We start from the raw sequence: 144,179 nt of genomic DNA on the forward strand, positions 1-144,179 counted from the left end.
CATCTCCTCCTCCTCCCTTTCCTCTTCCTCCCTCCTCTCTCCTCCATATCTTTCTCCACCTCCCTGTACTCCTTCTCCCTGTGATCCTCCTCCTCCTCTTTTCCCTTCCTCCCTCCATCACCTCATTACCTTCTATCTTTTCATATGTCACCTGAGACGATATGTTTTGAATACATCTTAGCAATCGCTTCTTATGAGAGCAGGACTCAGGAGAGGAAGAGGGAGATGGAGGGGAAAGGGAGCGAGGGATAGGAGAAAGAGATAATGAGAAAAGGGGAAAGAGAGAGAACGTACATGTGTGGTAAGAGAGAGGAAGACAGAAAAAGAAGTGAGAGAGAGAGACATTATTATGAGCCGTCCTCCCCTCAGCAGCCTCCTCTGATGTGTACGTGCGTGGGTGGGTGTGTAATGGCAAGGCAGTTAATCCTCTCACAGTGTGTAATAGAAAAAACATAATCATCAAGCACAAATTGATCTTTCCACAAGGGCTGGATTGAATAACGCCCCCATGCTCATCAGAACATAAACATTGTTTCCTCGCTGGAACATGTAAGTGCAGCAATCACAGCTCCTTACTTCCACCACTCTTCTCCTCTCTGTGAAGACTGCTGATGTAAAAACTGTTTTAGAAAATTGATTACATTTGAATGGACAGTTTACCAAGAGGCATACAATACATTAGCCTTTCTGAGCATTCACGGTCGCCCTTAGCAGCCAGTGTGTTTAGGAGGGAGCTTGTGTGTGTGTATACAGTAACACATGCCCTCTGAAGTCTGTATCTAAAGCGAGTCAGTCCCCCTCTCTTCTCCCACTTCCCTCTGCTCCCATCTCTTACCCACCTCCCTTGACTCTCTCCCTCTGGTAGTGCTTCAGTTGCTCTCCTGCTCTGACAGATAGAGGGTACTGGGACTACACTGTCACTGTATATACTCTCACACTCTGACAAACAGACGCTCTTTCACCTCTCTCCCCTAACCCCCCTTCACCCCACCACTACTCATTCTACAGTACTTCCCCCTCCCCAACTGTAGCCAAGCATGCTTAAGGGAGAAAGTGCCATTTACCACAGATCTAGGATCAGATTACCCTACCCCAAATCCTATTCTGAACCATTAGGCAGTGTTGTGTTTGAGACCACCTAAAGAAGGACAGATTCAAGACCAAGACCGGAGCTAATCGAGAGCGAGTCAAGACCAAGACTGGAGGGGGGGGGGGGGGGGGGGGGGGGGGGGGGACCGTTCTGATTTAAACTCTTCAGTTTTTGTTGGAAAGGAAAGGGTTAACACTGAAGAGAAAAAAAGATCCAGTCAGTCATTTGCTAGGCTAGAACATAATAAGCTAGATAAAGGCATCTGCCATTCAACGAGTGTTGTATTCGAGACCACCTAAAGCCAGACCGATTCAAGACCAAGCCCAGTGCAAATCGAGTCCGAGTCAAGATGGAGACCGGAGGGGGGCGAGACTGAGTCAAGACCAAGACTGGGAGGGGGACGAGATCACCACCATAATAAGATTTGAAAACGTCCAGCATTTCTGTGTTCATATTCATCCTATGCATCCTGAGGGAAATTAGAGCCACTCTACAAAGTATTGCTAACCCAAACACAGTACTGAACAATGCGCCTTCTACACCTTATAAAATAATGATTATAATAATATAATAATGATAATCATATTATTATTTTCAATTATGTTCTGATTTAACCTCTTCAGTTTTTGTTGGAAAGGAAAGGGTTAACACTGAAGAGAAAAAGTTCCAATCTTTCTTTGCTGGTCTCTGAGGAGATAAATCTAGCTAGCTATGTCAGCAATTGGGTAGGTCATCAGAAGCTGGATAAAGGCATCTGGCATTTAACTGTATTAGGGCAACATTTTGGACTGACAGTGGAATCAACCAATCACATTTTGACTCAATGAGTGGGACTGTTTTTAACAAAACATATGGGAACTTCTGCCTTCTTGAAGGCCAACAGGTCACTCACAGCAAGCAGTAGTTTTCCCACGGTCTAGCTAGCTAGCTTTTGTTGTCGGCTAGTTTGCAGCGGTTGCAGCAGGTGTTATCAAAGAGGATGTTGTTGCTAATTTGTTAGATTCTCCCTTTTCAAGAATAACTGAACATGAAGTTAAGTTTCACATGATTATCATCTGGTGAGTGGAACTGTGTTTTTAATTGCAGTGCGCTAGCTGTTGTTAGCCATCCCTGTGAAAATAACTGTGTAAAACATTGTTGCATTTAAAGTGGAACTGCCAACATTTTAGCAATATGAAATCGTATTAGAATATGTTCATATACACCCCCAGGAAGAATATGATACTTAAAAATGTATATAATCTGACCCGTTTAGAAATGGTCATTTTCATGTTTTCATAAATTCTTACAATGTTTGGGAATTACATATACTAAGGCATTTGTGAAAATTCTATAGCAATATAGATTGTGAAAGCGGCCGTGCGTTTGGACAATTTAATAGACACTGTAGTAATTAAAACTGAATAAAAACATTTATCAAGGCACAAGGCGAGACACAAATGCAGACACAGGAGAAAGATGGTAGGCAGATGGTCTTACAATGTTTATTAATCCAAAGGTGTAGGCAAGCGAATGGTCGTGGACAGGCAAAAAGGTCAAAACCAGATCAGAGTCCAGGAGGTACAGAGTGGCAGACAGGCTCGTGGTCAAGGCAGGCAGAAAGGTCAGGCAGGTGGGTACAACGTTCAGGAACAGGCAAGGGTCAAAACCGGGAGGACTAGAAAAAGGAGAATGCAAAAAGCAGGAGAACAGGAAAACCGCTGGTTGACTTGGAAACATGCAAGACGAACTGGCACAGAAACAAATACACTGGGGAGAACAAGCGACACCTGGAGAGGTTGGAGACAATCACAAGGACAGGTGAAACAGATCAGGGCATGACAACATCTGTCTTGTCCAGGACCGTAGTCTACACAGACCGGTGCGCTATAGCCAATCACAGCTACAGTAGCCCTTTAAACAAACAAGCCATTTGCCACATGGGCCTTCCATCATTCACTTTGAACTAGAATGTGTGTTTACAGGCATTTGTAACAGCACAACTTTAAATGATTAGAATGCATTCGCCAAAAGCCACCTGAATGGATTTCTGCAAATACGTAAACATCACGGGAATCCTTACAGTCCTATTGATCAAACAACCATAAAAAGTTAGGCTCTCTCACCCTCAGTTATGCACATCAACAACAACAAGATCAACAACTAATGCTAGCCGGAACAAGATGAGCTAAAAATCTAACGAAGGAACATTAGATAAACCATCTCAAACTAGTTGGCAGTCAAAATTGCACTGAAAAACGATTGACCTCGTCCTTCTACAGTTTGTAGATAGCCAGAGTGAATTTGCGAACGCAAGAGATACGCTAACTGTATAACAGTAATTCAAGTTCTTGCTAGCTAACCAAATGACACCTGCATCTCTAGCTGTGTACAGCCACCGAAAAAAACGATATGAGGGGAACAAGTCAGTCACTCACCCACTCCTCCAATGGCATGACATGACATCCTCCTAGCAGCTAGTATCTATCTAGCATTAGGCTCTGTGTTTTTAGCTACATAAATAGACATGCTAGCCTATTAGCCACGTTATGACTGACTTGTGATCATTGCCCTCGCTAGTTTGATTGTATTGACATTCCCAGCCTTAGTTACATTCACCTGTTTTTGTCCAGAATGATGAGTCATTGAAACTGAAACAGTGCATCTTGAATGGAGGCAACAATGTAGCAGTCCAGCTGTGATTTACAACTTGATAGCAATATTTTTTGGACTACCAAGAAATGTATTGGTGAATTATATTAATCCTATACTGAACTGCATCCATCTATTCTGTCAACAATGCCTTAGTGTAGGTCATGAAACATTGAGTCAAATAGAACCTATTTTTAAAACCTCTTATAAAGTGGGTTTTGTAGCATAAACCAGGAATTTGATCTTTTTTGACTGATATTACGATTGTCTGTTTGTTTCATATCTGCAGAGTAGTTAAAACGCTGTCAGTTCCACTTTAAACTTTAGGTCACCGGTTACTTTGTGTGCTAAACGTGAAACATTTTTTTGCAATTGGAAGTAATTGTTGTACATTTCAATTGGGAAATGCTTAATGCTTGTGTTTCTGTATCATAAGCTGAAACGTCTTTTCCGATGTCATTCTTCAGTGAGCTGCTTCATGCCAAAACCAGTTGAGAGCTGCAGGCTCTTGCTGCCTGCAGAGGACAGTCCACTGAAACTAGGCTGTGTGCAGCACGCACGTGACTATTTTTCACATACTTTGTGATTGTGTAGGCTACCTTGTGCATGATTTCTCTGTTGCTCTACATCATTGAGAAGTCGTATACCTCCACTACACTACTTTGATACGCTTCAGAAGGGATTAAGATGTGGAGATAAGCAATGCCCACTGAAAAACATGGCCTCTCCTACATGAGTGTGCTGATATTATAGTTGCTGTCCTTTAAGAATCCCAAACCTGTCACACACGGAAGGCATATAGGCTGTGAAACTGTTTGATATTACTAGTTAGATATTACTGCACTGTCGGAACTAGAAGCACAAGCATTTCGCTACACCCGCAATAACATCTGCTAAACACGTGTATGTGACCAATAAAATGTGATTTGATTTGACTTTATAGGTTCGCAACTGCACAAACATGTCTATTATAGATATAAAGACTGTTAAGATAAACACGCTTCAAGAAAGGAGTGTATATAATTGGCCTGGTTGAAGTGGTTTTATCTGCTGACTGAATGGAAGCTGATGATTAGGGTTTTTTCCCGCTGGTCAAGACCGAGTCAAGACCCAGTATAAATGTATCCGACACCCCGAGACGAGGCCGAGACACTCAATAAGTGGTCTCTAGACCAGACTACAACATTGCCATTAGGGGATGGAAATAGCTGACCCTGTATCAGTGGTTGGGGTAAACATACCCAACAGTGTTCCCTTCTCTCTGCTAGTTCAGAGAGCTGTTTAGCAACCAACCAAGCCACACCAAGCTACTCTGCTCTATATGGAGAATGTAGAAGTAGTGTTGTCCTCTTGATGTTTTTGTTCCCTAACCTACAGGTCATATTAGATAGCATGTGACAGTTCGCCCAAGGCCGTGTAGCATTTGATAAAGGCCCAGTGTAGTCAAAAACGTGATTTCCTGTGTTTTATATATATTTCCACACTATGAGTTTGGAATAATACTGTAAAATTGAAAATCAATTATAATAATGACCTTCGTGTAAGAGCTGTTTGAAAAGACTGCCTGAAATTTCAGCCTGTTATGGTGGGATGGAATTTTGGCCTTTCATGGTGAAATGTGTTAATAGACCACGCAATAAGAAAGACAGTTCCAACCCTTTCTGCCAATAACAGCACGTTTTCACTTCCCCCTCCCCACTCAGACCACGCCCAGATAGTCCTGGCAAAATTATTTATTGAGAAATTGCTCTTAGCTAAGAAGCTACTCTTATTTATTTTTGACCATACGTACCAATAAGGTACTTCCAGTGTTGGAAAAAGTTCCCAATTATCATACTTGAGTAAAAGTAAAGATACCTTAATAGAAAATTACTCAAGTATAAGTGAAAGTTACCCAGTAAAATATTACTTGAGTAAAAGTCTAAAAGTATTTGGTTTTAAATATACTTGAGTATCAAAAGTAAATGTAATTGCTAAAATATACTTAAGGATCAAAGGTACAAGAATAAATCATTTCAAATTCCTTACACTAATCAAAGCAGACGGCACCATTTTCTTGTTTTTAAAATGTTCGGATATCCAGGGGCACACTCCAACACTGGTTTAGTGAGTCTGCCAGATCAGAGACGATAGGGATGACCAGGGATGCTCTCTTGATAAGTGTATGAATTGGGCCATTTGTCTCTCCTGATAACCATTTATATTTGTAGTTATTAAGGATCCCCGTTAGTTCCTGCCAAGGCAGAAGCTACTCTTCCTGGGGTCCAGCAACATTAAGGCAATTATATAAAATGTAAAATATTACATGACATTACATTTCATAACACTTTTCATAACACATTAAGTGTGTGCTCTCAGGCCACTACTCTACTATCACAAATCTACAATACAAAATCCATGTGTATGTGTGTATAAAGATAGAGAGGGTGGAGACAAAGCCATGGTTCACTGTCAGTCAGAGAGAGAGAGATAGCTTTGTCTCCACCCTCTCTATGGTTCACCGTCAGTCAGAGAGAAAGATAGAGAGGGTGGAGACAAAGCCATGGTTCACTGTCAGTCAGAGAGAAAATTTAAACAAAGTGTTTGTTCAGTCTCACTCAGGCCCAAGGGAGAGAGATTGAGAGGGAGAATGATGACACTGAAACAAAGACATAGTCAGAGAGATACAGAGAAAGAACAATGAGAGAGGGACAGCAAGAGGGAGAGAGAGTTGGTGTACTGAAGATAATGAGAGAAAGACAGTGAGAGAGAGAGAGAGAGAGCCTAGCCTTGCTATTGAGAAAGGCCACCATAGGCAAACCTGACTCTCAAGAGAAGACAGGCTATGTGCACACTGCCCACAAAATTAAGTGGGAACTGAGCTGCACTTCCTAACCTCCTGCCAAATGTATGACCGTATTAGAGACACATATTTCCCTCAGATTACACAGATACACAAGGAATTTGAAAACAAACCCAATTTTAATAAACTCCCATATCTACTGGGTGAAATACCACAGTGGGTGGGTGGGTGGGTGGGTGGGTGGGTGGGTGGGTGGGAGGGAGGGAGGGAGAGAGAGAGAGAGAGAGAGAGAGAGAGAGAGAGAGAGAGAGAGAGAGAGAGAGAGAGAGAGAGAGAGAGAGAGAGAGAGAGAGAGAGAGAGAGAGAGAGAGAGAGAGAGAGAGAGAGAGAGAGAGAGAGAGAGAGAGAGAGAGAGAATACAAATTTGACTTCCTGCGAGTCATAGTCCTCTACCAATCAAAACAAGAGCACTACCTCATTACTGGAACCCGCTCCAATTTAGCGCAAATCACCACTGACCAATACTATGTTATGGACTGAAGATGGAGGTGCAGAAAGTTTTGTGAAAAAGCTTATGTCTCTACATGTCCCTAAAACTGACCAAATAATAGTACTTTTATGTTGATCTGCTCCCTCGTGGGCAACAACATCCAAACTGGATAATAACTCAAAACAACTTGTAAGGCTATAGAATGTTATAGAAAAACACCACCAACGCAGTCAAAACAAAAACATGGTGGAGAGTAAACACAGAAAGAATGGAGAACCAAACTCTAAAAGAAAACTAAGATACTGTTTGACTGACATGGACAACCTATTCTCACCAGCCTGTACGGTCAGCGTGCAACTGCTAAAATCTACAAATGATCAATTAGGCGTACTTGAGTTATTGTACATATCTCCCCGGCATATGAAATTGTTTATGCAGCAGCATACAAGACATTTATGGACTCACCTCCTTGTGCTGTGCTCACTTGAACAACGTCTGGCATTCCCTGGATTTATGGTGCTTTCAAGACAACTGGGAACTTTCAAAATAACAAGGTTGAATCATGATGATTCATTTATCTTTAGGTCGTAGCTCTAGAAAGGGGCCCGAGGTCCCGACATACAAATCCGAGTTGGATGACAGTTCAAAACCATTTTTTTCCCCGAGTTCCCAGTTGTCTTGAACTCACTGAAGTCAGGTTTCCCAGTTCCGAGTTAACAGTTGTTTTGAGGGCAGCAGAAATCATGCTGGATTGACCAATGTTGAATGTTTATAATTTTAAGCTTGAAAAAGAGACCCTTAAATCCAGACTTGAGACCACACATCCACGCCTGCAGTTAGCCACTGATTCCTTCCAAACCACTCATTGTTGAACTTACCTGTTTCTATCCAATGGCCGATGAGCACCGGTACGTTTTAGCTATAATTTCTCTTCATTATTTCTCTTTATATGACGAGGATTGAAAAGGATTTGCCAGTAGATTGTCGACGTGATTCATGATGACTGCTAGCTAAGTTTTTGAAAGTATGATGTTGACATGATCAGTCCAATCAAAGCTATTGTACAGATTACGTGATTTGACGTAATTTTATCAGTGGCTAATGACCTTGAGCTTTAGGTTGCTTGATGGTTTCAATGTGACTGTGTCATTCTAATGGGGATGTGATATGGAACACAACTTGATGGTTTCAATGTGACTGTGTCATTCTAATGGGGATGTGATATGAAATACAACTTGATGGTTTCAATGTGACTGTGTCATTCTAATGGGGATGTGATATGGAACACAACTTGATGGTTTCAATGTGACTGTGTCATTCTAATGGGGATGTGATATGAAATACAACTTGATGGTTTCAATGTGACTGTGTCATTCTAATGGGGATGTGATATGAAATACAACTTGATGGTTTCAATGTGACTGTTTGTCATTCTAATGGAGATGTGATATGAAACACAACTTGATGGTTTCAATGTGACTGTGTCATTCTAATGGGGATGTGATATGAAATACAACTTGATGGTTTCAATGTGACTGTTTGTCATTCTAATGGAGATGTGATATGAAACACAACTTGATGGTTTCAATGTGACTGTGTCATTCTAATGGGGATGTGATATGGAATACAACTTGATGGTTTCAATGTGACTGTGTCATTCTAATGGGGATGTGATATGGAATACAACTTGATGGTTTCAATGTGACTGTTTGTCATTCTAATGGGGATGTGATATGGAACACAACTTGATGGTTTCAATGTGACTGTGTCATTCTAATGGGGATGTGATATGGAACACAACTTGATGGTTTCAATGTGACTGTCATTCTAATGGGGATGTGATATGGAATACAACTTGATGGTTTCAATGTGACTGTGTCATTCTAATGGGGATGTGATATGAAACACAACTTGATGGTTTCAATGTGACTGTGTCATTCTAATGGGGATGTGATATGAAATACAACTTGATGGTTTCAATGTGACTGTTTGTCATTCTAATGGGGATGTGATATGAAATACAACTTGATGGTTTCAATGTGACTGTCATTCTAATGGGGATGTGATATGAAATACAACTTGAGGGTTTCAATGTGACTGTTTGTCATTCTAATGGGGATGTGATATGGAACACAACTTGAGGGTTTCAATGTGACTGTGTCATTCTAATGGGGATGTGATATGAAATACAACTTGATGGTTTCAATGTGACTGTTTGTCATTCTAATGGGGATGTGATATGGAACACAACTTGATGGTTTCAATGTGACTGTGTCATTCTAATGGGGATGTGATATGAAACACAACTTGATGGTTTCAATGTGACTGTGTCATTCTAATGGGGATGTGATATGAAATACAACTTGATGGTTTCAATGTGACTGTTTGTCATTCTAATGGGGATGTGATATGAAATACAACTTGATGGTTTCAATGTGACTGTTTGTCATTCTAATGGGGATGTGATATGGAACACAACTTGATGGTTTCAATGTGACTGTGTCATTCTAATGGGGATGTGATATGAAACACAACTTGATGGTTTCAATGTGACTGTGTCATTCTAATGGGGATGTGATATGAAATACAACTTGATGGTTTCAATGTGACTGTTTGTCATTCTAATGGGGATGTGATATGGAATACAACTTGATGGTTTCAATGTGACTGTTTGTCATTCTAATGGGGATGTGACTCGTTCGTAGGACATAGGATTTCTCTTGACTATCAAATCCGTACTGTGTACTGTACCATGTTTTCAAACTTGATTTGTTTGAATCCGCAGCTAGTTGATACCTGTCGTGTTTCCTGAATAAAAACAGAATCAGCTGAAAGTGAAGCTTACAAACATCATTGTTTTCAATGAATCACCCAAAATATTTTTGGGACCAACGTCTAAATATTTGAAAAATACAGTACATCAGATCTTGTCTGATTGTTCTCTAATTCCATCAAGAGATCTGAAGTCTAGTATTGTGCGTGCGTGTGTGTGTCTGTGTCTGTGTGTGTGCGTGTGTGTGTGTGCGCTTGCGTCCGTGTGTCCCTCCGAATGTGTATCTCTTGTTCAGGTTCTCATATCTCCTCAGTCAGTCTCTGTCAAAGCTAGTCTTTCCACTAGAGACTTCAAACTGCTCTGGTGTCAATTTTGGATCTGTCAAAACCATGTCAGTTGATACCTGCAAAAGACCTGCAGAGTACTTATCACACTCATGGCAATTGGTTTTCTGTGAATCCACTTCTCCCAAACCTCTTTACAAGTTTACATCATGTCTATCTCTGTTACAGATCTCTGATGTCTCTCTCAGCCAGTTAGTTGTGTGTTACCTGACATGGCCTTCTGATTTTACTGAGAAGCTCACTGTGATGCAGAAAGGGCAGCTCGGCAGGCTCTGTCGTAACCGGCCGTGACCGGGAGGTCCGTGGGGCGACGCACAATTGGCCTAGCGTCGTCCAGGTTAGGGAGGGTTTGGACGGTAGGGAAATCCTTGTCTCATCGCGCACCAGCGACACCTGTGGCGGGCCGGGCACAGTGCGCGCTATCCAAGGTTGCCAGGTGCACGGTGTTTCCTCCAACACATTGGTGCGGCTGGCTTCCGGGTTGGATGGCGCTGTGTTAAGAGGCAGTGCGGCTTGGTTGGGTTGTGTATCGGAGGACGCATGACTTTCAACCTTCGTCTCTCCTGAGCCCGCACGGGAGTTGTAGCGATGAGAAAAGATAGTAGCTACTAAACAACTGGATACCATGAAATTGGGGAGAAAAAGGGGCAGAATTCAACAACAAAAAAAGAAAGCTCAGTGGGCTGGTCTACACGGGTTCATCTGTATGTAGTTCAGTGGGCTGGTCTACACGGGTTCATCTGTAGCTCAGTGGGCTGGTCTACACGGGTTCATCTGTAGCTCAGTGGGCTGGTCTACACTGGTTCATCTGTAGCTCAGTGGGCTGGTCTACACTGGTTCATCTGTAGCTCAGTGGGCTGGTCTACACTGGTTCATCTGTAGCTCAGTGGGCTGGTCTACACTGATTCATCTGTAGCTCAGTGGGCTGGTCTACACTGGTTCATCTGTAGCTCAGTGGGCTGGTCTACACTGGTTCATCTGTAGCTCAGTGGGCTGGTCTACAGTGGTTCATCTGTAGCTCAGTGGGCTGGTCTACACTGGTTCATCTGTAGCTCAGTGGGCTGGTCTACAGTGGTTCTTCTGTAGCTCAGTGGGCTGGTCTACACTGGTTCATCTGTAGCTCAGTGGGCTGGTCTACAGTGGTTCATCTGTAGCTCAGTGGGCTGGTCTACAGTGGTTCATCTGTAGCTCAGTGGGCTGGTCTACACTGGTTCATCTGTAGCTCAGTGGGCTGGTCTACACTGGTTCATCTGTAGCTCAGTGGGCTGGTCTACACTGATTTATCTGTAGCTCAGTGGGCTGGTCTACAGTGGTTCATCTGTAGCTCAGTGGGCTGGTCTACACGGGTTCATCTGTATGTAGTTCAGTGGGCTGGTCTACACGGGTTCATCTGTAGCTCAGTGGGCTGGTCTACACGGGTTCATCTGTAGCTCAGTGGGCTGGTCTACACTGGTTCATCTGTAGCTCAGTGGGCTGGTCTACACTGGTTCATCTGTAGCTCAGTGGGCTGGTCTACACTGGTTCATCTGTAGCTCAGTGGGCTGGTCTACACTGATTCATCTGTAGCTCAGTGGGCTGGTCTACACTGGTTCATCTGTAGCTCAGTGGGCTGGTCTACACTGGTTCATCTGTAGCTCAGTGGGCTGGTCTACAGTGGTTCATCTGTAGCTCAGTGGGCTGGTCTACACTGGTTCATCTGTAGCTCAGTGGGCTGGTCTACAGTGGTTCTTCTGTAGCTCAGTGGGCTGGTCTACACTGGTTCATCTGTAGCTCAGTGGGCTGGTCTACAGTGGTTCATCTGTAGCTCAGTGGGCTGGTCTACAGTGGTTCATCTGTAGCTCAGTGGGCTGGTCTACACTGGTTCATCTGTAGCTCAGTGGGCTGGTCTACACTGGTTCATCTGTAGCTCAGTGGGCTGGTCTACACTGATTTATCTGTAGCTCAGTGGGCTGGTCTACAGTGGTTCATCTGTAGCTCAGTGGGCTGGTCTACACTGGTTCATCTGTAGCTCAGTGGGCTGGTCTACAGTGGTTCATCTGTAGCTCAGTGGGCTGGTCTACACTGGTTCATCTGTAGCTTAGTGGGCTGGTCTACACTGATTCATCTGTAGCTCAGTGGGCTGGTCTACACTAGTTCATCTGTAGCTCAGTGTGCTGGTCTACATGTCACACATAATGATCATTTTTAAGCTAATAATGAGGGACTTGAGGGAAAACATGGGCTGGTATGACAGTCTGGTCCCAGTCGGTCTGGTCCCAGTCGGTCCCTGTTGTGATGGGGAACAGGTACGTACTCTCTGTTGTGATGGGGAACGGGTACGTACTCTCTGTTGTGATGGGGAACGGGTACGTACTCTCTGTTGTGATGGGGAACGGGTACGTACTCTCTGTTGTGATGGGGAACGGGTACGTACTCTCTGTTGTGATGGGAAACGGGTACGTACTCTCTGTTGTGATGGGGAACGGGTACGTACTCTCTGTTGTGATGGGGAACGGGTACGTACTCTCTGTTGTGATGGGGAACAGGTACGTACTCTGTTGTGATGGGGAACGGGTACGTACTCTCTGTTGTGATGGGGAACGGGTACGTACTCTGTTGTGATGGGGAACGGGTACGTACTCTGTTGTGATGGGGAACGGGTACGTACTCTCTGTTGTGATGGGGAACGGGTACGTACTCTCTGTTGTGATGGGGAACGGGTACGTACTCTGTTGTGATGGGGAACGGGTACGTACTCTGTTGTGATGGGGAACGGGTACGTACTCTCTGTTGTGATGGGGAAAAGGTACGTACTCTCTGTTGTGATGGGGAAAAGGTACGTACTCCCTGTTGTGATGGGGAACGGGTACGTACTCTCTGTTGTGATGGGGAACAGGTACGTACTCTGTTGTGATGGAGAACAGGTACGTACTCTGTTGTGATGGGGAACGGGTACGTACTCTGTTGTGATGGGGAACGGGTACGTACTCTCTGTTGTGATGGGGAAAAGGTACGTACTCTCTGTTGTGATGGGGAACGGGTACGTACTCTCTGTTGTGATGGGGAACGGGTACGTACTCTCTGTTGTGATGGAGAACAGGTACGTACTCTGTTGTGATGGGGAACGGGTACGTACTCTCTATCCATGGGAAAATACAAATTAAGTGATTACGTGGTTCTGTGTATTTAATGCATTTGTGCTGTGGTGTTCATGAGTACATTAATCATTCATCAATAAATCCACATGACACTAATAATTTATAAAGCTCTATTTTATTAAGTTGTAATCAAGTGGGGGAGTTTGATCATAAACACCTGAAGAACTGAAGCTTGGTTTTATCATTCTTTTAGAAAAACCAAACACTTGTGTGTATGACAGGGATGATGTGTTGGAGGCTGACAGGGTACACTTTAAGAAAATTAGGTGCTACCTAGAACCAGAAAAGGTTAATCCGTTGTCCCCATAGGAGAACTCTTTGAAAATAACTATTTTTGGTTCCAAGTAGAACCCTTCCACTAATATCTTTCCACTAAGGTTCTATGTGGAACATTTTCACCACTGACAAGTTCTTAGTAAAACCTCTTTCACTCCAAAGGGTTCTACCTTGAACCAAAAAGTGTTATCTGTGGGGACAAACAAAGAACCCTTTTAGTTGTAAAGGTACAGAGACATGCGTGCTGCTGCCTGGGTTCACTGCAGACTGAGGCTGCGTACCAAATTGCACTCTATTCCCTATATAGTGGACTACTTTTGGCCATGGACCCTGGTCAAATTGAATGCACTATAAAGGGAATAGGGTGCTACAGCAGCTAGAGGGTTAAAAGTAGAGCGGTGTGTTCTGCTGCCAGGGTCCACTGCAGGCAGACAGAGACACAGCCTACTACTTTAAGCTGGCTGTCTGTCTGCCGGTGAACATTGGCTCTGAGGGGAGCAGAGCTAGAAATGATTTGTGAGCTCAGTGTGCTGTTTCCCAAATGGCACCAATTGGGCTCTGGACAAACGTAGTGCACTATATAGGGAATAGGGTGCCATTTGGGATGTCGATCAGTGTTCTGCATCCATTGCGGCTTCTTCTCACAGAAGCCATGACCTCCAAGACGCCTTGTCTATGGAGCATTTAGAAAACATTTGTCTCTCAATTTAGAACAGCTTTCTGAATGAAATAGAAGGGAAAGTGTGTCATGGTGGGTTAGAGATGAAGCTGTGGGGTTTCTGGCTGAGAGAAGGGAATAAAAGGTCTATATATGTCAAATATATCTCTGCTTAAAGGGGCAATCTGCCATAGCGACATCTGTTATTATTTTGATTAATTCCCATTGAAATGCCTCATTAGTTTGGTTCAACTGTCATACCATGATTAGCATGACGCTACATCAGAACCCAAAATATAAGCTTTTTTTTACTCCACAATGTAATTGTAAACAAACACTGTATATCCTCAAAACATGGTTAAAACTATCATTGATCTAAAGGATGGCCAGTCCTTGCATCCATAGCTCTGTTGTCACGACTCCGACCGAAGGACACTCCCCTTCCCGTTCGGGTGGCGCTTGGCGGTCGTCGTCGCCAGCCTTACTAGCTGCCACTGATTATTTCCTCCCCCTCCTTATGTGTTTATTGAGTGCACCTGTTTTGAGTTAGGTAGTTAGTAGTAAGGCTTTATTAGTCAGCCGGCCCGCATGGTTCCTTGTGCGGGATTAATTATTGTGCCGTCGGTTTGGTGTACGTGGGTGCACATCTATGGGTTGTGTGTTTTCCCATTTTGTGGGGTTTTCCTGGACAGTTTAAGTCCCCTTGTTTGGGGCATTTGTTTGCTCGTTTACGCCCTGTGTTTTCATGAGGGTTGGCTTATGTTCGCCGTTTTCTCTGTGCATTAAAATAGCACTTCCCTGAACTCTCTGCTTCCTGCGCCTGACTCCTCACCCACTACACTCAGACCGTTACATCTGTCTACACATTGAGAATAGTCACATATTGTATCTCGAGTCTCATCCCTTAGCTGTTTACCAAATCAGTGGCAGGGTGTTCCTTTGTTGTTGTTTGAACTCCAGATTGCCTCTTTAATAACTCTATGACTATGTGCTCACAGCAAAACAGCAATGGTTAGGCCTTGTAGAAAATATATATTATACTGTACCTGTCAGAGAACCTAGCACAAAACAATGGGTTCGGTGCTTAGATGGGTGAGAACAAGGGGTGTTTGTGTTTAGATGTACTTGAATCTGTCAGCACAGAACATTACTGCTTTGTAGCTATTGATATCAGTACCTATACATCAGTGTTCCCCAAAAACAGAACATGCCTGTCGCTTGTTGACTGAAAATCACTACAATTTAACTTGTTCAGCTGGCTATAATACTTTGAAGATAATTCATTATGCAACAACTGTCCTGTGTCAATAGAAAGAAAGGAATTTATCACAACACCCTTGAAACATTCTCACACTTCATCTTTTGCTTTGGAACTTTAAGTGAAACAGATGGGAAGAGAGGGGGGATAGATAGATAATTAGACAGTAGAGAGGGAGAGGGAGAGAGAGCGAGAGAGAATACAATATGAGGAGAGGTACACAATGGGAGATATTGCCATTCAGTGAAGACAATGTATCTGTCAAATAATCACTGTGGTGAGCTTGAATGTTTTGTGTTCAAGCTAGATTGGAATGGATTGTTTGATGAAGCTACTATTGAACACAAAACAACATATCTATCATCTTCATAGGCCCATGTTTAAAACATACAAGTACTGTATACACGCTGTACATTCTAGGTTTCCTCTGTAAACAACAAGCAGCAGTGTAGCTCCCTAACTAATACAGTAGATATGTGTACTGGCATTGCACTGGAGCTTCAATATGGTTTAATCCATTGATACATGTTAAATAAATACACATTGTTTGTAGCTGCCTGGAGGGGTGAACATTTACAATGCAACGTTCATTAAAGCATTAACTTATTTCATTACAAAAATGTAGAACGCTAGAGCGGAAATGTATATTAGACGTGTACAAGACAGCTCAAACTATATTAAATTACACAGAGTAGCAGCTCACTATGTTGCCATGTTCTTTAGCTCTTTCTGTCTCTGTGGTCATTTTATAGCAAAAGCCACATTTTAATACTGTACATTATAGGTGCGTTCGTAAATTAACTTTAGAGTGTCAGAGTGCACTCGGAGTGTGCTTTGAGTGTTTGTAAATTCAGAGTGTTGTCAGATTGTCCGTTCATAACTTCAGAGTGTTTCGATCTCGGAGCGTTCAGAGTGCACACTGGACACTCTGGCCGAGGTCTAGGGTTGATCTGAGCATTCTGACTTTACGGCCTTCAAGCTTTAAGCCAACTGGCTAAACTTGCTTAGCTTGCTTGCTAGCTACTTCCAGACACAAATGAGAGAACACTTCACTCTGAACATGTTACTCACCCTTGCAGAGCTGCTATTAGTGCTAGAGTGTTTTCATGTTATCAAGAGGGTTAGTGACTGTAACTGTGTTACTGGCAACAATTTAATTCAGTTTTTTAGCCGATGTTTACTTAAATCTGTCATAACAACTGAGTTTAGGCAGTTCGTAAATTCATAAATGATTCTGCGCTCTGGCACTCTCCAACCAGAGTGTTCTGAATTTTGAAGTAAGTTGCCATGGTGAATTTACTAACGCACCCTAAATCAGGGCAGTCCTCAAGTGCCACAGTGTCTGTTGCTTAGTAACGGATGATATGGACCAGGAGAGCGGACACTCTCTGCAATCAATGACAGAAATGTATCAGTTAAGGACCAAAGAAAGGAAAATCTGTGGCCCTCAAGGACTGCTCAGAGATCCTGCCTTACATCTTTATCTGTACACTTAAAACCAAGCAGTGTAGTGCAGTGTTTCCCCTTCTACTATTACTTAGGCGGGGTGCCCCACTCTCATTCATCTGTATCCTTAACTCTGTTGCCCCCACCACCAGCCTCAATTTAGTTTATCTTCAGTTGGATTCTATAAAAACATGTATGGTTTTAGCAGCCTTTGTTGAAGATTCCCCTGGTCTAGACTAGTCTGGTCTGTTCTAATGGAGTCTACTACTAGTCTAAGGGCTCCATGGACTCTGGCTCTGTGTCCATACAGGTCTCCCAGGGGTTGATCTGGGCAGGTCTAATCTGATCTACTACTACTAGTCTAAGGGCTCCATGGAGTCTGGCTCTGCGTCCATACAGGTCTCCCAGGGGTTGATCTGGGCAGGTCTAATCTGATCTACTACTACTAGTCTAAAGGCTCCATGGAGTCTGGCTCTGCGTCCATACAGGTCTCCCAGGGGTTGCGTGGCATCTGGGGCATGGAGAGGATCAACAGGCTGAGACCACTGAAGACCAGGAGGACGAAGGAGGTGCAGGCACATTCAAACGACCAGGAGTAGTAGTACTGTTCCCAGACGGTCTCCTCGCTGTCAATCATCCGCTTGGTGGAGTTCCGCATCACCTCAACAGAGATGATGATGCAGAGACCTAGAGGGAGAAGGGTTACAGGTGAGGATGGATGGATGGGCAGACGGACGGACGGATGGAGAGACAGAAAGGACAAACTAACGAACAAATGAACAAATAACTGATGAACCTGGATGGACAGGCAGAAACATGTACAATGTTCTTTGTAGTCATGCCTGATGTATGACGTGAAATCTCAGTCAAAGTAGATGTGTCTGACCTGCGAAGGCAAAGAACATCCCAGCAGGCCTCAGCAGGTAGTCCCTCCCCTTCCCGAAGGAGCACACGACACACAGCGACCCCAGGGTCATGAAGGCCAGGCTGAACACAGCAATGGCCGCTGCTGAGAGGTTGTACTCTGAGAGTGAGAGAGAGAGAGAGAACCTGGATTTTTTTCAGTGGAGAGAAAATGTTCTGGAATGGGGAGATACTACCTCAACTTGTCCAAAAAGAACACATATTCCCATTTTTCTGTTGCAAAACGTTTTGCTACGGTGTGCCTTACATGGCCATGGCCAGTTTAACATTGTTTATGACAGTGCTAATGAGTCAACTTTGAGGTTTTGTATTGTAATGTTGTGTATTGTTATGCTAGAAAGAAGGATCCTCAAGTCAAGCATTCCGGAGGATCTGGGGCCCTCAATCTGTTTCTTTCCATCTTGATAACCAACCAAAAATCATTCAGTTCTTACTGTAATCCATCTCCCATTCTAAGGCATTGGAACTCCCACTAACCCATCCCCCCTCCAATTAACCTTAATCAGCATGAAGAGAATACAGCAGAGAGCCCTCTTGAACAGTGTCTTCGTTAACCATCACTGACTATATAGTTAGCCTGCTTGAACCAGCAGACTGAATGGTGTGATCCCCACTGTTTCACTGAGCTCAGCATTCAGTCTGGTTTAACCATGCTACAATACACTAAAACCGTCTATTAGCACTGCTTCTAGGAGAGGAGTGATGAAGAAAGAAGACTTGTCTCCAGGTGACTCATCCTCTCTAACCCCCCTCCAATCCTCCAGGCCCTTGTACAGATTACGATAAGCCAGGGCTCACTTTCCCGTCGTAAGTAGCAGGAGAGCATGGAGCGTGAAATAAGCGTTATCGTTCCACTCAAGTAGCTACTTTTGTCATGGCTTGGCTGTGGAGAGACACAGAGGGAGACATACAATCTGTGTCTACATGCATAACCTCAGACGTTACGGTGGGCTGCCTCGGCCTGTGATACCGACCTGCTAGGGATTCTTATGGATGCGTCCCAAATGGCACCCTCTTCCTTATATACAGTAGTGCACTACTTTTGACTAGAGTCCGTAAAGAGACATTTGGGACATAGGCACAGCCAATAGGTCCACAGGGCAAAGTGACGTTTTCAACTAAATTCACGCAAGCAGGGATGAGAGGGGACGGAAGCAACCTTTCCTCCGTTAAAAGCAGTGCAGAATCCTGATTTCAACCAATAAGTGTAACGTCTGCTTCCAACTCACACTCTCAAACACATAGATCCCCTGAATGCAACTCATTCTCCAGCCCACTTTCCAGCTCACACTCTCAAACACATAGATCCCCTGAACGCAGCTCACTCTCCAGATCCCAATCACCTGAATTCTGATCATCTGCTCACACACCTGTATGTCATTATCACACACTATTTAGTTCAGTTATTTGCACCCAATCATTGTGAGGTATTGTTTGTTATATGACGCTCTGGTTTCCCCGTAATGTACTCCTCCTGTGTATGATAGTGTTGCCTGCCTCACTAACGGAGCCTTTTGCCTATTCACTGCCTGTACTTTAGCCTGTCAGATTTCCTGTTATCAACCTACTGCCTGATCTCCCGGACTACGTTACTAGCCTTTTCCCTGACAGTACTGTTGCCTTTTGGACCCCCTGTGTATGACCTGCCTGCCCCTGGACCCAGCTACCTGCCTCCTCCTGTGGTCCTTCACAATAAACACCTGCTGTGCCCTGCGCTTGAAACCAGCTCTCTGTCTCCCATCGTGTTCATTACAATAAGGACACACATAGTTAAAACATGTTTCATTAGAACTGGATTCTAGCTCCTGTACTAATGTCACCAGTCAACTCCATTACACTCAAAAGTTACTTCACCTTCAACCAGTAAATCCTGCTGATGGCTAGCCATGCTAGGTTTCTACCTGTCTGTCTTAATGAGTGTTGTCATGCTTATAGCATACTCTGCACACAACAATGTATATTTGTAAGGGGTCTGCAGTAGTCTCCTAGAATAGCATCTGTTTTGAGGAGAGCAATGTGAGATGCGGAAAGATCTTGTTTTTTCCCCTGACGCGGGGATAATAACTAATAGCAGGCGTGTGTGTGTGTGTGTGTGTGTGTGTGTGTGTGTGTGTGTGTGTGTGTGTGTGTGTGTGTGTGTGTGTGTGTGTGTGTGTGTGTGTGTGTGTGTGTGAGAAAGGGAAAGGGAGAGAGAAAGGGTTCGCCAATCACAGAGGGTACCATTCATGTCTGTGTTTTGACTGAATGTGTTTTATTGTCATGCTGAGAGCCCAATGAGCAGTCCCATAGACACATAGTATACATCTCATTCCTATTCACCATGCCTCCCCCTCAACAGCATAGGCCCCTCATTGCTTGAAAACAAGGATTAACAGTTCTGATATTTAAGGAAATGCACCATATTTGAGGGAATTGTACTCATGTATTACTCAATTTACAACTCAAAACTAAAGTTGTAAATTGCTTAAAATCGCCACAGTGGTGAATCTGACCGAATGTATTTTAAAAAATGTTGCACTGTGGCTCATTCACCGGAAGCCTGTAACGAAGGAGAGAGAACTCACCTTTCTGAGTTTTGGCTTGGAACCTTTTGGCCTCTTCTTCCTTAGTGAAGTGTTTGAAGTAGGAGCAGTTCTTGGCTGCGGAGGGAAAGAGATGAAAACATTTATTGAAGTGGGTGCAGGTGCATGGTGGCTCTGGGTTGTAATCAGCCTCCCAATGCTCCAGCACTACCAATGAGCCTGGCAGCCATTTTATTTTTTTAAAGACCACTTCCGTGGTTGCCGTCGCACCGTGAGGTCTTCTAGGCAGAGAGCTCTGTAAATGTTGTAATTCATTTTTTAATTTTTTGTGTTTTTTGTGTCATTATTAAAATCCATTTGGGGGGTTTGACTCCTCTGGGGGTTGATCACATACATCTCGTGGTCTTGACTCTCAGAGTTGAAGAATTGGGATGAAAAGTCTATATTTTTGGCTTATAGCTAGCTGGCTGTTTGGATTTAAATAATGCAGCCATGGCTTTATGGTTTCATCTGTCAGGAAGAATAACAACAGGTACAGCATGCTGTGTCCAGAGATGGCAGAATAGTTTGGATCATTTCATCATTAATAAACATTACTTCAAAAACTTTGCCTAAAATCCCGTGTTTCTGTGTCAAACGTTTTTTAAGTCCATAACCATGTGTGTGAGGTTTTTACTTTTGTTTCAAAGTAGATTTATTTAAGATTACCAAGAAACACTCTGTGTGGCCCTGATTTAGCCCACTGCAGTAAAAGTTTAACTGCTGCCAAGATGTGGTGGCTTTCGTGCGCTTTTCAGCAGCCGTGGCATCACCCAAGGTGGGTGCTATATGTTTGGCAATGTAAGACCAGTACCTACAGAGGAGCGGGTCCTATGGAGGACCAGTACCTACAGAGGAGCGGGTCCTGTGGAGGACCAGTACCTACAGAGGAGCAGGTCCTATGGAGGACCTGACCGTCGGAGAAGCAGATGTGGTGCTCTGATGAAGCGCTACAGGTCTGTTTGTCAGATTGTCTTTGTTTCTCTCTGGCTGGACCATCGATGTCCCCTCCCCTGAAGGTACACTGCATTTCCAATCCAAACTGCCTCAACTCACAGCCTTTCATCACAAACCAAATATAGACATTCAATCTCCATCTCTACTATCTCAATTTAAATGTGTTGTTTTCTGTTTTGATTTTTATGCACTGAGATTATTTTCTGAAAATTAAATAAATAATTATTTTTATTAAACCCATAGAAAATTTAAATCCAATTTGAGATCTCTTCTTTATCACCTCTAATTTGCATAGCCAACATTTTTTGATTATTTTGTCATACTCATGTTACTTTGATTACTTGATTACTTTGTCATTCTCATGTTTTGCTCCAGAGAAACAACCATGTATAATCTTAGATTTGAATCACTCTGATTAAATATGTCTAAATTCTCTTAATCTAAGAAAATTCTCGGCACAGTGATGGAGAGGTATGGTCTGTTTCCTATCTCCCTGCACAGAGTAACAGAGAGGTATGGTCTGTTTCCTATCTCCCTGCACAGAGTAACAGAGAGGTATGGTCTGTTTCCTATCTCCCTGCACAGAGTAACAGAGAGGTATGGTCTGTTTCCTATCTCCCTGCACAGAGTAACAGAGAGGTATGGTCTGTTTCCTAACTCCTTGGACAGAGTGATGGAGAGGTATGGTCTGTTTCCATGGACAGAGTGATGGAGAGGTATGGTCTGTTTCCTATCTCCCTGCACAGAGTAACAGAGAGGTATGGTCTGTTTCCTATCTCCCTGCACAGAGTAACAGAGAGGTATGGTCTGTTTCCTATCTCCCTGCACAGAGTAACAGAGAGGTATGGTCTGTTTCCTATCTCCCTGCACAGAGTAACAGAGAGGTATGGTCTGTTTCCTATCTCCCTGCACAGAGTAACAGAGAGGTATGGTCTGTTTCCTATCTCCCTGCACAGAGTAACAGAGAGGTATGGTCTGTTTCCTATCTCCCTGGACAGAGTGATGGAGAGGTATGGTCTGTTTCCTATCTCCCTGCACAGAGTGATGGAGAGGTATGGTCTGTTTCCTATCTCCCTGGACAGAGTGATGGAGAGGTATGGTCTGTTTCCTATCTCCCTGCACAGAGTAACAGAGAGGTATGGTCTGTTTCCTATCTCCCTGCACAGAGTAACAGAGAGGTATGGTCTGTTTCCTATCTCCCTGCACAGAGTAACAGAGAGGTATGGTCTGTTTCCTATCTCCCTGCACAGAGTAACAGAGAGGTATGGTCTGTTTCCTATCTCCCTGCACAGAGTAACAGAGAGGTATGGTCTGTTTCCTATCTCCCTGCACAGAGTAACAGAGAGGTATGGTCTGTTTCCTATCTCCCTGCACAGAGTAACAGAGAGGTATGGTCTGTTTCCTATCTCCCTGCACAGAGTAACAGAGAGGTATGGTCTGTTTCCTATCTCCCTGCACAGAGTAACAGAGAGGTATGGTCTGTTTCCTATCTCCCTGCACAGAGTGATGGAGAGGTATGGTCTGTTTCCTATCTCCCTGGACAGAGTGATGGAGAGGTATGGTCTGTTTCCTATCTCCCTGCACAGAGTAACAGAGAGGTATGGTCTGTTTCCTATCTCCCTGCACAGAGTAACAGAGAGGTATGGTCTGTTTCCTATCTCCCTGCACAGAGTAACAGAGAGGTATGGTCTGTTTCCTATCTCCCTGCACAGAGTAACAGAGAGGTATGGTCTGTTTCCTATCTCCCTGCACAGAGTAACAGAGAGGTATGGTCTGTTTCCTATCTCCCTGCACAGAGTAACAGAGAGGTATGGTCTGTTTCCTATCTCCCTGCACAGAGTAACAGAGAGGTATGGTCTGTTTCCTATCTCCCTGCACAGAGTAACAGAGAGGTATGGTCTGTTTCCTATCTCCCTGCACAGAGTAACAGAGAGGTATGGTCTGTTTCCTATCTCCCTGCACAGAGTAACAGAGAGGTATGGTCTGTTTCCTATCTCCCTGCACAGAGTAACAGAGAGGTATGGTCTGTTTCCTATCTCCCTGGACAGAGTGATGGAGAGGTATGGTCTGTTTCCTATCTCCCTGGACAGAGTGATGGAGAGGTATGGTCTGTTTCCTATCTCCCTGGACAGAGTGATGGAGAGGTATGGTCTGTTTCCTATCTCCCTGGACAGAGTGATGGAGAGGTATGGTCTGTTTCCTATCTCCCTGGACTGAGTGATGGAGAGGTATGGTCTGTTTCCTATCTCCCTGGACAGAGTGATGGAGAGGTATGGTCTGTTTCCTATCTCCCTGCACAGAGTGATGGAGAGGTATGGTCTGTTTCCTATCTACCTGGACTGAGTGATGGAGAGGTATGGTCTGTTTCCTATCTCCCTGGACTGAGTGATGGAGAGGTATGGTCTGTTTCCTATCTCCCTGCACAGAGTGATGGAGAGGTATGGTCTGTTTCCTATCTCCCTGGACTGAGTGATGGAGAGTTATGGTCTGTTTCCTATCTCCCTGGACTGAGTGATGGAGAGGTATGGTCTGTTTCCTATCTCCCTGCACAGAGTGATGGAGAGGTATGGTCTGTTTCCTATCTCCCTGGACTGAGTGATGGAGAGGTATGGTCTGTTTCCTATCTCACTGGACTGAGTGATGGAGAGGTATGGTCTGTTTCCTATCTCCCTGGACTGAGTGATGGAGAGGTATGGTCTGTTTCCTATCTCCCTGCACAGAGTAACAGAGATGTATGGTCTGTTTCCTATCTCCCTGCACAGAGTAACAGAGAGGTATGGTCTGTTTCCTATCTCCCTGGACAGAGTGATGGAGAGGTATGGTCTGTTTCCAATCTCCCTGCACAGAGTCATGGAGAGGTATGGTCTGTTTCCTATCTCCCTGGACAGTGATGGAGAGGTATGGTCTGTTTCCTATCTCACTGGACAGTGATGGAGAGGTATGGTCTGTTTCCATGGACAGAGTGATGGAGAGGTATGGTCTGTTTCCTATCTCCCTGGACAAAGTGATGGAGAGGTATGGTCTGTTTCCTATCTCCCTGGACAGAGTGATGGAGAGGTATGGTCTGTTTCCTATCTCACTGGACTGAGTGATGGAGAGGTATGGTCTGTTTCCTATCTCCCTGGACAGAGTGATGGAGAGGTATGGTCTGTTTCCATGTACAGAGTCATGGAGAGGTATGGTCTGTTTCCTATCTCCCTGGACAGAGTGATGGAGAGGTATGGTCTGTTTTCTATCTCCCTGTACAGTGATGGAGAGGTATGGTATGTTTCCTATCTCCCTGGACTGAGTGATGGAGAGGTATGGTCTGTTTCCTATCTCCCTGCACAGAGTGATGGAGAGGTATGGTCTGTTTCCTATCTCCCTGGACTGAGTGATGGAGAGGTATGGTCTGTTTCCTATCTCCCTGGACAGAGTAACAGATAGGTATGGTCTGTTTCCTATCTCCCTGCACAGAGTAACAGAGAGGTATGGTCTGTTTCCTATCTCCCTGGACTGAGTGATGGAGAGGTATGGTCTGTTTCCTATCTCCCTGCACAGAGTAACAGAGAGGTATGGTCTGTTTCCTATCTCACTGGACAGTGATGGAGAGGTATGGTCTGTTTCCATGGACAGAGTGGTGGAGAGGTATGGTCTGTTTCCTATCTCCCTGGACAGATTCATGGAGAGGTATGGTCTGTTTCCTATCTCCCTGGACAGAGTGATGGAGAGGTATGGTCTGTTTCCTATCTCCCTGGACAGAGTGATGGAGAGGTATGGTCTGTTTCCTATCTCCCTGCACAGAGTAACAGAGAGGTATGGTCTGTTTCCTATCTCCCTACACAGAGTGATGGAGAGGTATGGTCTTTTTCCATGGACAGAGTGATGGAGAGGTATGGTCTGTTTCCTATCTCCCTGGACAGAGTGATGGAGAGGTATGGTCTGTTTCCTATCTCCCTGGACTGAGTGATGGAGAGGTATGGTCTGTTTCCTATCTCCCTGGACAGAGTGATGGGGAGGTATGGTCTGTTTCCTATCTCCCTGGACTGAGTGATGGAGAGGTATGGTCTGTTTCCCTGGACAGAGTGATGGAGAGGTATGGTCTGTTTCCTATCTCCCTGTACAGAGTGATGGAGAGGTATGGTCTGTTTCCTATCTCCCTGGACAGAGGGATGGAGAGGTATGGTCTGTTTCCTATCTCCCTGGACAGAGTGATGGAGAGGTATGGTATGTTTCCTATCTCCCTGGACAGAGTGATGGAGAGGTATGGTCTGTTTCCTATCTCCCTGGACAGAGTGATGGAGAGGTATGGTCTGTTTCCTATCTCCCTGGACAGAGTGATGGAGAGGTATGGTCTGTTTCCTATCTCACTGGACAGTGATGGAGAGGTATGGTCTGTTTCCATGGACAGAGTGATGGAGAGGTATGGTCTGTTTCCTATCTCATGGGCTGAGTGATGGAGAGGTATGGTCTGTTTCCTATCTCCCTGGACTGAGTGATGGAGAGGTATGGTCTGTTTCCATGGACAGAGTGATGGAGAGGTATGGTCTGTTTCCATGGACAGAGTGATGGAGAGGTATGGTCTGTTTCCTATCTCATGGGCTGAGTGATGGAGAGGTATGGTCTGTTTCCTATCTCCCTGGACTGAGTGATGGAGAGGTATGGTCTGTTTCCATGCACAGAGTCATGGAGAGGTATGGTCTGTTTCCATGGACAGAGTGATGGAGAGGTATGGTCTGTTTTCTATCTCCCTGGACAGAGTGATGGAGAGGTATGGTCTGTTTCCCTGGACACAGTGATGGAGCGGTTTGCATGTATAGTCCAAGGAGACCCCTCTTCCTCTATCCCCTCTACTCTTCTTCCCTCCTCTTCCCCTCTACCTCTTTCCCCTATCCTCTGCTCTCTTGTTTGTTCCCCAGGATGGAAAATAACTAAAGACGTAGCTTAGCAACAGGCTGCTCTGTTTTTTTGCTGGTGTGTATTTTCAAGTAAAGGCCCTTCGAATGGGACAGGAAGGGGAGGGGGCAGTGGAGAGGATGCTGAGGTTAGAGCATGCCCAAGCTTTCATGCCTGAATATCAGCTCCATTTGGCTAGCCTATTTCCATCAGAGAGGTGATTGTACTGTATATGTGCCTGTGTCAATGCAGGCCGGAAGAGAAGACTTGTAGTAAGATATACTAGGTCTGACACTTAAACTGAGGATATACTGTGGTTCTGCTTTATCTTGCTGTATCTTGGCAGAACCACTGCTTCTATCCAGGAGACTGCATGTATCACTTTAATCCAGCTAGATATCATATTGTACAAGCAGCTGAATGTTGTCTCTTTAACCCAGCTAGATATCATATTGTACAAGCAGCTGAATGTTGTCTCTTTAACCAGCTAGATATCATATTGTACAAGCAGCTGAATGTTGTCTCTTTAACCCAGCTAGATATCATATTGTACAAGCAGCTGAATGTTGTCTCTTTAACCAGCTAGATATCATATTGTACAAGCAGCTGAATGTTGTCTCTTTAACCCAGCTAGATATCATATTGTACAAGCAGCTGAATGTTGTCTCTTTAATCCAGCTAGATATCATATTGTACAAGCAGCTGAATGTTGTCTCTTTAACCCAGCTAGATATCATATTGTACAGACAGCTAAATGTTGCCTCTTTAACCCAGCTAGATATCATATTGTACAAGCAGCTAAATGTTGTCTCTTTAATCCAGCTGATATCATATTTTACAAGCAGCTGAACGTTGTCTCTTTAACCCAGATAGATATCATACTGTACACACAGCTGAATGTTATCCTGGTCTCAGACCTGTTGGTGCTGTAAAGCCAACAATTGTGGCCACTGTGGTACAGGAGCACAAACAGGTATGGGATCAGGCTAAATGTATACCTCTCCTGGGACTGGAACTAGGAGAATGACTAAACATACACAACTGTTTAAAGTAGAGAAGGTAAAGAAAGGCAGTTTCATCAGGCTATAGAGCCCTCAAACTCACCTCTGAACCTGGAAGCCAGTTCCGCTGTGTTTTTTTATTGTTGCTCTCCAATCAGGGACTGATTTACACCTGGTAAACCAGGTGTGTGCAATTACTTATCAGGTAGAACAGAAAACCAGTAGGCTCCGGTTCTTGTAAGGTAAGTGATGAATAGCCCTGCTCTAGAGGCACCGTTGCTTTGTGTTGCCAACCACTGAGAGAGATACTCTTTGCCAATACAACAGCACTCAACACATATACTGTACATAGGCTGTGAAGACTCACATGCTGCTGATATGTGAGATTCTGGGGATAATATTTTGGGGCCGTATCATTGACCTTGTGGTTAATAAGGGAACTTCATTCCAGTGAGGTAGGCAATTAGGAGGTGGTCTCGCCTGTCAGTTTCGGTTTTCATTCCTCCATTAGACCTCATCCTCTTCTTTCTCTATCCTCCCTATTCATCTTTCCTCTACACCCTTCTCCAGGCTGTATCATAACCGGCCGTGATTGGGAGTCCCATAGGGCGGCACACAATTGGCCCAGCATCGTCCAGGTTTGGCCGGGGTAGGCCGTCATTGTAAATAAGAATTTGTTCTTAACTGACTTGCCTAGTTAAATAAAGATTTAAAATATATAATCCTTCTTCTCCCTCTCCTATCCTCCCGATATTCCTCTTCATCTCCCTCTTCCCCCCTCCTTCCCGCATCCTTCCTTCTTCTTTCTTTCCTCTCCTCCTCATCCATCTTCTTCCTTCATCCTCTTCACACACCCTTCCTCCTCTTCACTCATCCTTTACCCTCTTAGCTCATACTACATCCTCTTCACTCATACTGCATCCTCTTCCTTTCCCTCTGCCTCTCTCGACAATGGATGTGGTGTCCTAGACATGAGGTAATGGTCTTCAAAATGAATGGACTTTTAACAGGAGGTTTACTTGTGTTTTCTACTCTTTCCAATCAAAGTGGAAAGAAGTCCACTACCTTTCTGCCCTCAATTTAACCCCTGGAAATGGCTTCCTTCTGGTAGCAGTGCTTAAGGGGAGATGGCATTGTCAGCAGGAGAACAGTGGCTGTATGCGAGGGAATGGTGAGGGGAAAATGGTTATTTTTAAGTCCAGGTGCAGAATAACCATTAGATTCTGGGTCAATGTGAATCGGGGTGCTTTTAAAAAGGTTGACCCGCAGCAAGCATTCATAACTGGGTCGCAACGGCCTAGGATGGTACTCAGGGGTGTGTGTGTCTGTGCACGTGCGTGCGTGTGTGTGTGTAATTTTAATGGCATGACCCTCCTCAGAGAACAAAGTTACAATCTATGGTTTAGTTCAAAATAAAAACAAGTCCCATTAATACAGTTGTCCTGTTACTATCTTACTTTATCACCACCTTCACCACCACCGTCACTATCACCACCACCACCATCACCCACACCGTCACCATTACCACCACCACCAAAATCACCACCACTGAATCCACACACCTGCCAGGTTGTTTACTGAATGCTACAGTATGTTGCTCACACACACACATGCACACACACAACCCCCTGCTGTCAGCTAGTCTAGGCTCCGTGCCAAGAACCAGGACAAGCAAACACAAAGCGGAAAAACGGATTACGTGTTTAAGTGCTAACGTGTTTGCTCAAAGCTACATCTGGGCATTTAAAGAAACTCACCACTTTAGCCCTCACTCACCCTCGACTGAGCAGGCTGAGAAACTGGTGTGAAATTGGGGCCCACTGTCTCATGGCACGTGGGGTGGAGGGGGAGGGGGACGAGGAACTGGAGGCAGGGAGGGTCTGTCTTGCCTGACTGTCTGGGGGAAGGCTTACCTTTTGGAAGGCTGAGGATGAGGGAGGGAGTGAACTGGTAGGGAGAAAGGTATGGGGAGGGAGGGGGGGAGGGAACTGGTAGGGAGAAAGGTACGGGGAGGGAGGGAGGGAGGGAACTGGTAGGGAGACAGGTACGGGAGGGAGGGAACTGGTAGGGAGTAAGGTACGGGGAGGGAGGAAGGGATGGAGGGAGGGAGGGAGGGAACTGGTAGGGAGAAAGGTACAGGGAGGGAGGGAGGGAACTGGTAGGGAGAAAGGTACGGGAAGGGAGGGAGGGAGGGAACTGGTAGGGAGAAAGGTGCAGGGAGGGACGGGGAGGGAGGTAGGGATGGAGGGAGGGAACTGGTAGGGAGAAAGGTACGGGGAGGGAGGGATGGAGGGAGGGAGGGATGGAGGGAGGGAGGGAGGGAGGAAACAGGTAGGTACAGGGAGGGAGCGAACTGGTAGGAAGAAAGGTACGGGGAGGGAGGGAGGGAACTGGTAGGGAGAAAGGTACGGGGAGGGAGGGAGGGAACTGGTGGGGAGAAAGGTACGGGGATGGAGGGAGGAACAAAGAGGTTGAGAAACACTACAGTTATAGAACACCAGGGTTGAGAAACATGACAAATCCAGAACACTGAGGTTGAGAAACATTACAAATCCAGAACAAAGAGGTTGAGAAACACTACAGTTATAGAACACCAGGGTTGAGAAACATGACAAATCCAGAACACTGAGGTTGAGAAACATTACAAATCCAGAACAAAGAGGTTGAGAAACACTACAGTTATAGAACACCAGGGTTGAGAAACATGACAAATCCAGAACACTGAGGTTGAGAAACATTACAAATCCAGAACAAAGAGGTTGAGAAACACTACAGTTATAGAACACCAGGGTTGAGAAACATGACAAATCCAGAACACTGAGGTTGAGAAACATTACAAATCCAGAACAAAGAGGTTGAGAAACACTACAGTTATAGAACACCAGGGTTGAGAAACATGACAAATCCAGAACACTGAGGTTGAGAAACATTACAAATCCAGAACAAAGAGGTTGAGAAACACTACAGTTATAGAACACCAGGGTTGAGAAACATGACAAATCCAGAACACTGAGGTTGAGAAACATTACAAATCCAGAACAAAGAGGTTGAGAAACACTACAGTTATAGAACACCAGGGTTGAGAAACATGACAAATCCAGAACACTGAGGTTGAGAAACATTACAAATCCAGAACAAAGAGGTTGAGAAACACTACAGTTATAGAACACCAGGGTTGAGAAACATGACAAATCCAGAACACTGAGGTTGAGAAACATTACAAATCCAGAACAAAGAGGTTGAGAAACACTACAGTTATAGAACACCAGGGTTGAGAAACATGACAAATCCAGAACACTGAGGTTGAGAAACATTACAAATCCAGAACAAAGAGGTTGAGAAACACTACAGTTATAGAACACAGAGGTTGAGAAACACTACAGTTATAGAACACAGAGGTTGAGAAACACTACAGTTATAGAACACAGAGGTTGAGAAACACTACAGTTATAGAACACCAGGGTTGAGAAACACTACAGTTATAGAACACAGAGGTTGAGAAACACTACAGTTATAGAACACAGAGGTTGAGAAACACTACAGTTATAGAACACAGAGGTTGAGAAACACTACAGTTATAGAACACAGAGGTTGAGAAACACTACAGTTATAGAACACAGAGGTTGAGAAACACTACAGTTATAGAACACAGAGGTTGAGAAACACTGCAGTTATAGAACCCCGAGGTTGAGAAACACTACAGTTATAGAACACAGAGGTTGAGAAACACTACAGTTATAGAACCCCGAGGTTGAGAAACACTACAGTTATAGAACACAGAGGTTGAGAAACACTACAGTTATAGAACCCCGAGGTTGAGAAACACTACAGTTATAGAACACAGAGGTTGAGAAACACTACAGTTATAGAACACAGAGGTTGAGAAACACTACAGTTATAGAACCCCGAGGTTGAGAAACACTACAGTTATAGAACACAGAGGTTGAGAAACACTACAGTTATAGAACACAGAGGTTGAGAAACACTACAGTTATAGAACACAGAGGTTGAGAAACACTACAGTTATAGAACACAGAGGTTGAGAAACACTACAGTTATAGAACACAGAGGTTGAGAAACACTACAGTTATAGAACACAGAGGTTGAGAAACACTACAGTTATAGAACCCCGAGGTTGAGAAACACTGCAGTTATAGAACCCCGAGGTTGAGAAACACTACAGTTATAGAACACAGAGGTTGAGAAACACTACAGTTATAGAACACAGAGGTTGAGAAACACTACAGTTATAGAACCCCGAGGTTGAGAAACACTACAGTTATAGAACACAGAGGTTGAGAAACACTACAGTTATAGAACCCCGAGGTTGAGAAACACTACAGTTCCAGAACACAGAGGTTGAGAAACACTACAGTTATAGAACCCCGAGGTTGAGAAACACTACAGTTCCAGAACACAGAGGTTGAGAAACACTACAGTTCCAGAACACAGAGGTTGAGAAACACTACAGTTATAGAACACAGAGGTTGAGAAACACTACAGTTATAGAACCCAGAGGTTGAGAAACACTACAGTTATAGAACACAGAGGTTGAGAAACACTGCAGTTATAGAACACAGACGTTGAGAAACACTACAGTTCCAGAACACTGGTGTTGAGAAACACTACAGTTCCAGAACACAGAGGTTGAGAAACACTACAGTTATAGAACACAGAGGTTGAGAAACACTACAGTTATAGAACACAGAGGTTGAGAAACACTACAGTTCCAGAACACCGGGGTTGAGAAACTACAATTTGCACCCATCTCCATTTATCCAGCTGTGTCTCATCCTGAACTAATTGCCTTGCTCAGGGACTCCAAAAATACTACCCTCCTGAGAGTTAAGCCAATAACCATCTGGTCCCTTCCTTCCAAATGAACAGGTAATTCAACTGCCTACTATATACTGTCTATCTGTCTGTGAGCCACTTACATTCCTCCCAACACGCACACACACACACACACCACACAGAGAAACACACACACACACACACACAGAGAGCGAGAGAGAGAGAGACACACAGACAAAGACACACACATGAAACCATCCATCACTCCAACAATATGCCCCTAGTGTTATTTCCTGGCTGACGTGATGGTGGTGTTCATTAAAGTGTTTGTTTGATTTAAAACCAGTCAAGAAGTCATGCGTCATTTATAGGGAAGGCCGTTTTCAAATGTCATCAAGGCATCTTGTTGCGGAAGACAAATGCCTTGTAATTACGGCGGTAAATGACAAAAGTGTACAGCGAACAGGAGTGAACGGAAATGACCGGGAGCGCATGACACACGGTGATCAGCTCCAATCGGTTTGGAATGCAAAGCATGTTATTAAGGTGAGACACCCTGACTCCCACCACGGGTAGACATTTAGGCGTGTATGATCCTGTGGTGTTTTTCACACAATGTAATATTCTTTGCTGGCGCTGCGCTGTGTTGATGTATTCTGCCTCACACCCAACCCCTGTCCAACCCCCTGCCCCAACAGTGTGTCTTAATGAGCAGCTAACACATAACATCAGGTGACTGTGTGGCAGGAAACCTGGATAAATCCCATTATTCCTTACTTTCCTCTGGGTCACTAACAGCCCCTAATCTAACAGAATCTAACAGGAGAAATGTGGCCTGTCTCCAAGGGCGCTTGCTGTCTTCTACAGGAGCACCATCGAGAGCCTACTGCCGGGCTGTATCACACGCAACACACTGGCCAATAGCTTCTAACCCCAGACCATCAGGCTGCTGAATAGCCACCACTAGTCAGCTACCTGAATGTCACTGTCCCCTGTAATACATCTGTAACCCTGTACATGTGACTATTAAATTAATCTTATCTAATAGCTTAACCACTGATCAAAACATTATGGACTAAATGTTCAATTCCTGTTGCTGCAGGATTATTTTTGCTGTGACAAAATAGGTCAGAATCTGATCCTACATCTGTCTGTAGTGAAGTCTATAACCACCAAACACAACTGGATCCACAATACCACAGATTGTGGTTGAATGGTATGCAGCAATGCATTGAATGACAGCAATTGTCCCAGTGAATTTCCTCCTTGAACAAGACCATGTGGCCATCTAATCAAACACCCATTCACAGGCAGTATTGAGTGAAAACTGGCCTGGACATAGTGGAATAGTCACTTCCAACACTGACAATGTTGTAATTATTCAAAGCCAATGTGATCTTTATACTTGCACTTAAAAATAAACGTATTATCACATCCATATCTGTAACCTTGAATTATTTACATAGTAGCACATCCCCATGTCTTCCACGGATGTATTTAGACAGTTCCCACTGCCTGTCTTCTAGATCCCCATGTATTCCACACCTGCATTTAGACAGTTCCCACTCCACAGCTGTATTTAGACAGTTCCCACTCCACACCTGTATTTAGACAGTTCCCACTGCCTGTCTTCCACATCCTCATGGCTTCCACACCTGTATTTAGACAGTTCCCACTGACTTTCTTCCAAGTGTGAACGACTGAATGTAGTACATCTCGCACATCCAGTTTAGCGAGTCAATTCACACACCTATGTTGGACTAGCGTGTCAATTTACACACATCAGTAGGACTAGCAAGATTCACACACCCCGGTTGGACTAGTGAGTCAATTCACACACCCCGATAAGACTAGTGAGTCAATTCACACACCTTTATAGGACTAGCGAGATTCACACACCCCGGTTGGACTAGTGAGTCAATTCACACACCCCGATAGGACTAGCGAGTCAATTCACACACCTCGATAGGACTAGCGAGTCAATTCACACACCTCGGTTGGACTAGTGAGTCAATTCACACACCTTTATAGGACTAGCGAGATTCACACACCCCGGTTGGACTAGTGAGTCAATTCACACACCCCGATAGGACTAGCGAGTCAATTCACACACCTCGGTTGGACTAGCGAGTCAATTCACACACCGCAGTTGGACTAGCGAGTCAATTCACACACCTCGGTGTGACTAGCGAGTCAATTCACACACCTCGATAGGACTAGCGAGTCAATTCACACACCTCGGTTGGACTAGTGAGTCAATTCACACACCTTGATAGGACTATCGAGATTCACACACCCCGGTTGGACTAGTGAGTCAATTCACACACCCCGATAGGACTAGTGAGTCAATTCACACACCTCGGTTGGACTAGCGAGTCAATTCACACACCGCGGCTGGACTAGCGAGTCAATTCACACACCTTGGTGTGACTAGCGAGTCAATTCTCACACCTCGATAGGACTAGCGAGTCAATTCACACACCTCGGTTGGACTAGTGAGTCAATTCACACACCTCGATAGGACTAGCGAGTCAATTCACACACCTCGGTTGGATTAGTGAGTCAATTCACACACCTTGATAGGACTAGCGAGATTCACACACCCCGGTTGGACTAGTGAGTCAATTCACACACCCCGATAGGACTAGCGAGTCAATTCACACACCTCGGTTGGACTAGCGAGTCAATTCACACACCGCGGTTGGACTAGCGAGTCAATTCACACACCTCGGTGTGACTAGCGAGTCAATTCACACACCTCGATAGGACTAGCGAGTCAATTCACACACCTCGGTTGGACTAGCGAGTCAATTCACACACCTCGATAGGACTAGCGAGTCAATTCACACACCTTGGTTGGACTAGTGAGTCAATTCACACACCTTGATAGGACTAGCGAGATTCACACACCCCGGTTGGACTAGCGAGTCAATTCACACACCTCGATAGGACTAGCGAGTCAATTCACACACCTTGGTTGGACTAGTGAGTCAATTCACACACCTTTATAGGACTAGCGAGATTCACACACCCCGGTTGGACTAGTGAATCAATTCACACACCCCGATAGGACTAGCGAGTCAATTCACACACCTCGGTTGGACTAGCGAGTCAATTCACACACCGCGGTTGGACTAGCGAGTCAATTCACACACCTCGGTTGGACTAGCGAGACAATTCACACACCTCGATAGGACTAGCGAGTCAATTCACACACCTCGGTTGGACTAGTGTGTCAATTCACACACCTTGATAGGACTAGCGAGATTCACACACCCCGGTTGGACTAGTGAGTCAATTCACACACCTCGGTTGGACTAGCGAGTCAATTCACACACCTCAGTTGGACTAGCGAGTCAATTCACACACCTCGGTTGGACTAGCGAGTCAATTCACACACCTCGATAGGACTAGCGAGTCAATTCACACACCTCGGTTGGACTAGCGAGTCAATTCACACACCTCGGTTGGACTAGCGAGTCAATTCACACACCTCGGTTGGACTAGTGAGTCAATTCACACACCTTGATAGGACTAGCGAGATTCACACACCCCGGTTGGACTAGCGAGTCAATTCACACACCTCGATAGGACTAGCGAGTCAATTCACACACCTCGGTTGGACTAGTGAGTCAATTCACACACCTCGGTTGGACTAGTGAGTCAATTCACACACCCCGGTTGGACTAGCGAGTCAATTCACACACCCCGGTTGGACTAGTGAGTCAATTCACACACCTCGGTTGGACTAGCGAGTCAATTCACACACCTCAGTTGGACTAGCGAGTCAATTCACACACCTCAGTTGGACTAGCGAGTCAATTCACACACCTCGGTTGGACTAGCGAGTCAATTCACACACCGCGGTTGGACTAGCGAGTCAATTCACACACCTCGGTGTGACTAGCGAGTCAATTCACACACCTCGATAGGACTAGCGAGTCAATTCACACACCTCGGTTGGACTAGCGAGTCAATTCACACACCTCGATAGGACTAGCGAGTCAATTCACACACCTCGGTTGGACTAGTGAGTCAATTCACACACCTTTATAGGACTAGCGAGATTCACACACCCCGGTTGGACTAGAAAGTCAATTCACACACCCCGATAGGACTAGCGAGTCAATTCACACACCTCGGTTGGACTAGCGAGTCAATTCACACACTGCGGTTGGACTAGCGAGTCAATTCACACACCTCGGGTTGGACTAGCGAGTCAATTCACACACCTCGGTTGGACTAGCGAGTCAATTCACACACCTCGATAGAACTAGCGAGTCAATTCACACACCTTGATAGGACTAGCGAGATTCACACACCCCGGTTGGACTAGTGAGTCAATTCACACACCTCGGTTGGACTAGCGAGTCAATTCACACACCTCAGTTGGACTAGCGAGTCAATTGAGCCTGAAGGAAGGGAGAGACAGTTTCACCCAATAGATATAGAAGTTGTTCAAAATTGGATTTGTTTTCTAATTCTTTATTGGTCTGTGTGATCTGAGGGAAATATGTATCTCTAAAAAAGTCATACATTTGGCAGGAAGATAGGAAGTGCAGCTCAGTTTCCACCTCATTTTGTGGGCAGTGTGCACATAGCCTGTCTTCTCTTGAGAGCCAGGTCTGCCTTCGGCAGTTTTTTTGTTAATACTTTCCAATGTGTCAAATAATTATCTTTTTGTTTTCTCATGATTTGGTTGGGTCTAATTGTGTTGCTGTCCTGGGGCTCTGTGTGGTCTGTTTGTGTTTTTGAACTGAGCCTCAGAACCAGCTTGCTTAGGGGTCTCTTCTCCAGGTTAATTTCTCTGTAGGTGATGGCTTTGTTATGGAAGGTTTGGGAATCGCTTCCTTTTAGGTGGGTGTAGAATTGAACAGTTATTTTCTGGATTTTGATAATTAGCAGGTATCGGCCTAATTCCGCTCTGCATACACTATTTGGTATTTTATGTTGTACACAGAGGATATTTTTGCAGAATTCTGCATGCAGAGTCTCAATTTGGTGTTTGTCCCATTTTGTGAATTCTTGGTTGGTGAGCAGACCCCAGACCTCACAACTATAAAGTGCAATGGATTCTATAACTGATTCAAGTATTTTTAGCCTGAACCTAATTAGTATGTCAAATTTTATGTTCCTTTTTCATGGCAAAGAAAACCCTCTCGCTCTGTCTCTGTCTCTCTCTCTCTCTCTATTCAATTCAATTTCAATTAAGGGCTTTATTGGCATGGGAAACATATGTTTACATTGCCAGGGCAAGTGATACACACATAGTTAAACCTGCCTCTCTCTCTCTCTGTCTCACACACACACACTTGCACACATAGTAACTCTGGGGGGCTGTGTGTGTGTGTGTGTGTGTGTGTGTGTGTATATATGAGAGGGCAGTACACTCACACCACTCACTCTCAGCTCTCTATCCTCTGACATCTGCAGAGATGGAAGTGGTGAGTGGCAGGTCTACTGTACGCTCAGACAGAAAAGCAGGGCGAGAGTCCCTTAATCCCTGATGAGCCAAATTCTAATTGGAAGGCCGCATATTGGTAACGACCCCCACCTGCAACAACATGATATAATGAATGAAAGCCAGTAGATGAATTTCTGCAGCCCGTGTAACCCCTCACCCTTACTGTAGCTCACTAATAGAGACCGATATGGTCAATCGCCCCTTGCCTCTGGGGAGACACTACTAGACAGAGAAAGGGGTTAACCGTGTTCTTTTAGCCTCAGAAGAAACAGGGTTAGAAACAAACACCTTCCTGGCAAGCAGACATTAACACAGAGACAGGAGAGCAAAGAGACATTTACTGCTCTGCTAGTTATTCATCTCTGTCTGTGTCCCAAATGGCACCCTATTACCTATGTGGTGTCTGGTCAGAAGTAGTACACTGTGTAGGGAATAGGGTTTCATTTGGGACACAGCCTTACACGAACTGACACAGAGGGTTAGAAACAATCACACTGCACCACCTGCAGGTTGGCATTTATTGGGATGACTCATGTACTGGAGGCAGCTCTGCAGGGTGGTCACCAGCTGGCACACCCACAAAGTCATAAATTCAATTTGAAACCTAACCCTAACCTGAACCCTAACCTAAACCTCACTGCTAACCTTATGCCTAACCCTAACCTTAAATTAAGGGAAAAAAAGCTCATTATAGTTTTCATACATTTTTACAATATATAGCCAATTTTGACTTGCTGGCCAAACAAGTGAAGATCACTCAGTTCTGCCTCCAGGACAAGATTCATCCCAATAAACGTCAACCTGCGTATCACCTGGAGGATATACAGTAAAGGACCCCTAGCTCTGGGTAGACTCCCTGACCCTAACAGAGACGGAGGGTAGAAGCAGCCCTTACCTCCGGGCAGACTGATGGGGCCACAGCCCTGGCCCTCAGGGTCCTCCTCCACCATGAAGATGGTCTTCATGCAGAGCTTCCAGAGGCCAAAGTGGGCCGTCTCACAGGTGGCGTTGAACTTGTTGAACGGCGGGCTCAGTACAGTCCAGTGGTCCGTCACCATGGCAGCCAGCATGCAGGAGATGCCCACCAGGATGATAAAGAACGTGATCTTCACCTTGGTCTTCTTCTCCTCCAACATGGTGCTGAGGGAGTGTATGAAGTGTGTGTGTGTGGTTGTGTATTATAGTAAAGGTCCCTGTGAGATTGTCTAGCTCCTAGAAAGGAGTATTAAGAATTAGTCTTCTCCAGCAGCCTGAATAAAGCACGAAATATCTCCTCTCTCTCTCTCTCTCTTTCTCTCTCCAGCTCTCTCCATCCACAGATCTCTGCTTCTGCTCAAAGAAAAGGGGCCAGATAATAGTGCCCTAGATTCCTACTCTCCCTCTCAGGAACATGTTTACAGTGCTTAGCCCGGGTCTATACAGCACTGCTGTGAAGAAGGATGTGAAATATTTACCAACTTCGACCAGTCTGAGCTACTTGGGGTCAGGGGTTAGGTGCTGTGATGGGGTACGATCGAACGAGACGGGTTGAGGGCTCGACCTGGTTTAAGCTTTTATACGACATTGACGATTCAGAGGTGGAAAAGACTCATATCTAAGCCAAAGTAAATATTGCACACATTCTGTAGATATTGTTGTTCTAGATACCCTTGAAATCCAATGTAAATATTCAGAACATGTTCTTTTTAATAGATTCCCATGTCATTTCTACCTATCAGAAAGTGTCTTGTTGCTCTCTGGCTCCATTTAAGGGGCTCATGGGAGAGTTCCTTTTTTACGAGCTGATCTATTTCTCCACCAATCACTGAGGGGCCTGAGACACGGGGGGCCCCACCTGACTGCTGCACCCAATCCAAATTCGGGAAAAGGAAGGATATATTTAAATCTAACAGAGGACTACAGAGGACTAAAGATAATATATCTTTACACCTTAATAGTTGACAGTGAAGGAATCCTGAAAGGATTGTATTTAATCCACTGTCTAGCGATATACATCCTTTGTTATTACGTACATCCACTCTGCAGATGAATGGGTTAAGTCTTTGAAAGGGCATGTAACTGTATAGCAACAGGTGTCTCCACTTGTTCCTCTGCTGTTTCATATTATTTTGGTTGTTGTGTTTTAAGTGTCTGCTATTCTATATGTATAGCTGCTTGAAGATGCTACTACATCCATCATTTATACTATACTGGAATATAAATGGAATGAATCCTCAGACTAAATAGTGAAAAAAGGGATTTTCTTGGACTTAATGAATGAAACAGAATCAGAGAGAATGTGTGATGAAATCTTCCTCCACCATGAAGATGGTCTTCATGCAGAGCTTCCAGAGGCCAAAGTGGGCCGTCTCACAGGTGGTGTTGAACTTGTCGAACCGCGGGCTCAGTACAGTCAAGTGGTCCGTCACCATGGCAGCCACCATGCAGGAGATGCCCACCAGGAGGTCGAAGAACGTGATCTTCACCTTGGTCTTCTTCTCCTCCAACATGGTGCTGCGAGAGTGAGTGTGGGGTGGGTGAGTGAGGGGTGGGGTGTGTGTGGGTTCAGCGGGTGTGTGTGGGCTCAGAGGGTGTGTGTGGGTTCAGAGGGTGTGTGTGGGTTCAGAGGGGGGGGGGGGGGGTTCAGGGTGTGTGTGGGTTCAGAGGGTGTGTATGAGTTCAGAGGGTGTGTGTGGGTTCAGAGGGTGTGTGTGGGTTCAGAGGGTGTGTGTGGGTTCAGAGGTTGTGTGTGGGTTCAGAGGGTGTGTGTGGGTTCAGAGGGTGTGTGTGGGTTCAGAGGGTGTGTGGGTTCAGAGGTTGTGTGTGGGTTCAGAGGGTGTGTGTGTGGGATGAAACAGAATCAGAGTGTGAAATAGTAGAATCGTCATTATAGACACCTTTCATACTGTATTCCAATGTGTAAGACATGAGGATACAGATGTCTGGGCTTTTTATAAACTACTGGGCCCAACTTTAGGCAGGGCCCATTTTCTGTAGTGTCAAGTCTCTCACAGCCCGCAGTTTTAACACAATAAATGGAGGGTGACGATGTGACAAAAGAAAAAAAGGGCACACTGCGGTGTGTGTGTGTGTGCAATTGTGTGTGTTTATGTGCACGAATGCGCGTGTATGTGCTTAAAAAGCCGCAGAGAATCATAATGTTTCACACTTACAGAAACAGAATGCACTCTGATAGAACTAACGTGCTCTTCAGAAACACAATCAGAAGCCTACTGAACCAGCAGATGGACAGTAATCAGCAACACTGGAAGACAAACTAAGGCCCATGGAGTTGAATCAAGACCTTTGTGTTCATTAGCACTTTTGTTCACCTGGATTCATTCTCTGTGAAACCTCTCTCTTTCTCAACCCAACCCCAAACCTCCTCCCACCCTTCTTGAGAGAAAGATTAGCAATTTCTCCCTTTCTCTCCCTCCCTCCCACTCTCTTTCTCTATCTCTGATGACATGTCAGTTGGGAGACCTTTCTATATTTGTAATAATGGTATATCTCCGTGCCGCCTGTCTCCCCAACTAACCTCCTATCTGTTTCGGTGTAGAATCAAACACCGTCCACCTGCGGTGTCGCCAAGCAACAGCCAACAGCGACAACACATGTCCCCAGCATCCCTGGCAATGAGGATCAACATCATCACACCACAGAACCTCTGTCAACCTGTGAAGGATGAGAAACAGTGAATGGGCTCAACACCGTCCGGCAGGAGACCGTCTGTCTCTGTCTCTCACCTGGGAGTGTTACTCAGTGAACTCCGAGGCCATTTTCCTTTAATAGTGGATCTCCTTAATGTTCTCCCTTAATCGTTTCTGAGTTATCCATTTTTTTCTTTAGAAAAATAGCCTTAATTGGTGGCTAATTTTACCCGGCGCAGATCATAATTTTAGGGCCTTCTGAGGGAGCGATTGTATTCCTTTGCTAATGACAGACAACATTACTCAAGATAAATTAGATTAGCCCGGCCCCAGGCCATTTCTAGGTGGGTCATGTTAATACTCAACTATCACACAATGAATCAACAAGCGTTTATAGTGCTAGTTTACACTAATGTGCCTGTTGTTATGCTAACGTTGCGCTAGCTTCGAGCACGTATCAGAATATAATTCAAAACAGGAACATTATGAGGTGCAATTATGCAATCATGAGGGCTGGCAGTTAATGAGTGCAATATCATACAAAAACTCAATTAAATGTAAATGTTCAAGGGCTCGCATCGCCTTGGAAGTCTGGTATCAGATATTCATATCCAAGGATAATTTCCCCTGCTAGATCAATTGCGCTGATGCCTCTTTATTATAAATTACATTCTACAACATCAGTATATGTGAACTAGACAGTGAGGAAGTGAGTGTCAATCCACTATGGTGTTCATACAGTTTCTACGTCTATTGCAGTGAGTGTCAATCCACTATGGTGTTCATACAGTTTCTACATATTTTGCAGTGAGTGTCAATCCACTATGGTGTTCATACAGTTTCTACATCTTTTGCAGTGAATGTCAATCCACTATGGTGTTCATACAGTTTCTACGTCTATTGCAGTGAGTGTCAATCCACTACGGTGTTCATACAGTTTCTACGTCTATTGCAGTGAGTGTCAATCCACTACGGTGTTCATACAGTTTCTACGTCTACCTGTGTTTACCCTTTTAGAACAGTTAAAGGTTGATTAGAATCTTAGATAACAGGAGTTCTCCACTGGAGTAATGGAACTGTAAGCATTTTTCTCCAAATAAAGTATTTTCAGTTGATTGATTGGCTATAGATTTGATGCACAGATCCTTCACTTTATGTATGAATAGGCATTTCAAAGACCACATCACGCCTCTGAACGTCTCCTTCTATTGTGAAAGGTCAATTACAAAGTGATGGGATTGCATCATCATGTGGTGTGAATGGCCTCCCAACAGAAGATGGTCCTTCGACACGCTGCTTTTTCGGCCACTGGTGATTGGCTAGTTTCAGAGGCAGGACTGTCGTCACAACTGAGGTCACCTAAACCCACTGCCTCTGTCTCCATCTGCAGCCTGTGACTTCTCTCATTCTTCAACCTCTCCTCTCATTCTTCAACCTCTCCTCTCATTCTTCAACCTCTCCTCTCATTCTTCAACCTCTCCTCTCATTCTTCAACCTCTCCTCTCATTCTTCATCCTCTCCTCTCATTCTACCACTTTTATAGAACAATGTAGGGAAGGACAGGAGGGGAAATGGTTCAATTGATTGATTGGTCCAATGTGGTTGGTATGTTGATTGAGTGAGTCCAACCACCACATCACTTTCCTTCGTATGACACTGCCCACCGAGCAAAAACTGGTTGAATCAACGTTGTTTCCACATCATTTAAAAACAAAATCTATGTGATGACATTGAACCGATGTGGAAAAACTGATTGAATTTGCAAAAAGGATTTTCATATTCTTTTCACCAAACTTTTAACCTAAATCCAATGACATCGTGAAATATTTTGCTGATTTCACATTGAATTCACATTAGTTGAAATGTAAATCAAAATTAGACTTTGAACTGACGTCTGTGCCCAGTGGGTGACTGATCTGAAACCAATCAGTTGATTGGTGGAAATGGAGCCACTCTCTGTTAGTTTCTGTCTGTGGGGTGACTGTGTTTTAACATTTTGATCTAAGAGCAGTGTCATTCCTTAAAAACAGGTATATCCATGTACCTCTGCAAACAATGTCTCAGAGCAGAGGCCAAAGTGAGTCATATTTCACTCTAAAATGACAGAGTTTGGTTCTGAACAAACCAAGTAAAAAGACTATAAAAAGTGTCTTCAACCCACTGGGTGCCTCAGCTGCAAGCACACTCTGCACATGATCAAACAACCATTTATATGTCAGGACAAGAGTAGGGGTACTCAACTTCTTGGAAATCCTTATCTGTTGCCCAACATTGCCTAACTGTTGTACTGTTGTCTTCGGGTCGAGCAGTCTGGTAGCAGTTGTTCTTTCTCTAGTCACTTCTCCATAATGTTTATCAGTGACCTGTTCACCTTCCTCAACAGACCTGGGTCATATACTCTGTTCCCCTTTTCTCTCACAGTAACTTTCCATTCACAAAGTTCTGTTTCACCCTTCATTGACCTCTAACATGTTTATTTCTTGTTCATGTAACATAATCAATCAGTTCTAATGTGGTGACAGGAAGAAGCAGACACAATAAGGCACAAGGGGGTGTGGTATGTGGCCAATATACCACAACCACCCGAGGAGCTTTATTGTTATTATAAACTGGTTACCAAGGTAATTAGAGCATTAAAATACATGTTTTGTCATGCCCTGGTATATGGTCTGAAATACCAAAGCTGTCAGCCAATCAGCGTTTAGGGCTTGAACCACCCAGTTTATAATTCAAGTTAGAACCCAACAATCACATGAAGTAGAGTTAAAGGGGCACTTCAGATTCTTTAAGGAGCACAGTTCCGTGTCGTGTTCAGTTACGGATCCTTCTGGAAGACATATATTGTGAAGAGCAGACATGTCTTTCTTGTGGAATCTATCAGCTCCATTACATCTATCCTGTTAAAAACATTATACCTGCATTATTTTCTTGGATTGATTATATTTCCCCTGACAGTGTGATCGATGGACATATTGTTAGCATGTGCACTGCTGCTTGTATTGAAAGCAATGTGACTGATGGATATTTGTTAGCATGTGCATGGCTGCTTGTATTGAAAGCAATGTGACTGATGGATATTTTGTTAGCATGTGCACTGCTGCTTGTATTGAAAGCAATGTGACTGATGGATATTTGTTAGCATGTGCATGGCTGCTTGTATTGAAAGCAATGTGACTGATGGATATTTTGTTAGCATGTGCACTGCTGCTTGTATTGAAAGCAATGTGACTGATGGATATTTGTTAGCATGTGCACTGCTGCTTGTATTGAAAGCAATGTGACTGATGGATATTTGTTAGCATGTGCACTGCTGCTTGTATTGAAAGCAATGTGACTGATGGATATTTGTTAGCATGTGCACTGCTGCTTGTATTGAAAGCAATGTGACTGATGGATATTTTGTTAGCATGTGCACTGCTGCTTGTATTGAAAGCAATGTGACTGATGGATATTTGTTAGCATGTGCATTGCTGCTTGTATTGAAAGCAATGTGACTGATGGATATTTGTTAGCATGTGCATTGCTGCTTGTATTGAAAGCAATGTGACTGATGGATATTTGTTAGCATGTGCATGGCTGCTTGTATTGAAAGCAATGTGACTGATGGATATTTGTTAGCATGTGCATTGCTGCTTGTAATGAAAGCAATGTGACTGATGGATATTTGTTAGCATGTGCATTGCTGCTTGTATTGAAAGCAATGTGACTGATGGATATTTGTTAGCATGTGCACTGCTGCTTGTATTGAAAGCAATGTGACTGATGGATATTTGTTAGCATGTGCACTGCTGCTTGTCTTGAAAGCAATGTGACTGATGGATATTTGTTAGCATGTGCATTGCTGCTTGTATTGAAAGCAATGTGACTGATGGATATTTGTTAGCATGTGCATTGCTGCTTGTATTGAAAGCAATGTGACTGATGGATATTTTGTTAGCATGTGCATTGCTGCTTGTATTGAAAGCAATGTGACTGATGGATATTTGTTAGCATGTGCATTGCTGCTTGTATTGAAAGCAATGTGACTGATGGATATTTGTTAGCATGTGCATTGCTGCTTGTATTGAAAGCAATGTGACTGATGGATATTTGTTAGCATGTGCATTGCTGCTTGTATTGAAAGCAATGTGACTGATGAATATTTGTTAGCATGTGCATTGCTGCTTGTATTGAAAGCAATGTGACTGATGGATATTTGTTAGCATGTGCATTGCTGCTTGTATTGAAAGCAATGTGACTGATGGATATTTGTTAGCATGTGCATTGCTGCTTGTATTGAAAGCAATGTGACTGATGGATATTTGTTAGCATGTGCATTGCTGCTTGTATTGAAAGCAATGTGACTGATGGATATTTGTTAGCATGTGCATTGCTGCTTGTATTGAAAGCAATGTGACTGATGGATATTTGTTAGCATGTGCATGGCTGCTTGTATTGAAAGCAATGTGACTGATGGATATTTGTTAGCATGTGCATTGCTGCTTGTAATGAAAGCAATGTGACTGATGGATATTTGTTAGCATGTGCATTGCTGCTTGTATTGAAAGCAATGTGACTGATGGATATTTGTTAGCATGTGCACTGCTGCTTGTATTGAAAGCAATGTGACTGATGGATATTTGTTAGCATGTGCATTGCTGCTTGTATTGAAAGCAATAAGTAAAAACAGAAAAAGAAAGCATTACAACGGTCCTTTTTATCCACTGCTTCTGTTCTCAGAAGGATATATTCCACCTCATCTAAAGCAACTACACGTTACATGTAAACAAATACTACCTTCAGCCTCTAAGCAAAGCTGTATCTAGTTTGAAATATGCTTCACTATCAGTGTAGCCCGGGTACCAGTCTGTTTATCTAACATTCCACTACTTGTACTGCATGTCATTGCCAAATATGTTTTTTATAAATTAGAAGTTGTGCACAAATATTACATTTTTAAAGCCTGCTGTATTAAATTAATGTCCTTCAATAAAGACCAAATGGAACATTCAGTAAATCAGTTTTTTATATGAATAAAGTCTTGTTAAAACTGCCATTGCTTTTTACTTGGCCATTATCTGCTGTTTTGAGATGGGAAACTGAGCAGGTCGAGCATAACATGACATCCCTGTTCCCCACTGAACGACCGGCTAGAAATACTTGTTTTATTTAACCTCTTGAGATGGGAAACGTTTTTTTATTAAGTTGAACATGTGCTCTTTATGAAAGAATGTTACATGTAAATCTGGAGGAAAAACATCTGGAAGTTACATACTGAAACAACAATCATAAAGTTAAACATTTACCAAACTGAGAGAGAAAGTCACTTTTGAGGAGTCGTTATACCGCACCGAGCCAGGACAAGTGACGAGGGTTAGGTCAGCGTGTGGAAGAAAGATTTATTATCTTATATTATCATATCTTACCTTTTCATGTCCATAACGTCCTTGTCAAGGTAATTAAAACATACAAATGATTGACCATTTACTGGAATATAGAATACAAAGAGTTTCACTGCAGAGATTCAAACATCTCGTGTCGACCTTCAGTACAGGTCAGTGATTCACTATTTGACAGGCTGTGCGTTTGTATGCCTGTCTTTGGACCAGGCTTAGTAAGACCTAGATCCTTGTTGAAATAAGACCTTTCTTGACTAAGTTAATTCTAATCTTTAAATGTGTGAGGTGAACTTTTGCCACCGTAAGACGAATGGAGAAATAGAAAGTCACATTTAGAACATTAGGACAGAGCTAAATAATGTCATTGTGCTTCTGTATTAATGTCATTGTGCTTCTGTATTAATGTCATTGTGGTTCTGTATTAATGTCATTGTGCTTCTGTAATAATGTCATTGTGCTTCTGTATTAATGTCATTGTGCTTCTGTAATAATGTCATTGTTCTTCTGTATTACTGTCATTGTGCTTCTGTATTAATGTCATTGTGCTTCTGTATTAATGTCATTGTGCTTCTGTATTAATGTCATTGTGCTTCTGTATTGATGTCATTATGCTTCTGTATTAATGTCATTGTGCTTCTGTATTAATGTCATTGGAACAGGAACAGTTATTACTGGGTTCTTGTTGAAATCTCTTGTATCATATTTGACTGATTTCTCTCTCGTTTTTAGATATGAGGTGTGACTGTGAGTGTGAGAATAAGAAAGGATGGCTGGTTGGTGTCTCCTTTTCACTTTGCTGGTGTTGATCCCCTCGTTGATCGTCTGTCTTTACTACACACTGGTGACATATTTATTCACTGTTCATTTGTTATACACATTTAACTGTCATTTATTGCCCTTATTGCCCATCAGTTTACACCAAACTCTATTACAAGCACCTTCATCCTGGGGTAGCCAAGCCATCTCTCCATCATACAATCCATCCTGGGGTAGCCAAGCCATCTCTCCATCATACAATCCATCCTGGGGTAGCCAAGCCATCTCTCCATCATACAATCCATCCTGGGGCAGCCAAGCCATCTCTCCATCATACAATCCATCCTGGGGTAGCCAAGCCATCTCTCCATCATACAATCCATCCTGGGGTAGCCAAGCCATCTCTCCATGATACAATCCATCCTGGGGTAGCCAAGCCATCTCTCCATCATACAATCCATCCTGGGGTAGCCAAGCCATCGCTCCATCATACAATCCATCCTGGGGCAGCCAAGCCATCTCTCCATCATACAATCCATCCTGGGGCAGCCAAGCCATCTCTCCATCATACAATCCATCCTGGGGCAGCCAAGCCATCTCTCCATCATACAATCCACCCTGGGGTAGCCAAGCCATCTCTCCATCATACAATCCATCCTGGGGCAGCCAAGCCATCTCTCCATCATACAATCCATTCTGGGGTAGCCAAGCCATCTCTCCGTCATACAATCCATCCTGGGGTAGCCAAGCCATCTCTCCGTCATACAATCCATCCTGGGGTAGCCAAGCCATCTCTCCTTCATACAATCCATCCTCCCCACAACTATGTAAATGTGATTTCAAGTGCTGAACTGTTTCCATAGAACAAAAATATCTGTTTGGATGTGGAGACCAGGCATGTCTTTATTTGACACTATGACATGTTGTTCTTACAGCCCAAGCCATTTGCACTGGACATGGCCCCAGATTCTGTTGATGACAAATAAGAAAGTTGCACAACGGAAATGTACACTGAAGCGGCCAAGTGTCTCAAAGTTCGATGAAGCCTGGAAGATAGCCGAACAAAAAGCAAAGTCACCTAAACGTGGTCTGAACAGAGAGCATTCCGATGCTATGCATTTATTCACAAATAACAAACCCAAAACCAAATCTAAATCACAATCCTTCTAATTTGACTTCAACAATGTGGTTAGAAATGGCAAATCACTGTATGGAAAAACATTCCAGTACCATTCCCTGCACTTCTATCTGACGGATGCCATTCACATCCTTAAACTAAGTCAAACAGCATGTAGGACCACATACCGCAGAACTGCCTCGTCTTTTAATCAGTGTTGTTGACAAAGAGATCCCTTTTGGTTCTTTCACCTCAAACTATCAACTCAAAACCTTATACACTTTCGGTAACGTTTCCTGCTTTGAGATCAAAACATGCTTCGGGGGTAACCTGACATATTACTCTACCTATGTAAATGAGAGTGAGGTTTTAATTCCGCCCTATGAGGTATTCAAAGTCACTGAAGTCCAGAAGAACCAGTGGTGTGAGGTTGTCTACAAGGTAGAGAGCACTAGATCTCAGAGCAACCTGAATTGTAGATTGCTAAATGGAGTGCAATCAAACCAGAGGTAGCTTTTTTTCCATTCAGCAGAATATCAGATAAGTCTGCAGGCTTCATAATGCTCCATTGTATGTTCATATTTACTGCATATTACTGATCATTCCCCAGCAATGTACAATGATACGTCATCTGAAACAAATAAAACAGTTTCATCTGATTTGTGCTTTTAAAAAGGTACAGCTCTCAGATCAATAGTAAAAGCCTGTTGAAAACCTGCATTGCTTGCTCAGTTAAGATTGGTGTTTTATGTTCCTGACATGGTACAGTTCATCTGTGGATAGAAAAAAAGAACGAGGCTTAACATGAATTGCAGCTTCTATTGAAACCAATAAATAAAACATAGAGAATGAATACATGAATACTGACACTTTGTATGTGCTATTATGCCTATGCATTAGATTTGAGATGTGATACGTTTTACACTTGTCTTGCCTGAAAGAGAATAAACAATAGGGAAGTTGAAGGGAATCAGACACAATAGAATGACATACAAAACATGCACAAGCCAATGAACAAGATGTTGTACCCCAATTTTATTTATTATCATTCATATTAACAACTTTATGTTGACTGTTGGATGGAGACTGAAATAAATATAGAGAACAGCAATATCAGCTAACAGAGATGTGATGAGAATAAGCAGGTAGTTCCTCAGAGTTAGGAGAGGAGAAGAGTACAGGTATACTGTGTGTGTGTGTGTGTGTGTGTGTGTGTGTGTGTGTGTGTGTGTGTGTGTGCGTGCGTGTGTGTGTGTGTTATTGTTATTACAGGAAGGCTCAATAGTAGTCCTGTTAAGAACATTGAAAGCACATTAAAGCTGTTGAACACAGAGTCATAGAAAAGATGTGTTCCTCTCCCTCTACGTTCATCGCTCTACAGAAAAAAACAGGAATGTGTTTTCAGCGTATTAAATGGTATCCCAGACAGGAACAATGGTATCCACCTCCATGAGTAAAAAGCATGACAAACGCAACAAACTATCAAAGTATTTTTCCGTCATCACATCTTGTTTGATATATTATTCTATTAAAAGATGTGATGTGAATTCAGCAATACTCTCTCTATACATGGTTTGTGTTGGATTGACTTTTGTATATACATTTTCACATTTCAAACCACCACACGTTTGTTTCCAACTGTAACAGATGAGTAAGAACAGAGTTAGAACTACTCTCAATGGTCCCACAATGATATCAGCATTTCCTGTTTATGGTGGCCCCTCAGGGACAAACATCCACTTTGAAATCCCCCGCCCATAGTCCAGTTCTCTTCCTCACAACAATGGCAATAAAGCAGTGAATCCTTGAATCTCCAAACCTCAAGGGGTTGAACTGTAGAAACTATAATGGAATATTTCCTGAGAAACCAAAATGGAAGAGAAGTTTGGAGGACAATGATGCCATGGATGACTGGAGCTCCAGGTTACAGATGTGGATTTCTCCCAACCTTCAGATTGACTTCTCTGTTCTGCACTGGATGGTGGAGATCTAGAAAACATCTACCCAGACAGAGAGCAGAAAGACAGGTAGGCAGGCAGACAGACAGACAGACATACAGGTAGCCTTTCAGCCAATTCATTCTCTGTCGATCCTCGATCCTTATCCAACCAGCTGCCTGGCTGTTGAAAAGCTGAAAGACGTCCTGTGCTCTCTCAATTCCTGGGCGAGTCGGCTTTTGTTAACTGCTCTTTTCCTGTGACCAGTGTCCCCACAATGTCAAATCTCAGTAGGGTTTTTGATTAGAACACTGAAGGAAGGGGACTGACATAGAAATAAATAAAGATTGCAGAATGTCCATAGGTGTTCCACTGACATCATCAGGTCGGCCATATTGGACTGGACTCTATGGGGACTGAGCAGTAGGAATGAACTTCAACTCAGAGATGTCATGAGATGAGATGGGGATGAATTGAGATTGCTATAGGATGAAGGGTATCAGAGATAAGTTTTAAGACAGCTGGTTAGACTTAGCAGTTATGGATGAAATGTCATCAATCCAGTATCAATTTAAAAAAGAATGAAACATACACTAAGTGTACCAAATATTAGTAACACCTTCCTAATATCAAGTTCCACCCCCTTTTGTCCTTTTGAACAGCCTCAATTCGTCAGGGCCTGGACTCTATAAGGTGTCGAAAGCGTTCCACAGGGATGCTGGCCCACGTTGACTCCAATGCTTCCCACAGTTGTCAAGTTGCCTGGCTGGTGGACCATTCTTGATGCACACTGGAAACTGTTGAGAGTGAAAAACCCAGCAGCATTGCAGTTCTTGACACAAACCGGTGTGCCTGGCACCTACTACCATCAAAGACACTTTTGTCTTGCCCATTCACCCTCTGAGTGGCACACATACACAATCCATGTCTCAATTGTCTCAAGGCTTAAATCCTTCTTTAACCTCTCCTCCTTTTCATCTACACTGATTGTAGTGGATTTAACAGGTGACATCAATGGGGGATCATAGCTTTCACCTGGATTCACCTGGTCAGTGTATGTCATGGAAAGAGCAGGTGTTCTTAAAGTTTTGTACATTCAGTGTATGCACATTCAAAGGTGCTATTTCCCTTCTAAACTTGAAAATGTACAACAACACATTCTTAATCCGGAAATTAGCAGTCGTTTGGATGTGCTTTTTTTATATAACAGATGGTCATTTAATCATAGAAGTGTCTAGAATTAAATGACTATGGTTGCAGGAAAAAAAGGGGCATGATATAACATACAGTGGGGCAAAAAAGTATTTAGTCAGCCACCAATTGTGCAAGTTCTCCCACTTAAAAAGATGAGAACTTGCACAATTGGTGGCTGACTAAATACTTTTTTGCCCCACTGTAACTCTAACCCCTAACCTTAACCCTCACCTAACCTAACTACAACCAATTAAGTTTAACATGGGTTCGCTGGTCAGTCATGTCCCTTTATTTTTTCCCAGATACAAAAGAATGTCTTTGTTGAGAACTCAATCCTTGGGTTTTATTTCTCTATTAAACTGACAGTGACACACAGTAGCTACTAACAGATAACACAGAGACACCGAGCTCTACTCCAGTAGGCTATACAGTAGCATGCAAAGGTGACAGAGGGCTTCAGGTTGGACAATACATTTAGCTGAACTATGTTCGATACCTAAAGCAGGTAAAATAGTGTGAAATGTTGTACATTGAACAATTCACTCAACAGTTTCCCAACACACATTGGCAATAAAAATCCATCAACAAGAGGACATTCCACTCTCTTCTCTTTTACGCGGTTCAAGGACACATCTTAAAGGGAATGGTTTTTTTCTTTGTAGTGTACGACACAAACAATGATGGTGACTAGTCTGTTGCAGTCAAAAAGCACAAAGGAACACCAGGAAAGAAGCAAGCACTCTTTATGTCCAGTGACCCTTAGAAACCATGTCACGGGCAACATTTTCTAACCTTATATCTCTGTCCATGTCCTCAGTCCTCGTCCTCATGTTGTTTTTCACTGAGGAGGGGCTTTGTCTTTTCACTGGCTCCGTCTTTCCCTGGAACTGCGGACTCTGACTCTGATTCTCCAGTGTGACGGGCTACCATGGGGTCCTCCATCCCCAAAGGCCCACCTCCATCCTCCATCCACATCAGGGGGGCCTCCTCACTCCACCGGCCCGTCTAAAGCTCTTCTCACACGGGCGTGGTCCGCCGGTTGACCCCGTCCTTCAGGTCATTGGGGAAGCAGTTGTGCAACTGCAGGAAATCGCCTGAGCCGTGCTCGGGGCTGTATGCGTTCTCCGTCACGCCCCCTTTCAGACCCCCCTCACGGGTCAACGTGTACATGGTCAATTCTCCCAACGGCCCCGTTGCTGAGGTCCCACCCTTCAGCCTCGCCGGGGAGTGCTCCTGCGAAGCGTCAGAGGAGCGCGAGCTGGAGTGGGGTGTCCGCCTGCGGAAGCGGTAACTGGGTATGCGTGAGTAGGGTGAGGAGGAGGACATGGAGCGGATGAAGTCGCGGTGAGCGTGGAAGCGGACCTCCTTGTTCTTCTCGATGTAGATGTTGACAGCCAGGACGGCCACCATCTCGGCCACGATGAAGGACAGAGCTCCGAAGTAGAAGGACCAGCCGTAGCTGTAGGTGTTCTTCTTGTCCTCATCCCGCTTGTCACTGGGGTCGCCGGCGTTGCTAGAGATGTAGACAATGATGCCAATGATGTTACTCAGGCCTGAGAGAGTTATAGAAAGACCGAAACACAGAGAGAGAGTGTATATGAGGGAGACACCGAAACAGAGACAGAGAGAGTCAGAACATCAGACAATCTCTCAGCCCCATTGGTTTTCCTATCAGGCTTCAGCCCTGACTTGAGGAACGTGTAATCAGACCTCTGGATAATACTAGTCATCAGTCAGAGATCCCAGAACACATCTTCTCTCTGGTCTGATAAGTAATGAACAGTCTTAATGATCGGTGCCACTGACCTCCCCAGCCCTAACACACTGCTCTAATGTACGTAGAGGACAGCTCATGGCCTTCTCAGCCTGCGCTGTGAATGGACTTCACAATTCAGACCGAGCACAGGTAACTGATGAGGGTGTGTGTGTGTGTGTGTGTCAGGCCCTGAAGGGTGTGTGTGTGTCAGGCCCTGAAGGGGGCGTGGCTTACCTGCGGCTACGAACAGGATGCCGGCGCTAAGCAGGATGCTGTTCCTGTTGCTATAGATACGTCCCACGGCCAAACACAGCCCCCCCAGCATCAACAGACAGGTGCTAAGGATAGGAAACACACTGGACGCCCGCACAATACCTGGAGTAGAGAGAGGTATGGTCACACACACACACACACACACACACATGCGCACACACACACACACATGGACACACACACTCACACACACTCCCTGCAGCTATTTTCTGTACACACTGAGTGCTACTGTGGGTTTTAGATATTGAATAAAATCACTCTTTAAAGTCTATTGTCTTGGGGGAATATAAGAAAAAATACCCATAACTTTAAATGACGAGCAGTAACAACAGTTAGGATTACTACACACATAGTCACGAGGTCTGAACATTTATTAGAAGAGAAGTGAAGGAGAGGAGAGGAGAGGAGAGGAGAGGAGAGGATAGGAGAGGAGAGGAGAGGAGAGGAGAGGAGAGGAGAGAAGAGAAGAGAAGGAGAGAAGAGAAGAGAAGAGAAGAGAAGAGAAGAGAAGTGAAGGAGAGGAGAGGAGAGGAGAGGAGAGGAGAGGAGAGGAGAGGAGAGGAGAGGAGAGGAGAGGAGAGGAGAGGAGAGGAGAGGAGAGGAGAGGAGAGGAGAGGAGAGGAGAGGAGAGAAGAGAAGAGAGGAGAAGAGGAAAGGAAAGGAGAGAAGAGAAGGACAGGAGAAGAGAGGAGATGAGAGGAGAAGAGAAGAGAAAAGAAGTGAAGAGGAGAGGAGAGAAGTCAAGAAGAGAAGAGACAATGACCACTCACGCAGGAGGTATTCTGAGCTGTCTGTGTCATAGTCGTTATCATCTGGGAAGTGGTTGATACGGTAACAGCTCCCTACGTTAATCCCTGCAGGACATTGGAAGAAACATTGCATTGCATTTACACACAGTGACTGAAACAGCTGAGGAACAGACCTCAGTTATTAACTTAGATCGTCGATCAAATCAAATCAAATGTATTCATAAAGCCCTTTTTACATCAGCAGATGTCACAAAATGCTTATACAGAAACCCAGCCTAAAACCCCAAACAGCAAGCAAAGCAGGTGTAGAAGCATGGTGGCTAGGAAAAACGCCCTAGAAAGGCAGGAACCTAGTAAGAAACCTAAAGAGGAACCAGGCTCTGAGGGGTAAACAGTCCTCTTCGGGCTGTGCCGGGTGGAGATTATAAGAGTAAATGGCAATTAAGGCTAGATCGTTCTTCAGTCACAATGGTTGTAGAGGGTGCAACAGGTCAGCACATCTTCAGTAAATGTCAGTTGGATTTTCCTAGCCGAGCATTCCGAGGTCAAGACAGTAGGTGCGGTAGAGAGAGAGCGAAAGAGGGAGGGAGAGCGCTAGAGAGCGCGAGAGAGGGTCAAAAACAGTAGGTCCGGGACAAGGTAGCACGGCTGGTGAACAGGTCAGGGTTTCATAGCCACAGGCAGAAAGGCAGAAACTGGAGCAGCAGCACAACTAGGTGGACTGGGACCGCCAGGAGTCATCAGGCCAGGTAGACCTGAGGCACGGTTCTAGGACAGGTCCTCAGAGAGAGGGAGAGTGAGAGTGAGAGTGAGAGGGAGAGAGAGAGGGACAGGGAGAGGGCGAGGGAGAGGGAAAGAGAGAGAGACACACAGAGACAGAGAGAGATACAGAGAGAGAGACAGATACAGACATAGACAGACACAGAGAGACAGAGACAGACAGAGAGAGGGAGAGAGAGATGTAAGAATTAGAAGGATCATACTTATTAAGTTCACACAGGAAACCAGATAAGACAGGAGAATTTTACCAGATAGGACAGACTGACCCTAGCACCCCAGCACATAGACTATTGCAGAATATACACAGGAGGCTGAGACAGGGGGGTCAGTGAATATGATCAAATTGGGGTTCTAGTCAAGATTCTAGCAGTCGTGTTTAGCACTAACTGAAGTTTATTTAGTGCTTTATCCTGGTAGCCGGAGAGTACAGCATTGCAGTAGTCTAGTGAAAACAAAAGTGGTCCTACAATGGAACCTTGACGAATATTGAAACCTACAATTGATTTGTCAGAGGACAAACCATCCACAGAGACGAACTAATATCTTTCTGACAGATAAGATCTAAAGCAGGTAAGAACTTGGCCGTGTAGAGAAGGTTTCCAACCTCTCCAGAGGAATGTGGTGATCGATGGTGTCAAAACATGGTACTAAGGTCTAGAAGCACGAGGACAGAGGCAGAGCCTTGGTCTGACGTCATTAAAAGGTCCTTTACCACCTTCACAAGTGCAGTCTCAGAACTATGATGGGGTCTAAAATTAGACTGGAGCATTTCGTATACATTATTTGTCTTCAGGAAGGCAGCTTTTATTTTAAATGCTTGAGAGGAATGAATGGGAGATTCGATATAGGCCGTTAGTGGGGGGGGGGGGGGGGGGGGGGCATTTTCAGGAGAGGCTTCGTTACTGCCACTTGTATTGAGTTTGATACAAATGATGTTCAACGTAGGAGGGCCAAGCACAGGAAGTAGCTCTTTCAGTGGTTTAGTTGGAATAGGATCCAGTACAGTGACGTGTATTCATGGCTGCCATTTTCTTTTTTCAATTTGCAACAGGCTGAATGTATCTCACAAGAGAAAGCCTCCGAGCGACACAGAGTCTCTCTGTTTCTCTACGTGTAGGTCGACTATCTGATGCTGTCTGGTCCAAACCAAAATGACATTGTTGCCTCCTTTAGCATTGAATCCAAGGGAAGACAGCAAGCATCTGGCCTCCATTGACAAAAATAGCATACAAAACTAGCCAATCATTGTTAAGCTGAACTGAGCGACCTCAGCTGTGCATGGTCCAGATGCATTAAAAAAAGTGTTAACTCCTATCAAATGCCATTGAGAGCATACGTCACTGACAGAAACACTTTAATTGTTGCATTTTGTTGTGTTGTTTTCCTCCGGTAGCTAGCTAGCCAGCTAGCTAAAATTCTTTCCTAATTTAGCCATGGATGGAGACAGGGATTTGGAGTTTGTTTTTACTTAATTCTCCATACTGACTATTGATTAAAAGGATGGAAGTTCAATATGTAGCTAGATGTAGAAGGCTAATGTTAACTAGCTAATGTTGCCCACAAATGGAAGTTAGGCTAGTGAGCAAGCATTTTAGCCAGGTAGCCTAGGACAACAAAAACTAATAGCGTGTACTGTATGACAGAGTCATAGACCGTTTCGTGAACATGAAAGAGAGGAGGATGGCATTGGAGTTTCTCTACAAGTAGGTTGAGTCAACATGTTTTTTTTATTTGCACGAACGCTCACACAGAAATCAGAACCATGGACAGCCACATCATATTAAGTTTATGTTGATTGGACTAAATCGTTTTTGGTATCTTTTAGTTGTCACTGTATTAGACTAAGCAGAGGTGATTTGATGATGTTGACATGTTGAAGTGTAAATGGTGCTGGAATAGTGGAGTTTCTATTTTCTTTGTGACTTACAGTAACTCTCTGTGGTTCTAAATCAATAGTTGTTTAGTGGTCTGAAAATGTCAGAAACATTAACTTTCTTGACCATGCTGTGGGTCATGTAACTGTTACTGTACATGGAATATGCTTTGTGAACTTCACTGGACAGAGGTGGCTTCCTCAGGGATTTCATCCACACACTGCTTCTGGTCCAGTCGGCAGCTGGAAGGTTTAGAGGCCATGACTATTTTCGTGAATGTGTCGAGCGATACAGGATAAAATAACTTGAGTGTCTCCCATTGATCCCAGGTCCTGGCAGTTCTGTGCAGATAGAACAACTTAGTTTTGGAGAAATAGGCAGATTCAAAGAGGAGTAATATACTTTCTAATGATCAGGATCTTTTCATCTCAGAAGTTAATGAATTCATCGCTGCTGAAGTGAAGGCCACCCTCTCTTGGGGAATGCTGCTATTTAGTTAGCTTTGGAACAATATCAAAAATACATGTTGGATGGTTTTTATTCTCCTCCATCAGGTTGGAAAAGTAGGCTGATTGAGCAGCAGTGAGGGCTCTTCAATATTGCACAGTACTTTTTATATTTACACACAGTGTGTGAAAAATCTGAGGAACTGACCCCGGTTCATTTCTTACACATTAGACTAATACAGTACTTGAAGATAAGGGCACCAGGGGGACAATATAAGAGAATAGAAAATGGCATCTCATTTAAAACATGTATTGCCTTCCTCCTATTGAAAAGCTCTAGATTCTCATAACTTAGTGATGAATAGCATTGTAGGACACAATAGGACTACATATTTTATTCATCCACTATAACAAGCTGTTTAACACTGAGATATTCATCCACTATAACAAGCTGTTTAACACTGAGATATTCATCCACTATAACAAGCTGTTTAACACTGAGATATTCATCCACTATAACAAGCTGTTTAACACTGAGATATTCATCCACTATAACAAGCTGTTTAACACTGAGGTATTCATCCACCATAACAAGCTGGTTAACACTGAGATATTCATCCACTATAATAAGCTGGTTAACACTGAGGTATTCATCCACCATAACAAGCTGGTTAACACTGAGATATTAATCCACTATAACAAGCTGGTTAACACTGAGATATTCATCCTCTATAACAAGCTGTTTAACACTGAGATATTAATCCACTATAACAAGCTGTTTAACACTGAGATATGAATCCACTATAACAAGCTGGTTAACACTGAGATATTCATCCACTATAACAAGCTGGTTAACACTGAGATATTCATCCACTATAACAAGCTGTTTAACACTCAGATATTCATCCACTATAACAAGCTGTTTAACACTGAAATATTCATCCACTATAACAAGCTGGTTAACACTGAGATATTCATCCACTATAACAAGCTGGTTAACACTGAGATATTCATCCACTATAACAAGCTGGTTAACACTGAGATATTAATCCACTATAACAAGCTGGTTAACACTGAGATATTCATCCACTATAACAAGCTGTTTAACACTGAGGTATTCATCCACTATAACAAGCTGTTTAACACTGAGGTATTCATCCACTATAACAAGCTGTTTAACACTGAGGTATTCATCCACTATAACAAGCTGTTTAACACTGAGGTATTCATCCACTATAACAAGCTGTTTAACACTGAGATATTCATCCTCTATAACAAGCTGTTTAACACTGAGATATTAATCCACTATAACAAGCTGTTTAACACTGAGATATGAATCCACTATAACAAGCTGTTTAACACTGAGGTATTCATCCACTATAACAAGCTGTTTAACACTGAGATATTCATCCTCTATAACAAGCTGTTTAACACTGAGATATTAATCCACTATAACAAGCTGTTTAACACTGAAATATTCATCCACTATAACAAGCTGTTTAACACTGAGATATTAATCCACTATAACAAGCTGTTTAACACTGAAATATTCATCCACTATAACAAGCTGTTTAACACTGAGATATTCATCCACTATAACAAGCTGTTTAACACTGAGGTATTCATCCACTATAACAAGCTGTTTAACACTGAGATATTCATCAAATATAGCAAGCTGGTTAACACTGAGATATTAATCCACTATAACAAGCTGTTTAACACTGAGATATTCATCAAATATAGCAAGCTGGTTAACACTGAGATATTCATCCACTATAACAAGCTGGTTAACACTGAGATATTCATCCTCTATAACAAGCTGTTTAACACTGAGATATTAATCCACTATAACAAGCTGTTTAACACTGAAATATTCATCCACTATAACAAGCTGGTCAACACTGAGATATTCATCCACTATAACAAGCTGGTTAACACTGAGATATTCATCCACTATAACAAGCTGTTTAACACTGAGATATTCATCCACTATAACAAGCTGGTTAACACTGAGATATTCATCCACTATAACAAGCTGTTTAACACTGAGATATTAATCCACTATAACAAGCTGTTTAACACTGAGATATTCATCCACTATAACAAGCTGTTTAACACTGAGGTATTCATCCACTATAACAAGCTGGTTAACACTGAGATATTAATCCACTATAACAAGCTGGTCAACACTGAGATATTCATCCACTATAACAAGCTGGTTAACACTGAGATATTCATCCACTATAACAAACTGTTTAACACTGAGATATTCATCCACTATAACAAGCTGTTTAACACTGAGATATTCATCCACTATAACAAGCTGGTTAACACTGAGATATTCATCCACTATAACAAGCTGGTTAACACTGAGATATTCATCCACTATAACAAACTGTTTAACACTGAGATATTCATCCACTATAACAAGCTGGTTAACACTGAGATATTCATCCACTATAACAAGCTGGTTAACACTGAGATATTCATCCACTATAACAAGCTGTTTAACACTGAGATATTCATCCACTATAACAAGCTGTTTAACACTGAGATATTCATCCACTATAACAAGCTGGTTAACACTGAGATATTCATCCACCATAGCAAGCTGTTTAACACTGAGATATGAAGCTCATGGAGAGCTTGTTCAACTGAACTTCATCTTCTCCTTGGAGGCAGAATACATTATTCCATTACTCCCCCTCTTGGTTCGTTACACTGGTGTCAGAAGTGGGATTGAGAGGAAATGGAAAAGAATGTGAGGAATGGTTTGTCCTGCGATCTAGATGGACCCATGTGTGTGTTCAACACGACAAGGTGATGTTTGTCTCACCTCAACCCATTACCTTCTCCCTATATTGGCTTTAGATAAAGCAGCAAGCAGCCGATGAGAACCTCATCTAAGGTGAGGTGAGGCACTGGTTATTGGTTATGACTTTCAAAAAGGTGCAGTCAATGCCCTGCGTCTCTCTGGGGCTTGCAAATTAAGATTCCAGCTCATTGCACAACACATAAATCGTGGGCCACCACAAAGCCGATTTGAGTTAGATGCTGGAGGAACAACACACACACACTGATATTACACCACAGTGTGATTAAGAATGCATTACCCAGAGGTATTTCGTGCATTTCAGTGCATGTCCAAATTCATCTGAGGTGAATCCCTGATTAGATGAGCTCAGGGAAAACAACCACCTTACTGGAACAACAAAGGAGTGGGCTCTCTGATGGCTTTAAGTACCTGTCTGAGGGTGTGTGTGTGTGTGTGTGTGTGTGTGTGTGTGTGTGTGTGTGTGTGTGTGTGTGTGTGTGTGTGTGTGTGTGTGTGTGTGTTTATGTTGGGTAGGGGAGAGACCTATTGCTGTAATATTGTACACACTCAGGGGAGGGATGGAGGGAGGGAGGGAGGGAGGGAGGGAGGGAGGGAGGGAGGGAGGAGGAGGGGGAGGGAAGAGGGTGGAGGAGGGAGGGAGGAAGAGGAGGAGGGGGAGGGAAGAGGGAGGAGGGAGGGAAGATGAGGAGGAGGGAAGAGGAAGGGAGGGAAGAGGACGAGAAGGTTCATGGATACATAATGTTGTTGTGGTATTGCTGTTCAGCCAACCAATTAAATCATAAATAGACTACTTACCATCTCTGCCTTGGGCTGGGCTGGACTGTACCTGAGTTTATTTGCAGTGTTGAGCACAGCCAGCACTCAGCAGTGTCACTGTCAACAGTTACTGTGGTGTGTGTGTTTGTGTGTTTGTGCTTGTGTGCTTGCTGCATGTGTGCACTCGTGTCTTGAACGAATGTTGTAAGATTCCATGGACAACCCCTTTATCCATAGTGTTGTTGTGGTATTAACCATCTATTTCCTCCCTCAGATCCCTAATGGCTGAACACCTGTGACAGGGTTGACACAGTTTCCTCCCGACTGTATAAAAGCCTTATTACGTGAGTAACCACCAAGAAGGAACCTAACAGCTAGTCAGAGACCCAGGAGACCCTCTCTGTACACTCAGGGTGACTCACAGAGCAGGGGCCTTGAGACACAAACATAGCCATTAACTGGGTCTGCTGTTTAATAAGGAACGTAAAATCACACAGTCTGGGCCTCCCGGGTGGCGCAGTGGTTAAGGGCGCTGTACTGCAGCGCCAGCTGTGCCATCAGAGTCCCTGGGTTCGCGCCCAGGCTCTGTCGTAACCGGCCGCGACCGGGAGGTCCGTGGGGCGACGAACAATTGGCCTAGCGTCGCCCGGGTTAGGGAGGGCTTGGTCGGTAGGGGTGTCCTTGTCTCATCGCGCACCAGCGACTCCTGTGGCGGGCTGGGCGCAGTGTGCGCTAACCAAGGTGGCCAGGTCCATTCCTCCGGCCCAACTGGCTTCCGGGTTGGATGCGTGCTGTGTTAAGAAGCACCCGAGCCCGTACGGGAGTTGTAGCGATGAGACAAGATAGTACTACAACAATTGGATACCACGAAATTGGGGAGAAAAAGGGGTAAAAATTCAAAATAAATAAATAATAATAATAATAAATCACACAGTCTGTATGATATGCCAAATAAACACCTCATGTAACTGATAATTGTCCCGAAGAAGAGCATCATTACCCAGTAGTGGTGCGTGGGTAAAATCCCGGGGGAAGCCAATCCCCCCAGAAAAGCCAGATTTCCACATATACTGTATGTTGTGATAATTGCATTGTTTGCTCTATAACCTGTTAGTTAATGTGCCTTGCCACCGTGATACACTATACTGTATATACAAAAGTATGTGGACAACCCTTCAAATGACTGGATTCGGCTATTTCAGTCACACCCGTTGCTGACAAGTCATTTTGTAAAATATCTGCCCTGCTGACCCGGTCAACTGTAAGTAATGTTATTGTAAAGTGGAAACGTCTAGGAACAACAATGGCTCAAGCGCGAAGTGGTAGGCCACATAAGCTCACAGAATGGGACCGCCGAGTGCTGAAGCACGTAGTGCGTTAAAATCATCTATCATCGGTTGCAACACTCACTATCGAGTTCCAAACTGCCTCTGGAAGCAACGTCAGCACAAGAACTGTTAGTCGGGAGCTACCTGCCCGACTGCATAGTGCCAAAAATAAAGTTTGATGGAGGAAGAGTAATGGTCTGGGGCTGTTTTTCATGGTTCAGGCCCCTTAGTTCCAGTGAAGGGAAATCTTAACTCTACAGCATACAATCACATTCTAGACAATTCTGACTTTGTGGCAACAGTTTGGGGAAGGCCCTTTCCTTTTTCAGTATGACAATGCCCCTGTGCACAAAGCAAGGTCCATACAGAAATAGTTTGTCGAGATTGGTGTGGAAGAACTTGACTGGCCTGCACAGAGCCCTGGCCTGCACATAGCCCTCACCTTTGGGAAGAATTTAAACACCGACTGCAAGCCAGGCCTAATCGCCCAACATCAGTGACCAACCCCACTAATGCTTGTGTGGCTGAATGGAAGCAAGTCCTCACAGCAATGTTCCAGCATCTAGTGGAAAGCCTTCCCAGAAGAGTGGAGGCTGTTATAGCAACAAAAGGAGGACCAACTCCATATTAATGCCAATGATTTTGGAATGAGATGTTCGACGAGCATGTGCCCACATACTTTTGCTCATAAAGGTTTAAAGGCAGAGACAATAAGAAGACAGAGGAGCAGAATAAATTCAACCACACCTTCGTTTCATCACAAAACCGGACAGTAACCTTTGTCCAGTGAAGTCCACAAAGCATATTGCATGTATTGTAACAAACAGTTACATGACCTACAGCATAGTCAAGAAAGTTAATGTTTCTGACATTTTCAGACTTCTAAATAACTATTGATTTAGAACCACAGAGAGTTACAGCAAGTTGCAAAGAAACAGGAGCTGCCTCCACTATTCTAGGACCATTTCAACTTCAACATTTCAACATCATCAAATCACCTCTGCTTAGTCTAATACAGTGACAACTAAAAGATTCCAAAAACAATTTAGTACAATCAACGTGAGCTAAATAAGATGTCGCAGTCCATGGTTCTGATTTCTCGCTGTGTGTGTGTGTGTGTGTGTGTGTGTGTGTGTGTGTGTGTGTGTGTGTGTGTGTGTGTGTGTGTGTGTGTGTGTGTGTGTGTGTGTGTGTGTGTGTGTGTGTGTGTGTGTGTGAGTGAGTGTCTATTTAAGTGGAAAAAACATGTTGACACACCCTACTTGTAGAGAAATGACAATGCCATCCTCCTCTCTTTCATGTTGACGAAACGGTCTATGACTCTGTCATAAAGTACACATTTTTTGTTTTTGTTTTCCTAGGCTACCTGGCACAACGTTAGCTAGTTAACATTAGCCTTCTACATCTAGCTACATATTGAACTTCCATCCTCTCAGGCCGGGGCACAACAATGTATGAATTAATGGTTGGATCAGAATCACCGTTATAATCATTGGCCAGTACGGAGAATTAAGTAAAAATTAAGTAATCCTTATCTCCGCCCATGGTTAATTTAGGATAGGGACAATTTTAGCTAGCTAGCCACTGAAGGACAACAACACAATGAGATGCAACAATTAAAGATGTTTCTGTCAATGACGTATGCTCTCAATGCGATTTGATAGGAGTGAAGCCAAATCCAAACTGGCTTCTTTTGACACTCAGTTTAGCTCAACGCTGATTGACTATTTTATACTTTTTTTGTCAAGGGAGGCCAGATGCTTGCTGGCTTCCCTTGTCTTTAATGCTACAGGTGGTAACAATGTCATCCTCTTTATGACCAGACCGCATCAGATAGATGGCCTACACGTAGAGAAACAGAAAGGCGTTGTTTCACTCGCTCAGATGCTTTCTCTGGTGAGATACATTCAGCCTCTTGTGAATTGAAGGGAAATTATGAAAACACAGAGAGACGAAAGATAAATAACTTAATGTTTTCTTAATTTTGGGGGAAGCCTGGCTTCTCTTGGCATCCATGAAAACACACCACTGTCGTTACCAAGACGACAGTGTTTTGTTCTTTCTAACAGAAGAGATGTTTGGACATGACAATGACATTGCTAGAATGGACGTAATGGGTGAGCAGTCATTTATTTATGTCCAGCATTTCCCCTCTCTTGCCTCTTCCCTCCTCACCCATTTCATCTCATCCCATCCCCCGTCCTCCCTCCCCCAGAGCGTCTCACTCAGACCCCAGCTCCAACCTCTCCAGTCTGTCTGCCGCCATGGCCCCTTCCACCTGTGTGTGTGTGTGTGTGTGTGGGTGTGTGTGTGTGTGTGTGTGTGTGTGTGTGTGTGTGTGTGTGTGTGTGTGTGTGTCGGTCTGTCTAGGGGAAGAGGAAAAGAGAATATTGCATCTGATTTGTAATCCGATTAGAGACTGAGGCTCCTGGGCTTGTGATTTACGAGCGGTGGTTATCAGTCTAATGTCTAAGGTGTGTGTGTGTGTGTGTGTGTGTGTGTGTGTGTGTGTGTGTGTGTGTGTGTGTGTGTGTGTGTGTGTGTGTGTGTGTGTGTGTGTGTGTGTGTGTGTGTGTGTGTGTGTGTGTGTGTGTGTGTGTGAGCGAGAGAGCAATAAAGAGACAGACAGACAGACAGACAGACAGACAGACAGACAGACAGACAGAGAGAGTGAGAGAGAGACCAGTCCCTGAGCCCTTCCTGGGAGACCACCGCTGGGCACATCCTCTCCATGGCAACCCCAGTTCTGTTTCAACAGTCTGATTTCCATAATGTCTCTAAGGATGCCTTTGACATCTTCATTGGCAACCACCAACAGACAGCCTGTCACATGGCTCCCTGTCAACAGCCCCCTAACCCTTCAAGAAATATATCCCCCAACACACACACATCTGTCTATACCTGTTGTTTACGAAGCATGTGTCAAATACATTTTGATTTGAAACACAAAACACAGATATTACATAATGTACACCCACACACACATGCATGCCCTGTGAGTGAAACAGCTATCACAGCACAGCATTGCTGTGGGTGACAGGGTGATATACTTTGCCATTATTGTGAATTAACTCAGCTCAGCCAATAACGCGAGAGCCTCAGTGGAATAGACCAATCGCATTACAGTATCACAGCATCATATCCTACACTCTCTCAGCTCTCCCTGGTGTCTACCCTGCCTTTTTCCTATCCTCAAGACATATCATCTCTCCAGTTGAATATTTTAATGGGCAGATTAATTAAGGATACCCTCCAAATGAACATCAATACATATATCTGCAATATATAGCATCATTAATACAGCCTGGGGGCTATAATGTAATGGTACATGAGGTGGCTGCATAGTACAGTGAGTGAATGTAAGGCAGAGTCCCAAATGTTATCTTATTTCCTTTGTAGTACACTACTACGCTACTTTCAACCAGGGACCATATGGCTCTAGTCAAAAGCAATGCACTATATAGGGAATAGGGTGCAATTTGGGACTCAGCCTTACATTCACTGACTGTACTATACAGCCGCATAGTATACCATTACATCATCAAAAGGGGCCAGTGAGGCTGTGGGTTGGAGTCTATCAGGGGGAGTCATCTGGTTTTATATAGCTGTAAACAGATAGGACACTGTTCCCCAGCCTATAAAACAACCAGACACTGTTCCCTGGTCCTCTCAGGTGGCAGCATAGAAATGTAATTACTAGAAGGGACAATTATTCTGTGATGGGTGGTCCAGCTCGCAGCGGCCATATTAATCTGTTTCTATGGTAGTATAGGCAGCTGGGAGTGCTGAAGGCTGGGATCGCTAGGGGTGCAACTTAATAGTGCAGACTGGCTTCCTCTCCTTGTCTCCTTTCCTTCATCTTCACCAATGTGAATACCGGGGTGCATCTCAATAGGCTAAAGTGGCTTTCTCTCCTTGTCTCCTTACAATGTGATAAAACTGGATAGGTTAAATTCAAGTCACCGGTAAGGATCCTCCATTTCGCATTCAAACCTGTGTTTTCAGATCAGTACAACTGAATGAGAGGAGGTGAGGATGAGGTGAGGAAGCCACTTTAGACTATTGAGATGCACCCAGCAATGGGCTGAGAGAGGCTGGACTGGGGGCTTGTAGGCCTGTTGTAAGACAGGTCCTCACCAGACATCACCGGCAACAACGCCGCCTATGGGCACAAACCCACCATCACTGGACCAGACAGGACTGGAAAAAGGTTATCTTCACTGATGAGTTGCGGTTTTGTCTCACCAGGGGTGATGGTCGGATTCGCGTTCATCGTTGAAGGACTGAGCGTTACACAAAGGCCTGTACTCTGGAACGGGATCGATTTGGAGGTGGAGAGTCTGTCATGGTTTGGGGCGTCATCGGACTGCGCTTGTTGTCATTGCAGGCAATCTAAATGCTGCGCATTACAGGGAAGACATCCTACTCCCTCATGTGGTACCCTTCCTGCAGGCTCATCCTGACATGACCCTCCAGCATGACAATGCCACCAGCCATACTGCTCGTTCTGTGCGTAATTTCCTGCAAGACAGGAATGTCAGTGTTCTGCCATGGCCAGCGAAGAGCCCGGATCTCAATCCCATTGAGGATGTCTGAGACCTGTTGGATTGGAGGGTGAGGCCTAGGGCCATTCCCCCCCAGAAATGTATGGGAACTTGCAGGTGCCTTGGTGGCAGAGTGAGGTAACATCTCACAGCAAGAACTGGCAAATCTGGTGCAGTCCATGAGGAGATGCACTGCAGTACTTAATGTAGCTGGTGGCCACACCAGATACTGACTGTTACTTTTGATTTTGACCCCCCTTTGTTCGATGACACATTTGTGCATTTCTGTTAGTCACATGTCTGTGGAACTTGTTCATTTTATGTCTCAGTTGTTGAATCCTGTTATGTTCATACAAATACTTACACATGTTAAGTTTGCTGAAAATAAACGCAGTTGACAGTGAGAGGACATTTCTTTTTTTGCTGAGTTTAGAAGGACAGAAGAAGAGAAGAGAGGTGTAGAAGAGAGAAGAGTATGAGTGAGTGAAGCAAAGAGAAGAGAATTGGAGGAGAAAGGTGGGGAGGGGCAAAGCTGAGGGCAGCATGCAAGAGGAGAGGAGAGGAGAGGAGAGGAGAGGAGAGGAGAGGAGAGGAGAGGAGAGGAGAGGAGAGGAGAGGAGAGGAGAGGAGAGGAGAGGAGAGGAGAGGAAAAGGTAGAGATGAGAAGAAAACAGAGGAGAGTAGAAAAGTGGCAGTGCTGGTGGAAGTGAGAGCCCGGTGGCTAATTAGCACCCTTGTGGCCTTTCGGCTGACACATTTTAATTACAGACCTGTGGAACATGCTGAGAATGCCAAGCGAGATTCAAAATAAGCTAATTATGAGCGCAATAGTGTGAAAGGAGCTGTCCAGTGCTGAAATCAAACTAACAAAAGACAAAGGTTTGATTTCAGCACCGGACAGCTTCTTACTCTCTGCTACAGCTAATAGCATAGATGGCAGGGATGCTGATGGGCGGGGATGCTGGACAAAAGGGATTCTTCTTCTGCTGACAAATGTATTCAAAGACTTACAGCACCACACTCTGTGGACAGCGCTCAAGCTCTCTGCTCTGTCTGCGAATGGAACCAGTGATTGGAACACAAAGTGCTTGTGGAATAGTGATTTCCAGAGCACTAAATTATGAATTTCTGAAATTACAATCACAAGGGAATATAATTAAAGATGGCCATTGACCAATCTGAAGATAGAGTTTGTGAAACAAGCCGCTAGGCTACATGCTGCTTTTACATTTTTATCCCATGAATCTACATGTCAAAAGAATGAACACTTCCTGAGAAGAACACAGAGAAATGAGCTGTCCAGTGCTGAAATGAAACTAGCACAGAGGCTAATATGAACACATTAGTGGGCTGTGTTCATGCCTATAGGGCTTGCTTATGTGCTACTTTAATTTCAACACTGGACAGCTCAAGATTCACTCTGCTCAACAAGTGCTTACTGTCCCCATGTTTTAGATGTGTTACAATGTGTTTCGACTGTCTGGTGTCACAGCCGCTGACTCCTAGAGAGGCTACATATCTCACACTTATTGTACGGACCTTGAAGTTGGATTGTGAGGTCAGGTGACAAATACCTTTTCGCACTGACTACACTATCAATTGCATTACACAGAATGATTTTTCAAGTTTCAAGTTTTCATCACAGATAGAACTAGGAAGCCATATTTCACCAGATGTATAAATGTGAAGCATCCGGTTGGTATTTCCACTCACTACCAAATATGGTGATGAGAGGAAGCCCAGTGGCCCACATTCTGCTAATTTTCTCATCGATGAAACATTTGATCTTCATGCAGTTTTCTTTTTCCAAACTACAATCTATAACAATCAGAGTGGACTGCATGTTGTAGACGTTACCCATTCCTAAAGTTTCAAAAAAGTCCATTGTTTAGATTTAGAAGGAGTTCAAGGGCGAATTGCACACACGAACTTCACCGAGTAGGCATTCCCTAGCAGAAATATGCAAATAAATATTGGAAAGCGCCAATAGGATCTCACTAGCTCGTCCTTGGCTCTGCCTTGCTTGTTCTGCCCACTATGATTAATTTGCTCCGATGAAAACGACAGACTTTGGTCTATCTTGGGTTAGTAATAAAAACTCTTAGTTTATATTGTCACAAGTTGGCCTACAGTGAAATACTTTCTTGCTTTCTCTTTCCCAACAATGCAGCAGAACAAGAAGTAGTGTAAAAAATAAATACAAAGTCAAGTCGAACCAAAACACATGAGAATTAGAAATAAGTTCAACACGAGAAAGTGAGTAAGCTATATACTGTACAGTGTCAGTTCCAGGGTCAGTTCCAATACCATATTTACAATGTGCAGGGATACTGGAGTGGAAGGGGTAGATATGTATAGAGAGAGGTAAGGTGACTAGGCATCAGGATATATGATAAACGGAGTAGCAGCAGAGTATATGATGGCTATTTTAAGTTGTGTTTTTATTGTCATGTGCACTAGTACAGTGAATTGGACTTTCTTGCTTGCTCTAAGATCTGGCATGCGTCAACAACGCCTGGGCACAGTCTCTTCCTCTTGTGTTCTTATCTACTGATGATTGTCCCCATGACAACCGTGGGACACTTGTCCACTCAAATGGCGTCTGGTGTGTATGCTCTCTCTAATTCTCTCTTTCTCTCTTTCTTTCTCTCTCTCGGAGGACCTGAGCCCTAGGACCATGCCTCAGGGCTACCTGACATGATGACTCCTTGCTGTCCCCAGTCCACCTGGCCGTGCTGATGCTCCAGTTTCAACTGTTCTGCCTGTCATTATTATTATTTGACCATGCTGGTCATTTATGAACATTTGAACATCTTGGCCATGTTCTGTTATAATCTCCACCCGGCACAGCCAGAAGAGAACTGGCCACCCCACATAGCCTGGTTCCTCTCTAGGTTTCTTCCTAGGTTTTGGCCTTTCTAGGGAGTTTTTCTTAGCCACCGTGCTTCTACACCTGCAATTCTTGCTGTTTGGGGTTTTAGGCTGGGTTTCTGTACAGCACTTTGAGATATCAGCTGATGTACAAAGGGCTATATAAATACATTTGATTTGATTTGATTTTGATACTGGTACATTGATCTGTTAGATACATTTTGATTCAAATGTCAGATTGTCTGAATAAATAGCATGTCTAGCCATAATGTACTGTAGATAGCCTATGTATAGTCTATTCAGATATACAGTACTGTGGATAGGTCTATTTATAGTCTATTCAGATATACAGCACTGTAGACAGGCCTATTTATAGTCCATCCAGATATATACAATAACTGTGGAACCTCTGTATGTGCAAGAACTGTAGCAAACAAACACAGCAGTCAAAAATATTGAAACGCTTGTTTACTTTTTTCCCTTTCCTTGATGACTTCTGGTTTCTGTTTTCTTTGGGCTACTTATAGAGCTAGCTGCATACTGCTCCATTCAGCTTTCAGCTATATAATAAAAATGAAACGTGGCTAAACTAAACTATCCTAAATAAAAAAGACATACAGACTGGATTCTCTTTTCAGACTTTTATTTTGCTACATGTGTAAAAATAAAGGTTACAACTAAATATTGTAAGGAAAAAAAAGTGTCTGTCTTGCTTGTCTTTAGGTGACAGAGGTGTACTGGCTGGACATCTCCCAGCTGTATGTGTTATAGTACACCTGTGGTGGCGCATAGCAGCCGCAGCAATAGGCCATGGGCTGGACAGTCGCCCATGTGTATGTCATCTGGATCTGCTCGCTGATATCATAACCCGATGTCTGCACCGACCCGGAGTCGGTTGCACGCGCTCCAGGGGTCTCAATGATCTCGAGGGTCTCTGAGATCTTGTTAGCTGCTGCGGCGGTGCCACGGTTACCAGAAGACGAGGCGATGGCCGTGGCGAGTCCATTAGCAATGGTTGTACCAATGGCAGCAGCGGCGAGGTCACATTTGATGGCCGAAGCAGTAGTCACGCGGAAATCACCTGAGCCCAGCCGGGTCTCGAGGTTCTGGATGGCTTTTGGAGCGTTTTTCTCCGCGGGGCTAGCATTGGGAATTGGGCTCCAATCCCCGGCCTCAGGTCGAAGGCTCAGTCCTTGGGCGGTCGCCACGGCTCGTTTCAAAAGCTCAGTTAATTGTCGAGACTTCGCTCTCTTGTCCATTTCAATTGCCATCTTGATTGACAGGGTCACGGTGTCAACTAAGTCGATGTGGGTGTCCATGTCTGATGGCTTTATGATGGTTGATGGACGATGCAGCGCTTTTTTAGGTTTTGGAACGTCATAATGGATGCGAACATTTCGTCACACGTTTACATCATTCATACACATCAAGCACTGTTATCTTATTTGATGTCTTAGATTTGTTTGTTTCTGTTATGTTTACTACCGTGCTGTATGTTTACACTGAATATATAGGCTATTTGCAGAGCTGAAAGAAACGCCAGGGAATAGGATGTTGAAAAACGACGGGGATATATTAAAAAATCAACTAGGTTGTCCTAATTAGACTATCATGGCCTGTAATATATTTGATAGCCTACAAAACCACGGATGTGTTGAAGAGCTATACCAATCACAGGCCTGCCATCATCCATGCTCATCAAACTTCCTCAGCCTTTCCTTTTCCAGCTGTTCTTTTCCTATAGAAAGCAGTGCAATAAAACACTCATGCAATGACAGCACTGCGTGATAACCACATCAGATACTGCACTCCGGCTGCCAAGCCATTTGTTTTCTCTGATGGGCCTGTCCAAGCCACGCGAAGGGGGGCCGAGCCACGCCTGACTTTTAAAAAATGACCTGCATTAGGCGCGTCCATGCGCTCGTGGATGTCTGTGTTGTGGAGCGGACATGGATAGATCAGGAAAGATTACTCATTTGTGTTGGAATAGGAGCTGAACACACAGAAACAGACATAGGCCTACCTTTTGGATTACATAAATTGATTATGCCGCCAAAGCCTCGTGTAAAATAACCTGGCTAATCTTGGAAACTTTTCTAGCTTTTTCAAATTGATAGTGTGTTAAACTGTTGTCCATATTTATAATTTCAACAGTGTTGCTTATTAGCAAATACATTCACTATCAGGAGGCCAACATCTTGTAAAATGATGAGTTCTGGCTTTAGTCTACGTCAAGCAGTTCAGCACCACCGACAGCGCTTTGCTCAGTCTGCGACTGGAACACAACACAGTGCTTCTAGAATAGTGTCTTCCCGCGCGCTAAATTATACACGTCTACTTGCTAGTGATATCCACACCCCTCAGCACACGTATTCTCAAACCATTACTGACGGCATTGAGGTCAGGAGTGACTGTGGGTTGACTGAAGGGACACTTGACTTGCAAATTGGGGTGGTAAGCCCTAAGGTCCCATGATATAAGACAACCTTGTCATATATGCTAGGATAATTCCCAAAGCCTTGGAAAAAACATAACAAGTACAGGTTAAAGTCAGTGATTTGTTGGACAACAATGCCAGCAGCTTTGTTTCACCCACTTACGCTAAACCACCTCAAACTGTTACGGAACATTATGTTATTCAAGTAGAGTGTGATACAAGAACCTAAACCTTAAAAGCGTCTTAATTCCAATGGTTCTAAAAGGCTAACAGCAGTGGATGAATGGTAATATATTGTTGCCATTGCCTCCGCCTCTGACCAATTAGACTACGAGCCATGTAGGCCTATTGGGGGCTCTGGTCTATACACGACTTATTATCAAAATACTTCACATAAAACTACATTAAGCAAGCATGTCTAGCTATACCTATAAAAAATATATGCATTTGTACATCTTTAATGGCATAAGAACATCATATTTTACTTTGCTTGGACAATGAAATCTCTGTACAGATTCCTCTTTATTTGTATAACCTAGTCTCTCATGTTTCCATAGCAATTAGAGAGACGTTGCCAAGCAACACCCTCAAATACAATAAAGACGTGAATGAAGGCAGAGCTCGTCCTGAAGGCAGGACTCATAAAGGTCCTCAGAGCGTCTTTAAGTTTAGCAACAGTGTAGTGAAAATATCAACCAACTTCACTCTGTCAGTGATTTATAAACTTTTTAAACAAGTGTGTTGATGAACTTGTTTTCTCCATAATCCACTCATAGAATTATAGCGCCGCTTCAGATAGAAACATATTCCCTGTATTTAAACTAGATCATTCTTACGGCCAACACCTGCTGCGTTTAATGTATTTGTCATGCTCATATCACTGCCAAACAGTCCTTATTAAAGACTACCCTATTTACTCTCACCTTGTTTGGAGCGCGTAAAAACGCACCCTTTGACGGCGTTAAGTCTCTTCCTCTCTCTTAGCGAAGAGAAGCCAATACAGTTGACAGTAGAAACAAAACAGCTCCTCTATGAGACAGACAATTACCTTCTTGCTCCAAATACTACCCATAAGCACCCTTTCTCCACATGAACTCAACATGACTTCACATTACCAAAGTATAATAGAAAGAGTAACCTATTTCAGCTTGCCTTACCTTCAATACAACATATTCTCCACAGCCCAGAGTGCGTAAGATCTCCCCTTGCCTTCTTGGGTTGTGACTGGGTGTCATCCGTACTGGCATTGGTTGCGTTGCATATGTATGCCCGTGAGTACAGCCAGTAGTCCGTCCCGATGGCTATGGTCATGAGGCTGAAAGCGGCGAAAGCCCCCACGGTAGCCAGCAGTGTCTGAACCCCACGGTCACACCACGCCATGGCGCTTCATATTATTCAACAGAGCCCGGTCTACACACACCTGGAGAGCGTCACGGCGCGGCGGGTCATCTGGTCATACCGCATGTCCACTGCGCTTTGCTCGCTCCTCTCTCCTCTCCAAGGATCTGAGACGTGGGCTACGTGTTGACTATGGGTGACACTGGATCCCAATGTTCACTTGGAGCTGTAGCGCTCACTCCGTGTGACAGCCAGCTTGAGTGATCCGAACGGGAGAGAAATCGGTGTCCACACTGATCTGACGCGCGCAAACAGCCCACATGTTTGGCCATTCATAGTTTCTGAATCGCCTGATATTTAACCCCAGGTTGATTCTATGTTCCTGGTTTGCTCCTGCCCTATATACCAACTTTTATTGGAATCAGAACCTGTCAATATCACTGATCTATGGAGAGATGTCACTAGGAAGGGAGGGGCTGCAGAGAAATAATGACAGTCAGGTATTGACATCTCTCTCTGTGGTCTACCTCTCAAGCCAGCTCAAGCCTGGTTCATGTGTCAAAGACATGGAGACCTGAATTACCATCCTAAACCCCAGATATCTGGCCCAAGATATCACCCAGATACGTGGTGCTTACCGGTATTGTCTTAGACCTACTCTCACTACTTACTGCTGCCCTCAATGTCACTGTAAAACGAAAATAGCAACAGTCACTCATTTTATTCTTGATTATAATTTAAGCTAAACAGACTGGCAATCAGGATAGCCCAAGCCCTCTGTACAGGCTGTTAAAAATGCACTTAGATGTTTACTGAGTACATGTTACTATCAAGCACACTATAAATCACAGCAGGCAGTAGGACACCACTGTTCTTCACATGTAGCCTGAGGCCTATATGCTATTATAGGTATTGATGAAACAATATTACAACCTCATGCCACATTAACCTTTGGAGAAGACTAGAGACAAGCCAATAAGACACAGCCTGCATCTCAAACGGCACACTATTCCCTTTTAATTGCACTACTTTTGACCAGGACCCATAGGGCTCTGGTCAAAAGTAGTGCACTGTATAGGGAATATGGTGCCATTTGAGATGCACAAAGAGCTACCTGCCTGTGCTAGCCAGCCTGTGACAGTGACTGATACTGTATGTAGGCAAAGCATGTAACAAGAGGCAGTAAAAGTGACAGTGGCCAGAATTTACAGGCTATTGTCCCTCTGTGAAGGAGCAACAGGAAGCACCATCCACCCCTGAAGTCATGCTGGGCTTCTGATTGGTTGACTTCCACCAGGCCCAGTAGATGTAGTCTGGGGGTCAATAGTTTGTGTGTGTGTGTGTGTGTGTGTGTGTGTGTGTGTGTGTGTGTGTGTGTGTGTGTGTGTGTGTGTGTGTGTGTGTGTGTGTGTGTGTGTGTGTGCCTGACACGATGGTCGATCACTTACTGGAGTCTGAAGAGAGCCGAGAACATCTACCCGTTGCAGCTGATGAGCGTTTACTATAGTCAATATGGAAGCAAACCCTGTGGCAACAGAAAGTCAGTTAATTGTGTGGCTGGCTGTAAGCTTTATAGCAAATTATTAAGGCCAGGAGTCTTTTATGCCCATGTGACCTGATCAAGAAAAACTCCTGGGTCCTTATTCAAAAAGTTTCTCGGAGTAGGAGTGCTGATCTAGAAACAATTCCCCTGTCTGTGATCAGTAGATGGTTTTGTGTCTTTATGTCAATGTTGTCACACTCATAAGGATGTTCCCTCTAGTCTAGGGTAAGTGTCCCAAATGGCACCCTATTCCCTTAATAGTGCACTACTTTTCACCAGGGCCCATAGCGCTTTATAAGGAATATGCTGCCATTTCAGAGTCTAATTCACCTTGGAGAATTGTTCAACTGAGCATCGCTTTTCATATAATCTATCCCCTTATACTCCACTCTTTCCTTCATTCTTTCCCATGTAGTTCTGTCCATCACACTCCCCAACATCTACTGTTCTATTCTCCTCCCTCCACCTCTCTCTGCTGTTGTTCTGTTCTTCAGTCGGACCCTCCCTAATTCAACCATACTCCCTGATGTTGCTTCATACCACATCACTCCCCCCATACTCCCTGATGTTGCTTCATACCACATCACTCCCCTCCCACAACCATACTCCCTGATGTTGCTTCATACCACATCACCCCCCCATACTCCCTGATGTTGCTTCATACCACATCACTCCCCTCCCACAACCATACTCCCTGATGTTGCTTCATACCACATCACTCCCCTCCCACAACCATACTCCCTGATGTTGCTTCATACCACATCACTCCCCTCCCACAACCATACTCCCTGATGTTGCTTCATACCACATCACCCCCCCATACTCCCTGATGTTGCTTCATACCACATCACTCCCCTCCCACAACCATACTCCCTGATGTTGCTTCATACCACATCACTCCCCTCCCACAACCATACTCCCTGATGTTGCTTCATACCACATCACCCCCCCACAACCATACTCCCTGATGTTGCTTCATACCACATCACTCCCCCCCACAACCATATTCCCTGATGTTGCTTCATACCACATCACTCCCCCCCACAACCATACTCCCTGATGTTGCTTCATACCACATCACTCCCCTCCCACAACCATACTCCCTGATGTTGCTTCATACCACATCACTCCCCCCCACAACCATACTCCCTGATGTTGCTTCATACCACATCACCCCCCCCCCCACAACCATACTCCCTGATGTTGCTTCATACCACATCACTCCCCTCCCACAACCATACTCCCTGATGTTGCTTCATACCACATCACCCCCCCCCCCACAACCATACTCCCTGATGTTGCTTCATACCACATCACCCCCCCCCCCCCCATACTCCCTGATGTTGCTTCATACCACATCACTCCCCTCCCACAACCATACTCCCTGATGTTGCTTCATACCACATCACCCCCCCCCACAACCATACTCCCTGATGTTGCTTCATACCACATCACCCCCCCCCCCCATACTCCCTGATGTTGCTTCATACCACATCACTCCCCTCCCACAACCATACTCCCTGATGTTGCTTCATACCACATCACTCCCCTCCCACAACCATATTCCCTGATGTTGCTTCATACCACATCACTCCCCTCCCACAACCATACTCTCTGATGTTGCTTCATACCACATCACTCCCCTCCCACAACCATACTCCCTGATGTTGCTTCATACCACATCACTCCCCTCCCACAACCATACTCTCTGATGTTGCTTCATACCACATCACCCCCCCCCCCCCATACTCCCTGATGTTGCTTCATACCACATCACTCCCCTCCCACAACCATACTCCCTGATGTTGCTTCATACCACATCACCCCCCCCCCCATACTCCCTGATGTTGCTTCATACCACATCACTCCCCTCCCACAACCATACTCCCTGATGTTGCTTCATACCACATCACTCCCCTCCCACAACCATACTCTCTGATGTTGCTTCATACCACATCACTCCCCTCCCACAACCATACTCCCTGCATACTCCCTGATGTTGCTTCATACCACATCACTCCCCTCCCACAACCATACTCTCTGATGTTGCTTCATACCACATCACCCCCCCCCATACTCCCTGATGTTGCTTCATACCACATCACTCCCCTCCCACAACCATACTCCCTGATGTTGCTTCATACCACATCACTCCCCTCCCACAACCATACTCCTGATGTTGCTTCATACCACATCACTCCCCCCCCACAACCATACTCCCTGATGTTGCTTCATACGCCCATACCGTCACCTTCCTCTCTCAACTATACATCTTTTCCCTCCTTACAGACACTCACCCAATTCCTGGTGTTCTCCCTCCATCTATACACCCCTACTGCCATCTTCCACCAGCCACCCTCCCCCTCTCCTATACAGCCTGATTCCCCAAAGCCCATCACCCGCACTCCACAGTGAGTGTGATCATACAGCTGACAAATAGCTTTAGTAAACATGGAACAGCAATATCCATGGCTGTATAAACACCGTTAAATTCCAGTTTCAAGACTGAGGAACACAAAGACGAAAATATGAGTGGAATCATAACTTTATATGACAGGCAGTAAATCAAGTTATTTTCTTCTCATATCCCCCCAAGACAGATTATACAGAGTGATTTCATTCAAGACCTAAAACCCACAGTAGTGTGTACAGAAGAACCTCAGCAGCAGGGAGTCTTTCCTCTGACTGCCGATCGTGCCAGTGTGTGTGTGACTGCTTTCAGTGTCTCCTCAGTGTATTCTGAGCCTCACAGCAAAGCTGACAGACTGGAGGTTTGGTCTCATCAGGCGGTCGCCAAGAGACTCCCTGCACTTTCCTGACTCCTGCTGAATTTGAATGCCCAGTCAGACAGCGGCAGATACACAGAAGGCAGGCAGACAAAGACAGATGGGTGGGCAGATAGACAGATGGACAAATCACCTTTATTCTGCAAATATATTCACATTCTGTTAAAGGTCCCCAAAGCACACACATCCCTGGGTCGCTCCGCTTTTCAGTTCACTGTAGCTAGCGCCTGGAACGAGCTGCAACCAGCACTCAAACTGGACAGTTTTATCTCCATATCTTCATTCAGACTCAATCATAGACACTCTTCTGACAGTTGTGGCTGCTTTGTATAATGTATTGTCGTCTCTTCCTTCTTGACCTTTGTGCTGTTGACTTTGCCCAATGTTTGTACCATGTTTTTGTGCTGCTACGATGTTGTCATTTTGCTACCATGCTGTGTCATGTGTTGCTGCCTTGCTATGCAGGGTTGTGTCTCTCTTCTTGTGATGTGTGTTTTGTTCTATATTTATATTGTTTTTTTTAAATCCCAGGCCCCTGTCCCTGTAGGAGGCCTTTTGGTAGGCAGTCATTGTAAATAAGAATTAGTTCTTAACTGACCTGCCTAGTTAAATAAAGGTTTAATAAAATAAAAATATTTGCATGTACAGGAATATGACTCTGTGAAATGGTGCTGCCACAATAAACAAACAGGATATACAGACAGCCTACAGTCCCAGTCAAAAGTTTGGACACACCTACTCATTCAAGGGTTTTTCTTTATTTTGACTATTTTTTACATTGTAGAATAATAGTGAAGATATCAAAACTATGAAGTAACACATATGCAATCATGTAGTAACAAAAAAAGTGTTTAAAAAAGTATTCAACGTAGCCACCCTTTGCCTTGATGACAGCTTTTGCACACTCTTGCCATTCTCTCAATCAGCTTCATGAGGTAGTCACCTGGAATGCATTTAAATTAACAGGTGTGCCTTGTTAAAAGTTAATTTGTGGAATTTCTTTCCTTCATGCGTTTGAGCCAATCTGTTGTGACAAGGTAGGGGTGGTATACAGAAGATAGCCCTATTTGGTAAAAGACCAAGTCCATATGTCAAGAACAGCTCGAATAAGCCAAGAGAAACGACAGTCCAACATTACATTAAGACATGAAGGTCAGTCAATCCGGAAGATTAAGAACTTTAAAAGTTTCTTCAAGTGCCGTCGCAAAAACCATCAAGCACTATGATGAAACTGGCTCTCATGAGGACCGCCACAGGAAAGGAAGACCCAGAGTTACCTCTGCTGCAGAGGATACATTCATTAGTAACCAGACTCAGATTGCAGCCCAAATGAATGCTTCAGAGTTCAAGTAACAGACACATCTCAACATCAACTGTTCAGAGGAGACTGTGTGAATCAGGCCTTCATGGTCGAATTGCTGCAATGAAACCAGTACTAAAGTACACCAATAATAAGAAGAGACTTGCTTGGGCCAAGAAACACGAAATCTGTCCTTTGGTCCGATGAGCCCAAATTTGAGATTTTTGGTTCCGACCGCAGTGTCTTTGTGAGGAAGAGTAGGTGAACGGATGATCTCTGCATGTGTTGTTCACATCGTGAAGCACGGAGGTGGTGTGATGGTGCTTTGCTGGTGACACTGTCTGTGATTTATTTTGAATTCAATGCACGCTTAACCAGTATGGCTACCACAGCATTCTGGAGCGATACCCCATCCCATCTGGTTTGCGCTTAGTGGGACTATAATTTGTTTTTCAACAGGACAATGACCCAACACACCTCCAGGCTGTTTAAGGTCTATTTTACCAAGAAGGAGAGCGATGGAGTGCTGCGTCAGATGACCTGGCCTCCACAATCACCCGACCTCAACCCAAATGAGATGGTTTGGGTTGAGTTGGACCGCAGAGTGAAGGAAAAACAGCCAACAAGTGCTCAGCATATGTGGGAACTCCTTCGAGACATGGAAAAGCATTTCAGGTGAAGCTGGTTGAGAGAATGCCAAGAGTGAAGAATATTTTGATTTGTTTAAATTTTTTTGGTTACTACATGATTCCATATGTGGCATTTCAGTTTTGGTTTCTTCTTAAATTATTCTACAATGTAGAAAATAGTATAAAATAAAGAAAAACCCTTGAATGAGTAGGTGTGTCCAAACTTTTGACTGGTACTGTATGTAAACTCAGCAAAAAAAGAAAGGCCCCTGTCTTTTAAAGATAATTTGTAAAATCTAAATAATTTCACAGATCTTCATTGTAAAGGGTTTAAACACTGTTTCCCATGCTTGTTCAATGAACCATAAACAATTAATGAACATGCACCTGTGGAACGATCGTTAAGACACTAACAGCTTACAGACGGTAGGCAATTAAGGTCACAGGTATAAAAACTTAGGACACTAAAGAGGCCTTTCTACTGACACTGAAAAACACCAAACGAAAGATGCCCAGGGTCCCTGCTCATCTGCGTGAATGTGGCTTAGGCATGCTGCAAGGAGGCATGAGGACTGCAGATGTGGCCAGGGCAATAGATTGTACCGTGAGAAGCCTAAGACAGCGCTACAGGGAGACAGGACGGACAGCTGATCGTCCTTGCAGTGGCAGACCACGTGTAACACCTGCACAGGATCGGTACATCCAAACATCACACCTGCGGGACAGGTACAGGATGGCAACAACAACTGACCGAGTTACACCAGGAGCGCACAATCTCTCCATCAGTGCTGACTGTCCGCAATAGGCTGAGAGAGGCTGGACTGAGGGCTTGCAGGCTTGTTGTAAGACGGGTCCTCACCAGACATCACCGGCAACGACGTCGCCTATGGGCACAAACCCACCGTTGCTGGACCAGACAGGACTGGCAAAAAGTGCTCTTCACTTACGAGTCGCAGTTTTGTCTCACCAGGGGTGATGGTCGGATTCACGTTTATCGTCGAAGGAAGGAGCGTTATACAGAGGCCTGTACTCTGGAGCAGGATGGATTTGGAGGGTCCGTCATAGTCTGGGCCTAGGGCCATTCCCCCTAGAAATGTCCGGGACTTTTTAGGTGCCTTGGTGGAAGAGTGGGGTAACATCTCACAGCAAGAACTGGCAAATCTGGTGCAGTCCATGAGGAGGAGATGCACGGCAGTACTTAATGCAGCTGGTGGCCACACCAGATACTGACTGTTACTTTTGATTTTGACCCCCTTTGTTCAGGGACACATTATTAAATTTCTGTTAGTCACATGACTGTGGAATTTGTTCAGTTTATGTCTCAGTTGTTGAATCTTGTTATGTTCATACAAATATTTACACATGTTAAGTTTGCTGAAAATAAACGCAGTTAACAGTGAAGAGGTTTTTTTTTTTTGCTGAGTTTACATGAATGTCTTTTGGAAAAGTGTCTGCTGTCTGCAGTTTACCTGCTGGATTATTCTGTTCCCACCTCTTGGCATACTGCGTTATATGAACTGATCTGTGAAAAGCCTGGAAGGGCAAAAATATTAGTTTGTCAAGCCATAGTAAATGACTCACCTGCCACCTATTGGACAGATGGGTTACTACTGAATAATTCACACTTTTTTAGCAATCCAGATTAATTTGGTTTAAATCAGTGGTGCACTTAAGTACTTAAATCGTTTTTTGGGGTATCTGACTTTTACTTCACTTCCTTTCTAATGAAAATAATGTACTTCACATACATTTTCCTTCACACCCAAAAGTACTAGTCAGTGGTGGAAAAGGTACCCAACTGTCATACTCAAGTAAAAGTAAAGATACCTTCATAGAAAATGACTCAAGTAAAAGTTACCCAGTTAAATACTACTTGAGTAAAAGTTAAAGTATTTGGTTTAAAATATAGTTCAGCATCAAAAGTAAATGTAATTGCAAAAATATACTTAAGTATCAGAAGTAATGATACAAAAGTATTTACTTAATAAGGAATTTGAAATTAGTTATAACTTTACTTTTGATAATTAAGTACATTTAACCAATGACATTTACATTTGATACTTAAGTATATTCAAAACCAAATATTCAAAAAACATTTTAAAACTTTTACTTAAGTAATATTCTTCTGGGTGACTTTCACTTGAGTCATTTTCTATTAAGGTATCATTACTTTTACTCAAATATGACAATTGGGTACTTTTTCCACCACTGGGTTTAATATAGAACAACGTAATATAGAAAATAACATTAAGAGTCTAGGAAGAATATAGAAATACCATTATGTGATGACATAACAAGTGTTTCAGCCAGACAGTACATTCTGTTCCTCTTCTTAGCGTTTGTCACACCATCTGTGAAACCCCAGACAACCTACTGCAGTAGTTAGTGCTTGCTTTACCAAACTAATTTACAATAGATCAGATGTGGCATTAAGTTCATATTGATCTCAGTCTAAAATTGATTGTGTAGCTCAATTAAGTTACTTTAAGATGATGCAGACATGAAGCGCAAAAAAATATATATATATATGGGATGTTGACTTGCATTGGATTTGTGCCACATATGCTAAATTGTCATTTGGCGACAGTGACCAGGTAAACCACAGCATAGATTGATGTCTAACCTTGTCCATAGACTGCTGGTATGGTAAGGAAACCAGGGGCGCAACTTTTACAGGGGACAGGGGGGGGGACATGCCCCCCAACACATTCTGAAATAGCATTTTTGCCCCCCCAGTTTTATAATTGGAAAGTGATACAAAACGAGGCCTGGAGGAAACCAAGAGGTCCTTCTGTAATGTGGGTGAAATATTCCTTCAAGGTCATTCTGTGTGTAACACCTAACACTTACACTGAGTGTACAAAACATTAGGAATACCTTCCTAATATTGACTTAGCCCCTCTTCTGCTCTTAGAACAGCCCGATTTCATCAGGGCATGGACTCTACAAGGTGTCGAAAGCCTTCCACAGGGATGCTGACCCATGTTGACTCCAGTTGGCTGGATGTCCTTTGGGTGGTGGACCATTCTTGCAGTTCTTGACACAAACAGGTGCGCCTGGCACCTACTATGTCTTGCCCATTCACCCTCTAAATGACACACATACACAATCCATGTCTAATTATCTCAAGGCTTAAACATCCTTATTTAACCCGTCTCCTCCCCTTCATCGACACTGATTGAAGTGGATTTAACAAGTGACATTTCACCTGGATTCACCTGGTCAGTCTGTCATGGAAAGAGCAGGTGTTTCTAATGTTTTGTACAGCTACACTCATTGATGTCACAAAGTAACAGTCTCATTCTTTCTCAGGTTATATAAGTGAAGTAGGGTTCAAGCGATGAACGAAAGCTGAAACTAACCATACATACAGACAAAAGAAACAGGGGAAACCACAGTTCAAAGTTTGATCCAAAGTGGACATTTTAGTGATTTAAGAACAAAAACGCTACAAAGTTTTACTTTTCATACTGTAGATACCACATCAGTAGGTCCTGTTGCGTCACATTTTTCAACCGCTTCTTTAGTTAAACATCAAGTCACACCCCATTACTACGCCCCCACACACACACCCCCATCTGTGTAGATCATCTTGTTAGGCACGAGGGAGGGAGAACTGTGTTTACAGCTATCTATATCTGTTCAGTCATTGCAAAGCTTAGATACACAAGTAAGGGAGTAAGGGAGCATTTCTAGAGTATTGGGATGTGACAGGTGTATTCAATTATTCCCTTTTCGTTCTGAGCACAGTGCAGAGATACAGTTAAACCCCATAGGCTGGGCCCTGGTGGCGCTCCAGCTAGAAGTCACCCGTACACAGATCTAGGGTCAGACTACTACTTCACCCCAAAACCTCTATTCCCAACAAGGGGACTGGGGCAATATCTGACTCTGGATCAATGACTAGTGGGTATCTTCTACCTACTCCATTGAAGCACCCTGAGATCTGCTAGGCAGCTGTGGTCACTGCAGTAGAGGGTTGGCGGGGCCAAAGTGGCCCAGGTTCTCACACGCTTTAAGCCAGCGCTGGACGTTGGCAGGACAGGAGGCGGCAGGGCCTGTCTGGAGGACGCAGCAGTAACAGGCGATGTCAGCCAGCGAGAGCTCGGGACCGGCCAGCCAGGGGTCGCGACCCAAAGCGCCGTTGAGGGCGCGGAGGACTGCCGACCGCTCCTTAGCGCTGCCCTCAGCGAGCTGGAAGAAGGCTGTGTCCACCCAACTGTCCACCAGTGTAGCCAGGGCGGGGTCGCTGGGGTAAGGGGCAACGAGGCGGAACAAGAAGCGCGCCACGTTGGCCTCGCCCTCGATGGGGCACATGTTCTGAATGCTGAACTTCATCTGCAGCTTGGAGACTAGAGATATAGATACAGAGAGGGAGGGAGACGACGAGAGAGAGAGACGGCGAGAGAGAGAGAGGGGGGAGACGGAGAGAGAGGGGAGGGAGACGGAGAGAGAGAGGGGGAGACGGAGAGAGAGAGGGGGGAGACGGAGAGAGAGAGGGGGGAGACGGAGAGAGAGAGGGGGGAGACGGCGAGAGAGAGAGAGGGGGGAGACGGCGAGAGAGAGAGAGGGGGGAGACGGCGAGAGAGAAAGAGAGGGGGGAGACGGAAGAGAGGGCAAGGGATGAGAGGAGAAAGGTACATTTACTCCAGAGATAATCTAAATAGGTGTTAAAAATGTTGAAAGCAGCTAACAATGAAAGGACACATTGTCTATACATATGAATAGTAAATGGTGAGCGATACTAGTACGTCTGACATCACATCTCCCTAACCTAGACCAGTCACGTCAGTTCAAAGCTAGGTGACATTCCTAGCCATACCCTATCTCTCACTCCACTACTCTTTCTACCCCCCCTCTCCCAACATTCCCCTCTTTTTCTACCCAGTCTCTCCACCCCCTTCACTTAACCCAATCTGCCCACCCACTGTTCCCAATCTAAACTTTCTACTCTTTTACTACCCTGTCTCTGACTACCACCAACCCTCACCATCTTTCCATATAAGGGTGAAGCCCAGCTGGAAACGCTGGCGGACGTAGCTGTCTGCGTGGCGCGGCCCCAGGCAGGCGAGCAGCTGCGCGGGCACACCGGACACTGATGAGTGGACATGCACACTGGAGAGCACCCGGTAGCGCTGGCACAGCATTGCGTGGAGCACCAGCAGGGTGAGGGGTGGTCGTGCCGGATTGGCGTTGATCACAATGTCCCGGAGGGCACCAAGGTCCTAATGGGTACAGGACAAATTATGATGATACCCTCATAAGGCGTTTCCACCACACTTGAGTCGTGGCACAGCCGAAATAGACAAATTATGCGGCGTATTGACGAAACTCAACTTAATGAATTGCTATTCCTATAAGATCTCTAACAGACAAGAGCTCTATTCCTATAAGATCTCTAACAGACAAGAGCTCTACTCCTATAAGATCTCTAACAGACAAGAGCTCTATTCCTATAAGATCTCTAACAGACAAGAGCTCTACTCCTATAAGATCACTAACAGACAAGAGCTCTACTCCTATAATTGACAAGAGCTCTATTTCTATAAGATATTTAACAGACAAGAGCTCTATTCCTCACCTTGCCCAGTAGGGAGTCCAGGTCTGCAGTACCTCTAAAGGATGTGGCTGTGGGACTCTGGGAGAGAGAGGTCACAGTCTGGTCCAGGTCAGCGTCGGGTGTGGTCACGGTCTTGGCCAGGCCATCCACGGCTGCCTTCAATTCATAGAGCCTGCGCATGATCTTATCCTGACGTACCTCCAGGTCTCTGAACGCAGGGTCCACCTCTGTCCCATTCTACGGGGGGGGGTGGAGAGCTATGGTTAACACATATATAGTACATTAAGACAAACACTTGATTTTATGCTGACGCAGCTCCAAAGCCTGTACTGCAGGGTCCACCTGTCTGACAAAAAGAGAAAGTAAACACACCCTGCCACAAACAAACACACCCATGCTGCCCTCAAGGCCCTGTGAAGGAAATGTGTTAACACAATACACACACATTACATGATCATTCATGTTAAGCCCAATGTTCCCTCCAAGCTGCAGGCAGGCACGCAACTCCCCCGGGACTGCCGCTAGATTGAACTTCTCAACTTTCTAGAGTTTTCCCTGTTAGTTAACACTATCAACGTTTCCCTTTACTATGGCAATTGTCATCGAATCAACACAATATTAGCAACTTTCAGTGCAACATTGGCTAGGCCTTTGTCCCACTGAGGGACTATGTAGTCAGGCAGATAATTGTTTGAGGGGGACTGAATACTGAGGGAGGTGAAGGGATTGATTGCCAAGAAAGCTGTGTTTCCTGAGGAAATCTTTAGGTGAGCTGTCAAAACACCAAACATGAAAACAGAAATGTGTCATTGACTCATTCTTATAAACTAGCTAGATCATTTGGTCTGATGATTGTAAACAGGGAGTCATTGTTGATAAGGCTGAATTCAGAGCCATTCCTATAGCCAGCTAGCAACACTATAATATTAGGCTCGGCTATGGCTGAATCCATTAGCCTACATGGCATATAGAAAAAGGCTACTAGAAATGACAGCACGTCTATATAACGTAGTTGTTCATTATACTGTATAATGACATGTTTTTGTTGCTGTCTCGCTAACGTTAGCTAGCTACAGTAGTAAATTACTGGCAGTCAGTTACACCCACCAATATCATCCACTCAGTCTAGCACACAAAATGTCTGACCTGGGCCAATCATATGCTGGCTGCTAAAATCTAACTAACTCTGTAGAGGAAAATATACGTTCGGAGTAGTGTACTGGTAACGTCCTGTCACAAATTCTGGGGGGCACAACCAAAACATCTAGCTACGGTAGTTAACTCAAATTCAAAACGTTAGTCAGCCACACATCATTGCATCAGCCGAATAAGAGATTGGTAGGGTTGAAGCTAGGCTAACGTTAGCTAATTTTCTGGCAAATGATCAAACTGTTGTTGTTGTGGGGCTATGTAACGTTAGCTCATTTTTGACAGCAAATTGTCACATTTATTAGCTGGCTAGTTAATTCATGACATTAGTGAGATTAGCTAGTCCATTTATGGTCGGATTTCAAATAACGTTAGTTACCTGAAGCGCATGTTCCGAGCAGCCACTTGCACTTCTCTGCGCGTGGATATTCGGCAACTTGTACATGCAGGTTGGCAAATCAGTCTTTATGTCATCCCCAAAGACGGGCTTTACCTGGTACATGGGCATATTGTTGGGTGGTTAGTGCCCTCCAAAAGAACCAATAACAACCGATATTCCAGCAACAGCTGACTTCTGGGGACGTTACTTATCAGACCGCTGCAGCTACGTGCAGCCTGCGACCGAAAGGAAGGATGCCCGACTCAGTGTCTTACGTCACATCCGGTGAAAGTGATTCGCTCAGAGAGTTACGTTAGTTGTTACCGACTTTGATTTGATCAGGTCCATCCGGACCAGGTATGATTTTGTGTGTGTAAAGAAAACTTTCTCCCTATGCAGCTAATGACTAGTCCTGGTCCAATATACTGTAGCTTCTGCAGTTATTGCTTAATATCAGCAGCGGTGGCGACGCGTCATTCAGGGCAGGTGGGAAGACAACCAGTTTAGCTTAAAAAAAAAATATATATATATATATATATATATTAAAGTCCCCGAGCTTTTCATATGAAGAGAAATTATAGATAAAAACGTATTGGTGCTCATCGGCCATTCAACATAAACATTACACAGCAAGTTGGAAATCGCAAATTCAACAATAAGTGATAAGGGGATCACTGGCGCCGGAGGAGATGGCTGCCGTTTTATGGGCTCCTAACAAATTGTGCTATTGTGTGTGTTTTTTCACGTTATTTGTAACTTATTCTGTACATAATGTTTCTGCCATCATCTATTATAACTGAGAAGAGCTTCTGGATATCAGGACAGTGATTACTCACCTCGTACTGGACAAAGATTTTTTTCTTTAACGAGTCGAACGTGAAGGATTTACTTCAGACTCCCGCCAAATCCCCGTCATTCTCATGAAGAAGAGACGGAGATATTGGGGACGTTGGTCGGGGTGCCTTGTAAGGATCCGCCTCTACCATCAGTCCTTTTAGCCAACGTGCAATCATTTCATAATAAAATGGATGATATCCAATCAAGACTATCTTACCTCCGGGACATTAAAAACTGTAGTATCTTATGTTTCACCACGTCGTAGCTGAACGACTACATGGATAACATACAACTGGCTGGGTTTTCGGTGCATTAGCAAGATAGAACAGCTGCCTCCGGTAAGACAAGGGGTGGCGGTCTGTGTCTATTTGTAAATAACAACTGTTGTACGAAATCTAATATTAAGGAAGTCTCAAGGTTTTGCTCGCCTGAGGTAGAGTATCTCATGATAAGCAGTAGACCACACTATTTACCAAGAGTTTTCATCTCTATTTTTCGTAGCTGTCTATTTACCAGCACAAACCGATGCTGGCGTTAAGACCACAGTCAACGAGCTGTATAAGGCCATAAGCAAATAAGAAAAAGCTCATCCAGAGGCGGCACTCCTAGTAGCTCGGGGACTTTAATGCAGGGAATCTTAAATCCATTTTACCTCATTTCTACCAGCATGTTACATGTACAACCAGAGGAAAAATCTCTAGACCACCTTTACTCTACATACAGAGACGTGTACAAAGCTCTCTTTCGTCCTCCATTTGGCAAATCTGACCACCTGATTCCTGCTCACAAGCAAAAACTAAAGCAGGTAGTACCAGTGACTCACTCAATCGGAAATGTTCAGATGACGCATGTGCTAAGCTACCGGACTGTTTTGCTAGCACAGACTGGAATATGTTCCGGGATTCTTCCGAAGGCATTGAGGAGTACACCACATCGGTCACTGGTTTCATCAATTCATTTTTTTATTCAACCTTTATTTAACTAGGCAAGTCCGTTAAGAACAAATTCTTATTTACAATGACGGCCTACCGGGGAACAGTGGGTTGACTGCCTTATTCAGGGGCAGAACAACAGATTTTTACCTTGTCAGCTCGGGGATTCAATCAGCTTGGGTTACTGGCCCAATGCTCTAACCACTAGGCTACCTGCCGCCCCCTGCTGCCCCATCAATAAGTGCATCGATGACATCGTCCTCACAGTGACCGCACCTACATACCCCAAACAGAAGCCATGGATTACAGGCAACATCCGCACTGAGCTAAAGGGTAGACCTTCTGCTTTCAAGGAGCAGGACTCTAACCCGGACGCTTATAAGAAATCCCACTATGACCTCAGATGAACCATCAAACAGGCAAGCGTCAATACAGGATTAAGATTGGATCGTACTACACTGACTCCGACGCTCGTCGAATGTGGCAGGGCTTGCAAACTATTACGGACTATAAAGGGAAGCACAGCCGCAAGCTGCCCAGTGACACGAGCCTACCAGACAAGCTAAATTACTTCTATGCTCGCTTCGAGGTAAGCAAAACTGAGGCATGCATGAGAGCATCAGCTGTTCCGGACGACTGTGTGATCACACTCTCCGTTGCCGATGTGAGTAAGACCTTTAAACAGGTCAACATTCACAAGGCCGCAGGGCCAGACGGATTACCAGGATGTGTACTCCGAGCATGCGCTGACCAACTGGCAAATGTCTTCACTGACATTTTCAACCTGTCCCTAAATGAGTCTGTAATATCAACATGTTTCAAGCAGACCACCATAGTCCCTGTGCCCAAGAACACCAGGGTAACCTGCCTAAATGACTACCGACCCGTAGCAATCACATCTGTAGCCATGAAGTGCTTTGAAAGGCTGGTCATGGCTCACATCAACACCATTATCCCAGAAACCCACTCCTATTTAACACCCTTATTCCAGAAACCCACTCCTATTTTCATTCCGCGCCAACAGATCCACAGAGGATGCAATCTCTATTGCACTCCACACTGCCCTTTCCCACCTGATCCTCAACACGGGGGCCCCTCAGGGGTGCGTGCTATGTCCCCTCCTGTACTCCCTGTTCACCCATGACTGCATGGCAAAGCATGACTCCTACACCATCATTAAGTTTGCCAACAACACAATAGTGGTAGTCCTGATCACAGACAACGATGAGACAGCCAATAGGGAGGAGGTCAGAGACCTGGCATTGTGGTGCCAGGTAAACAACATCTCACTCAAAGTGATCAAAACAAAGAAGATGATTGTGGACTACAGGAAAAGGAGGACAGAGCACGCCCCCATTCTCATCGACAGGCTGTAGTGGAGCAGGTTGAGAGCTTCAAGTTCTTTCTTTCCACATAACCAACAAACTATCATGGACCAAACACACCAAGACAGTTGTGAAGAGGGCACGACAACGCCATTTCCCCCCCGGTTGACTGAAAAAATGTGGTCCTCAGATCCTCAAAAAGTTCTACAGCTGCACCATCGAGAAAATCCTGACTGGTTGCATCACCGCTTGGTATGGCAACTGCTCGGCCTCTGACCGCAAAGCACTACAGAGGGTAGTGCGTACGGCCCAGTACATCACTGGGGCTAAGCTTCCTGACATTCAGGACCTCTATACCAGGTGGTGTCAGAGGAAGGCCCTAACTCCAGCCACCCTTGTCATAGAACGTTCTTTCTGCTACCGCACGGAAAGCTGTTCCGGAGCGCCAAGTCTAGGTCCAAAAGGCTTCATATCAGCTTCTACCCCCAAGCCATGAGACTCCTGAACAGCTAATCAAATGGCTATCCCGACTATTTGAATTGCATGTTTTTTTTAAAGGCAGTAAATGAGGCTGGGTGAACTGTTTCGCTGCCAGACAAGGCTCCGCTGATGTTGTGGTGGTAAGGATTCACTCCATGGTGCTGAAAACAAAGCTCTGCTGTTAGAACAGCTTTATGTAGGCCCGAACAGTTTGTGTGCACCGTTTGTCACCGTTATAGTGCAATGAATGTATTGTTTAGTGTTGTGTTGTGTCTTTGCTGGCATGCATAAAAAAATGTTTAGTTTGCCCCACCAAGATTTACATGCTAAAGATTTACATCACCACTGATTCTCAGGAGGAATCCTGAAATACTGTTCTACTGCACTCCATCATGCCTCCATTAGAGGGCCTCCTACCACCAGGAAGACATCTGGAGAAGTAGGGAAAGGGAATGGTGTCAGCATACCACATAGAGATAGATAGAGGACTCATCTTTATATCTGTGCTATTATAGTGTCTGTGACAGCATGGTCCGTTTGATTGAGGCTACAACCCATAGGAAGCCCCACCCAGTTGACTACTTTGACTACTTTAAAATGGTGGACCTGTGGAGTTCAGCAGAGCCTGGAATCATCCATCCCATTGGTTATTTCATTTGGCATAATTTGTATCTCACAGTAGGCTAAACACAGAGGTAGAAAAATAAGAGGTGTGTGTGTAGGTGTGAGTGTGTGCGTGCATGTGTGTGCATGTGTGTGTATTTGAGACCAAAGGACAGTATCACCTGTCTTCAATGACAAGGTAGTCTGCGTTTATTATTGTTGAGACTAGGTGCAGACAGGACAGGTGTACAGTGAGTTTCTAAGCATGTGTATGTGGTGTGTACACACAAAAGGATGAATGTGTGTCTGTCTGTCTTCCTTTTTCCAGTTAGTCTTCCTGTATACTCTATTTGCTCAGTCCAGCTGTCTACCATAGTAATAATAAGATAGACATTTAGCAGTTTTTTTTTATCCAATGTGACTTACAGAACTGTTGACATTGACAGTCATACAGCATTCACACAGACACATATACGGATGCACACACACACACACACACACACGGGAACTTGTATGGGTTTTTGTGTATGTGCACGTTCACAGTAAAGGTTGAATGTGTGACTGTCTTTTTCACTGTTTCTAGGCTGTATGTGTGCGTATACAGTATGTCACATTTATTCAGTATATGTGGCTCATGCGGGACTCAAACCCTGGTTTTGCCAGCACCATGCTCTACCCACTGAGCCATTGGAACTACATGTTTAGGGCTATGGTATGGTTTCTAGTGGCAGAACCCAATAGAAAAAAACAGAGTGGTTATATTTGAGTAGCAATGCAAATGTCAACGTACCAGAGTCTGGTCTTGTGGTAGTGCTGCTGCCGGACCACACATACCCACTGGCAGTGGGGTTACGAATCCTACCTCTGTCTCCCTCCGTTGAATTAGCTTTCTCTTACTTCCACAAAGCATTCCAGGATGTATGCAACAAGCATGACCCTTTCAAACAATGCCTAGTTAAGGGCAGAGACAACCCTTGGTTCTCAGGTGAACTAGCTAAAATCATAAGGAAATGGAATACTGTGTGGGCTAAAGCAAGAAGGTCTGATTCGGCTGATGATTGGATGGCTTTTGTCCTACCTGTTTTGAAAGGAGGTGTTCCCATTCTATAGAGTAACTATTGGCCCATATCAAAATGGTCTGTTATGGCAAAAGTAACAGAGTTCCTAGGCAATAAGCAGCTTAAAGACTACCTCCAGGAAAACAATATTTTGAGTGGTTTGCAATCAGGTTTCAGGGCAAGCCACAACACTGTTACAACAACATGTATGGTTTTGGATGATATTCACTGTGCTCTGCATAAGAAGTTGCATTGTGCCATGTTAATAGATTCGTCAAAGGCATTTGACACTGTGGACCATACTGTATTGGTGCAGAGACTGAAGTGCATTGGGATTACCGGTCATGTTCTACAGTGGTTTGTGAACTACATGTCAAATAGAACCCAGTTTAATAAGGCAGGTGGTTGTAAGTCTGACATCATAGAGCTGCACTCAGGTGTTCCTCAGGGATCAATTGTAAGTCCCCTGTTGTTCATTATCTAGATAAACAACATTGGGAGACATATTGAGACAGTTGATGTAAAATTGTAGTGCGGATGACAGTGTTCCCAATTCAAGTGGAAGCAGTTTGACTTTGGATTTTGTAAAAGTTCAAACAGCTTTTAACATCATTCAACAGAATCTGTAGGGTTTGAAGCTTGTTCTGAATTCCTCTAAAACAAATTACAATGGTATTTTCCAATACTAAACTCTCTGAAAACCATGCCATTACTACCTTGGAAGGAAATTCAATAGAGCAAGTCAAGACGTACAAATATCTGGGAGTTTGAGTGGGTGAGAAGCTGAGCCTCATTAATCATGTTGAGAACCTGGTAAAGAAGATCAAGTTGAGAATAGGTTTTTATTACCGGCATTAGGCTTGTTTTTCTTTGGAAGCCAAAAAAGAGCTGGTACGGTGTACATTCTTGTCTGTCTTGGACTACAGTGATGTCAGTTGTATGCCGACCTCAAACACAACCCTGAAGGCACTTGATTCCGTGTATCATGCAGCTCTTAGGTTAATTACCAACCAAAAGCTTCTGACACACCACTGTGATCTCTATAGTGCTGTTGGCTGGTCTTCGTTGACTCTATGTAGGCTCAAACATTGGTCTACTATGATCTATAAGGCAATTTTGGGAAAACTGCCACTTTCTCTCTGTACTTCTTTGATAAGGTCAGAAAAGCAATACCAATTATGGTCTCACTCCTAGTTACTTTTAACCATTTCTAAAATCAGAATGGCTCATGGCAAAAAGTGTTTTAGCTACTCAGCTCTGTGGTCTTGTAATCCTCTCCAGACCAGCTTGAAATCCCAGGAGCTTGTTTCCCTGGAAGAGTTTAAAAGTTTGGTTGACTCACGTTACCGAGGAATGTGATTGTCATTCGGACTTGATGCGGTGATACATATGATAGGTTTTTTTAATCTATGACGCTTGCATGATTTTGTAATTGAAAAAAAAAAAGATGGTGTCTGTCAGTTGTTACATATTTGTCTAAAACATTGTTCACCCCTGCTGTTGTCTTGGTTGGACCAGGTATCTCTTGAAAAATAGATTTTTATCTCAATGAGACTAACCTGGATAAATGAAGGTTAAATAAAAATCTGTCTCCCTTTCTACTGTCTCTGTCCTTTGAACAAATACAATACTTAAAAAGACATATTAACAAAAAACAAGGTACTGTCCCGATTATTTAATGAATTAACTGTATGTACTGTAAGTTGCTTAAATCAAATATTTCAATAACAGGAGATTGATTAAATGATTTGGAAACCCAATCGTTCCCCCACTCCAGGAATGACCTGAAAGCAAGCAGCAGAGAGAAGAGAGCTGGCACAGCATTAGACCCAACAGCATCTCCTCTAACATGTTACACCTGTTTGGTTCACCTTCCTCCCCTCACTCCCCTGTCAAGGGACCTCTCTGTCTTAGTGGACTGAGTCCTGTTACACCGTACATTATGACACCATCACCCTACATACCATACCTTACGATATGCATGGAATTTCATTTTGTGAAGCCAGAATACAAATACACAAAACGATACGATACACTATTATACATTCAAACTGGAAAACACTGGAAAGATAATAATTATTCAATTTCTGCAGTCTACTGTCCGACCATGTATTGTGCCTACATCTGTCCTATGTCCCACTGTTCAGCATCCTACATCTGTCCTATGTCCCACTGTTCAGCATCCTACATCTGTCCTATGTCCCACTGTTCAGCATCCTACATCTGTCCTATGTCCCACTGTTCAGCATCCTACATCTGTCCTATGTCCCACTGTTCAGCATCCTACATCTGTCCTATGTCCCACTGTTCAGCATCCTACATCTGTCCTATGTCCCACTGTTCAGCATCCTACATCTGTCCCACTGTTCAACATCCTACATCTGTCCTATGTCCCACTGTTCAGCATTCTACATCTGTCCTATGTCCCACTGTTCAGCAGCCTGATGGCCATCGGAATGAAACTTGCCTTGCTCCTATTCTTGCTGAACAGTGACAGGGCAAAATCTCAAAACATTGGGCAAGATTGTGTGTAGGATCCTCTATGACGTGTTTGGCCTTGTCCCTTGTGGACCCCAGGAAGAGTAGCTGCTGCTTTTTCAACAGCTAATGGGAATCCTAATAAAATACTCCCCCAAAAGACCTTACCTGTCTATTATAGAGGCCCTGAAGCCCCTTGCACTGCAGCCCACAGAGCTTGGACCCCAGGTTCACAGTCCTCTTGAGGATGCCCTTGTTGGCTGCTGACAGCCCAGTGTACCAGCCCAGGAAACAGACAGTCTGCACACTCTCTATATGACAGCTGTGGTAGTTGGAGAGTATCTGGGTGTTGACATTCAGTTGTCTCAGTCTGTGCAGGAGGTGCAGCCATTGTTGAACATTTTTATAGATTTTTATTGTGTTGGCATTAACACTTCTTCCTCAAAGCAAAGAACAAGAGAGAGATTTAATTAAAATGAACAATTGAGTTTGGTGTTCCCACAGCGTGTTAGGCTTGAATAATTGACGTGGCTGCTGAGTTCCTGGAGGAGAGAGAGAGAGAAATGGAGAGAGAGATACTGAGACCAGGGAGCCCATGTGCTTTGGTAATGGTGGGATCTAGTTATACTGGGGCTAGAACCGGAGACTAGCAGCGTGAAACCTGACAGGGTGCTGTAAATCATGTAGGAACAAGGGCGGAGAGGGAAACAGAGCCCAGGAGGCGGCCAGTAGAACTAGAGGCTAATGTGTCAGTTAGATATCTGCTAGAAGGCCAGTAGAACTAGATTCTAACGTGTCAGTTAGCTATCTGCTAGAAGGCCAGTAGAACTAGAGGCTAATGTGTCAGTTAGCTATCTGCCAGAAGGCCAGTAGAACTAGAGGCTAATGTGTCAGTTAGCTATCTACTAGAAGGCCAGTAGAACTAGAGGCTAATGTGTCAGTTAGCTATCTGCTAGAAGGCCAGTAGAACTAGAGGCTAATGTGTCAGTTAGCTATCTGCTAGAAGGCCAGTAGAACTAGAGGCTAATGTGTCAGTTAGCTATCTGCTACTCACACTTACCGGCACTGGCTTCTCGCTGCCTAGCCAGCACAGCAGGTACTAACACTCCTGTATCATTCACTTACTGGGTCACACAGACTTGAAGAAATTATTTGAAAAACTAGAGAAAAAAATAGGCCAAATAGAGTGGACAATGGATACATATTTGCTTGATATTTTCTAGGCTAGACTAGAGCTAGTTGCGCTGTCAGAGGGACCAGGGGTTGAATTGGGTAAAAATGAGTTAGAAATTGACTTTCACGGTCTCATAGGGAGATAGAGGTTTAGTCATGGAACTCTCATTCAAAAATCATCTTGTAGAGTATGGTACCCATATTAGGGCAGCCTCAGTCTCAGCGGGTTGTCCTACTATGGATACTGTAATGGCCTAGAGCTACATTTTGAGGGAATTTGCAACACTTATAATCAATGTAATCCCTTAATTGTAATAGAGCACTTAAGTCCCAGTCCTTCATAGAACATATAGTAAAAGGAAATGGTTTAATCAGACATATACTGTTGTTGATCGTCAATGTTGGACAACTGCTGCAATTTTGCCTTCTGCAACCTCTTAAAGGGATATATTTAGTCCACATATGACACATACAAGTGAGTAAGTCTATGATGTATTGAAGGGTCAGGGGGACTAAATTACGAAATACACTGTACCAACAAACAGTTAAATGCTGTGGGTGTTCGCCCTATTGCCTCTGACGAGAACATCGGCCATCATTTTCTGTTCATTCATTAACGATTCTACGTGTTGAGTGACACCCAGCATGTGGACACTTTACAAAGAGTCATCCTGCCACTTGTAATCGGACCCTCTAACGTAACTGTTACACTCAAATTGTTACCTATACACACATAATGATTAGGTGCACGTTAGGACACGTCTGCCAACACCTCTTGTAGTTAAACCCAGACAGCACGGGCCTCCTTAAATGGCCTCCATTAACTAACGACTAACCAGTCAAATAGTGGACTGTCTCTCAGTATCTGATGCTGCTCCCTCGTTTTGAAAAGTCCACAAAGTGCCAGTCTTCCTGTACACAGCAATACCATTAACTCATTGTCAGGTTGGACCTTTACAGCACCTTTCAGATTGAGGCGTAGTCTCGTCTACAGTACAACCATGCATTATCACTAATGCAATTTGGCTTTAGTCTACTTACTGTAGTCTAGCCTTCTATTACAACCAATCACCTGTTCTCACTATTCTTGATGACTGATCAAGTTTTCTAGCACTGGCCAGTGGAGGCTGGTGGAGGGAGAAATTGGGAGGAGGTGCTCCCTAATGTTCCCCTCCCCCAGCCTCCACTGGAGTAGGAATGGTACAACACTTTTTTAAATTTTATTTATTAAAGGTGCAACATGCAGAAATCGCTCTGCCATTTCCTGGTTGCTAAAATTGTAATAGTTTGCTTAATTTCATTTTATGTGACAAAACAAGCCGTCATTGTGTAGAGAATCATTGTACCATGTATACCGCTGTGAAATATATTTTCCTCATTCGAACCCCCGAGCTGACAAGGTGAAAAATCTGTTGATCTGCCCTTGAGGAAAGCACTTAATCCTAAATGCTCCAGGATCGCTGATCCCTGGCCGTGAACCCACTCAGGGAGATTTGGATATGCAAAAAAAACAAAAAGAAATATGTCACGTCTCACACTCGTACAGGTTACCTGCTTGTAAATGCAGTGAAGCAGGACAAATATAAGAACTACCCTATTTGACCTTTTTTTGAAACTTTTATGGCGTTCATCCCTGTATAGACAAGTATCGGGTGACTTCCACAGACTAGATTGGTTCCCAATAGAGACAAAGAGGAACAGCATGAGAACAAGGGAGAACAAAGAAAATCTGTGTTTGTCTGAATGTTGCGCAGCACTGACTGAGTAAACAGCGACTTGGGAACTTGCACAGTGCAGGGGGACTTGAACATCCACCTCCATGGGTATCCATGGGTATTGCCTGTTTTGTTCCCACCAGCCACTGCATCAATTTGTTATCAGCGGTGGAGGATGGGTTGCACATTAAAGTTTCAGATAGACTTAATCAGTAAGGTGAGGTATGACCTTTTTGGTGACAATGAAGCGAAGGCATAAATTATTGAACCATTGCCTGTGAGGCAAGCAAGGACTGTATAGGTTGTGTCAGAGTCAGACCAAGTCTCTTCAGACCTACGTCCAGGCCTAATGCATTGTGTCAAGTCCAGGGCCTGTGTGTGCTCGGTAGACCAACTTATCCCATCTCGTAAATGTATTTTGGTCAACATTAGCCTACACTTACAAGCATCATTGGAGAAGCCAGTCAAATCTCCCTGAAGGGCAGGCTTGAGTTTCAACCTACTAACCCTAGACAAGGAATCAGGCACATGAATCGTAGGGGTCAGGACAGATAAAATACTGTTTGGTTGTGTTGGGTTTTCAGATTCAGAACTTTCAGGTAGAAATGATATAATTTGATATTGTGCCTCATAACCCTACAATAATATAGATTGCGTCATAATATGGGGTGGCAGGTAGCCTAGTGGTTAGAGCATTGGCCTTGTAACCGAAAGGTTGCAAGATCGAATCCCCAAGCTGACGAGGTAAAAATCTGTCATTCTGTCCCTGAACAAGGCCGTTAAACTACTGTTCCTAGGCCGTCATTGTAAATAAGAATTTATAAGAATTTGTTCTTAACTGACTTGCCTAGTTAACTAAATGATCAATTTTCATTAAAGTTCCCCTTTAACTGGAAGCACATAGAAAACTTAAACTTTCCAGCTGCAAAAGATGCATGTGCAGCAGGCACAATTCAAACTTGGCTGTTTTCAAAAGTTTCAGTCTCTGTTTTTATGGGGGAATTGACTGCATCTTTCAGCCTATAAATACACATACAACTCAAAACTTCATTCCCCTTTATAAACCATATTTCTTGGATCTTCACAGAAATTCCCTCAGTGCTGCTATGTGATCCAAGGGCCTTCAAAAGCGGGGCTGCCGCCAGTTGCCCATCCCTGGCTTAGTTTTAGCCAAAATAACGTTATCTAAGAAACCAATATTAATCTAGTTGCTGTTTTAATACTGTACAACTGAACACATGTAGGATAAATGTAGATTACCCTTTCCTTTAATTTGTCTCCGCAAAATATTGTAGGAAAAGCCCTGTGTAAACTGAATACACTGAAGTCCAAATAACATTTCATGTCGTGCTTTTGAATCTAAAGTCAAACAAACATTGTTGAGTGAGCCACATCCATCCATCCACCTTTGTATCAGCAAAGGATTGTGTTTGCTGACTGACATTTTCTCCACATTTGCACTGTCTGTGTCTACGTAGCCCTGGGCATTATCTCACCATCACAGTTGCCTCTCTCTCTCCCTCCCGCTGCCCTTGAGCCATGATAATCGGCAGAGGATGGGGTGCACATTAAAGTTTCAGACAGACTTAATCAGTAAGGTGAGCCTGACACTCTTTTCTTGGTATGAAATTTTGGTGACAATGAAGCGAAGGCATCAATTATTGAACTGTTGCCTGTGAGGCCAACAAGGACTGTATAGGCTGAGTCAGAGACGGACCAGGCCTCTTCATGGTGTTGAGTCCCCGGGACTATATGTGCCCTCCCAGTAGACCCACTTATCTCATATCCTACATGTCTTTTGGTCAACAACGTTAGCCCACATTTCCCATCATCATTGGAGGAGACACTCACATCTCCCTGGAGGGCAGACTTTGAGTTTCAACCTACTAACCCTTGACAGGGGGCTTGTTCAACATTGCAGCTGACAGTGCAGGTGACTGACTGATCTACAAATCCCCCATTGCATCATAAATAACTAGTCATTATTATTTGTAGATCAATCAGTTACCATTTACCCACAATGCGTTATGGATTTGATGCTCTCGAACATGGCCACTGTCTTTTGGTCAACATTAACCGACATTTCACAGCATCATTGAAGAAGCCAGTCAAATATCCCTGCAGGGCAGGCTCTAGTTTCAATCTACTAACCCTAGACAGGGAATCAGTCACATAGATCATAGGGGTCAGGACAGATAAAATGCTGTTTGGTTGTGTTGGGTTTTCAGATTCAGAACTTTCAGGTAGAAATTACATAATTTGATATTGTGCCTCATAACCCTACAATAATATAGATTGCGTCATAATATGGGGTGGCAGGGCGACAGGGTAGCCTAGTGGTTAGAGCGTTGGACTAGTAACCGGAAGGTTGCGAGTTCAAACCCCCGAGCTGACAAGGTACAAATCTGTCGTTCTGCCCCTGAACAGGCAGTTAACCCACTGTTCCCAGGCCGTCATTGAAAATAAGAATTTGTTCTTAACTGACTTGCCTGGTTAAATAAAGGTAAAATAAAAAAAAAAAACCTACAATAATATAGATCGCATCACAATATCAAATGATACATTTTCGTTAAAGTTCCCCTTTAACTTGAAGCACATAGAAATCTGTAACTTCAAATCAGTAACTTCAACAAATTAAACTTTTCAGCTGTGAAAGCTGCATGTGCAGCAGACACAATTCAAATTTGGCCTTTTTCAAGCGATTCAGTTCGTCTGTGCTTTTATGCAGGAATTGATAGCATCTTTCACAGCCTATAAAGATGAATAAAACTCAAGGGTTCATACCCTTTTGTTAACCATATTGCTTGGATCTTCACAGAAATCCCCTCAGTGATGCTACGTGGCTTTAACCTATTGGCCTTTTGGTGCGTTGTATTGAATACTTAAAGGGATACTTCAGGATTTTGGCAATGAGGCCCTTTGTCTACTTCCACAGAGTCAGATACCATGCCAAAATCCAGAAGTATCCCTTTAAATCTGTCCTTACAGTGTGTGCACACATACAGACACAAAACCCCCTCTTTAGCCTGTTATAATCACAGGCTACTGACCAAAATGTGTACCTGGAACAAAAACATGAATGAATCCTAGCTCAGTGTTTAACATAGAGTAACAACAACATTGTTGGCCTCGGCCAGTGAGAGAGTCTACAGTCTCCTATAATGTAGGACAGAGGGCTATACTTTTATTGAAGATATTTAAGAATGATTAGCCTAGATTTAGCCACAATTACATTATCTGAGAACAAACAATCTAATTGCTGTGTTAATACAACTAAAGGTGTGTAGGACATGCTCCAACTACATGTGTGGATTAGCCTTTTTTGTCATTTGTCTCCGCAATATATTGTAGAAAATATATATTTATTGTCATGCTTTTGAATCTAAAGTCAAACAAACATCGTTCAGTGAGCCACATCCATCCACCTTTGTATCAGCAAAGGATCTTGTTTGCTGACTGACATTTCCCCCACATTTGCACTGTCTGTGTCTACTGGGCATTATCTCACCATCACAGTTGCCTCTCGCTCTCTCTCCCGCTGCCCTTGAGCCATGATAATCTGCCTGTCACATGATCTTCTTCCCCTGTCCCCATGCAGCAGGCAGAGCGGTTCTAGGTCCTGTTCATTGGGGCATGCAAAGGAAAACATTTTTGCAACGGAAAAGGGAACTAAGCATTTACCATTGGACAGGTTCAGTCTGTTTTCTTCTGTTTGGTGATTAATGACCATGACCCTGTTGTGTTCAATTTCCTTTCTGTTTATCAGTCATGGCTGCTGACCCAACAGGGGTCACCGCTCGGTTCCATTGTGTTCCCCACCCAGCAGCTTGTGTTACCCACTGGCTTCCCCAACCTTGTCCCCCTCCCCCCGACCTGCACTTCCCCGAGCACTTACAGTATAGGGTCTCAGATTGAAAGGCAAGTCACAGAAGATGACTCTATTGCTGTCTCTCTTTCTTTCTTTCACACTGCACGCATGTATGCACTCGCACACACACACCCCATTCTTTTCTTCTCTGTGTGCGTCTCCTGTGGTCCTGGAGAGCAGATTCTGATAAGGTGGTGTGATCCTTTGAACTAAAGAGTACAGCTCACTGTCCTACTGTAAGTGATGTACTGTATGTCATAGACTGGACAGCTAATCAAAGCCCCCCCCCCCCCCTCCTCTCTTTTATGCTGCTGCTACTCTCTGTTTATTATCTATGCATAGTCACTTTAACTCTACCTACATGTACATATTACCTAAATGACCTCCACTAACCGGTACCCTCGCACCTTAACTCTGTACCCCTGTATAAAGCCCCGTTATGGTTATTTTACTGCTGCCGTTTAATCATTTGTTACTTTTTTTCTATTTTTCTTCAAACTTCTTAAAGCGTTGTTGGTTAAGGGCTTGTCAGTAAGCATTTCACTGTAAGGTGCATGTGCATGTGACAAATGAAATGTTATTTGATTCGATTTTCTATTTGATTTTATGTTTGGACTGATTGACATGTATCCAGCTTATATACTGTAGTTATAGTAGTAACTTCCTGGTCAAAACTAGCCTACAACTAGAAATATCTGGCTTGATCCCATTGCTGCACTCTAATTACAGTACCGTGTAGTGGCATGCCCATAATTTCATTAGAGATTAAATACAGTTTGAGAGTGCAGCAGCTGGCGAATGAGTAGCCAGGTGTGGGTTTGTAGGGCTTGGTGTTATGGTGCTCCCGTGTCCTTAGAAGCCAATCTAAACAGACTGCTGGGAACAGGTCAGGAATGGGATGGGTAGAGAACACAGAGACCGACTGTTGGGAACAGGTCAGGAATGGGATGGGTAGAGAACACAGAGACAGACTGTTGGGAACAGGTCAGGAATGGGATGGGTAGAGAACACAGAGACAGACTGTTGGGAACAGGTCAGGAATGGGATGGGTAGAGAACACAGAGACAGACTGTTGGGAACAGGTCAGGAATGGGATGGGTAGAGAACACAGAGACCGACTGTTGGGAACAGGTCAGGAATGGGATGGGTAGAGAACACAGAGACAGACTGTTGGGAACAGGTCAGGAATGGGATGGGTAGAGAACACAGAGACAGACTGTTGGGAACAGGTCAGGAATGGGATGGGTAGAGAACACAGAGACAGACTGTTGGGAACAGGTCAGGAATGGGATGGGTAGAGAACACAGAGACAGACTGTTGGGAACAGGTCAGGAATGGGATGGGTAGAGAACACAGACACAGACTGTTGGGAACAGGTCAGGAATGGGATGGGTAGAGAACACAGAGACAGACTGTTGGGAACAGGTCAGGAATGGGATGGGTAGAGAACACAGACACAGACTGTTGGGAATAGGTCAGGAATGGGATGGGTAGAGAACACAGACACAGACTGTTGGGAACAGGTCAGGAATGGGACGATGTGGGAGTACTCTCTTTTTCTGATGGTGCTTTATTATTTTACTGTACAAGTTATTGTTATTATTATTTTATGCCATTCTACAGTCTACCAGAACATGATCAGTTATTTTAATATTATGTATGATCCATTATAAATGATCCATTATTACCAAATACTGTACTTTTGTATATATCAGGCAAATTACAGGACTGAAAAAGCATTAACCGTGTTTCCTTGACATCTTGTGTCTGCAAATTAGTTATATGTACAGTCACAGGATCTAACAGATACTCCCCGTATATAAAACAGGTTCCAAGCAGGAAATGGGAGCATGGTTGAAATGCCACGGCAAATTGCCAGCAGGAATGAAGTCTGATGAAGCATGGTGCCCAAGCCAGTGTCTATTGTAGCCCACATGCAGAATACCACGGTGTGTCTGGCACTGGGTCTCCAAAGGTCTGGTACTCTGGTTGTCTCAATACAAGGGTATGAACTATGTTCTGTCAATGGCTGCTCTCTATAATGGCTAGGCTCTCTCCTCAATGTTTAGGTTTCTGAGCAAAAACGTGTCATTTAATGGCGAGGCTCTAGTATTTGGGTGTCTGCTTTACTGTAATACAGGGTGTTGTTTCTTTGTGGTTACTAGTTCTAATCCAATGTGCCTCTTAAATGTGGAGATGAAGTTAAAGGCCTGCAGGTGCACAGAGCAGTGACAAGTTCTCACAAGTAATAATTTATCTTTGAGTGTCAACACTGCTTGTAGGTACAAACCTAATCAAAGAGCGTCTCACGCCTACTGTAAATGATAGACAATAACATAGAATTGAATTGTCTCACACCATGTCAATACAATTTTGGGCCAAATCCTAACAATTCAACTCAAATCATGTATTGAGGTCAGGGGGAGATTGACGTGAATCCTGTGTACATAGAGTATCTTCATGGATTCGGTCCTGTGTACGTTGCCCTCCTATCTGTGGCCCTATAAATCAAATCATATCAAATCACATTTTATTGGTCACATACACGTGTTTAGCAGATGTTATTGCGAGTGTAGCGAAATGCTTGTGCTTCTAGTTCCAACTGTGCAGCAATATCTACCATGTAATCTAACAATTCCACAACTACCTAATACACACAATCTAAGTAAAGAGATGGAGTAAGAATATATACATATAAATATATTGATGAGCAATGACCGAGCGGCATAGGCAAGATACAGTAGATGGTATAAAATACAGTATATACATATGAGATGAGTAATGCATATATACCATTCTATTACACTAAGTATGTCAGACAGCTTTATTACAAAGCTTAGGTCAGGTGTCACACGATCCTGCCATGGTGACCCTCAGGTGTCTATCAAGGTCACCTCCTCAGGTCCCCCCCCCTAATCACACACACACACTGTCCCACTTCTCCTCACATCTGATACCAACTTGTCTGTCAATCAACCCACTGCTGATTGTTGCTGAATTGGATAAGGCGAAGAGAAGTCTAAATGGAATGTTTTAGACAGGTGTCATGACGTTTCCCTGTTGGGTGAGGTTTATGACCCGTCAGACACGACACAGGTGAGGATGTTACTCAGATGGCTTACCGAGAGGAACGATTTGCTGTATGCAAGATTAAAATCAGTATGTGAATGTACATCTCAAAATGTTCCCACTGAGATTTTAATTTGAGAACACCCATCCTATGGATTCCCCCCAATTCTAGCGGCAGTCTGTTTGTGCTATCATACCAGCTTCGTGTCACTTACTGTGATGCCAAACCGTTTGGCTTGATAAGGACAGAAATGGAGTAGGCAACAGCACAAACAGATCTGGGACCAGGCTACCATAATTCCACCTGTGATTATACTGTCATTGGCTATTGTTACACTTTCTCACTGAGCCCCCATTTCAATCTTATCTTTCAAGAGCTTCTGTTAGGCAGGAATTATGTTTTGTATAGATATAATGAAATGCTTTGAGACTGTGAACTTAAATAAAATAATAAATAATCATTATACTTTATATAAGTTCACAGTCTCGAGGCATTTCATTACATCTGTACAGAACAAGAGACACTGAGGCTGAAACAACTCCTGCTGAGACTGTCCTAATATGGACACTGTACTGTACAATACTGTGCACACTGTCCAATAGGGTTATCACTTTGTATGGCATTTTATAGCAACACTGTGTGGCATTATTTCAGGACAATTCATATTTGAGTAAAAAAGTCAATAACCAAGGAGGAGATTTTAGAATGCATTTTATTATTTTATTTTCTCAGTAATTTGGTAAGTGATACATGTTGGGCAATAATATGACCTGTCTAAAACGTATGCAAAAAGCAAAAATAAAAATCAGTGAGTTGTAGGTAGTCTGAACCGGAGGCTTGCAAAAAAAGAATACATGTTTCCAAATAGATTGACAGATGGAAAAGTAAAGTTATAAATCCTAGCGCTGGAGTGGGGCGAGGAGAAAGAGGTATTGTACAGATATTCAGGATAGGACCATGGCCTGGAACTCTGTGGGGAGAAAGAGGTATGGAGGGTGTTGTACAGGTATTCAGGATAGGACCATGGCCTGGAACTCTGTGGGCAGAAAGGAAAGACAGGAAGATAAATAATTAGCCAGAATATGAGAGAGAAAAGACACGTTAGGTTTGGCTCTTTGGTTTGGGACATAGTGACATCTCAACTAACTCAATTAATGAATTTGGGACATAGTGACATCTCAGCTAACTCAATGAATGAATTTGGGACATAGTGACATCTCAACCAATTCAATGAATGAATATGGGACATAGCGACATCTCAACCAATTCAATGAATGAATATGGGACATAGTGACATCTCAACCAATTCAATGAATGAATATGGGACATAGTGACATCTCAACCAACTCAAGGAATCATTGCAAGGATGCACATTTGAGAATATTTTACCAAGACACTACACTACATATTGTAATTTAGACTGCAATTGACAGAGGAGGTTCAATGTAGAACTGTAAAAAGTATTTATATTACCCATTGGCAATTACAATTCTGTAATCTGCTTACTATCATAATGCAACCAGATTCAGACCTGTACAATCTCAACTGATTTGGTATCGAATGAGATCACTCCTTCAAACTTCCATCGACATAATCAAACATCACTCTCATCCACCTCTTCATTGCCGTCATCATCAGCAAAAACGACATCATTGTGATCATCATCATCTTTATAATTGTCATCATCATCATCACCAAACTAGTGTAAGATACACACCATCTGCTCCAATCATGCCGTCGCTGTCATCATCAGCAGCAGACATGAAGGCCTTGGTCTCTTTTTCAGTCAGGACACGGGCCCCGGGGTTGAACCTCTGGAGGAAGAATCTGAGACGGACACACACACACCGAGACCACTAACATACCGTGCTTACTTTGATGTGGCTATTCTACACAGTTGCCATGACCGGCAACTCTGCAGCAGAACCCTTCAGATATTGAGGAAGTAGTATTGTCTGGGTAACAAAGAAAAACCAATCAGACATTAATGATGAATGGATATTGTTTAAACCATATATCTTAGACAGACTATGGTGGTCACCCTTTTAAAATAGTATTTTAACCTCAAGGATCTGTCCTGGAAAGAAGAACAAATAAAACATCTTTAGGAGTTGTAGAGGACATGCTTACTGAAAGCAGGCTTAATATGCCGTCATTACAGTGCAAAAGGCACCTATGACCCCCAGGACTCGTGAATGAACTAAATAATGATAATTGACCATCTCTTGATGGGGGCGCACTAGTAAAGATGTGCTAGTTTACAAAGCCTATCTTCAAGAAGTAGCCTACTTTCAAGCAAAGTTAGGTTGACGTTGATTGGGATAAGTCCTTGAGGCAGAACTGAGCAATTTCCGCTAGATGGGCCAGCTGCAAAGTCAAAATTGTTTATATTGTAAAAATGCATAAAAACAAATATTTGCTTTTAGGGCCTCCCGAGTGGCGCAGCGGTCTAAGGCACTGCATCGCAGTGCTAGCTTCATTACTACAGATCCTGGATCGATACCGGGCTGTGTCGCAACCGGGAGACCCATGAGGGCGACGCACAATTGACCCAGCGTTGTCCAGTTAGGGGAAGGTTTGGCCGGCCAGGAGGTCCTTGTCCCATCTCGCTCTAGCGACTCCTGTGGTGGGTCAGGTGCTGACACGGTCGCCAGGTGTACAGTGTTTCCTCCGACACATTGGTGTGGCTGGCTTCTGGGTTAAGCGTGCATTGTGTCAAGAAACAGTGCGGCTTGACAGGGTTGTGTTTCGGATGACGCACAGCTCTTGACCTTTGCCTCTCCCGAGTCCTTATGGGAGTTGCAGGAATCGGACAAGACTTTAACTGCCAATTGAATGTCGTAATTGGGGGGAAAAAGGGGTAAAAAAATAAATAAATAAATGTAATAAATTAGCTTTTTGTCTTGATTTAAGGTTAGGGTTAGGCATTAGGGTTAGCAGTGTGTTAGGGTAAAGGTTAGAGTTAGGTTTCAAATCCGATTTTATGACTTTGTCGCTGTGCAAGCTAGTGACCACTGCAGAGCTGTCTCCAGAACAAGATTCGTGACAAATAACACTAACCTGTGCAAAATGACAGGTAGCCTAACACGTTTAGGGCCAACAGAGGATAGATACATTTTGATATAGGCTATGCGGCATCAATAACAATATATAGGCTATTTTCTTTAGGCCTAATTATTGTAGTAGAAAAAACACAAAGATTGTAGTTTATCACAAACTAAAAGTGCAACAATTGTAGCCGACTCACTTGAGTTCCTCCTCCTCAATGAAGCCGCTGGCGTCGTTGTCCAGTATCCCGAAGACTTTCTTCACCTCCGCGGGACTCTTTTTGGTCAAGCCACACTGCTGGAAGAACTTCTTGCAGTTGAAGGAGTCCGGTGCTGATGGGGTAAGGATGACATGAGAAAAAATGAACAGGCGTGTTCGGCCTTAGCTCTGGTACAGGTCGTTAACGAGGAAGTGGAGGTAGGGCTTGTGGAAGAACGCGAACACGAACCCTAACCTTTACCCTTTTAGCCACCTATCCACCTAGCTAGAATTCATTAAATATCATATGTTTTGCGAATTCCTAACATATTGTACATTTTGCAAGTTCGTAACATACTGCACGTTTTGCAAATTCGTAACATATAACACGAATTGCAATTAATAACATATCATGTGAAATAGTTGATGGACATCCGCAAATGAATGCATACAAAACGAAACGTAACACATCACTCTAAATGGAGTCTCAGATTTACACACAGAATAATATGAAATGCTCTGAGACCATGTTGCAGCTGATTCAAATAACCAACTAATCTGTTTAGTCTAGTCGTGTTCACTCATAGGCATATCACATTTTGATTTATTCAAAAACTCAATTTAAATTAAGACAATTGTTTGCATTATAATTCTTCCTGATATATTTAGGGACAAAAACTGACAGAGACAACTGCTATCTATTCTGTCCTAAATGCTTTGAGGGTTTCGTGTGAGTCTATGTAGCCTACATGTGTTTTCTCTAAAATAGGCCTCATTTTGATCCACCTAAGTAGGCCTATACTTCTGTTTTTTGTTTGACATCAACAATGGACTACCTTATTTGACTTTATTTAGTATAGTGAATCTGCCCATAGCCTAGGCTATCACTAATGCGGTGAAGGAATCTAATGAAGAAAGCAATAATGATATGAGTGGAAGATGATACCTTGGCAGTCCTTCATAGCAGCGTCTATGGCATCAGCGGAAAGGATAGATGAGAGCGACATTTTAATCCTGTCGAATGAACAAAAGTGGTGAATTATTAACACATTTAGTCAGGTAGGCTAAACAGCAATGCATACTTCTTCTTTGAAGACAAGGCATTCTGACTGGTGCAGAATATTATAATTATTTGGATAGCATCTTTTAAGCACAGTTTCAGAGGCCTATAAAACATAGGCTATATGCGTGTCATAACTATTGGCTAAGGTCTATTGATTTAGCTCATGCACATAACAGTTGTGTTGACATATTTTCTCAGTAATTCCCCAGAGCCTATTGCTTGATCTGAGCTAGGTAGGCCTACTCCAAATACCACTACTGGCAAATTATCTTTAGTATGCCCTCAGACTCATCTTGGTCGGAATAAATATACTGAAACACTGTAAAAGAATTTGCTAAAACGGATAGCAAAGAATGAATTAGATACTTCCTTAAAAGAAAATATGGCAGAACTTGGTCTAATACGCTGTTACCGCATCCTTTGTGTAAACATTAAAGCCAAGTAAACTTCTAATTATAAACACAAACGAAGTGAATGATAAAAAAAAAGACAACAGTCTATATCTCTCAAAGTGGCAGAGAATGACTGCTCTGAGTTAAGTTCAGAGCGCAAAGTCAACTCACCGCGTTGAGGTTCTTGCCCGGTCGTTGATCCAAAAGAGACGAGTAAGGCTATGCGGTGACTGGTGTCCGTCAGAGACGATTTATATAGGTCTGATTGAGGTGACAATAGGGAATGCTTGAATTACCTGTCTGAGTATCAAATTTGAACTGCCCGCCCCTGATCAAATTTCTTCCCTAACTAATTAACCTTTACCCTTTATAACGCCCATGGGCAGGAGACTGACTACTGTGGACATCAGTAACGCCCTTGTAAATGGCAAATTAAGTCATCAGTGCATTATTCTATATCCCCTCCTCCCACCCACACCTAACCCAGTCCTCCTCCCCCTCTCCTTCCCTTCTCGAATTATAATACAGTACTATGGTACAAAAATGTGCAGTCTCTCTAGCCCTGTTTATACCTGGTGCTAACATGCGCCCTGTGTCCTGATCTTGTCCACATTCCGATTTTGCCCACATTTTTACACAGAATGATTAAAAGACAGGCACGCATTGGGTCTGGATATCAATCAAGTATTAACAGATCTACATGGTCAGGCTAGTCTGTTCACAATTCAAACACAGTGGAGGGTACACTGGGTAAGGAAGAAGGGATAAGAGACACATTTTATTAAAATGTGTTGATGCAACAAACTTTGATCAGATAGTTATTGGATCATCAGATCACGAAACTAACATAGCGCAAGGTGTAAACAAGGCTAATCTCTGTCTGTCGTCTTCTCCTTCCCTCCCTCTCTCTCTCTCTCTCTCTCTCTGTCTCTCTGTCTCTCTCTCTCTCTCTCTCTCTCTATATATATATATATCCCCCCTCTCTCTCCCCCCCCCTCTCTCTCTCTCTACAAGCAGTCACAGAGCTGGTATTTGTGTCACACATACAGTATATTGTCCTCAGTGAAAAGGGTCATTCAGTGAGAATGCAAACTGCATTCAGAGAGAAGTCAAGTTCCAATAAACCAGATTAAATTATAAAATGTATAACTGGGTATGTTGATATTGGATGTTGAAATCGTTGTGGAGGGATACAGTGTGGCCATTGTGTGGTATAGTAGCCCACATCCCCCTGAGAATGAACCCTCTGGTTCAAATCCCCTGCAAATCTGTCAAAAAATGTGCCCTCATTTGGATTTAAACAGACCCAATTTTTCATTCCCTGCTACTCTGTTGGACCCACCAGATGGGGTTAGATTATCCCCTCCAAATCTAATAATACTCAACTCAACAGATACACACACACAACAGGGGTTGTCTATCACGAAATGTCATCATGACAATTTATTTAACCTTCTCTCACACTATTGGCCGGACGAGGGTAAATATTGAACTATCATGGAACTGTCCAGAGTTCTGATTAAAGGACACAAGGTTTTTTTTCAATGTCCCACTTGATTCTGCATGATGATTTAATGTCAATTAGGGTCCATACACACATGCACGCACGCACGCAGAAACTCACATACACACACATTTGCCTATGGCATCTGTGTTGGAATAGAGTTTTGGGAAATGGAGAGAGAGAGAGAGATTGCATCTTTTCTATTGAGGTCACCCAGGCCATCCCTCAGATATAAATGGTCACACTTCTTCAGTATCATCACTGTAGCTGCTGGCGACCCATAGCGATAGGAGATCTAACAGAGTGATCCATTTAGAACAATGCTTATCTTTGCAATTCTTCACAGTGTTATTGAAGCAGTGAAATGAAATACTGCATTTGGGCAGCCTGTAAAATGTGACCAATGGCAGAATGCCTATACCTTCAGAGGACAACCCTGAAACAATGTCACTGTATGTGGAAGTAAACGGAGAGGTCTGCAGAGAGTGCATTAACCCTATCCCTTGGAGGATACCCTGCTTCTGGACTGTGGAGAACAGCTATTATTCATCATTGGACAAGGGGAAAGTTGAAGGTGTGCAACCTGCATGTGGGCTCACTTCTCACTGTAAAGGCGTGCATGCATGTGTTAGTGGTAGGGAGAGAGTGCACTGCATAGGATTTCATCAGTGAGACAGATGGCATCTGATTTGTGTCCTTTTAAATACAAAATCTGCATAAAACGAATTATTTATCAAAATCATATTCTGTTATGATTCCCATCATTAACGTTTTGAAACAAAGTCTGACATTTAGTCTTGACAATTCCCTCTGCGTGTTTAATAACAAGTGACACCACTCAACCAGAAATATGACACCTTTTGAGGTAGGGATATCGCTAAATATCCCCTATAGCCGGAGGCAGACAACAATCATAGACCAGCTCCAGCTTGCAAGCAGTTCAATTCCGTGAAAAACCGCGGCGCGCGCGTGGGGATTTATAGACTACAGTACTTGGCACCTGCCCACCACAGCTTCAGCAGCGGAAGCAGGCAGCGGTCGAGCGCATCAGCTAGCGACCGCGCGAGCCCTACCCAGACCGCAGGCGTTAGTGTGTTGTGCAAAGTAGGTGGGTAAAGGTCGCTCAAGGACAGGTCAAGTGAACCTTATTTAAACGTACCATGCATATATAGGCTGAATATTCCAAGTATAAGGCACCTTTAGACTGAGTGTTCTCGCCCCACGGTTATTGCATTTGCATGTATTGTACTTTTTGTGCACAAATTAATTGCATGACTGCTGAAATGATCGAGTGGGCACGTGCGCTTAAAGAGTAGGAGTAGTAGTAGTAGGCTGGGTCACTGATCCTTTAGGACATGTTAGGCTTGTATTTTCACTGTTTAATATTGCTGTTTTATTTTGCTGCATATTTGGTGGGAGAGTTGGTGTGTATTGTGTGTAGACTATATTCTGCGCTTCCACTAACTCTCCAAACATGTACGCATGAGGAGAAAACATTTCCCTTGGGACCACTTTATGGTCATTTTAATATAAATGTAGTTCATTGATTCAAGGTTTGTAATTAAAATCATTAGAACTAATCCTGCAGGTCGCTCACTCACAGTCTGACCTTTCAAATCAGATGTTGTGACTTGGCGCACGAACGAGAAATCGTGCGTCTAACGTCTCCATGTCCAATGTCCGAAACCTCTTTCTAGGATTTGGGGCTCCAGCGGCAGATGCATGGGGGGAAACTCAATAGGCTAACCCTCTCCCTGGTCGTATGTGAAAGAGAGACTGATGAGGACACCGGATCGAGCGGTGCGCTTTACCGACAGGCGGTGATGTCATGCGCTATTCTGATACCTCATCGCCTATACGGTTACTGGCCGGTAATTTATTCATTTACATTTGCTAATTTTCCTTACAAGCTTACGTACGGACATGGGTTGGCTGCAGGGGTAAGCCTTCTCATTGTCCCAGGGCGGGAAAGACGTAATTTGTTTTGGCTAATCCGGTGTCGAACAGAAACGGATTAGAGATGCTCCGTTGCCACGGAAGAAACGGTTGTGTGTTTCTTGTTGGGTTTAATCATATAGAAAATTGTGTAGACATATCATATGCAGTTCCAGATGATAGGCTAACTGCATTAATTATCCGAATTCAGTGTATTATGATTACATGAAATTTTGAACATGGTCCTGAAACTTCTGATCGCAGGGGGTTCCGATAGCCGCTGTCCGTGGTGCTAAATCATATTTCAATGTTATTAGCGCTATTTTATGTTTGTTTGCACTGGCTTTTCCCTCGTGACAGTGCAACTATATTGCCAAATGCCCAATACCAAAAGTAAATTACTAAATCAGACAGCTCTGCCTGACATGGTTATAGTAGCCTAAGTCAATGGCAGTTCGTTTTCCCGTTTTGTGGGTGTATGGTTTAAAAAGCTGCACGAGATGTTGTTTCATGGTTCGTTCTCCGTTTTAATGTGACTCTTCAAACATACATCAGGGGCCTGTGTTATATAATATGCCTACTGATGGTTTGTCGGGACTGATGGTTTCTACGGTTGTGGCTAGATGGAGTACAGCTTCATCTAGTTGTAGCGTCGGGGATCACAGTTGTTGACAAGTAGCATTTTAGCTAAGCCTAACCCATACCCTTTAATGACGTTCATTCTCCTATCCTGATGCGTTAGTTATCTTAACCTGCTGCGTTGGTTCTCCTAACCTGCTACGCGAAGTCACTTCTTTCCGTAGTTGGGCTAGATTTAGCAAAAATGTTACAGTTGTCCCTGAATCATCAGTCCCGACATACCATCAGTATCACAGTACCTGTTCAGGAGAGTGTAATATTACAGATAACGTTCAGATAAAAATGTAACCTATCGAGGGAATCGTATCAGCTTTCATGATTATTATATTCATTATATTATATTTCACTACCCTGAATACACCTCAGTACGCACCTCTGGCTATATTTAAGGGAAACGCTGCCTTGGGAAGATTACTCACTGTCTTTGTGTTTGCCGCCATCTAGTGGACTCCTAACGCCGACGCATGGACTATACTCCCATGTGGGGCTGCTAAATTCTGTCAGTAGGTCAACTGTAATACCGCACATCAAGCCATAGAGACGTTTTTAATGAGGGCTTTATACATACATTGATTGACTAAAAACAATATAAAACATATTGAAGCATGTGTTTTGGCCATATATACTGTATGTATGCAGACTCTAAGGCAATGGTTCCTAACCTTTTTCGGTTAATGTACCACCAACTGAATTTAGCTCTGCCGTAGTACCCCTGGAGTACCCCCCCATGTGCATTTTACCAGTAGGTCTATGGTCTCATGAGTCTTCTCGAGTACCCCCTGCAGATAGGCCAAGTACCCCCAGGGGTCCTAGTACCCCCGGTTAGGAACCAATGCTCTACGGTACTGTGTCGAACATAATTGGAATCACTTGAACTCCCAATCATTGTCTCTAGTCTAGGATAGGAAGTCAATTATGGATGAATATATTGTTTAAGTAGAACATTTATGTTACCTATTTTCATATGAGGGCGGAAAAACTAAATTGGTGCTTGGCCATGCTGTCATTTGTTTTATTGACTTTTATTGTCCTTCTCTCTCGCTCTGTCTCTCTGTCTCACACCTCGGTTTGTGTGTGCCTGTGCGCCTTTGTGTGTAAACTTGTACTTGCACAATGATCGTGGTGTTTTTTTTATTATCAGCAAAATAGACTATGTGTCATGAATTATTATGTATAATTATTAGCGAATAAAATGGCAGGCGTTTTCTCAATTACAGTTCATATAAACCGGTTCCATTTATGTGTGTGAAGTTAAACTTATGGCATCTGAACTCAGATAAACACATTTGATTAATTAAATAGGAAATAATACAAAGACCTTTTATTCCAAAAGAATATTGATTATTTTTTATCTATCGTCCTTTCCTGAAAAGTGCATCATAGATTTTACAGTAAGCAAAATTCGTATAAGACATGAACACATCCGCGCTACATTCACAATCATCATTTTGGACAGTGTGCCGCACAGGAGGAAACTTCTTGCAAGCAAATGTATAAAAAGTATTTATATTCAGATGAAATGGGGAGGTCTTGGGCAATATTGTTTCTTCAGGTGAGGTCTTGGTCAGTTGCTCTTTATTGCTTAACCAATACAGCGAACTCTGCAAAAGAAAAATACAACCATTAACCCTTTCCAGTGTCTTATAACATTCATGTACTTTCTTAGGCCTTAATATAGATTGACACCAGATCATAAACATCGTTATTAATATTCAAGCAGTGGTGAAAAAAGTACCCAATTGTCATACTTGAGTAAAAGTAAAGATACCTTAATAGAAAGTTACTCAAGTAAAAGTGAAAGTCACCCAGTAAAATACTACTTGAGTGAAAGTCTAAAAGTATTTGGTTCTAAATATACTTAAGTATCAAAAGTAAATGGAATTTGTAAAATATACTTAAGTACCACAAGTATAAATAATTTCACATTCCTTATATTAAGCAAAGCAGATGGTACCATGTTCTTGCATTTAAAATGTACAGATAGCCAGGGGTACACTCCAACACTCAGACATCAATTTGACAGAATATGAATTTGTGTGTAGTGAGTCAGCCAGATAAGAGGCAGTAGTGATGACCAGGGATGTTCTCTTGATAAGTGCATGAATTGGACCATTTTCCTGTCCTGCTAAGCATTCAACATGTAACGAGTACTTTTGGGTGAAGGAAAACGTATGGAGTAAAAAGTACATCATTTTCTTTAGGAATGTAGTGAAGTAAAAGTGAAAGTAGTCTAAAATATTAATAGTAAAGTAAAGTACAGATACCCCCCAAATACTACTTAAGTAGTACTTTAAAGTAGTTTTACTTAAGTACATTACACCACTGTATGTATGCAAGTGACATTGGTTAACGCATTGATTATCCCATGTATGCTATGTTTCGTACCATCAATTCCAATCATGCCATCACCATCGGCATCACCAGCCTTGAGGAAAGCCTTTGTCTCTGCATCGGTAAGTACCCTGGCCTTGGGGCAAAAGTTCTGAAGGAACAGCCTAGAGAAAGAGACACAAATATTAGTTTAGTTTAATTTGAATGTATGCAGACCAATGCACTAATGTACCCTGACTTTTACAATGCATGCGCACGGATACAATTGGATAAAGTGGACAGTCTCCTGCATTGGTTTAATCAATTGTCTGTTATTTGTACTGCAATGGTGCATGGCTCTTACTTCAGCTCCTCCACCTCAATAAAGCCACTTGCATCCTGGTCAATGACCTTGAAAGCCTTCTTGACGTCGTCGGCGGACTTCGAGGCAAAGCCAATCGTATGGAAGAAGGTCTTGAAGTTGAAGCTGTCGGCGGCTGTAACGCAAATATGAAGGATATATGCCTATTGTGTAACCTGCAAGTAAACACACAATGCAACTACAGCCTAGAGAGGTAATCGTGTGTTCATATTGCTAATTTCACATTTATCATACAACATACTTGTGTTGAAAGGGCTTTTTAGGTGGAGGGGGAAGTAAACGAACTAGGGCCTACCTTTGCACGCTTCCAATGCGGTTTTGATGTCAGCCTCCTTACACAGATGGGCACAGGCCATTTTGAGCTGAATGTTGAAAAAAAGGGAGAAATTGTTACTTTAATACAATTTTGATTTAGCATTTCAACGTTCGGTATTGAGCATTGCATTTAATCTACAACATGTTTGAGAGGTTATTACCAGGCAAGTACTAAACTATTATTATGTTGTGCAATACCAGGGCACAAAAAAATAATGATAAAAAATAGGAACAAATCACCAAACACTCGGACTTTCTACCAAACAAAATTTCAGCACGACTCAACCCATTTTATTGAATTTAAAATAGATAATCCACTTCATTACGCAGGATGTCAAACAAATATTTCAAACCGACCAGCCACTGTTTACCGGCATTTGGCTGGTGGTCTTTTGATTAAAGTAGAGCCCCTTTCACCATCCGTGTGATTATAACGCAATGAGCCAGATCAAATCAAATGTGTCAAGCTGCCCTCAAATGTGTCTGTCTCGACCAATGGGTGTAATTTGGGAATTCATATCAAATCCAATTGAAACGTTTTTAGTGGTTCCCAAAAGGAAAGCCCTGATAGTTAAGGCAGCCCACTGCATATGTTGGTCTTTGATAAAGATGTTGATGTGCATTCCAAACGTTCCATCTGAGAAACTGATTTGCAATTGTCCAAATCCGTCCCGCTCCGGGGTGCGTCCAAATACAGAAACAACATCTCAGCCTTTGGGTGTTTTGGATGACGCAACGGCTTGCAGTCCCACGTAAATTGTAAAGAGCGCATATGATAAAATGTACAGCAAAAGCCTGGATGCTGTTGCATTTTTCTGGATCCTGGGTTCCTGTACTTCCTTCGCACCGCACTGAAACTCACCTCTGACGTCTTTGGTGAACGGTTGATAGAGAAGACTTCAGGCGACTGCAGCGAGTGGTGTTCCCATCGATACTGCTGACCTTATATACTTTCACTCAACCGAAACCCGAGGCATAATGTAACCGACACCGGAGGGGGTGGGGGGATTGTCCACTGGCAAGAGATCCGATCTATTTTAAGTTTCATAAATTAAGATGCTTAAAAGGTGCGTTTGAAAAAAGTCCATAATATCCCCCATTGCTAAGAATATGTTCTGCTGAGTGATAGGGATGGAATCGACGGTTGCTAAAAAGATTCTGACCGTTTATATTGAGAGGTTCTTGTAGCCTATGGATATCAACGCGGTCATTAGTGAAGTTTCTAAGGAGGGTTGTAGTGTTCATGTAATATGCATGCATATGCTGGACTTGAGAGGTCTGTTTAAAACGATTTTGTGTTACTCTGAATGTCTTTGTAAGAGTTTCCAATCATTAATTGCATTAAGGTGAAGTATTGGATGTGCGTAAACCGTGTTGGTTTAGAGAAAATATGATGCTTTTATGATTTAATATTTTCATATTATAAGAAATGAGGCTACACTAAACGTTTAATATTTTACATGAGAGCAATTTATTTGCAACATTTTTATGATTGCCTAAGATTTTATCATGCAATGTCTCGTGAAAGCAAATTTACGCATGATCTTCCACATTCATTGGTGTATCCCGGACTAAACGTGCATAGCCAAAAAGTGTCTGCCGCTTCTGTAAGCCTATAAATGTAATACGATCATGTGGAGTAGCCTACAGTAAGTTGTACTATACTTCATGTCTACCCTATACTGCACGCTCAAGTCCTTTGCATTTGTATATTTTTGTTACCCTTTACATCGCTCAGAGTACTTGGAAAATAAAGGAAAATATGTCTCAAAACAAACGTCGATATACTGTTTATTACTTTCACATGATTTGGCTACTGGATAGAACACAATGCACCATTCCACCATAATGTTTAACTGTTCATTACGCAGTTTTACAGCAAATGTATATTAAAGTTTACAGCGAACATTATATTTTTTTCTGCAGGTGGCATCACTGTCCTATCTTTGACTGGAGGTGGGGGCGGGGATAAACTATCACGACACCTATTTTTCTGTCTGGAAAATGAATTGATTGCGGCACGCTTATGTCGCAAAAGTGTTGCGTGTTGTATTACCGGATACATTACTTAGTTGGGTAGTTACTATGTTGCACCAATCAGTGATACACTGATTGGCTGAACACAGTCTGTGTACATGTTTTGACTGTTAAATGAGAGGATATGGAATTAATTATCTTAGATAAGCTATAATAGGACAATTGTTAGTTAGCTACTGTAAATTATTTACTGTAAGTCACTTTTAATTATATGTCAAATAAACAACCTACAAATACATTGCAAGATGTGCCACAAGTTTTCAAAAATTATGCAGATAAACACAATCTGACGTGACTGAAAATACCACCATCTCCTTAAGTATTTATAAGGGAACCCCACACACTGGTTACACTGTATTTAACATGTATTTAAAATGTCCCGCTGACTCAACATAATGACACAAGGCTATTCTTGGCCATTCTGTTGCAGTGTCAGTTTTCTCCAGCACTTTGTCCCCTTCACCAAAGTGGAAGTGCCATCCAGAGAGGGAGGATCCATGAGGGGGCAGCAGGCGGGCAGACCTGCAAGGCTCTATCAGAGTAATATGAAATATATCCTCTGCAAATCCCTTAGGAAGTATACCAGTGATGCCCAAGGACTTCCCCCACACTAGAAGCATGCCAGGACCTGGTCCAAATCCTACAGGACTCCCCTCTCCGATCTGGGCGTTATTAAAACAGGTGCACGTCTCTCTCTCTCCCCTCGTAACCTCTCACACTAGCAATGACCTTATAGATAGACACACAGGATACATTTGAAAACTCCTCAAATGTTCCCCAAAAGCCTGAATTCCAGATCTGTTTGTGCTGTCTTGGTGTGATAGTGACAAAGGAGTTCACAAGACAGCACATACATTATAAATCTGGAACTAAGCCTTATTTCTCACCACATTGGTTTCGAAAGCATCGAGGGGCAAAGCTGGAAAGACAATGTTTACACCAAAATAGTATTTATTACTGGGTTTTCACTATTCCTCGAAAGTGTAGATACGATTGTACAATTTTCACAAGCCATTTTCAGATCATTATAACACATCCAAATACCATTAACAATACACTGTAAGGACATTGTGCTCCATCTTGAGAAATATAGTCCGCATAAATAAATAAAAATATGAATTTAGCTGAAAGTTAATGATTCTGGTTCCGTGAAAAGCGGTGGATCTTGGTCAATGGACAATTATGCCTTTACAAGGGCAGGAAACTCTGTGAAATGTGGATAGAGTTTAATTATCATTAGTATTGTGCAAAATATGCTCAACCAAGAATATTGACCATATAGTTCATGTTTGAATAATACGATGCAGTCAACAAATCAGAAAATCAGTGTCCACCTGCTGCAGTAGTACTGAAAAAAAGACAAAAACCTCTTGCTCTTATACACACAAGGCAGTCAATGTAGCAAATCTCCTCTAAGTGTTGTTTTTCCTTGTTAACGTCATGTGGTCAGGAAAAACTCTGGGTCCCAGCTATATGTCCAATTTCTTTGTTACCAGTACACCAACATATCATCCCTGCAGTGTCCCTCAACCATGATGAGCTGGGTTAAAGTTCTCTTACTGTCAACTCCAATCTTGCCATCACCATCCTCGTCCTCAGCCACCAGGAAAACCTTGGTCACTTTGTCTGTGAGTACTCTGTCGCTGGCAGAGAAGTTCTGCAGGAACAGCCAGAGAGAGAGAGATGATGGAGGGAGGGATGTTGGTTTAGTGTAGCTTATAAAACTTTGTCTACTCAGACCAGTATTACTGTTCCAGCTTGCTGATTGTTACTTAGTGTAATGCATTTTGCACAGAGAATTTTCAACCAACATTTTCTTGGTGATACTTCCTCAATTCCCGACCATGAAGACAACGCATGTCTTTTAAACTTCCATGTCTAGTTGCAGGTGGTTCGTTTGAATTTAGAAAATGTTCCATTATTAAACAAAATCCTTTTTTTGCTCCATAAAGTAATCCAGCAATGTGTAAGACGCCACCTTTTTCAAATCTTCTCTCAGGTGCCGCATGTCATGAGCGCAACTCAGAAATTAAGTGTTGCGTTGAATGACACTCACCTGTCTTGATCAATGAGAATATTTGAAATAAACAAGATGGCGGCAAGCTCATCACCAAACTCAGGGCCCTGGGTCAGGAAACCACCCTCAGCAACTGGATCCTGGAAGGTCTGTTATGGAAACTGCTCCGCTCTCGACTGCAATGCCCTTCAGCAGGTGTTGAAGACGGCCCAGTACATCACAGGTACTGTACTCCCACCCATACAGGACATCTACTCCAAGCGATGCCTGAGGAAGGCCCTCAACATCATCAAGGACCTTTCACAACATCATCAAGGACCTCTCACAACATCATCAAGGACCCCTCACAACATCATCAAGGACCCCTCACAACATCATCAAGGACCCCTCACAACATCATCAAGTACCCCTCACAACATCATCAAGGACCCCTCACAACATCATCAAGTACTCCTACTATTCTATTTTATTGTTTGAAAGTTTTATTGTTTTAAAGTTTTGTAAATATTTGTATTACTGTTTCTTTAGCCATTTACTTTCTGCTATGTTTGCTGCAGTGTTGAGAGGTGAACCTGCAGGTCAGCATTTCATTCACTGTGGACTCCATGTATATCAGTTGTACAGCATGATGATGAATAAACCAACTATAACGCCTCAAATGTGTACCAAATATACAAATGTGTTATTGGAAATTGTAAATAGTCCGGTGGCCATTTGATGAATTGTTCAGCAGTCTTATGGCTTGGGTCTAGAAGCTGTTAAGGAGCCTTTTGGTCCTAGACTTGGTGCTCCGGTACCGCTAGCAGAGAAAACTCTCTATGACTAGGGTGGCTGGAGTCTTTGACAATTTTCAGGGCCTTTCTCAGGCACCGCCTGGTATAGAGGCCCTGGATGGCAGGAAGCTTGGCCCCAGGGATGTATCGGGCCGTACACACTACCCTCTGTAGCACCTTAGGGTCAGATGTGGAGCAGTTGTCATACCTTGCGGTGATGCAACCGGTCAGGATGCTCTCAATGGTGCAGCTGTAGAACTTTTTGAGGATCTGGGGACCCATGCCAAATCTTTTCAGTCTCCTGAGGGAGCCCTCTTCACGACTGTCTTGGTGTGTTTGGATCATGATAGTTTGTTGGTGATGTGGACAAGGAATTTGAAACTCTCGACCCGCTCCACTACACTACAGCCCTGTTGATGTTAATGGTGGCCTGTTCGGCCCTCCTTTTCCTGTAGTTCACGATCAGCTCCTTTGTCTTGCTCACATTGAGGAAGAGGTTGTTGTCCTGGCACCACACTGCCAATTATCTGACCTCCCTATAGGTTGTCTCATCGTTCTCGGTGATCAGGCCTACCACTGTTGTGTCGTCAGCAAACTTAATGATGGTGTTGGAGTCGTGTTTGGCCCCGCAGTCGTGGGTGAACAGGGAGTACAGGAGGGGACTAAGTACACACCCCTGAGGGGCCCCAGTGTTGGGGATCAGCATGGCAGACGTGTTGTTGCCTAGCCTTACCACCTGGGGGCACCCGTCAGGAAGTCCAGGATCCAGTTGCAGAGGGAGGTGTTTAGTCCCAGGGTCCTTAGCTTAGTGATGAGCTTCATGGGCACTATGGTGTTATCTGTCTATGCTGGTGATATATTGAGCATCTTTTCTGGCTCTATTATGCACTGTAGAAAGTATACTATACAACGAGTACTTTGTGAAACACACAAGTGAAACACAATCTGACATAGTAGGTTTGAAGTGAAGAAAAATTGGACCTGCTGATTTTTGTTGACAAACTGGTATAATTCGTACCTGAGCATGTAGCCAGAGCTGCGGTCACATCAGCTGCAGCGAGAAGTGCGGCCATTGTCTGGGAAATTATAATGTTCTTACATTTAACTGTTAACACTGTCAACACTATAGGGGTCACATTTAGACGTTGTTTTCAAGAGTGAATAACCCACGAGGTTACATTAAGGTTAAAATTAAGATGAATAGAAAGACAAGATATATATTTTAACGTTTTTAAATGAGTAGTATTATATTTTATTTGCCACTGTGGGAAGAAATAGATGCCAACTCTGTAAATCGATCCAAACGTGTGCGTCATGCGCACAACTCCAACTTGGCGCAAAACATGCAGTGCTAGTCGGTTCGGCCACAGATTTGACTAATTACCAATTTCTCAATCTTTTCAGCGTGTAGAAGCATTTATAATGTAATCTTTTTTTTCATCACTTTGACAAATTAGTGACATGTGGGGAAATAATGTTTTTAAAGCTACATTACATTGTAGCCCTTTACATTCACACCTATATGGATTGAAAATGGCAAATTTGGGCACTGATAAACTCCTAAATCAGAGAGCAGTGGCTATACATGACGTCAAAGCTCTGGCTCTGCACTTCACAGCACTGTATGTTTTTATTTTACTTTGACTGACAGCTGTTCTGAACTTGTGTTGGAACTTGAGCACCTCATACGACAGTTGCAGCCTGGCCCCATCACTCCCGCTAATTGGGAAACTTTTGCAAATGTTTTGTTGTCTGAGGAAAATGCTGTAAATTATGAAGACTCTATGTATTTTTGAAAAAGGAGACGTTGAAGATTATAATAAATACCACTTTGATGTCATATAAGCAAGCCAAACACCCATGAGTCCAAATGTGCACTTCACATTTTCATATCCTAAAACCCATGTCACATACAGTGTCAATGTTTCTGATGTACAGTTAGAATATGAGATTTCGTCTTACCCTGCGTTGTTCTGAACATAATGAGCCTATGTTTGTCTTTTGTGAAGAAAATTAGCCGCGGAACATGCACCAGAATGCACTAATGACTCCCTTCAAAGCGCACCAAAATTATTATATTTTTCCCTGAATTGCATTGTGAAAGCCTAAAACTGTAATATCGTGTTGGCAACAGAACATGCTTTTAAATCATGCTCGCCTGACCCAGATTGCAATTTATAATGGACTGTTTTGGGATTTTGTAAACAACAACAGTAATTGTGTGATGGCAGGGTTGCAGGGTTGTGTTACTCACAAAATAACTATGTGTACTTGCTCTAGGAGAGCTTAAAAAAAAGCACCTTATAGTTGAAGACTCTTCTTTGAGTAAAATGACTTAGGAACTGTGCACAATTTGGAGAGGTGTGTGGCCACTTGGAGACACCAGGTTGTCCTCTCACTCAAACCTTGTCATTTATTTGTCTTATTTTGCACCTAACCCGCATTTTCCAGGAATGTTCGTGTCATGTTACTGAATGTTTCCATAGTATTTTCAGATTTCGTTATCAACAAATGCCGCGAGAAGTAAAATGCACATAGAAGTAAAATGCACGAGAAGTACGAGAAGTAAAACGCACATAAAATCAACAACGTAATGTTTGGATTCAGTCTTGTGTCAGTCAGGTGAACCGTTGTGTCTAATAATTTTCCCATAATTTTCAAACTGTTCCCTTTCAATTGATACCATTGTTATGCATATGATTTTCATATTTCTTCTGCAAGAAACATTTCAATTTATCCCTATCCATATAAGCCAATTTCCACGAGTGTAAAAGGTTAAATAGACTATTTTAAATAATTATAGGCATATTGTTTATGTGGTAAATATAGGCTACTATTTTTTGGGTTTGCTTGTAATACGAGTGTGTAATATGAGTCAGTAAATGGAATTACATTCACGACATCTGTAACAGAATCACCCTCTATTTCACGCCTATCAGAGGCATTTAGACAATGACCCCCATCTCAGGAAACCCAACTTTTCGAGGCATAGCTTTTGGTGATTGTCTCTTTTGAGTAACATCTGGCATTTGTAAAAAATAAAACTATTAGTTATTCCATTCGATTACTCTTTATTTTTCTCTATTTGAAAGGAGGTGCTTTACAAGCCCCGTTTTGTTTTTTTTACCTCTCCATACACGCTGCACGTGTACTTCTATTTTGTCTTCTAATTATCATAATCTTATTGTTTTGCAAATAAATAAAATAAAGAGGAGAACAAATCAGTGACTAATGATTATAACGGATGGTAAGAAGCTCAAAGTGTTATCCACCTTCACAACTGCTGTCCATAAATGATCAAGTTTGCCTCTGCTGAAAATTGTCCCTAAAATGTTTTTAATCAATTTTTACTGAGAGGTCCAGTGCTCCATGTAAGATTTTGGTTCCATATTCACTATTCTGATGTATTCCAATTCAATGCCCCCATCTGAGATCCCTTTGCGCACTGAAGTTCCTTCGGAGAGCGCACATCCTACTCACCTTTACGCTGCGTGAAGGCAAGTGAAAAACAGTGGATAACTCGAGTTGGCTGACCCTAACCCATTTCCTTCTGTTTTGTATTACCGTGACCCACACCATTTATAGGAGTTTGAGTCCCCGTTACTATATCAGCATCGGTTTTGCTAAATAATTGCTATTTTTAACGTAACAAATTAGGTTGTTCAGGGGCTCTGAGTTAGGGCCACGTGTGTGAGTGCCTAAAGACGTGGCAAGGTCATAGCCGCCTTGAAACCAAAGTAGGCTAGGGAGTGACTTCATGGACCAACCATTCACGCATCTGGGCAGATAAAAGAAAATCTGTTGTTTGGGGATATCAATTTTCAGTCGCAGGCCAACCCTATTGATACAATGTAAAAACATTTTAAGCTCATAAAGTTACAAAATGTTTGGTTTCTTTTTCCAGGGTAGAATGTCAATATCATGATAGCCTATTAAGATATGTTGCTAAGGGTAGACCCATGGTAGAAAAGAACACTTCAGCTCTTCATGGCTTCATGCTTTTCCGTGATTGATCTAATTGATTTATTAATTGACACAAACACAGCTAGGCATATTATGCACGAAACATTTTGATATAGTCACTGTAATACGCATTCTGACCCTTCTGCGACTCCCCTGCATAGAGGACCATTAACAATTCCATGCAGGTTAACTGTCCACAGATTCAGTAAATACGTTTTTTAAATTAAGCCTCTTACCACCTGATCCTTCTTTGTAGGCAATGAGTTTAAATAATGCCGGCAACCTTTACGCCCATGTGTGTGAACTAGGCCTGGCTACAAAGGTTGAATGCTATGCTCATACACCAGCTATATAGACACTCCGAACAGTTTATTAGCTCTCAAACAACTTCACCTTGACATCGTGTTTATACCTGGATGGAATGGTAGAAAGAACGCCTTCCTTTCTCAATGCGACACTGCACTAACGGGAATAGCATGTCACCTGTGTGGTGTTGGATATAGAGTATCCGTCAGTCAGTTGGGAGATGAAGACAGATGGAGAGGGTATGAATGGAATTCGACGTGAGTGTCCTCCATCACCTTTTACCGCCTGAGAAAGAAAAGCCTTCGATCAATACAACTATTTACGAAACTGGGATGCCATGCAGAGCCACCCCACAGGACACATACATCAGTTAAACGGCTAGTTTTGATTTACATTTGGTTGAGTTGTCAACTAACATGGAAATCTGTCTTTTGGTCTAATGAGTCCAAATTCGAGATTTTTGGTTCCAACCGCCATGTCTTTGTGAGACACAGAGAATGTGAATGGATTATCTCCGCATGTGTGGTTCCCACCGTGAAACATGGAGGAGGAGGTGTGATGGTGTTGGGGTGCTTTGCTGGTGACACTGATGGTGATTTATTTATAATTGAAGGCATACTTAACCAGCAGGCTACCACAGCATTCTACAGTGATACGCCATCCCATCTGGTTTGTGCTTAGTGGGACTATCATTTGTTTTTCCACAGGACAATGACCCAACACATCTCCAGGCTGTGTAAGGGCTATTTGACCAATAAAGAGAGTGATGGAGTGCTGCATCAGATGACCTGGCCTCCACAATCACCCAACCTCAACCCAATTGAGATGGTTTGGGGTGAGTTGAACCGCAGAGTGAAGGAAAAGCAGCCAACAAGTGCCCAGCATATGTGGGAACTCCTTCAAGACTGTTGGAAAATAATTCCAGGTGAAGCTGGTTGGGAGAATGCCAAGAGTGTGCAAAGCATAGATCAAGACAAAGGGTGGCTACTTTGAAGAATCTAAAATCTAATATATTTTGATTTGTTTAACACTTTTTTGGTTACTACATGATTCCATATGTGTTATTTCATAGTTTTGATGTCTTCACTCTTATTATACAATGTAGAAAATAGTAAAAATAAAGAAAAACCCTTGAATGAGTAGGTGTGTCCAAACTTTTGACTGTTACTGTATATCTCTCTATTATGTGTGGGAATACTTTGGAACAGATTTCGGCCCGCGGGATGCCAGTTGGGGAACACTGCTATAGGCTCCAGCCTACTCAAATGACTTTATGTAGACTATAAGTGTAGCCTATAGGCTATAGCCTACCCAAACATTACGCATAATTGTATGCATATATCAAAATGAATGCGGTCGGCTTTTTCGTTTACAATAGATAATACAATGTTATATTTTATTCACATGATTCTTCATGGGCAAAGGCAGTTGTTAACACATCTATCGAAATAGGCATGTTTAGGTCTGACAAGTATTAATTTAAATTATCTCCAGCAGAAGGCGGTGTTAGTCCTGATATGGACACGCCATACACAACACACACAACATTGCATGAGTTTATCAAATGTTTTTATCATTTTTCCGACATATTTTGTTTTGCCTACATCTAACCATATTTAACCTGTCTGGACTCATTGCAGACTGACGTATCGCTGTCAGTACAGTATAAGTCGATTAAGATGTATTTAATTGATGCTTACAATAGGCTACTCATCTCATTGTCTTGATGAATGATCTCTCTTGTCGCCATCTACTCAAGAGGTTACCGTCACTTTGTGATGGACTGTAGTTGGCATCGTCCGGGCTCCGAGTCTTGTCCATGGTTGCGTGCTATAGGCACGCAGCCTCTCGCTTGCTTTATACTGCATCGGAAATGCAGCCTGCACAGGCCGTGGGCACTTTGCTTATATCATCACATTTAGAGCTGCGTTGTCTCTTGTAGGGCAATGCAGAACACACAATTAAAATGCACTGGGGTAATCAGGCTAATAGCTTAGACCCAAATACGCACTGAAACTCTAACATAACCTTGGGAACTGTAGTAAGACACACGGACATCATATCTACGTTTTACATCCTTTATTAAACCATACCAGTTACCCAATGGATAGACTGACACTCTTATACACCTAATATCCACAGCTACGAATTTATGTGCCAAGATGCACCATCAACCGGGGAGAGGACCAGCAGGCATGTAAATAGAGTCGCTGAGGTGGGCATTTCCCTCCAGACTTGCTGAATCTGGGCGTTTTGGGTTCCAGACGTTGTAAAAAGTACCAAAAGACAGAAAAAAAAGAGACAGCCCTGATGAGGAGTGAAAGCTTCATTTCAGCAAAGCGCAGAACTCTGCAAGAGAACAGAGAAACAGAGCGATGACAAAGAGATATAGTGATCACCTGACGTGTGACCTCACAGCCAAATCACAGTGAATATTACATACGTTGAAAAAACTTGCTTTTATTTAGTTTATTCCACTATGCCTTTGCAGCATTCCTTCCTTCCTTCAGATGCAATATCCCCTATCATCTGGAATAATATCAAATATAATGATATACAACTGATGAAGATTAAACTATTATCAAGATGATATTTTGTGTCAGCATTGGACAGTCCCTCTGTTGCTCTCCTGTCAGTTGTGTGTAGTGCTTATGTGAGTGTACTGTAACCTGTACCTTCCATCCCTATCTTTCCATCCCCGTCTCTGTCTCCTGCCGCTAGGAGAGTTCTGGTCTCAGCATCAGTCAGCTCCCTGGCCCCTGAGGAGAAGTTCTGCAGGAATAATCTGGGGATCGACAAACAAAGAGAGGAGAAGGAGTGAAGAACTACACCTACATCTCATGTGTCAATGCTGCTTCATTCTATTGATATATAATGTATAGATCAAAGATCTTACTGAGTTACAGTTCATATTAGGAAATCAGTAAACTGAAATGAATTCATTAGGCCCTAAACTATGTATTTCACATGACTGGGAATACAGATATGCATCTGTTGGTCACATATACCTTAAAAATAAAGGTAGGGGCGTGGATCAAGAAACCAGTCAGTATCTGGTGGGACCAGCATTTGTCTCATGCAGCACGACACATCTCTTTCACATAGAGTTGATCAGGTTGTTGATTGTAGCTTGTGAAATATTGTCCCACTCCTCTTCAATGGCTGTGCGAAGTTGCTGGATATTGTCGAGAACTGGAACACAATCAGTCGATCCAGAGCATCCCAAACATGCTCAATGGGTGACATATCTGGTGAGTATGTAGGCTATTGAAGAACTGGGACATTTTCAGCTTCCAGGAATTTTCAACAGATCCTTGCGACATGGGGCCATGCATTATCATTCTGAAATATGACGTGATGGCGGCAGATGAATGGCATGACAATGGGCCTCAGGATCTCGTCAAGGTCTCTCTGTGCATTCAAATTGCCATTGATAAAATGCAATTGTGTTCGTTGTCCATAGCTTATGCCTGCCCATACCATAACCCCACCGCCACCATAGAACACTTTGTTCACAAAGTTATCATCAGAAAACCGCTTACCAACATGACGCCATACAAGCTGTCTACCATCTGCCTGGTACAGTTGAAACCGGGATTCATCCATGAAGAGCCTCTTCTCCAGTGTGCCAGTAGCCATCGAAGATGAGCATTTGTCCACTGAAGTCGGTTTTGACGACAAACTGAAGTCAGGTCAAGACCCTGGTGAGGACGACAAGCAGGCAAATAAGCCTCCATGAGATGGTTTCTGACAGGTTTTGTAGAAATTCTTCAGTTGTGCAAACCCATAGTTTCATCAGCTGTCCAGGTGTCTGTTCTCAGACAATCCCGCAGGTGAAGAAGCTGGATGTGGAGGTCCTGGGCTGGCGTGGTTACACGTAGTCTGCTGTTGTGAGGCCGGTTGGACGTACTGCCACATGTTCTAAAACGACGTGGGAGGTGGCTTATGGTAGATAAAGGAACATTAAATTCTCTGGCAACAGCTCTGGTGGACATTCCTGCAGTCACCAGGCCAATTGCACACTCCCTCAAAACTTGAGACATCTGTGGCATTGGGTTGTGTGACAAAACTGCACATTTTAGAGTGGCCTTTTATTGTTTAATCAGCTTCTTGATATGCCACACCTGTCAGGTGGATGGATTATCTTGGCAAATAATAAATGCTCACTAACAGGGATGTAAAGAAATTTGGGCACAAAATCTGAGCTAAATAAGCTTTTTGTGCGAATGGAACATTTCTGGGACCAACCCCTTCATGTGCACCTCCCTCCCTCCCTCTACACACAGCCACCCTCCCCAACTCATATCATACTTCAGCTCCTCTTCCTCTATGTATCCACTCTGGTCTTGGTCCAGGACTCTGAACACCCGTTGGCCCTCTGCCTCTGACTTGCCGGTCAGTCCCACTTGTGCAAAGAACAACTTGAAGTTGAATGTGCCTGGAGCTAATGGAGAGATGGGGAAAGTGATCAAGAGAAATGCGGAGAGATGTCGAGAGGAAGTGAAAGAGTGTGAGGAAAGAGAGATCCGACAGCATGACAAGAAGAGAGAACGGAGAGGGGGATGAATAGAGAGATGTAACATTCTCTCATGCGCTCTAATTACTTTCATTTGACTACTACAGACATTCACGATCACAAACACAAACCCTCTAGCATTTTAATGCCACTGAGCCATTACAATAATACGGTAGTTAAGGACATTATTATACAATCTAAACACACAGATTCACAGAAGACCTCAGGGAACCCATTCTAATGTGATCGTGTGACATTATGCTACAGATCAAATGTTTAAATCAATACATTTTTATTCACAGTTTATGCAGTTACAGAGAGTCACTCAGGTCATTATGAAAACCAAATGACTCATAAAGAACAGAGAAAGAGAATGATGGATCAAGTCTGTTAATGAAGTCTGAATAATATATTATACACCACAAACAGTTATGCTGATGATATACTGGAACGTGAGTATACAAGCATTTCCATGTGGGTGTATTCTGGATGGTGTGTTTTAGTCTGCTCTATGAAGCAGATGTAATGTGTAGCTAAATAATTAAATGCTGGTGGGCTGCAAATGAAGCCTGCTTGACTGGCTTGATTTAGACTTCTCTTCAATGCTCAGCATAAACACTGGTATCTGGGTGGTAACTGCTCTGCTGCTCCCCAGCCCCCTGGCTGCCTGGTTACCTGGATCCACCCTCCAACCTTCCCCCAATATAGGACCGCCCTTGGGAGTGGGACTCTTGGGTGTGTGTGTGTGTGTGTAATGGTGTGTTCACGTGTTTGACTCACCTTGACAAGCCTTGACGGCAGCCCTGATGTCCTCCTCTCTCAGCAACCCTGTAAACGCCATGGTTCTCTGTGCCTGAGGGACACGTGCTTACAAGAGGGAAACACATCACAATAAATGAAAGTGACACAGTGTGTTTTCCTGACACAAACAGTCAGGGTGTGTTTTTTGTAAAGCATCAGACAAATCCCTCATCAGCCTATCCTCCTTTAGCTTCGAGGTACTATATAGCTACTGTTTCTATGGAATTTATTCAATGACAATTGCTTGACTTTTCAAGCTGTGGCACTATGAATTAAACACTAAATACATTTTGCAAAACAATTACAAATTTGTCCAAAGTCTTGACGATGCAACTTGAAGGAACATTTTTTGAGAGGTCTGCGTCTGCACATGTCCTATTTTTTGTCTCCAAGCGAGACCGTGAGAGGTCTGCGTCTGCACATGTCCTATTTTTTGTCTCCAAGCGAGACCGTGAGAGGTCTGCACATGTCCTATTTTTTGTCTCCAAGCGAGACCGTGAGAGGTCTGCGTCTGCACATGTCCTATTTTTTGTTGCATTAGACCAAATTACATTGGATCACCTTTAAAAACCCTGAGATGCACAAAAACACTAATTAATACACAGAAAGATACATCAATCCCTACAGAACTGCAAAAAAAAAATCTATGCATAATATATCTCTAAGGCCTGGCTGGTACTAACCGTTATCTGGGTGAGGTGGTGTCCGCTCTGTAAGCCAGTGATGTGCAGATCTCTGCCTCTCTTGATTTTTGCCTATTACCCAACAGCACTCTCCTCCTGCAGCTTTGTGATCCAGAAAGCAAACATGACGTTTCTCTGTCCTCAAACCCTAGGAGATAACATCGCAATTGGAACTCCTCCTCCCCCTTCATTAGCTAATCAGAGCAGAACATTTTTCACAACTATTGTCAACTAACTTGCAGGGGGTAGAGCTTCCAACCCAGCCTGTCAATTGGCTTGATAGGAATAAACAATGCCAAACTATCCCATGGTGCATTATTGCATAATGGGGGTTTTCGATGTAGAAATATTAAGGGTTGACTATGATCCACAATGATGAGAAAAGATGCTAGGTTATATGTCTCTTTGGGGAGATTAAAGTCCCAGTCAGAATTTCACATTTTCTACAGATGTGAATGGAAAGAACCTGGGTGCCTCTGCAGAGTACAGTCCACTTCAGAGTCAACATCTACTCCATGTTATGCATTTTGTATGGATTATTAATAACCATAAATGATACATCTGAGTGAGTGTAAAGTAACAAACATGACATGGAATGAAAACACAGCAGTACAATTAGGGTCTTCAAATACTTACTTAATGTGTCCAGTCCATAAACCAACAAGTACACTGAATACTGTCAACACAGGATGTGTCATTAATAACAGATTTTAAAACTCCCATCACACCTTCTTACTATAGGCTATAGAAGCAGAGTTTCTAAGGTTCAGTCAAAAGTAATCAATGTTATCCCTTTGCTTGGATATGAAGGATGTGTCCAACTCCCTACCTGGCTCCCCCTGCCATATTCGACATAGATGCCAAACAAATTGATATGAAAACATAATGTAGGCCAATAGGTCTACTTAGCTATATTGTGGCTTATCTTATCTTATCTCATGTCAACTGGTTTCAGTTCAAATTGTTGCTATTGACCTCTTTATTATTTCTTTCTTTATTGCAGTTTTTTATGTACTGGTTCTATGCACACCCATTTGACTCCACCCACAAGCTCACACATACTACACTGATACTCCAACACACACATACTACATAAACTCACACATACTACATAATCTCACACATACTACACTGACACTCCAACACACACATACTACAATAAACTCACACATTCTACACTGACACTCCAACACATGCATACTACATAAACTCACACATACTACACTGACACTCCAACACACACATACTACATAATCTCACACATACTACACTGACACTCCAACACACACATACTACGTAAACTCACACATACTACACTGACACTCCAGCACACACATACTACATAAACTCACACATACTATACTGACACTCCAGCACACACATACTACATAAACTCACACATACTACACTGACACTCCAACACACACATACTACATAAACTCACACATACTACACTGACACTCCAACACACACATACTACATAAACTCACACATACTACACTGACACTCCAGCACACACATATTATGTAAACTCACACATGCTACACTGACACTCCAACACACACATACTACGTAAACTTGCGCATACTACACTGACACTCCATCACACACATACTACATAAACTCACACACATGCATAATGATGACATACACACACACACATAGGCACACTCACACACACACTGCTGCTACGCAGTTATATATCCTGATTGCCTAGTCACTTTTATCACTAGCTACCTACCAGTACATACTGTGTTACCTCAATTACCTAAACTACCTCGTACCCCTGCACATTGACTCGGTACAGGTACTCCTTGTATATACCCTCGTTATTGTTTTTATTGTGTTCCTATCTACTTTTTTATTTAGCAAATATTGTTCTTACTTTTTAAATCTGCATTGTCGGGTATAGGCTCGTAAGTAATCATTTCACTCTAAAGTCTACACCTGTTGTATTCGGCGCATGTGACCAATAAAATGTTATATGATAGGCATACCTTTCCAAGACCTTTGCACCCCACTAAGAAATAACAATTATAGGGGAAACACTGGATGTATAGCCTACAAGTCCATTAAATCAGGCAGGTAGAGTAGTTCATCTTTCATAAAGCACTGGAACATTGCTTGCATACCTCACATGTCAAGTGACTGGTCTAAAAACGCATCTCGCTTTACGTTTGACACAAAGCAATGGATGTGGACAGGGAATTCGAAGAATGATAGTGATTGGTCATATCGGTACATTAATACAGATTAATGGGTTGTGATTCGCTATTGTATATGTCTCAATATGCACGCCCCCATGCTATGACGTTGTAGGAACATGGCGCCTCTGAGGAGAGGTGGTGCCTGACAGTTTGGACTATTGATAAAATATTACGTGTGAATAAATGTAGAGCACTGCCGGCAAAGCGTATTTATCTAAATATTATTGTTCTAGAAAGGTAATAGACCTTTTCTATTTTTCATGGATAATGAAACGGCATTGTTTGAGGCATTGATAGCTCATGTTAGCTTGTCGTTGCTATTGACGCTAGCCAACGCGTTTAGTCATAATACAATGTTTGCGGTGCGGGCATTTTCATTTAGCCTGTAGATATAGCTATGTATTTAACTTATTAACAATGAAATTTACATTTTATTTAGTTTATTAGTATTAAGTTATAATTTGACGATTTTGGATTCTCATTAGCTAGTTAGCTAGCTAAGCTAAAAAGGATGGGGAGCCGTCATGGATTTGTGTTGTTGCTGGCGACTGGAATTTTTCTGTCGGCGTTATTTCTGGCCGAAGGTGCTCCGCTTCCGTATTCTGACACAACAGGTAAGATGACTCTAAATATATTTTGTTTACCATGTCACTGAATGAACTGTTACCACCAGTTATTTCCAATTAGTTTCAGGCCAATGCCATCATGCTAGTTAGATAATTAGTAAGAGGAATAGTGTAACAAGCTAGTTAACTAGTAAGCCATATCGCGCTAGCGACTCGCTCAACAAGCTAGCGCCAGGAAGATGGGCAGCTATTTAGATAACTAGCCTGTTAGCTTGCCAATGCTAACTAACGTTCAACATAGCCAGACAGCAACCGCCGAGGGACACGAAGGGGGTATTTTGTTGCTTGTTATAGATTTGAGAGGCGTTGAGCTAACGGTAGTATATCAATGCAATGTAGATTAGCTATTTTAACTGACTTGCTAGATTTGAAGGGTAGTAAACTCAGTACTCACCATACACCTGGCCAGTCCATTTACAACAGTAAGTTTTATCCAGTGCAGTTGTGCTTAGTAGTAGTAGTATCAGTTCATAACACAATTTGCCTTCAACAGTTCGCTCCTTGCTTTGATAGTTTGACAACTGTAACACTGGTTCTGATGAAGTGATTCACCTAATGGCAATGTGTGTTGACAACCATAACATCTGAAGTATAACTGGAACACCATTTAAAGCTATGTCTGATGAACCAAACTAGCCTTATCAAAGAAATACAGTGCATTCGGAAAGTATTCAGACCCCTTGACTTATTCCATATTTTGTTACATTACAGCTGTATTCTAAAATAAAGCAAAAAAGTTTTTTAGAAATGGTTGCAAATTTATAAAACATTCAAAACGAATACCTTATTTACATAAGTATTCAGAGCTTTTCCTATGAGACTCAAAATTGAACTTCGATGCATCCTTTTTCCATTGATCATCCATGAGATGTTTCTACAACTTGATTGGAGTCCACCTGTGGTAAATTCAATTGATTGGACATTATTTGGAAAGACACACACCTGTCTATATAAGATCCCACAGTTGACAGTGCATGTCAGAGCAAAAACCAAGCCACGAGGTTGAAGGAATTGTCCATAGAGCTCCGAGACAGGATTGTGTTGAGGCACAGATCTGGGGAAGGTTACCAAAAAATGTCTGCAGCATTGAAGGTCCCCAAGAACAGTGGTCTCCTTCATTGTTAAATGGAAAAAGTTTGGAATCACCAAGAGTCTTCCTAGAGCTGGCCACCTGGCCAAACAGCAATTGGGGGAGAAGGGCCTTGCTCAGGGAGTTGACCAAGAACCCGATGGTCACTCTGAAAGAGCTCCAGAATTCCTCTGTGGAGATGGGAGAACCTTCCAGAAGGACAACCATCTCTGCAGCACCATCAATCAGGCCTTTATGGTAGAGTGGCCAGACGGAAGCCACAGTAAATGGCACAAAACATCCCACTTGGACTTTGCCAAAAGGCACCTGAAGAACTTTCAGACCATGAGAAACAAGATTCTCTGGTCTGATGAAATCAAGATTGAACTCTTTGACCTGAATGCCAAGCATCACGTCTGGAGGAAACCTGGCACCATCCCTATGGTGAAACATGGTGATGGAAACATCATACTGTGGGGATGTTTTTCAGTGGCAGGGACTGGGAGTCAGGATCGAGGCAAAGATGAACAGAGAAAAGTACAGAGATCCTTAATGAAAACCAGCTCAGGACCTCAGACTGGGGCGAACGTTCACCTTCCAACAGGACAACGACCCTAAGCACACAGCCAAGACAACGCAGGAGTGGATTTGGGACAAGTCTATAAATGTCCTTGAGTGTCCCAGCCAGAGCCCAGACTTGAACCTGATATCTCTGGAGAGACCAGAAAATAGCTGTGCAGCAATGCTCCCCATCCAAGTTGACAGCGCTTGAGAGGATTTGCAGCAAAGAATGGGAGAAACTCCCCAAATTAAAATTTTGTTAGTCACATGCGTTGAGTACACTTTGAAGGAGAGTTTGTTGTCCTGGCATGACATGGCCAGGTCTCTGACCTCCTCCTTATAGGCTGTCTCGTCAGTGATCATACCTACCGCTCATCGGCAAACTTAATTATGGTGTTGGAGTCGTTCCTGGCCGTGCAGTCATGAGTGAACAGGGAGTACAGGAGGGGACTGAGCATGCACCCTTGAGGGGTACATGTGTTGAGGATCAGCATGGCGGACGTTGTTACCTACCCTTACCACCTGGGGGTGGCCCGTCAGGAAGTCCAGGATCCAGTTGCAGAGGTAGGTGTTTTTGTCCTTAGCTTATTGATGAGCTTTGAGGGCACTATGGTGTTGAACGAATTCTCACATGGGTGTTCCTTTTGTCCAGGTGGGAGAGGGCTGTGTGGAGTGCAACACTCATCTGTGGTTCTGTTAGGGCGGTATGCAAATTGGAGTGGGTCTAGAGTTTCTGGGATAATGGTGTTGATGTGACCAGCCTTTCAAAGCACTTCATGGCTACTGACATGAAGTGCATGTAATGGGTCAGTAGTCATTTAAGCAGGTTACCTCAGTGTTTTTGGGCACAGAGACTATGATGGTCTGCTTAAAACATGTTGGTATTACAGACTCGGACAGGTTGGAAATATCAGTGAAGACACTTGCTAATTGGTCACTGCATGCTCGCAGTACACATCCTGGTCGTCCGTCTGGCCCTGCGGCCTTGTGAATGTTAACCTGTTTAAAGGTCTTACTAACATTGGCTGCGCAGATTGTGATCACACCAGTTTAGCTTGTCTGGTATGCTCGTGTCACTGGGCAGCTCTCGGCTGTGCTTCCCTTTTGTAGTTTGTAATGGTTTGCAAGCCTTGTCACATCCGATTAGCCTTCGGGCGCAGGTGGAGTGCGATTCGATCTTAGTCATGTATTGACACTTTGCCTGTTTGATGGTTCTTCTGAGGTGAAAGTGGGATTTCTTATCGTACGGGTTAGAGTCCCGCTTCTTGAAAGCGGCAGCTCTACCCTTGAGCTCAGTGCTGATGTAGCCTGTAGTTCATGGCTTCTGGTTGGGGTATGTACGTGCGGTCACTGTGGGGATGACGTCATCGATGCACTTATTGATTAAGCCAGTGACTGCTGTGGTGTTCTCCTCAATGCCATCGGAAGAATCCCAGAACATATTCCAGTCTGTGCTAGCAAAACAGTCCTGTAGTTTAGCATCTGCTTCATCTGATAGTTTTTTAAAATTGACCGAGTCACTCGAGCCTCCTGTTTTTAATTTTTGCTTGTAAGCAGGAATCAGGAGGATATAATTATTGTCACATTTGCTAAATGGAGGGCAAGGGAGAGCTTTGTGCGCATCTCTGTGTGTGGAGTAAAGGTGGTCTAGAGTTTTATTTAAAACATTTTCCCCCCTTCTTTCTCCCCCCCCCCCCCCCCTCTGGTTGCACAATTAACATGCTGATAGAAATTTTGTGTAACGGATTTGTTTCCCTGCATTAAATTCCGCGGCCACTAGGAGCGGCGCCTCTGGATGAATGTTTTTCTGTTTGCTTTTGGTGGAATACAGCTCATTGAGTGCGGTCTTAGTGTCAGCATTGGTCTGTGGTGGTATGTAGACAGCTATGAAAAATACAGAAACTCTCTAGGTAAGTAGTGTTGTCGACAGCTTATGAGAGATTCTACCTCAGGTGAGCAAAACCTTGAGACTTCCTTAGATATCGTGCACCAGCTGGTTTACAAATATGCATGCCCCCCCCCCCCCCCCGCTGTTCTATTCTGCCAATACAGTGTATAACCAGCCAGCTGTATGTTGATAATGTTGTCGTTCGGCCATGACTCGGTGAAGCATAAGATATTAGTTTTTAATGTCCCTTTGGTAGTTTAATCTTCCATGTAGGTCGGTCGATTTTTATTTTCCAATGATTGCACGTTAGCTAGTAGAATGGAAGGCAGGGGGCGTTTATTAGATCGCCTACGAATTCTCAGGAGACAGCACGATTTTTCTCCATCGTCTCTTCATGCAAATGACGGGGCTTTGGGCCTGTTCCCGGGAAAGCAGTATATCCTTCACGTCGGACTCTTTAATGGAAAATAAAAATAAATCTTCTGCCAGTTCGGGGTGAGTAATCGCTGTTCTGATGTCCATATGTTATTTTCGGTCATAAGAGACGGTAGCAGCATCATTATGTACAAAATAAGTAAAAAAAAGAAGTTATGAACAAGAAACACAATTGGTTGCTGACGTTTTACGTGTTAATCTTCTCCGGCGCCGAAATAGTGTACAATACAGGTGTGCCAAGCTTGTAGTGTCAGACTGTTATCGCTGCCAAGGTGCTTCAACAAAGTATTTCAACAAAGTATTTGCAAGCATTTCTATAAACCTGTTTTTGCTTTGTCATTATGGGTTATTGTGTGTAGATTTATTTAAGGAAAAAAATAATTAAATTAATTTTAGAGTAAGACTGTAAGGTAACAAAAGGTGGAAAAAGTCAAGGTGTCTGAATACTTTCCGAATGCACTGTAAACGCTGGGGTCATTGTTATGGGATCTATTGACTGATGGACGAGCAGAGTCCGTGTCATTACCAGTGTTTGACTTGGGCAGGACCTCAGCGGAGCAGAGTACCAGCACCTCAAATGTACAGTTGAAGTCAGAAGTTTACATACACCTTAGCCAAATACATTTAAACTCAGTTTTTCACAATTCCTGACATTTAATCCTCGTAAAAATTCCCTGTCTTAGGTCAGTTCGGATCATCACTTTATTTTAAGGATGTGAAATGTCAGAATAATAGTAGAGAGTGATTTATTTCAGCTTTTATTTCTTTCATCACATTCCCAGTGGGTCTTTAGTTTACATACACATACACTTAGTATTTGGTAGCATTGCCTTTAAATTGTTTAATTTGGGTCAACATTTTCAGGTAGCCTTCCACAAGCTTCCCACAATAAGTTGGGTGAATTTTGGTCCATTCCTCCCGACAGCTGGTGTAACTGAGTCAGGTTTGTAGGCCTCCTTATTTTCTATGGGATTGAGGTCAGGGCTTTGTGATGGCCACTCCAATACCATGACTTTGTTGCTTTTAAGCCATTTTGCCACAACTTTGGAAGTTTGCTTGGGGTCATTGTACATTTTGAAGACTCATTTGCGACCAAGCAGTTGCTTCAAATTCAAGAATGCCTTAAACCATGGTTAGAGCGTTGGGCCAGTAACCGAAATGTTGCTAGATCGAATCCCCAAGCTGACAAAGTAAAAATCTGTCGTTCTACCCCTGAACAAGGCAGTTAACCCACTGTTCCCCGATAGGCTGTCATTATAAATTAGAAGTTGTTCTCAACTGACTTGCCTAGTTAAATAAAGGTTCAATTTGATTTATTATGTTAGTTACATATAAAATTATACTTGAAGGAAAATTGTTCCATGTTTGCGGCCAGGGAGCACGTACCTGAGGTCAATTAAATTGATAAGCCTCTTGAAACGTTCCTTTTCGACTGTGCTAATGTCCTTAGCAATGCATAATAGCATTTGTGATGTCTTTGTCTTTTCAATGTTTGCTTGTAGGGCATAAACACTGTCTGTGTTGACTGCTTCGGGCAAACATCCCTAGATTGGCTGGGTCTTGAGGGGCATTTATCAATACTGTCCTGCAAACTCAAACTTCCTGCATGTTCCAAAGAGTGATTTTGCTTCAGATGTTGAAAAAGGTTTGTTGTATTACTAGACCTGTCTACTGCACAATTTGCACCGAACATTGCTCTGCTCTTTGTCGGACTTCAAAAAGCCAAACCACTTCCAAATTACTGGAACAGTTTAACCCTTTTTATCAATAATTTCTTCGTTTGGAAGCTTCTCCTTCTCCATGGCTTTCGACTACATCACTCATTTTTCGTGCTAGTGGCTACTCCATCACTCGAGGTGCTAAGTGGTTTTTAGTGGGCGTATATCTCTCCACGTGCATATTGTCACTTCTCCGCACATTCCTGCTGCATCACAGAGGTGAAATGGACTGCTGGACCTAATTATTCTATATCGACATTATCGAAAATGAATAAACGTTTTTATATCGTTATCGAGGGAAGTAATTACCTCTTATTAATTCATCGCCCAGCCCTGTGTTGGAGATATGTTTCATTTGGTTTTGTATTTAGTTAGCACAGTATGTATTCATTGTTTCGTATGACCTCATTTTTACAAGTGATGTCCTCTACCTTGACACTTGTTTTAACAATGCCTGGTGACATTACCAAGTTTTCACCGAAGCGTTTGAAAGTTGTGATTCATAAATGCAAAATCTGGCCCCCCAAAAATCGTGCAGCTCTAATAAATATTGTCATTTCAACAACCATTAGGCCTCACAATGTAGTAACAAATGATTGATCACTTGTGTTGTGATGACATATTGGTAATTTCCATTGTTGTAAAGAATTCACACAATTCACTTGGTGATGTAAGAATTCAACAGTACAGTGTAGCAGCACAATATGCATTAGCACTGCTTGCGCATTTATGACCTAACTGAGTGAGAGTCGTATGGACGTGATAAACAACCACACAGAGGAGAGCAGAAGAATGGCCTCCCTTTTAAACCTTGCATTGTACTTTCCTAGAGCACTGGACTCACTGACAATGACTAGGCTATGAGTAGCCAAATGGGAAAAAGGTAAACGGTGTGTGCATTGCATTCTAGTGATGCCCTTGTAGGCTAATATGTAACCTCAAACATTCCATTATCAGCACAGGTGAATCATTTACCTTGGCGTTGTTTTAGTTTTATTACAGTTCACCACACAACATACAGTAAGATGTGGCGCAATATTGGGCGCAGCGTTGGTTTTACTGATGGAGACAAGGAAACTGCTAAAATGAACTCCTATGGTTTGCACAAAACCATTTAAGCAACAGAGATCTTGTTCCAGGAGGGTGTTGAATGTGTCTTCTGTAACCAAGAAGCTTGATCTAGACACTTAGCTAGCCAATTAGCAAACCAAATGCATAGCTGGAGCCCTGAGCTAGAGGTCTTCACAGCGCCAAAAAGTTGGACCCATTCCGAAATGGACCTGGGGCTTTCCCACCCAGACCTGATATGCATAAATATATTTTAAATATAGAGACACGTTCCGAATAAACCCAAGGACAACTAGACCTGTTCCTTATAGACCTGGTCAGATCCATACCCGGTTCGATCAGTTCTGAGTGAGGGACGCAGCAGAAAAGCCTTAAAAAAAATGAAAGCTACTTTATTATCTGGAGTTGATAAAGTGTGGGGGGGGGGGGGGGGGTGCTGCTCCAGCAGGCGTGGGGGAGGGGCCGTACTGTTAGGGAGTGAAGCAGGTACTGGTGGATCTGTGAAGATCTCTTCCCTGAGCTGGATGTAATTTATTTGACACATCTTGACACATCTTTCATGAAATCACACTTGCAAGATACAAACTTAAAGCTACACTTGTTGTGAATCTAGCCAACGTGTCAGATTTCAAAAAGGCTTTTCGGCGAAAGCAAACAATGCTATTATCTGAGGATAGCACCCCAGTAAACAAAGAGAGAAAAGCATATTTCAACCCTGCAGTCGCGACACAAAACGCAGAAATGAAGATATATTTCATGCCTTACCTATGATGAGCTTCTTCTGTTGGCACTCCAATATGTCCCATAAACATCACAAATGGTCCTTTTGTTCAATTAATTCCGTCTATATATCCAAAATGTCAATTTATTTGGCGCGTTTGATTCAGAAAAACACCGGTTCCAAGTCGCGCAACATGACTACAAAATGTCTCATATACCTGTAAGCTTTGTCCAAACATGTCAAACTACTTTCCTAATACAAGTTGAAGTATTTTTTTAACGTAAATAATTGATAAAATTGAAGACTGGATGATCTGTGTTCAATACCGGAGGAAAACAAAGTGGAGCGTGCATTTCAGGTCACGCGCCTCTAACAAAGAGTACACTAGACTGGAGCCTCATTCTGAACAGTGTTACGTCTTCATTTCTCAAAGGAATAACCTCAACCAATTTCTAAAGACTGTTGACATTTAGTCGAAGCGATAGGAACAGCAGGAAAGTCGATTAGAAATCTGGATTCCCAATGAAAACTCATTGAAAAGAGTGACCTAAAAAAAAACAATCTGAACCGTTTGTCCTCAGGGTTTTGCCAGCCAAATAAGTTATGTTATACTCAGACATGATTCAAACAGTTTTAGAAACTTCAGAGTGTTTTCTATCCAAATCTACTGATAATATGAATATTATCTTAGCTTCTGGGTCTGAGTAGCAGGCCGTTTACTTTGGACACGCATTTCATCTGGACGTGAAAATACTGCCCCCTGTCCTAAAGAAGTTAAAGGGTATATCGCCCAAGCCTATACCGTGCATGGCTTTTCAACAGTCCGGAGTACCCAGCACACCATGCCACATTCAGCATCTGAACAGTTCCTTTATCATAGGGATGAGTGAGGGGGCCACAAAGAATCTGATCCCCCCCCTTTTTAAAAATTGATGCCTTTTGCCCCTCTCTGCTCTGTCACAATCAGAAAGGGTCTCCCTGTAGGCCTAGTACTGTGGCCGTTCTGGCCATGGCCTTCCACCTGACTGAGCACTGATTTACTGCCCATAGATAACCTGGGGCACTAGGGGGATCCTACAGCTGCCTTTACAATATCCTCTACTATGTTTCTGGAGATACGCCTGGGGTTTTAGTCAGGCTTTGCTCAACTGCTACTCTGTCACATGTATTTAAAATCGAGAGATGCTTAAATTTCACTTCAGTTTACAACCAATTACATGGGGTTACCAGAGTAGGCTACATTTAAGAGCTACTGTTATGGTCCCTGCACAACACTGAACAGCTTTACAAAGCTACATGTTTAAAGTGGTGTATTAATTTGTTATAGATTGACATTGACACAATAACCTGCCAGCCAAGCTGAAAACATTATGTGCTGTAGCCAACCATGTGATTGCAATCGTTGTCATGCCATAGCCTACATGCATGTTTATTTGGCGTGATGCCATTGACGATTATAACTGCCAGAGCAGAGTACCACACAGAGATGGCAAATGTTTTCTTTCTTTAATGGGAGTTGGCTAGTCCTGTTTTTGCACCAGTAAAATTGTACATAGAGAAGCCCCACCTACACGGAATCATGCTTCTGTGTATCTAGTTGGGAGAGGATCACCCCACCAATCTCTGTGGAACACACTGGTCTCTCATTGATGGCCAATAGGGTTGGGCGATATCGATTTTATTAATGCATTTGACATTATTTTATTATTTTTGAAAAATAAAAGCTCTACATTTGCTTTGAGTTGTGAGACCCTAGGGTGACAACACATACATTCCATGAGGCTTTCTCCATTCTGATTGATTGTTATATACTGTTCAATGAAACTTCAATACAAAATATTTTTCATACATTTCTGCATTTCCTGCACTCATTTGAGATCATTTCCACATTGTTATGTAGGGCTGCACGATATGGGCAACAAATCTAGGCCAAATTTGTAACCAAATATTGCAGTTGTGATTTGACTTAGGATTTAGATCAAAACATTTGGCTGAACTCTTGGAAATAGAATGATTATTCTAATTCTGTAGTTAGAATATAATAGTGGGCACTTTGAATAAAGCATAGTTTGACATGACAACTAATGAAAAAGCCAGGGAAGAGTTATTATGACAGGGCAGGAACCAAAGTGTTGGTTAGTGTTTCCTAAAGGACCCTATAACCTTTGGCTACATGTAGCTAACATATTCATGCTTCGCCAATTCTAATTTGATTTAGTTGGCCTACACCATCACTGGTATCAGTCGGTATTAGCTATGTTTGCTCTGTACATTTATTAGCTAGCTAATGATTAGCATTAGCGGCTAACAAGATTTAGCCGCAATTTGCTAAGAAAAGACAAACTAGCTGTTTGCAGCCAAGAAAATCAAACTAGTAGTATAATTGGGTAACACTTGTGGATTTATATTAAGAAGCAAAGTGGAAACCGCATCGTTGTCATGAACATCTAGTTGCATGTGCTGCATTGACCTTGCAGACTGAATGCAAGTGTCTCGTGATCAAGCAACAACTGCGCTCCTTGAGTGACGGGGCAGGTCTAGGTCTCTGTAGAAAGCGGCATATAGAGAGATGGGGAGCGGAGAGAGACAACTCAAGTAGACGTTACACAAGGGAGAGTAGTGTATCACATTTAACAAACCAAACATTGAAACACTTTTA

General features: G+C 43.3%; 7 protein-coding genes and 1 pseudogene across 12 annotated transcripts in view; 2 read left to right on the top strand and 6 right to left on the bottom strand.

Annotated features, from left to right (window-relative positions):
• Window positions 1–13,343: 13,343 nt before the first annotated feature.
• Window positions 13,344–38,721, bottom strand: LOC110516592 (voltage-dependent calcium channel gamma-1 subunit-like). The gene is made up of 4 exons (XM_090197159.1): window positions 38,357–38,721; window positions 20,374–20,448; window positions 17,772–17,909; window positions 13,344–17,572 (listed from the first exon to the last, which is right to left on the bottom strand). Exons 1-4 carry the CDS (start codon window positions 38,595–38,597, stop codon window positions 17,331–17,333), a joined length of 696 nt encoding a protein of 231 aa, XP_090053285.1. The 5' UTR covers window positions 38,598–38,721; the 3' UTR covers window positions 13,344–17,330.
• Window positions 38,722–48,144: 9,423 nt separating this feature from the next.
• Window positions 48,145–48,854, top strand: LOC149978967 (ecto-ADP-ribosyltransferase 5-like; annotated as a pseudogene).
• A 507-nt stretch (window positions 48,855–49,361) lies between these two features.
• On the bottom strand, window positions 49,362–74,028 carry LOC110486847 (voltage-dependent calcium channel gamma-4 subunit-like). The gene is made up of 4 exons (XM_021558673.3): window positions 73,280–74,028; window positions 54,272–54,355; window positions 53,463–53,603; window positions 49,362–53,025 (listed from the first exon to the last, which is right to left on the bottom strand). Exons 1-4 carry the CDS (start codon window positions 73,500–73,502, stop codon window positions 52,490–52,492), a joined length of 984 nt encoding a protein of 327 aa, XP_021414348.2. The 5' UTR covers window positions 73,503–74,028; the 3' UTR covers window positions 49,362–52,489.
• Window positions 74,029–83,116: 9,088 nt separating this feature from the next.
• Window positions 83,117–87,049, bottom strand: LOC110539039 (aminoacyl tRNA synthase complex-interacting multifunctional protein 2). Of its 2 annotated transcripts, none has more exons than XM_036972976.2 (4): window positions 86,921–87,049; window positions 85,300–85,515; window positions 84,709–84,943; window positions 83,117–84,070 (listed from the first exon to the last, which is right to left on the bottom strand). In XM_036972976.2, exons 1-4 carry the CDS (start codon window positions 86,933–86,935, stop codon window positions 83,682–83,684), a joined length of 855 nt encoding a protein of 284 aa, XP_036828871.1. In that variant the 5' UTR covers window positions 86,936–87,049; the 3' UTR covers window positions 83,117–83,681. The 2 variants fall into 2 exon arrangements, with proteins under 2 accessions (XP_036828871.1, XP_036828870.1); XM_036972975.2 differs by having other exon boundaries at window positions 86,807–87,049.
• Window positions 87,050–105,039: 17,990 nt separating this feature from the next.
• On the bottom strand, window positions 105,040–109,565 carry LOC110486849 (parvalbumin, thymic CPV3-like). The gene is made up of 5 exons (XM_021558675.3): window positions 109,218–109,565; window positions 108,538–108,605; window positions 107,593–107,725; window positions 106,063–106,172; window positions 105,040–105,381 (listed from the first exon to the last, which is right to left on the bottom strand). Exons 2-5 carry the CDS (start codon window positions 108,596–108,598, stop codon window positions 105,356–105,358), a joined length of 330 nt encoding a protein of 109 aa, XP_021414350.1. The 5' UTR covers window positions 108,599–108,605; window positions 109,218–109,565; the 3' UTR covers window positions 105,040–105,355.
• A 4,865-nt stretch (window positions 109,566–114,430) lies between these two features.
• On the bottom strand, window positions 114,431–117,049 carry LOC110538785 (parvalbumin beta 1). Its single transcript, XM_090197169.1, has 5 exons — window positions 116,994–117,049; window positions 116,112–116,178; window positions 115,799–115,931; window positions 115,510–115,619; window positions 114,431–114,725 (listed from the first exon to the last, which is right to left on the bottom strand). The coding sequence occupies exons 2-5, from the start codon at window positions 116,170–116,172 to the stop codon at window positions 114,700–114,702; spliced, it is 330 nt and encodes a 109-aa protein (XP_090053295.1). The 5' UTR covers window positions 116,173–116,178; window positions 116,994–117,049; the 3' UTR covers window positions 114,431–114,699.
• A 10,242-nt stretch (window positions 117,050–127,291) lies between these two features.
• On the bottom strand, window positions 127,292–134,597 carry LOC110486851 (parvalbumin beta). Of its 2 annotated transcripts, none has more exons than XM_090197167.1 (6): window positions 134,455–134,597; window positions 131,228–131,375; window positions 130,524–130,610; window positions 129,539–129,671; window positions 127,903–128,012; window positions 127,292–127,576 (listed from the first exon to the last, which is right to left on the bottom strand). In XM_090197167.1, exons 1-6 carry the CDS (start codon window positions 134,455–134,457, stop codon window positions 127,554–127,556), a joined length of 504 nt encoding a protein of 167 aa, XP_090053293.1. In that variant the 5' UTR covers window positions 134,458–134,597; the 3' UTR covers window positions 127,292–127,553. The 2 variants fall into 2 exon arrangements, with proteins under 2 accessions (XP_090053293.1, XP_090053294.1); XM_090197168.1 differs by having other exon boundaries at window positions 130,524–130,596; window positions 134,455–134,557.
• LOC149978968 (serine/threonine-protein kinase LMTK2-like) overlaps window positions 133,520–144,179 on the top strand; it is a 54,457-nt gene continuing 43,797 nt past the window's right edge. For all 4 annotated transcript variants that reach the window (XM_090197160.1, XM_090197162.1, XM_090197163.1 and 1 more), the window contains exon 1: window positions 133,520–134,048. In XM_090197160.1, coding sequence (XP_090053286.1) covers window positions 133,946–134,048 — 103 coding nt within the window. In that variant the 5' untranslated portion in view covers window positions 133,520–133,945. The remainder of the gene's footprint in view (window positions 134,049–144,179) is intronic.

This window comes from Oncorhynchus mykiss, chromosome 13, assembly GCF_057628025.1.
Source record: "Oncorhynchus mykiss isolate SJ-2025 chromosome 13, ASM5762802v1, whole genome shotgun sequence".
Classification (NCBI taxonomy): domain Eukaryota; kingdom Metazoa; phylum Chordata; class Actinopteri; order Salmoniformes; family Salmonidae; genus Oncorhynchus; species Oncorhynchus mykiss.

Coding starts and splice junctions, on each gene's coding strand:
- LOC110516592 (XM_090197159.1), bottom strand. CDS start 38,597: ATGTTGGAGGAGAAGAAGACCAAGGTGAAGATCACGTTCTTTATCATC. Junction 20,449..38,356: donor CCCCATCAGTCTGCCCGGAG/GTAAGGGCTGCT, acceptor TTCCCTCCGCAG/CCAAGAACTGCTCCTACTTC. Junction 17,573..17,771: donor GATGTTCTTTGCCTTCGCAG/GTCAGACACATC, acceptor TTCTCCCTCTAG/GTCTCTGCATCATCATCTCT.
- LOC110486847 (XM_021558673.3), bottom strand. CDS start 73,502: ATGGCGTGGTGTGACCGTGGGGTTCAGACACTGCTGGCTACCGTGGGG. Junction 54,356..73,279: donor GAGAATATGTTGTATTGAAG/GTAAGGCAAGCT, acceptor AATGTCCTGCAG/GGATTAACGTAGGGAGCTGT. Junction 53,026..53,462: donor CATCCTGTTCGTAGCCGCAG/GTAAGCCACGCC, acceptor TAACTCTCTCAG/GCCTGAGTAACATCATTGGC.
- LOC110539039 (XM_036972975.2), bottom strand. CDS start 86,935: ATGCCCATGTACCAGGTAAAGCCCGTCTTTGGGGATGACATAAAGACT. Junction 84,944..85,299: donor TGGACTCCCTACTGGGCAAG/GTGAGGAATAGA, acceptor TGTACCCATTAG/GACCTTGGTGCCCTCCGGGA. Junction 84,071..84,708: donor CACCCTTATATGGAAAGATG/GTGAGGGTTGGT, acceptor CTATATCTCTAG/TCTCCAAGCTGCAGATGAAG.
- LOC110486849 (XM_021558675.3), bottom strand. CDS start 108,598: ATGTCGCTCTCATCTATCCTTTCCGCTGATGCCATAGACGCTGCTATG. Junction 106,173..107,592: donor ATTGAGGAGGAGGAACTCAA/GTGAGTCGGCTA, acceptor TGTCCGTCTCAG/ATTCTTCCTCCAGAGGTTCA. Junction 105,382..106,062: donor CGGCATGATTGGAGCAGATG/GTGTGTATCTTA, acceptor TTCTGCCCACAG/AGTTCCAGGCCATGGTCCTA.
- LOC110538785 (XM_090197169.1), bottom strand. CDS start 116,172: ATGGCCTGTGCCCATCTGTGTAAGGAGGCTGACATCAAAACCGCATTG. Junction 115,932..116,111: donor CGCATTGGAAGCGTGCAAAG/GTAGGCCCTAGT, acceptor TTTGCGTTACAG/CCGCCGACAGCTTCAACTTC. Junction 115,620..115,798: donor ATTGAGGTGGAGGAGCTGAA/GTAAGAGCCATG, acceptor CTCTTTCTCTAG/GCTGTTCCTTCAGAACTTTT.
- LOC110486851 (XM_090197167.1), bottom strand. Junction 130,611..131,227: donor ACCACCTCACCCAGATAACG/GTTAGTACCAGC, acceptor CCCTCTTGTAAG/CACGTGTCCCTCAGGCACAG. Junction 127,577..127,902: donor TGGAAAGATAGGGATGGAAG/GTACAGGTTACA, acceptor GTTCTCTTGCAG/AGTTCTGCGCTTTGCTGAAA.